Source organism: Oncorhynchus keta, chromosome 4, assembly GCF_023373465.1.
Source record: "Oncorhynchus keta strain PuntledgeMale-10-30-2019 chromosome 4, Oket_V2, whole genome shotgun sequence".
Lineage (NCBI taxonomy): Eukaryota > Metazoa > Chordata > Actinopteri > Salmoniformes > Salmonidae > Oncorhynchus > Oncorhynchus keta.
The window spans coordinates 25588337-25719519 of record NC_068424.1 but is presented as its reverse complement, the minus strand read 5'-3'; the positions used below and the strand labels follow the sequence as shown (position 1 = coordinate 25719519).

Genomic DNA, 131183 nt, shown 5'->3' with positions numbered 1-131183 from the left:
AAGGCGTGACAACGAGGACAAGGCTGGAGATCGCTCTGTCATGCTGATTGAGTTCGAATAACAGACTGCAAGCTTCAAAAGGATTGGTGTTGCTTGGAATCATTGTTCCTCCTCTGTCAATCATGGTTACCTGCATCTTTGCTTTGCACAAAAAGGGCTTCAGAGGCAAGGATATTGCTGCCAGTAAGATTGCACCTAAGTCAACCATTTATCGGATCATCAAGAACTTCAAGGAGAGCGGTTCAATTGTTGTGAAGAAGGCTTCAGGGCACCCAAGAATGTCCAACAAGCGCCAGGACCGTCTCCTAAAGTTGATTCAGCTGCGGGATCGGGTCACCACCAGTACAGAGCTTGCTCAGGAATGGCAGCATGCAGTTGTGAGGCGAAGACTTTTGGAGGATGGCCTGGTGTCAGGAAGGGCAGCAAAGAAGCCACTTCTCTCCAGGAAAAACATCAGGGACAGACTGATATTCTGCAAAAGGTACAGTGATTGGACTGCTGATTTGGGTAAAGTAATTTTCTGATGAATCCCCTTTCCGAATGTTTGGGGCATCCGGAAAAGAGCTTGTCCAAAGAAGACAAGGTGAGCGCTACCATCAGTCCTGTGTCATGCCAACAGTAAAGCATCCTGAGACCATTCATGTGTGGGGTTGCTTCTCAGCCAAGGGAGTGGGCTCACTCACAATTTTGCCTAAGAACACAGCCATGAATAAAGAACGGTACCAACACATCCTCCGAGAGCAACTTCTCCCAACCAACCAGGAACAGTTTGGTGACAAACAATGCCTTTTCCAGCATGATGGAGCACCTTGCCATAAGGCAAAATGATAACAAAGTGGAACTGGGAACAAAACATTGATATTTTGGGTCCATGGCAAGGAAACTCCCCAGACTTTAATCCCATTGAGAACTTGTGGTCAATACTCAAGAGGCGGGTGGACAAGAAAAAACACACAAATTCACAAACTCCAAGCATTGATTGTGCAAGAATGTGCTGCCATCAGTCAGGATGTGGCCCAGAAGTTAATTGATAGCATGCCAGGGCGGATTGCAGAGGTCTTGAAAAAGAAGGGTCAACACTGCAAATATTGACTCTTTGCATCAACTTCATGTAATTGTCAATGAAAGCCTTTGACACTTATGAAATGCTTGTAATTATACTTCAGTATTCCATAGTAACATCTGAAAAAAATATCTAAAGACACTGAAGCAGCAAACTTTGTGGAAATTAATATTTGTGTCATTCTCAAAATGTATGACTGATTAATCATATATCCTTGATAATCCCTGTATACATCAACAGAGCTACCGAGTGGCGCAGCGGTCTAAGGCACTTCATCTCAGTGCCAGAGGTGTCACATGGGACCAACACTTCACATGTTGCGTTTCAGCCTGGTTCGAATCCAGGCTGTATCACATCCGGCTGTGATTGGGAGTCCCATAGGGCGGCGCACAATTGATCCAGGTTTGGCCGTCATTGTAAACAAGAATTTGTTCTTAACTGACTTGCCGAGTTAAATACATTTAAAATAAGACATAATAAAAATAAAAAGAATGGAATGGTATTTTGACATGACATTTTGACCATCCACATAGCTTTTGTAGCTGGTGTTGTTCAAAACAGCTTGAAGCCTGGCATTATGTTGAGCAGTAATCGAAAGCAAGCAACAGGGGGCAACATTTGATCAGGGTTCATCATCCATCCCTTTTGGTAGTCCTAAAGGTTAAATTGCTGAAATGTGCGATGTATAAGCATTATGCAGCTATGGCATGTATCTAAGCTATTACTGTAATGAAGTCAAATGAATGAAGCTCTTCCACTTTATATGAACACTATAGAAAAACTAAAAGCTGGTATTTGAAATCCTTTGCATAAGATACAGCAACATTTACAGTATTTTCAAATGTACTAATATACTCTCACTGATAATGGATCCAGTGACATTTACTTTGGTTTGTTTATTGATAAAATGAGCTGGTTAAATATGTCCTTTCAACTGACATTTAAAGAGGTTAGACAACCAACAAAACCCAAATCCCCAAAGATATGTGCAGCATAACATTTAACTTAATCAAATGAGAAGAAAACGTTTGGGGGGAGAAATGCTTTTGAGATGTTGTTTTTAGAATCTCAAAAATGACTCCATTAGAAGACACAGCATTTATGCATATGGAACATTCTCCAGCCACTAGAAACATTTAAATACATATTTGAACTCTCAAATACACTACAATTACTACGACACCTCCCACCCACTGACAAATGCCAAACTCTTCCAGTGACCTCTGACATAGATCATTTTGTCTTCATCACCTTCCACATAGTCAAAGTCTGAGTCTGAAGGGTTAAACATTTCTTGTCGTTGTTTTGAACTAAAATAGTTAATTTAGGGGGCTGAATGTAGGGTGGAGTCTATGGTATTTCAACAGCATGGCTCTGGACCTATGGATTTGGTCTGCTTCAAACACTGCAATGGGTATCTATTTGGTAAAGCGTAACCTACATTAAAACTCTAAAAAGTTTTTTTCATGCACAGTGTAGTTGGTAGATTTTAAGGGTCAACTTGATGCCACTTTCTCTCATGAAGGTTTTCAGTCACTAATGAGCGTTTTTGAGATACATTTAGGTTGAAACTGTGCAGGGGACAAATATTTTACCTACTGTTACATTTTCTTACACATTGGGCTAGTAAAGGTAAATGTGTGCTTGTTCTGTATCCAACCATTTACATAACAACAAAAAACGATCTACAGTTAGACAAGTTAAAATAGACTACTACTGAATATAGTAGTAGCCTATACAGACATTTTAAATCAAACATGTCATAAAGTGAGGTTATAAGTGTATCTTTCAATCAACAAATCACCAATGAAGATCTCTGTGTGTGTGTGTCAGTCTCTCTGTCTCTGTGTCGGTCTAATGAATGAATTTAAAGGTTATCCCACTCATTTCACAAAGTCTGCAGTCGGGAGTGACAGCAGCAACATGTGGAGCGTTCCATGAGACGTCACAGTCTCCCCGGGTATAAAGACCTGCGAGTGCGACATTTTCACTTGTGGACCAATAGCGAAGTCTCCCTCTAGTGACGATACAGAGAATTTCTATTTGTACAATAAATCATTTTGTCTTAAGTTGGTCTCTGGAGAGGGACAGTTTTTACTGTACTAGTCTCCTGGAATTGAAAAGGTAAGCTTTTCTTTTCAGATCTTTTTCATACTGAAATTATTAATGGCTATTCCAAAAACGACTTTGATTACTTAACATTATAGTTAATTACTAATAAAGTAATGAACTATTGTCTTGATTGATTATTATTTGTAATTGAAGTATTGATACTTTGAAACTTAACACTACTTAGACATAGACAATGCAGATAACAGTGAATTGTCAATGGCTTGGAACCTCATTTCAGCCAATCAGATTGCAGATTCCTCCGAACCCATTTTACAGATCTCTATTTGCGTTTTCAGACATTCTAACTGATGCAAGGATAGGCTACATGCTTTTGAGGAATGTGGTGATGGGAATGTAGCCTGATATCCCACAGGCACGTTTTCATTTGGTTTAATGTCTTTTCTGATGCAAGGTTCATGCGGCCTACAATGTATCATCTGATTCAGGTGACGGGTTGAATTGCAATGGTAGTCTACTACAACAGTAGCCTATCTGAGTAGCTGATGACTGGAGCTACTTTTCTTCACATTGTTCCTATGCTGGAGCAAGTATTGTCAGTGCATGGGCTACATTTAATGGGGAAGCCATGAAGTATGTAATCCCCTGTTGGGTGCAGGAAATTATAGGCTATGTACTGTAACAACAGCCTATTCTTGACTTTTAGTTAGCCTGATACTGACTTGCTTGCTACTCAGTATTACATCATGGCTTGCCTCAAGGAGATTGGTGGCTCCGCACTGAAAGGGTAACATATGCTTGCCCAGTGTCAACGGCAATGATGAACGGACCTCATATCGGGGCAAAGGGGAGACACCTGAGACAGTTAAAGAAAATAAAAGTCACATTTTGTGGTGCATTGGTTTATTGCTTATCACGTACAGTACTTTGGCCTTCATGGTAATCTCTCGTGGACAGATTCTGTAGCCGACCAAATTCTGTGAGATTTTACTTCTGGGTTAACCATGATTATCCTCATGGTAATGATATTAAGTTGTCCTTAAAGTGGGCCTTTCAGAATAAGCATGTCTTGTACCCCCAGAATCTGTATTCGGCAACTGTTGGCGAGGCAGAAAATAAACGTTGCAAATTCAACTGTCGCTGAGCAGAAAAGGGCAGACGTGCTACAAATATAAATGCCATATATCTGATTATGCCTGTGTGGCCTTGCATCCAAACACTGGTTTTGATAAGACGCACATTACACATTGCTAAGGAGAATATACAGTAGTATGCCTTCCTCCAACCATGGCCAATGTGTCTTGCAACTGAAATGATTACATATCCGAAATCTGAAGAAGGCTGTTCTGTAAACTGAAGAAGCCACATTTTCTGGCAGTGTAGGGACTAAATATGAAGTTAGGAGTCGTGTGGATACAGATGGACAAATATAGCACCTAAAACGCAAGATATTCCTGCATGATATTTCAGGGACCAAATGAACATGGGTGACTGATGGATATGTTCTTCAAAAGCTGACAACAACCTACTTGATTTATTTAACCTTTACTTAATGAGGAAAGTGAGTGAAGAACAAATTCTTGTTTACAACCCCAGCCAAACCCTCCCCTAACCCGGACGATGCTGGGACAATTGTGCGCCGCCATATGGGATTCCCGATCATGGCCATTTGTGATACAGCCCGGGATCGAACCCCGGTCTATAGTGACACCTCGCACGGTGATGCAGTGCCTTAGACCACTGCGCCAGTCAAGGAACCCCTTCATGAAGTGTATTGCCATTCCTAGTGAATTCACTCAACAACAATGAACAGTGCATCACAAGAATATATATGAAGTCATGGGGAACATCGGTTTGAATTATAAACACGGCAATCTCGGTTTATCAGTATTTTTAATGTAGGTCCTCCATGTAGCCCATTGTACTGTGCCAAGCCCCTGAGGAATTGCAGCAATCTGCAATCATTTTAGTAGGACTAAAAGCCAGCTCTCCCCTAGAACGCCCTTGTTCAATTGACAATGGGTTTTGCTGCATCAATTCCCAGAGATCTCTTTATGCACTCATTCACTCTCTCTCACACACACACACACACACACACACACACACACACACACACACACACACACACACACACACACACACACACACACACACACACACACACACACACACACACACACACACACACACACACACACACATCATTAATGTAGTTCATTACATCCTTGATAGAATCAATTAGCAATTTTGTATTCACAATGGTGCCCCAGTGCGGTTTAGCTACCTTCATGTTTATTCATCCACATTGAGATGAGTGGAAGGAGAACGCTGAATAAAGACGTACTGTACGTGTTAATAAGATGATGTAATTGATTGTAATGGGAGTGGTTGCACTGACCGCACCAGTGATTCCCAAATGTTCCGTGAGGCTCCAAGCAATTCAGGTTCGAGGCTTGCCGCTATGCCATGCGTGTGTAAATCATCTGTGTAATGACTGATGTGTTTCACTAGGAGAGGCCCATGGGGAATTTATAGCTGCTGATGTTGTTGTGCCCGCCTGGATGGACGCAGCAAGGAAAGAAAAAGAGTCTGCTCTAATGCTTCGGCCTGTCTCAGAGGGACGTTTTTTATGCATAGCTCATAAGGCATTATAAACACACTTTTAATGTATTATGAAAAGGGCGTTCATAGGAAATGTTCCAGTTAGTTCTCATTGAATGGTGAGCATGTCAATGGAAGTATCTCAGCTCAGTATCTCATTTCCTCTCCATGTTATGGGTGCCTACAAGGAATGCAATTTGACCAGTTCAGTTCTTTCACATCAGTGTAAATGAAGAGAAGAAGACAAGAAGAGCTATTGAGTTTGACTGGTTACAACATCACTCAAACACAACATTATTTCTTAAACCATAATGGAGGCCAATCCGTAACTGTGAACATCTTGAGGCCATCTTGCCACATTCAACCAATGTTATGGAGCCTGAACAGAATGCATCTTTCTTCACAACAGACGAATGCTGAGATGTTAACGTGTTTACCATTGACCTGTCTAGCCTGCTTTTACTGATCGCTTTTGGCACAAAATGTGTAAGCTCAGAGGAAACAGGAAACCTCAGTCGATGGACAGATTATTTCATTTTCATGTGTGATGAGGAATTTCCACAAGCTATGGTAGGGAACTTGTGGATTTGGTACATAAGAAAACACACAGATGGCCTTCGGTTGAAAAGTACCATTATACCACAACCGTTACACATCTGGAGGAAAATCTCAGGGTTCCCCACTATTTAGCCAGCCAAATACCCAACACCCTCACACTCAATGGAGAAACATATCAGCTGCTCCCACCATTGAAACCTGATGGTTATTTGGAGCTTATTACATCATGCAATGCAAGCAAACAGACACATGTGGCTGTGGAGAGGGAGAGGTGGCATGGCAATATGTCATGTATACTGTGCCAGTGAAGTGGGGATTGATCAACAGCGAGTGTGCATAATCCCTAGCATTGTTCATTGCAAAACAGGACTAATGTGGAAAGTTTTATAATCAAGTGCAAAGATTAGGATGTCAGTCAGAAGATATTGGGTCAAGACAGGAGACACATCTACAAAGCAAATTTGCGATCAGAATTTTAACACCCACAGTGTTAAATGTAACACTTTCTTTGAAATTATAGGTGACCATCTCAAATAGTGTTAAACTAACACTTTTCAAAGTGCTGATAAACTGACATCCCCAGAGTGTTAGGTCCCTAACACCACACCGTGGGTGTAGCAAATTCTGATTTAAATGAACATTTTATTTGAGCTGATGCTGTTACACTTTCTCAGTTTTAGGGAATAACACATGTATTATTATGTTTATTTTGGGGGGGGGGGGGGTTGTTTTAACACTGTAGGGTGTAAAGCCTTATTTGCATATTTCCCAGGGTGCATTTCGAGTGAACATTACGAGTTACCCACCCATGACTGTGTTTGTTAGTTAGAGACATGGTTGTTGCATTCATTAATCTTCAGTACTGAAACCTTCAACAAGTGACAGCCTAAGTCAATGTTTTTGAGTATAAAGTAAACCCTTTATGACCTTACATCATACATTTCATAAGGCCTTCAGTTATGCCCCCTGCAGGTCACTATGCTGGTATTCCTATTGGAATCCAGCCATAGGGAGGATTTTCAACAATTAGGGAAGAGAAAGGGGGATACCTAGTCATGCATTCAACTGAAATGTGTCTTCTGTATTTAACCCAACCCCTCTGAATCAGAGAGGTGCCTTAATCCACAGCATCGGCACCTGGGGAACAGTGGGTTAATTGCCTTGCTCAGGGGCAGAATGTCAGATTTTTAGCTTGTTAGCTCGGGTTTTGATCCAGCAACCTTTCGGTTATGATTATTATAATGCGGCAGCAGGTAGCCTGGCGGGTAGGAGCATTGGGCCAGTAATTAACGCTCCTACATGCCAGGCTGACTGCCGCTGCATTATAATAATTTTAACTTTTATCACCCATGTCGTGGAAATTTCCTCTATTTACCAAATCATGGGAGCAAACCACACACACAAGTCAGAGTTAGTTATCAAAGTCCATCTTTAATTATATGAGCTCTATCACAATCCTGTGACTCTCAGGTAATTCAGTGTCTCTCAGTGAATTCTCTGAGAGCCCCATTACAATGCAACTGCGATCCTTTAATAGCAAAGAACCCACATAGTCAGACAGCATAGACATAATAAATTGTTCAGCTTTGTCTCCTTACTCAAACCCCAGAACCATAAACCAATCCTCCATATCAACAGGCATATATCAAATTGTAATTTAGATACAACCAATTCTAAATACAACCAATCCTGGACAAGATCACAGAGACACACTGACTGGCACACAGACATTGTGGAGCAAAAGATATGTTTACACATGATGACACTTTGTCCTCTCCCCTCTCTGCGGCCCATGCAACTTAGTCTTGACATAGAACAGATAACTGCAACCCTGCCACAGTATTATACAAAAATAACATTCTTGATGAGAAGTAACTTACAAACATATGATGAATATAAAACATCTTACATATGTTACCAACAAATTCTGATTATTCCACGACATTCACAATTTAAATTCAGAATGAGTGCTATGGTGATGAACTTGTCATAAAAGACTACCTAAACCATCTAAATTGGAACAACCATTTCAGTAACGGGAGCAATAATTCCAACCACTTATATTGTATTAGATTGCATTGCAAAGCTGTCATCAGGGCAAAGGGTGGCTACTTTGAAGAATCTAAAATATAAACTATGTTTTGATTTGTTGAAAACTTGTTTGGTTACTACATGATTCTATATGTGTTATTTCATAGTTTTGATGTCTTCACTATTATTCTACAATGTAGAAAATAGTTAAAATAAAGAAAAATCCTTGAATTAGTTGGTGTTGTCACGCCTTGGTCATTGTATTTTGTGTTTTCGTTATATATTTGGTCAGGCCAGGGTGTGACATGGGTTTATATGTTGTGGTTCGTATTGGGGTTTTTGTAGTTATTGGGATTACGGCTGAGTAGGGGTGTTGCATAGGCTTGGCTGCCTGAGGCGGTTCTCAATCAGAGTCAGGTGATTCTCGTTGTTTCTGATTGGGAACCGTATTTAGGTAGCCTGGGTTTCGCTTTGGATTTCGTGGGTGATTGTTCCTGTCTCTGTGTAGTTCACCAGATAGGCTGTAATTAGGTTTCACGTTCCGTTTGTTGTTTTTGTATTTGTATAGTTATTTCATGTGTCACTTTTTTCATTAAAGTCATGAGTAACCACCACGCTGCATTTCAGTCCGACTCTCTTTCTACAAACGAAGAACGACGTTACAGGTGTGTCCAAACTTTTGACTGGTACTGTATATTAAAACAAACTGTTCTCAAAATAAACCTACAACAAAGCATGCTGCGAAATATGATAGAGGCCCCTCCCAGGTCTTTTCACTCCCAAGAGGATTAACATAAATGAACTCCACACAGTTGAGTAACAACAACACCATGCGGTGTCGATTCCACTGTGAAACACATCATTTTTTTTCACTGCAGGTGGCGTCAATTTAAATCCCACTAGTGTTAACACCACTATAATCGACACTCGGGTAGACATAACACCCTTTACCTCAACACAACAGCCACACATTTGCTGTGTGGGACATAAATCCAGGGAAATGATGAAATGTTCTTGATGATGGATGTAACGTCGCTTCTCAGTGATTCATTCATAAACGAGCCACAATGTGTATATATATTTTTGGTTTTGTTTTAATGCCTGATTCACAGTTCTGGTGCTCTGTTTACCACTGATGGATAATTTGCAGGTTTAGTGGAACCATCACTGTAGTGAGATGGAGGGAAACGCTGCACACAGATGATTTACGAGGGAATTGACTTCCCGTGTCCCTGGGAATGTCCTGAGTGCCCTCTCCTAGGACCTGCAGTTACAGCCAGGCTGTAACATTTTACTACCTGTACTACCATTTTACAAGACCGCTTGGAGAAGTAGTGAATGGAGGCCAGCATTGGACACATTTGTCTCTTTTTTCTCTCTCTTTACCCCTGTGTCTGATACTTGAACTCAGGCCACTCCTTTACCTCAAAAGAACTTACCGTCTTGACAGCCTGAGAGTTACATATCCCTGTGACTCAGAACCCCCATGTTAACAAACATGTTATTCACTTGGTCTCAAGGCTGTTTGCTGAAATTCATGGCTCAGTACCATGACTTGAAGCCGAACAACTCAATGCTTGTTTGATCAGACTTAAAAAAAGAAAAGAATGTCCATTGACATTCAAATGACATCGTAGTGGAGAAGGATTTGAAGTGGAAGGAGGAAGCAGTCTGGCCACGACTGACATCCGTCGCATAGAGAGACGTGTGTGTCTGTGTGTGTGTGTGTGTGTGTGTGTGTGTGTGTGTGTGTGTGTGTGTGTGTGTGTGTGTGTGTGTGTGTGTGTGTGTGTGTGTGTGTGTGTGTGTGTGTGTGCCGTCCCACCCCTGTCTTCAGACTGCCTGCCAACACACTGCAGCATGCCATGTTTATTTTCGTGTTGTGTTCTCTAGCGTTCTGCCTACATTGTTATTTTCTTTGGCTGAAGCCTGTGGTCGGTGGGGCAATGTTTCTAGGCTAAATTAAAGTGGGCTGGCCCCCACAAAAAAACAGACCACACGTCTTATGGCATAATGCAAAATGTCTCCCTTACCAAGATATTTTTTAAGAGTGGGGGAAGAAAAAAACAGATTTTAGGGGGAGAGGGAGAGAGGTTCTTGTTTTCAGCCCATGGGCGTACAAGTACAGTTTCCTGACACATGTTGTTTTATTCATGTCCTTTTTATGTACATTATTTAGAGTTTGCCTGGTTGCTCATCTGACGCATCTGTCCCATTACATTGCATGAAACAAAACAGAGCTGAGAAGCATAACATTCTCTCTTGTAAAAAGAGACAGCAGACTCTCGGAAGAACAGGCATATGAATGAGTGGGTGTACCACAGGCCCGTTCTAAACAGGAATGGTGTTAGGCATTTCGGTGACAGTCCAATTAAATTCACAGTACGTGGTGACTGCTGTTTTGTATTTTGATAGCGTATAGAGGGTTTTTACATGTGATTACGTTTGTAAAATGTGACATTCAGGTCTGAAATGAGAGTTGACATGAAATCTCAGAACAGCTTACTTCAACATCTGCACATATCAAACTGCTGTTTGTTCTTGACGTTTCACATCTCCCTGACATTCTCTGATCCGAAATCCAATCTGTTGATTTACATACTGTAAATTATAAACATGCATTTCTCAACTGTGAAAGTATTAATTTCAGACTGTGAAGACTGGACCGGGACACCTCTTAAAGAACAATGGCATGGACATTAAGGTCACTGACTATGCTGCTGTTTCTGGCATATCTACAGGCAATAGAGGAGGAGGATATCAGAGCTGGTATGTACAGTATGTCTACATTTGGTATGGTATGTCTAATCTGTTCTGTAGAAAACATGCAGGTTAAACCGTGCATCTCAAAATACGAACATGGCCGGTCCTGGTTTTAGTCACACCACGCCCTTCCCAGACACAAAGGTATTTAATCAGTGCATGCGACAGTATTGGAGTACTTGGCTATACCGACATATATGGATAGGATAATTGTGTCTGTCAAACAGGTAGGTTTACCACTTATTTATTGGAAGATGAAGAAATAAGCTCCAATTATCTTTAACCCCTGCATCGGAGTGTTACAATGTTGCTATCACTATGCAACCTACTACCTATAGTAGGAAAACAAGTTTCTTGTAATAATAATAATATGCCATTTAGCTGACGCTTTTATCCAAAGCGACTTACAGTCATGTGTGCATACATTCTACGTATGGGTGGTCCCGGGAATCGAACCCACTACCCTGGCGTTACAAGCGCCATGCTCTACCAACTGAGCTACAGAAGGACACCCGTTATCACACATAGCACGGCTCCATAATTATTACAATTAAAATTAAAATATCGCTTTTATATAACACATTTAACATATATTTTAATATTTTTGTTAGGACTGTAAGACAGAGTAAGACCATTTGATCTTTGGAAACAACTGCTTTCATAAATGCAGGGCGGGCCTCATTTTGCTGGAACAGTGTAAAATACGCTTTATGTCAATGACCCAGCCTCAACAAATTTAGTTTATTTACATATTGAATTTGATTGTCCGACATCATTTCCAACAATTTATTTATTTTGTCTCCACCTAGTGGCTTCTTTCATCTGCTGTGGTGCTGCATTGCAGTCAGCGATGTTTTCTCTCGGTAGCTGTCCATGGTCCTGAAATCAAACCATCTAAGTTTGCTTGGACACCAGCCTGATCTCCAGCTCCTTCCATATCTGGAAGCTATCTAGGTGGTCATGTGACTTCTCATGCGAGCTGTGTAGGTGGCACAGATTCTTCCAGTCCCTTGTTCCATCCCTGACCAACGCATATTTGCACTCGTGTGCAGCAAAAAGTTTGCAGCAAAACTTGGAATAGGCAAATAGGCTTGGAATAGGCTAACCTTGGTCTCTCCACTATCTCCCCGTTCGCCTTCCTCCTATTGTAGTGGGCCAACGAAAACTTGTCATTCTCCACATGGCTGATAAATTTCACCAGCGAATTTCTTTGGTTAGAGATTGTGCTTCTTTTCTCATAGATTTTTTTAAATGTTCACTTCAAATTTCTATAGATTACTTTTAGCTAAAATGATATCCACTAGTAGTAGCTAGCTAATGTTAACAGGCTAGGTTAGGCTACTGCCTTAATCACTAATAATTTTCGTCACACACACACAAACATAAAAAAAATACAATAATCTAATTGGCAGAGTCATTTTTATTAATGTTTCACAATTGGATACTCCCATATAAACACACACATCACCAGAGCTACCAAGGATAGTGGGAGTGAACTTCGGGAGAAGCAGGAATGGGGTGGGGGCGGGAACTGCAGCAACACTATGAGCTGGTGGCTGGGGTGCCGCGGGCGGTGTAGTAGCCGATCAGGCCCTGATTACGGCCCTGATTACGAAGGACATGTTTGGAGCTAAATATGGAAAGCTTTGACATTGTACATTGACATTGTACATGATCATATCTTATTTTTGAGGTGTGTATGTGTGTGTGCATGTACATTAATGTATCTATGACTGTGTGTGTGTGTGTGTACACCTGTGACCACCCCTCCTAGGCTGCAGCACTGCGGTGAATGACCTAGTCTACATCATAGATGGCTCGTGGAGCGTGGGCCACAGTGACTTCAAAAAGGCCAAGAGCTGGCTCGTCAACATCACCAGCGGCTTCGACATCAGCTCCCACTACTCACAGGTCAGACTTAGAACGAATATGTGTAACACTGCACCTTAAGTTGCCCGGTACAGTGTTATTGTAATATGTCACCGAAAGTGACATATGACAGCATAGTTGACAAATAACTACAATGGTTAAATTGAACTTTTTTGACATATTCAAATAAGACTATTGAACTAGGTGGCCGTGGTGCAGTACAGCGACACCCCTCGTCTGGAGATCCCCCTGGGGAAGCACCACGGTGGCCCGGACCTCATCCAGGCCATCGAGGGCATCAGCTATCTAGGCGGGAACACTCAGACGGGCCGTGCCATCAAGTTCGCCGTAGATCACGTGTTCCCGTCCTCGCAGCGCACCAGCACCGTCAAGAACCGCATTGCGGTGGTGGTGACGGACGGAAAGTCCCAGGATGATGTGGTGGACGCTAGCGTGGAGGCGCGGGCGCAAGGCGTCATTGTGTTCGCCGTGGGAGTGGGCACCGAGATCACCACCTCAGAGCTGATGTCCATCGCCAACAAGCCGGGTGGGACCTACGTGTTGTATGCCGAGGACTACGCCAACATAGACCGAATCCGAGACTCCATGGAGCAGAGACTGTGTGAGGGTGAGTGAGTGTAAGATAGGAGGTGTACTGCTACCTGGAGGTGTGCTAGGATAGAGTTCCCCAAACAGTGGGTTTAGAACTCGAGGGTGGGTTGCCGCTATTCCTTTTCCTTGATTTTGTTCATTTTCTTTCACCTGGACGTCTTTCACTTTTTGGGTTGCAAGAGTACAGAAAGCATTAATTGGGTCACATCTCATGCGGGGCCCCGGCTACTATGCCTATTTAAGAGACTGGAGGTTTGCCCTGAAAGCAGGCTGTACACCACTCATGCTTTGTGAAGTGGGAAGCCGCAGGCACTGGAGCCAAACCAGGGACATGTGGCGGCGTAAAGAAAGGGCATTAGAAAAGATGGTGGCAGGAAACAGATGTGATACGCTCGCTGTTGCCAACCACACTGCAGCTGGAGGCATTGTTTGACCATAAACTGCAGGGAAATTTGTCAACAACGTTTACGAAACCATAGGAGCCCGTTCACTACTTACAAAGAGAAGCTAGTCAAAATGGGTTAATTATAATGTTTGGCATGCATGTTGAAATACAATCTAGATTGTATCTACGGTAGATATGCCACAACACACTGAGACGTATGTGATGTCATTTCCTGTCCAAAGAGTCTGTGTGTCCTACGCGTATCCCAGTGGCCTCCAGGGATGAGAAGGGCTTTGAGTTGATGCTGGGCATGAATATCCACCAGAGGACCAAGAAGATCCAAGGCTCTCTGGTGTCTGAGACAGCCTTCTCCTTGACCACCTCAACAGACATCACAGAGAACACAAGGTGGGTCTCCCCTTCAACCTCCACATCAAGCATAGTCCTTAATTCCTTTGCTTAGCTATTTTGAACTCATACTTATCTCATATTATTGTTACGATCAATAATGACAAACCTCCTGGCATTGACAACTTAGATGGAAAGCTACTGAGGATGGTTGATGACTCTATAGCAACTCCTATATGCCATATCTTTAATCTGAACCTAGAGCAAAGTGTTTGTCCTGAGGCCTGGTGGGAAGCCAAAGTCATTCCGCTGCCCAAGAATGGTAAATCTGCCTTTACTGATACTATCAGCTAGCTGCCAGCTCTTAGAAAACTGTTGGAAAAATGGTGTTTGACCAGATACAATGCTATCTCTGTAACAAATTAACAACAGACTTTCAGCATGCTTATAGAGAAGGGCATTCAACATGGACTCCACTGACACAAATGACGGATGAGTGTTTAGAAAATGGCATAATAAGAAGATTGTGGGAGCTGTATTGTTAGACTTCAGTACAGCTTTTAATATTATTGACCATAATTATCATGTTGAAAACGTATGTGTTATGGCTTTTCAACCATAACACATACGTAGATTCAAAGCTATCTATCTAATAGAACTCTTTAATGGAAGCTTTTTTAATATTAAACATGTGATGTATGGTGTATCCCAGGGCAGCTCTCTTGGCCCTCCACTCTTTTCTATTTTTACCAATGACCTACCACTGGCATTAAACAAAGCCTGTGAGTCCATGTATGCTGATGATTCAACCCTATACCTGTCAGCAACCACAGCTAGTGAAATCATTTCAAAACTAAACAATGAGTTGCAGTCAGTTTTAGAATGGGTGGCCAATAATAAACTGTTCCTGAACTCTAAAAATAAGAGCATTGTATTTGGTACAAATAATTCCCTACGTTCTAGACCTCAGCTGAATCTGGTAATGAATGGTGTGGCTGTTGAGCAAGTTGAGAAGAGTAAATTACTTGGTGTTACCTTAGATTGTAAACTGTCACGGTCAAAACATATTGATTCAATGGTTGTAAAGATGGGGAGGTCTGTACGTGGTAAAGAGATGCTCTACTTTTTGACACCATACTCCACAAAGTAAGTCCTGCAGGCTCTAGATTCATCTTACCTTGATTATTGTCCAGTTATTGTAACGACGTTCGTCTGTTGAATGAAAAGAGTCGGACTGAAACGCAGCGTGTAGGTTACTCATGACTTTAATGAACTGAATCGCGGTACATGAAATAACTGAATACTAAATACAAAAACAACAGAACGGAACGTGAAACTAATTACAGCCTATCTGGTGACTACTACACAAAGACAGGAACAAACACCCACAAAATACAAAGCGAACTCAGGCTACCTAAATACGGTTCCCAATCAGAGACAACGACAAGCACCTGACTCTGATTGAGAATCGCCTCAGGCAGCCAAACCTATACCACACCCCTAATCAGCCGCGATCCCAAATAATACAAACCCCAATACGAAACACAACATATAAACCCATGTCACACCCTGGCCTACCCAAACATATAACAAAACACAAAATACAATGACCAAGGCGTGACAGTTATATGGTCAAGTGCTGCAAAGAAAGACCTTATTAAGCTGCAGCTGGCCCAGAATAGAGAGGCACGTCTTGCTCTTCATTGTAATCAGAGGGCTAATATCAATAATATGCATGCGAGTGTCTCATGGCTATGAGTTAAGGAAAGACTGACTGCATTGATTCTTGTTTTTATAAGAAACATTAATGTCTTGGAAATTCCAAATGGTTTGCATAGTCAACTTACACACGGCACTGACACACACACTTACAGCACCAGACATGCCACCAAGGGTATTTTTACAGTCCCCAGGTCATGAACAAATTTAAGTAAACGTACAGTATTATACAGAGCCATGAATGCATAGAACTCCCTTACATCTCATATAGCACAAGTGAACCGCAAACCTGCTTTCAATAAACAAATAAAGCAACACCTTACGACACAACGCCTCTCCCACATGTGACCTACTTGTTGTGCGTATGTACTGACATGTATGTGTAACAAACACACACACTAAATGTAATTTTAAAAAAAATGTATGTCAATTGTAAAGTATTTTGTTTATAATGTATTTTTTGTAATTTAGGACCCCAGTAAGACTAGCTGTTGCCATTGGCTAATGAGGATCTGAATAAAATAAACAAAATATATTATTATTATTATTATTATCATCAACTCAGTTACGGGGCATTGTTATTTCTGCTAAAGACGTGACAAGACAAGCTTGAATTCGAAATCTGACTAACGTCTACACCTGGATAAGTCACATAGACTACCTTCAGACACTAGAAGCCTGGGAGAGTCACTTGGACTACCTTCAGCCACAGACAATAGAAGCCTGGGAGAGTCACTTGGACTACCTTCAGCCACAGACACTAGAAGCCTGGGAGAGTCACTTGGACTACCTTCAGCCACAGACACTAGAAGCCTGGGTGAGTCACTTGGACTACCTTCAGCCACAGACACTAGAAGCCTGGGAGAGTCACTTGGACTACCTTCAACCACAGACACTAGAAGCCTGGGTGAGTCACTTGGACTACCTTCAGCCACAGACACTAGAAGCCTGTGTGAGTCACTTGGACTACCTTCAGCCACAGACACTAGAAGCCTGGAAGAGTCACTTGGACTACCTTCAGCCACAGACAATAGAAGCCTGGGTGAGTCACTTGTACTACCTTCAGCCACAGACACTAGAAGCCTGGGTGAGTCACTTGGACTACCTTCAGCCACAGACACTAGAAGCCTGGGTGAGTCACTTGGACTACCTTCAGCCACAGACACTAGAAGCCTGGAAGAGTCACTTGGACTACCTTCAGCCACAGACAATAGAAGCCTGGGTGAGTCACTTGGACTACCTTCAGCCACAGACACTAGAAGCCTGGGTGAGTCACTTGGACTACCTTCAGCCACAGACACTAGAAGCCTGGGTGAGTCACTTGGACTACCTTCAGCCACAGACACTAGAAGCCTGGGTGAGTCACTTGGACTACCTTCAGCCACAGACACTAGAAGCCTGGGTGAGTTTTTGAAAACATCCAGATGATTTTCCGTCCAGTGGCACTTCAAACCTCTTTGACACATGTTTGTGGTGGTAAAAAGTGCACAACATCATCGGCAATAGTGGAATATTCTAAATCCTTTCTTGGCAGCCTGAAGGAAAACAGTGGAAAATGAACTGACCAGGAAAATCTCTGAATCCATAGTTTTTCCTAGACTGGTCACTTGATAATGACACATTTTGTACTCGTCATACTTTGCAGGCTTATGATTTCCCCTAATTTTTCAAAGGTTACTTACAAGTCACCATACAGATGTTGACAAGAACTGTATTCATGATTCAGTTTTCTATTTGTTATTTGACTATTTTCTCAGGGAGATCTTCCCCGAGGGTCTGCCTCCATCCTATGTGTTTGTGGCCACGGTCCGCCTCAAGGGTTCAGCCAAACAGGACAAGTTTGACCTGTTGAGGATCCTTTCTAAAGATGGCGTCACCCAGGCAGCAGTGACACTGAACGGAGGGGACAAGTCTGTCACTTTCACGACCACCAGCACCACCAATGAGGAGCAGCTGGTCACCTTTAATGTGCAGGGCATTGGGGTTGGTATCTTTGTGTACTTGTGTACATTTTTGTATACATATTTGCACATGAACAACGTAGACCTCTACTACTGTCATAGCCAGAATGGAACATGTTTTTTTTAAAGAGCGTACTGTATACCACACACAGGAGGTTGGTGACACCTTAATTGGGGGGAACGGGCTCGTGGTAATGACAGCGGAATGGTATCAAACACATGGTTTCCAGGTGTTTGATGCCATTCCATTTTCTCCGTTCCAGCCATTATTATGAACCTCGCTCTCCTCTCAGTAGTCTCCACTGATACCACAGTATACTGAAAACACTATATCAGACTTTTCAAAGCCAGGACTTTTTCCTGGTCAGGTGACATTATCAGGAAAACACACCGGATCCTAACTGTGATCTTGTACAGAGGTGATGGTAGGCATGCATTCTGCTGGCGTCGGAATGTAGTCTATCAATGATCATGAATATGACCCTCCTATTTCTGATACTTTTAATGGACTGAATTGCAGTTTAGACTCCAACGCGTTCTCCACTCAGAACAACATGCAAAGTTAATTCATGTGGATGCCATGTCTAAAGACCACGGAACAGTTGATTTTTCTGTTTTCCTTTTGGCAGCTTTGTGTTCAAAGAGAGCGTGCCACGGAAAAGCGGGATGGTGCCATAAGTACCTCCATGGCACTGCTCACCACTCTGACTGGCAGCATTGACAACCTGTCTAGAAGCTTGGGTGCCACAAGTACTCCCACTCCTAGATGTAGCTGTTATAACTAAGAGTACACTTTAACATTTACACTGGCAATGTGGACACATATGTTCAGTTTCATGGCCACTAGTGAGAAATGTGATTTAGGCCCACAATTTGTGGTATGGATGCAACCGCAAGTGAATTAGAGGCCTGTGGTATTATGGATGTCACATCCATGTCACTATCGTTCTGATTGACCCTTTTGTGCCACCATCCATTACAGAGTTTCTTTGATGAAGAGTGGCACCAGCTGAAGCTGCTCGTGAGGCCCCGGCAAGTAACCGGTTTCCTGGACGATGAGGAGATCCAGGAAGTGGCGCTACTGGAGCCGGTGGAGCCAATCTACATCAACGGCAAGACGCAGGTCGCCAAGAAGTTTGGGGCGGAGACCACAGTCCCTGTGAGTAGAAGGAACCGTGTTTGTTTTCTATGGCAAATTGGCAAGGGATGTGACTATAGGCTTACTACTGCTCCAGTATAATTACTTAGGGTGGCACTGTATATTTACTGGGGCCTTACGTGGGGCGTGCGCGGCTCTCACAAAGCATTTGACGAAAGCATTTAGCAGATGTGGTTTTCTATGTTGGACTAAAGTGAAATAGGACCATTGCATTTGGATGAACAATGGGTGAAATTGTTGTGTCTCTTTCATAATTTCAGTGTTGCCTGACTTGTTTTCCTTTCTTTTTTTAACCGCCTTTTTAAGGTGGAGATACAGAAACTGCGCCTTTATTGTGACCCTCATCAAAGCGAGAGAGAGACAGCCTGTGAAATCTACTCTGTGGTGAGGCACACATTACAATGTGGGGAAAATCTGTTCATTTCCCCAACTACTCTCAACTCCTTACTTATTTAATGTTATTATGACTCGACGGAGAAAATGTAATACCATCTCGACAAAGAAGTTGTAAAGTGCAGTTTGAAGTGCAATTTACATAAACTGGGTATAAGGTATAGTGATATATAATTTTCTCTCTTTTTTCTTTCACAGGATGATGAGAGGGTGAGTGAGGACTTGTTGTCTCTGCTCTTTTTAACCATTTAGTGTCTGCATTAGAGTGTCACACTTCAGTGTGTATCTGTCCCAGTGTCCCCTGGATCGTGAGGCCACAGTGGAGGAAGTGGAGTGTGACTGTGCTAATGGCAGCCCAGGACCACCTGGCCCTCCTGGACCAATGGTACAGTACAGCATCACCCGCTCCGGGGGTTACCCTCTCCCACACACATACAATATACCAAGACACACACTCTCTCTGCCCCTCTCTCCATCTCATTCTGTCTGTCTGCTTCCTGGGCTTTGTTGTAAAAGAAAATGACATCTGATAGATTGGTTAGTCTCCTCCCCTCAGGTAGCTTTTGACACCAGAGCTTAAAACGTTTCAGTTATCAGCGACAGGCACTGCAACTGCATCCTGTGTGATTTATTACATTGGGTCCATTCTAGAAGTGTGTCGGCAGGAATCACTGTCGATCATTAATCATTAGACGGGCCATCCGTTATTACTGCAGTATTTATTTGGACAATCTTTCATTCAAAACAATACAAGTTAGAAAAGAAAGGGAGAAATCACTCCAACAATGTTTTTTTCTGATCCTCCTGAGTATATCCCACTTGCGTAGCATGATCAATCACGCATTCACATTTGTTGTGGAGCCCGTAAAGTTTTTAATGCCATTGTGACTGGCTGTACAGGGTCTCCGAGGCGAGATAGGAAGAGCAGGACCACCAGGCCCTGACGGTAAGCCTGTGAGTACACATCAACGTCTCATATCTTCTTTATATTGCCTGAAAACAACAGTACCCATCTCCCATCACACCTACCTCCCACAGATGTTGGGAGAAGTTTTGGGGGACTTTTTGACCTGTCATTTGACATAACGGAACAGAGAATCACAGATAGCCTTCCCACTTAGGCAACACATAGACTACATTATACTGACCCTGTGATTGCTTGTTTTCCTCCATGCTTGCCTTTTGTTTTGTCTAGGGAACCCAGGGTGAGCCTGGTGGGTCTGGAGAACCTGGGTTTCCTGGCGAGACGGTGAGCATTTCTTGACAGTCTAAAACTGCTAACTGTAACACTTGTAACACTCAGGAATAATGTATTTTTAAATATGAATAGTACTGTTTTTTTAATCAAGCCGTTATAGTTGTTATGCTAACAGTTAGCATATCCATTCAGTTTAATGTGGTCTGTGCAGGAATCAAACCCACCACAATAGTAGCCAGTATTACCAACACCATTGCAGCAACCACTGTTCTGAAAGCTCTGAGGAAAGCCCAGAGACCAACACCTAAAATATAATGCTAGGAAGAGCAGCGTGCCACTTTCTCTTTTATTAGCAACCGCTGCAGTGCCATTAATATATGTTTAATAGCACGATACATCTATTAAATCCGAGAGACATACAATAGAAGTGTTTGTTTCTTATTTATTCCTGACCCACACAGGGTGAATTGGGCCAACTAGGACCCAGCGGGGCTCCAGGTCTGACAGGTGGCAAAGTAAGCTCCTCCTCCTCTGTGTAGATGTGCATGATTTGGATTTATATATTAGGGTTTGAGTTTTGCATAACACTCTAACATGCTCCAACTTTGTGTCCATGAAGGGCGAGAGAGGGGATCCAGGACTGCCGGGGAAACCGGGCCCGCCAGGACCAAAGGTGAGACTCCCAACCTGACTTTCACCCACTGTGCCAGGGGGCGAGAGGAGCCAACCGGCCCACACCACCACCACAGCCCTGTCTGAACCACCACAATGGTGCTCTGTATACCAGTCTTGTTCTGTCTGTTCTGGACTAGTGTTTTAAGAGGGTTTAAACAGATGGTCAGGTTCAATGGAAACAACACAGTCTAACTGCGTTGAAGTGCAGGCCCTTTGAGACCAGATGGGGAGGAAATGGAGGGATTTATTTTCACATGTAGCATATCAAAACCTTCAGAAAATGGGCAGAGCAAAAAAAGTCAACACTGTAATACACTACAGATGCCAAGAGTAGTTAGATTTTTCATCAATGCCTCACTGTGCGTTGTTAAATATTGTCTTTTGTATTCAAGGGTCCTGCCACCTCACAATTAAACCTGGGCTCTGTTGGAATTCCAGGGAAAAAGGTAAGGGAGGAAGAGTTTGGGCCTGGGTCTCCAGACCTTTTCATAACAATAGATCTATAATATTTCATGAACCAAAACTTTGCCTGTAACAACATGTCTTCTCCATTGTCCATATAGGGACTTCCGGGTGAGAGGGGACAAACCGGACCTCCGGGTGAGATTGGACCAATGGTACGTTCTGGTTTTGACTCTTTGTTTATCTATGATCATCATCTGACCAATATGGTCGTTTGTCATAATCTTTGGCAGTCTGTCAGTTTCGGGAACCTGGCTTCTTAGATCTTGTTTAAAGCTCCCATGTCTACATAGCTGCTGATAAAATAGTATGTGTTGCCTGCTTCTACACCCTAGACGATTACAATGATTCTTATTTAAGTCCTTCACAAAAAAATTCAAACCTTCAACTCAATCCCCATTGCGGTCTGCAATAGCATCGAATAGCCCCCGTGATATGCAACTGTTCAGGGAAGTCAGGAACCAATACACGCAGTCAGTCAGGAAAGCTAAGGCCAGCTTCTTCAGGCAGAAGTTTGCATCCTGTAGCTCCAACTCCAAAAAGTTCTGGGACACTGTGAAGTCCATGGAGAACAAGAGCACCTCCTCCCAGCTGCCCACTGCACTGAGGCTAGGAAACACGGTCTCCACCGATAAATCCATGATTATCGAAAACTTCAATAAGCACTTCTCAACGGCTGGCCATGCCTTCCGCCTGGCTACTCCAACCTCGGCCAACAGCTCCGCCCCCCCCGTAGTTCCTCACCCAAGCCTCTCCAGGTTCTCCTTTACCCAGATCCAGATAGCAGATGTTCTGAAAGAGCTGCAAAACCTGGACCCGTACAAATCAGCTGGGCTTGACAATCTGGACCCGCTATTTCTGAAACTATCTGCCACCATTGTCGCAACCCCTATTACCAGCCTGTTCAACCTCTCTTTCATATCGTCTGAGATCCCCAAGGATTGGAAAGCTGCCGCAGTCATCCCCCTCTTCAAAGGGGGAGACACCCTGGACCCAAACTGCTATAGACCTATATCCATCCTGCCCTGCCTATCTAAGGTCTTGAAAGCCAAGTCAACAAACAGGTCACTGACCATCTCGAATCCCACCGTACCTTCTCCGCTGTGCAATCTGGTTTCCGAGCCGGTCACGGGTGCACCTCAGCCACACTCAAGGTACTAAATGATATCATAACCGCCATCGATAAAAGACAGTACTGTGCAGCCGTCTTCATCGACCTCGCCAAGGCTTTCGACTCTGTCAATCACCAAATTCTTATCGGCAGACTCAACAGCCTCGGTTTTTCGGATGACTGCCTTGCCTGGTTCACCAATTACTTTGCAGACAGAGTTCAGTGTGTCAAATCAGAGGGCATGCTGTCCGGTCCTCTGGCAGTCTCTATGGGGGTGCCACAGGGTTCAATTCTCGGGCCGACTCTTTTCTCTGTATATATCAATGATGTTGCTCTTGCTGCGGGCGATTCCCTGATCCACCTCTACGCAGACGACACCATTCTATATACTTTCGGCCCGTCATTGGACACTGTGCTATCCAACCTCCAAACGAGCTTCAATGCCATACAGCACTCCTTCCGTGGCCTCCAACTGCTCTTAAACGCGAGTAAAACCAAATGCATGCTTTTCAACCGATCGCTGCCTGCACCCGCATGCCCGACTAGCATCACCACCCTGGATGGTTCCAACCTTGAATATGTGGACATCTATAAGTACCTAGGTGTCTGGCTAGACTGCAAACTCTCCTTCCAGACTCACATCAAACATCTCCAATCAAAAATCAAATCCAGAGTCGGCTTTCTATTCCGCAACAAAGCCTCCTTCACTCACGCTGCCAAGCTTACCCTAGTAAAACTGACTATCCTACCGATCCTCGACTTCGGCGATGTCATCTACAAAATGGCTTCCAACACTCTACTCAGCAAACTGGATGCAGTCTACCACAGTGCCATCCGTTTTGTCACTAAAGCACCTTATACCACCCACCACTGCGACTTGTATGCTCTAGTCGGCTGGCCCTCACTACATATTCGTCGCCAGACCCACTGGCTCCAGGTCATCTACAAGTCCATGCTAGGTAAAGCTCCGCCTTATCTCAGTTCACTGGTCACGATGGCAACACCCATCCGTAGCACGCGCTCCAGCAGGTGTATCTCACTGATCATCCCTAAAGCCAACACCTCATTTGGCCGCCTTTCGTTCCAGTACTCTGCTGCCTGTGACTGGAACGAATTGCAAAAATCGCTGAAGTTGGAGACTTTTATCTCCCTCTCCAACTTCAAACATCAGCTATCCGAGCAGCTAACCGATCGCTGCAGCTGTACATAGTCTATAGGTAAATAGCTCACCCTTTTTCACCTACCTCATTCCCATACTGTTTTTATACTGTTTTTATTTATTTACTTTTCTGCTCTTTTGCACACCAATATCTCTACCTGTACATGCCCATCTGATCATTTATCACTCCAGTGTTAATCTGCAAAATTGTATTATTCGCCTACCTCCTCATGCCTTTTGCACACATTGTATATAGACTGCCCATTTTTTTCTACTGTGTTATTGACTTGCTAATTGTTTACTCCATGTGTAACTCTGTGTTGTCTGTTCACACTGCTATGCTTTATCTTGGCCAGGTCGCAGTTGCAAATGAGAACTTGTTCTCAACTAGCCTACCTGGTTAAATAAAGGTGAAATAAAAAATAAAAAAAATAAAACTAACAGGGTAATGCTCAAACTGACATAACTATAATAACTACCATGCACTTCATGAATAAATAAAATAAAATAAAATTGTATTGGTCACATACACATGTTTAGCAGATGTTATTGCGGGTGTAGGAAAATGCTTGTGTTTTCAGCTCCAACAGTGCAGTAATATCTAACAAGTAATATCTAACAATTTCACAATACACACACATCTAAAGTAAAAGGAATGGAATGGAATTAAGAATATATAAATATTTGGATGAGCAATGTCGGAGCAGCATAGACTGAAATACAATAGAATACAATAGAATAGAAAGCAGTATATACATATGAGATAAGTAATACAAAATATGTAAACATTGTTAAAGTGATTAGTGTTCCATTATTAAAGTGGCCAGTGATTTCAAGTCTATGTATATAGGGCAGCAGCCTCTAAGGTGCTAGTGATGGCTATTTAACATTCTGATGGCCTTGAGATAGAAGCTGATTTTCAGTCTCTCGGTCTCACCTTTGATGCACCTGTACTGACCTCGCCTTCTGGATGATAGCGGGGTGAACAGGTAGTGGCTCGGGTAGTTGTTGTCCTTGATGATCTTTTTAGCCTTCCTGTGACATCCGGTGCTGTAGGTGTCCTGTAGGGCAGGGAGTTTGCCCCCGATGATGCGTTGGGCAGACCGCACAACCCTATGGAGAGCCCTGCAGTTGTGGGCGGTGCAGTTGCTGTACCAGGCGGTGATACAGGCTGACAGGATGCTCTCAATTGTGCATCTGTAAAAGTTTGAGGCTTTTAGGTGCCAAGCAAAATTTCTTCAGCCTCCTGTGGTTGACGAGGCCGTGTTGCACCTTCTTCACCACACAGTCTGTGTGGGTGGACCATTTCAGTTTGTCAGTGATGTGTACACCGAGGAACTTGAAGCTTTCCACCTTCTCCACTGCAGTCCCGTCGATGTGGATAGTGGGGTGCTCCCTCTGCTGTGTCCTGAAGTCTACGATCAGCTCCTTTGTTTTGTTGACGTTGGATGGATGAGATGTTATATTTCTGGCACCACACTCCCAGGGCCCTCATCTCCTCCCTGTAGGCTGTCTAGTCTTTGTTGGTAATCAAGCCTACTACTGTTGTGTTGTCTGCAAACGTGATGATTGAGTTGGAGGCGTGTGTGGCCACACAGTCATGGATGAACAGGGGGTTCAGGAGGGGGCTGAGCACGTATCCTTGTGGGGCCCCTGCATTGAGGATCAGCGAAGTGAATATGTCTGTAAACACTCCAGCCAGCTGGTCTGAGTATGCTCTGAGGACGTGGATAGGGATGCCGTCTCATCCGGCAGCCTTGCGAGGGTTAACGCGGTTAAATGTCTTTCGTCGGCTACGGAGAATGAGAGTCCACAGTGTTTGGTAGCTGGTCGGTTTGGTAGCTGGTCGGACAGTACATTTCTGTACTTCTAATTCTCTTTCACTGCAGTGGTTCTGAGATGTACCTGACTGCATAACCCACAGCAGGTCTTTGACTCTGAAACCGTTTTGATTCCCAGGCTAGCCGTTCTTACCTTCACAGTGGAGACACCACAGTTCTCTTGTAATTCTCTCAGATATTTGAGAAAGTGTAGGTTACAGCAGAGTGGGTTTGCTGCTTCCTCAGTCCTCTCTGTATGTCTATACACCAGACAGCCTGTTTGAAGTGGGAGTGGAGGGGCTAATTTCTGTAATTGTGTTTGATTTGGGACGTGAAGAGGGGGAATTTGGTATTGACCTGTTCTGCTCCGTTTCTTCTTTTATTTTCCTTACAGGGGGGACCAGGAGTGCAGGGCAAAGATGGAATGATTGGGCCGGTGGGACCAAAGGTGATCCCTATCCTATACTTCCTGCTCCATTAACAATGTCATTACATGAAACAACATACTATCCAAGCAAATACATTCACTACATGGTGGTTTTTCTATGATGTACCGTGTGAAAATACGAGGTACAGTAGGATCATATAGGATAATGTGCTCTTCACCAGATGCCAAGTGAATCATATTCTAATGCCTTCTTTGGCCTTAGATGGATGGATGGGAATGGTGCTACTTTGATTGAAATTCAATCCCATCAAGCCTCTCTTGGCATCATTTGATTCAATTAAGCGAAGGACACAGGATTGACCACATCTGAAGTACGTCAAGTTGTGAAATAAGTTAAATACAACACTGTGAACTTGCAAACAAGAAAGCATGAAGGCTCGCTGTGGAGATTCACTTTCGACCATTCTAGGAAAGGAAGTTATGTGCATGTTATACCAATTGAATTCCAGTCACAAAGCAATTTGGCAGTTTTCCTGTTATTATAATGCAATTGCGACCCAAGAAACACTGTAATTCCAACAGGCCCATCGGTCTGTGTGTGGGTTGAGAACTGCCTCAGTAATAACAAAAGGTTGTGTTCACACTTTGAGTTTCTAATGTGAACCACATGTCGGGTGCTACTGCACAGTTCCATTGACACAAAACAGAATTGCAGTCCGGTCATATTGTTAAACATGTCCTATTAGACCCAAATGAGGCCTTTCATTAGAACTAAAGGACCAGAACACAGTGGTTAAAGACCCATGTCAGGGATGTGTTTCATCCTGAAAAGCACCTTGAAAAGTGAGTGAGGGATTTGTAACCAACAAGCTAGAAGCCTGTGATTGCCCTGGTCCTGGGACCAAGCTAGAAGCCTGTGATGGTCCTGGGACCAAGCTAGAAGCATGTGATCTCCCTGGTCCTGGGACCAAGCTAGAAGCCTGTGATTTCCCTGGTCCTGGGACCAAGCTAGAAGCCTGTGATTTCCCTGGTCCTGGGACCAAGCTAGAAGCCTGTGATTTCCCTGGTCCTGGGACCATGCTAGAAGCCTGTTATTTCCCTGGTCCTGGGACCATGCTAGAAGCCTGTGATTTCCCTGGTCCTGGGACCAAGCTAGACGCCTGTGATTGCCCTGGTCCTGGGACCAAGCTAGAAGCCTGTGATTGCCCTGGTCCTGGGACCAAGCTAGAAGCCTGTGATTTCCCTGGTCCTGGGACCAAGCTAGAAGCCTGTGATTTCCCTGGTCCTGGGACCAAGCTAGAAGCCTGTGATTGCCCTGGTCCTGGGACCATGCTAGAAGCCTGTGATTTCCCTGGTCCTGGGACCAAGCTAGAAGCCTGTGATTTCCCTGGTCCTGGGACCAAGCTAGAAGCCTGTGATTTCCCTGGTCCTGGGACCAAGCTAGAAGCCTGTGATTTCCCTGGTCCTGGGACCAAGCTAGAAGCCTGTGATTGCCCTGGTCCTGGGACCAAGCTAGAAGCCTGTGATTTCCCTGGTCCTGGGACCAAGCTAGAAGCCTGTTATTGCCCTGGTCCTGGGACCAAGCGAACGTTCACTAGTGGCATTTTCTCAGATACTGCAAGAAAAATAAATAAAGTGCATTTCCCTTGATACTGTTGCAGGGACCATTGCACAGACTAATGATTTACAGGAATCAGTCCATCTGTATATACAGACGGACAGAAAGGGCTATTCTCATACAGTTGACTCCAACATGGAAATTCAAATCTGTTTATTGGATTAGTGACTCCTAACAAAGATTGTGTTTGGATGGAAAAGTCAGAAAGAGTGTTTTCCCCTCTACCTTTCAGCCCATTGTAATAGTTGGTAAAATGAATGAATCACAAGGCAGTGCAGACTCAGTGAGACACATCTACGTAATGTTATTTGTGCTACCGGATCTTATACAGTTTGCTTTTCTAATGAAAGAGAGAGACATTGTTGAACTGGGTTGTACAGATTGATTAATTCACTTGTTGTACAGATTCATTCACTTCAACCCATCTGGACACAATCAGTGCACAATCTTGACTTGCAGTAAGTCATCACATTGAAATGATGATTTAGTGATCCTGGAAGTCAGTGTAATTATGTATAACTGTGTGTGTGATTATTTGATTATTTAACTATTGTAACAAACCAATGGCGTGATTCAATCAGTTAGTGTTGCTTTACACTGAGATCCACTGGTGAATTTGAAACACTGATGGTGCATATAGAATAGTGTGTGTGTGTGTGTGTGTGTGTGTGTGTGTGTGTGTGTGTGTGTGTGTGTGTGTGTGTGTGTGTGTGTGTGTGTGTGTGTGTGTGTGTGTGTGTGTGTGTGTGTGTGTGTGTGTGTGTGTGTTTCCAGTCTCAGGCAGTTTGAATGAGACATGCACTCACCCCCATTGACAGTTCAGGTGGCTTGGGTCCTGGGTCCTGTCATGGGGGTGTTTCACATTACTGGCAGAGGGCCACCCCCCCACTCAGCACCCAGTCCATGCCAAGCTATAGGCCTGTACCTGTACTATACTCACAACCTCCTGTTAACAACATGTCTAGCTGCTGCACTGTAACACACTGCATGCCTGTGAGGTCATGGCTTTACCATTAGCCTGGCTGTTACCCAAACACCTGCTTGCTCACTGACAGAGAGCACACACGCCTTCTGAATGAATGGAGGAAGTCAATATCCATGTGTATATCAAGTATAGATGCAACCATTATTAGACTTTTATTTGTGAGTTTATGTTTTTAAGAATCTCCATGGGTTAGTTTTCATTTTACTATTAGCCCAAATCTATCTTTTCTGCTGACATCAGGAATAATAGCCAATACTGAAATTGTACTATAATTATACCCACAGGAGGGAAGTGAAATCAATCACCACAAACATCTCATGATTGGGATATGTCCACGAGTCTGCTTGGGTTGCATTGTGTGATATGTTTCATGGCGGCAGGCTCGTTCTCAAGGTTTTTGCAGGACAAGGTGAAATATTTTCACTCCAACCATTTTTCCAGTGGACTCACAAACCTAGCAAAATATTTGCTCTGGGAGCACACATTAAGAGTGTGTTTGCTGTGTGTTACACTGTGTTGTGTTCTTTGGGTAAAAACAAGGCCATTTTCTTCTCTGCAGTCGAAATATACCAAGGTGGGTGAGTTAGCAACACGGTATCCTGGGGCAGGGTGTGTATTGATTTTAGTTATGGTGTGATTATCACTGAGCTAAGAGACAGAAGAGACACTGACAGGGCCAGGTGAGATCCCGGGACACTGGTGCCACAGCATTGGAGCATCACACAAGCAAACTTGACTGGGCAACCTATTGTTATGCCTAATTCCATAGCATCTAGATGGCAGGCAATTGTTCTAGGGTACCTAGGCTTTGGTGAAGGATGTTAGTCTTCACCCGGTAGCAAAACTTAACCTATGCCAATGTGACGACATGGTATTGAACGCGGGTGGTCTTTGTGCTTTAACATCGCGTTAACCCTATGAGCTAAAGCCTCTGCGTCCCATCTGGGAGTTAAAACAAGCCCTCAGGCAAAAGGTTACTAATTGGACAATCATGGTACACTGAACTATCTCCGCTACTCCAACATACAGGAGGAAAAGGGTAGAAGACATTCAAGACATTGGCTTTGTTTTTACTGTCTTCTCCTTTTTATTGGAGATTTCCGCTAGAACAATGTTTACAGAGGGCACCTCTAGACCTAGCTTCAGCAGACGTATATCTTCCCCTTATCGACCAGGATGGCAGATTTACTCCCTCTTTTGTTCCATCCCTTCTCAGGTCAAGGTCTCTGAATTCCAACAAACAGTTTAGCCTGATCTATGGAAGTGCCATAGCCTAGGTACCAGTATGTTTAGCTAACATTCCACTCCTTGTACGCCATGTCACAGAGGCAAAATGGACCCCACAAATCCGATGGGGCACAGCTATAGGCCAACTTCATAACATTGCTAGGTGGCTAGTAGTATTACAGGGAAATAACAACAAAAAAATGACTGTACCCAGAATAAATGTGCCCTGCATCTCTCATCTGTAAATTATGACAGTTGGCAGACCCAAAATATCTTAGGGCCTGAAACAAAAGCGCAAAATAAATTCTATGTATTATCATTATCATTTAGTAGAAGTAGTTTCTCTGTCTCGTTTACTGGTTTAGAAGCCTCCAGGAAAGTTGGTCTGAGATGAAAAAACGATACAATAACAGAAGTGTTTAAATATAATGCAAATATAAAACAGAAATATGTCATTAAGCAGATACCTTTAGCTAGGGTTTAAAGGTGGGTTTTTACCCAGATCTTAAATCCATGAGCACTGGACCATCAGGAGGGGGATGACATCTTACCAGGACACCAGTTACCCGACCTAATACTCACAGTGCCTTATGTATCTCTCCATCTCGTCACGACATCTCTCTCCCCTCTTTATCTTCTTCTATCTCTTTCAAAATCCCTGAGAAAGATGACCCATGCATGACTATTGAGATTAGAGGACAGTAAAATATCACAATGCCACATGAGCTAGTAAAACAGATTCCGGGCCAAATCCTTCGCCCAATTTCGTTCATCCAACGCACACATCATTAGGTTGTGTGATTAGCTGTTGTGACGTGGCCTGTCAGTTTCATTGGTGAGGTTTTTGCCCTAGGAAAACACATGCACACATACACGAGCATGCACACATGCACGCACACACAATTAGACAAGCACATTTTAATCTCGACACTATCCACACTTTCACAGACATATAAAACTCAAATTTGTTGTAAATATCGTTGATTTACACAGAGTTGTCCTTTAAACAATACTGAAACCCGGGCTGCCTATTCCAATTAATGTCAATGAGGCCTATACTATAGACCAGGGCAATTCCTCCCACAAAAACATTTTCATAGTTGGGGATAAAATATACGATTACACTATCCCTGGTCTAATTTCAACAATGTCTTATTGAGGCCCTCATGGTGAAGCCATTGAGCATGTTTTTTTTGTACTTGTATGCATTCTCAATGCATACATTATTAAAAAGACTTGAGTATTTCATGAAGGATTGTCTGTCTGTGTGCACATATTGGATGAATCTGTTTGGGTCCTTCAGGGATACTTCAGGATTTTGGCAATGAATCCCTTTATCTACTTCCCCAGAGTCGGATGAACTTGTGGTTACCATTTTTATGTCTCTGCATGCAGTTTGAAGGAAGTTGCTAACTAGCTTTAGCGGAATTGCTAACTAGTGTTAGTACAATGACTGGAAGTTTATGGTAACTGCTAGCATGCTCGTTAGCATTGGCTCGCAGAACTACAGTACCTCAAACTTCCTTCATACTGGATGCAGAGACATAAAAATGGTATCCATGAGTTCATCTCACTTGGGGGAAGTAGATAAAGGGCTTCATTACCCTAAATCCTGAGGTATCCCTTTAACCAGGGAATTAATCTGTTACGGTCTTTAACCAGGGGATGAATCTGTTAGGATCTTTAACCAGGGGATGTGTAGTGTAGCAGATGGGAAATACATGTATATATGTCTACCCTCAGCACCACACACACACACACACACACACACACACACACACACACACACACACACACACACACACACACACACACACACACACACACACACACACACACACACACACACACACACACACACACACACACACACACACACACACACACACACACACACACACACACACACACACACATACACACACACACACACACACACACACTCACCATCACTGGCTAAAGCCCCAACATCAAGATTCCTTCCCCCGCTGCTTCAGTAGCCCACACGTACAATAACAGGACCCCAGATTTGATCCTTGAATTAAACAAGTTGGCAGAATGTAAGCCAAGCTGTAGCCCACTCTGTTTTAGGCTAAGCCTCCCTATAGGACTAGTGCAATTTAGATTAGCACTCGAGGAAGCTCAGTAACACTACAATGGGATTCTGACGTCATTCAGGAAAAGGTGCCTCAAATGAAACTCCCGTGTTCATTGTTGCTAGCTGAAGGAGGACATTCTATGAGCATTGCTTTGAATGCATATACAGATGCGTATGTATCTATGAGGTTGTTGTGTGGAACCACAAGCTCTTACTAATACTATTGGCAGACAATGGAGGGCATTATATCTATAAGTGGATGGCCTCTATATAATGGCTTAGGTGGTTGTCTAACCTAGCTACCTTCAGATGGCTGCACTAACTGTACGCCACTCTGGATAAGTGTCTGCTAATTGACTCAAACGTAAATGTTATAGAAAATGTTACCGCATGATACCTCAACAAAACTGAGGGTGTTAATTACTTTGACAATATGACACACAGAGTCCCTAAAAACAGTCTTGTAATTTGGTAACTCCCCATGTTACTCCTTTGTTGAGATTCCAGTTGCATATCGCAATAAATATCTGCTCAATGGAATTTGGCTTTTTAATTATAGGGTATTATCCCTAAGCATGATCTGTTTACATGGTTTTGATGATTTGTTAGTGTTATTGCCATACAATTACATATGGAAACACGTGCATTACATATTCTTTGTGGTTGTTGCCCTATTCACATAGAAGACTTGTGGAAGAGGTTCTGGAAGAAAGGAAATGTTTTTTTTTTTTTATCAGGAAATGTTTGTCTAATAAACTATTGGCATACATACACAGCACTTTTCTAAAACGGAATACTCATCTCCCATTCTTGTTTATCCACCTGCTTACTCAAAACTCTTTACCATTCCACAAATGGGCAACTAGCCTCAGTTTCCTGATCCTCAAGCAATTAGGAAAAGGTCCTGTAATGTGTGTAGCCGAGTGCTCCGGGGAGTGGTGCTGTCACTCCTAGTCCCAGCTTTAGTTGGTTTGTGTTGAGTGAAGTTGTCACACACCTACACTAGGATAGAAAGCGCTTTTTGTGTTGTTGCTCGGCGGTTGAGCGTCGAGACAACACATGCAGTTTCAGCTCTTACGATGTCTGTCCAGTCTCCGTACATACAGGCAACAGTAGGAGGCAGTGATTTTTGCCCATATAAACCACGTTCCAGGTCCAGTACGTCAAAAAACCCATGAAGAGGCTAGCGAGTCGCTACACAGAGATCCCTTTGTAATATCTTGTAATGCCACCCTAATATGATTGTGATGCAGCATTTAGCTGCCAAAATCAATGTTTGAGCCCTCATAATTAAAAGGCATTGACAAGCAGAAGCCTAATAATGGGAAGCTGGCTTCGTGCCGTAGCCACCACTGAACACACTGCACAGTCAAACAGTGTAGCTGCTTGGGATTACGAAAACAAACAGCAGGCTTCATGAGACAGACTTTCTGTAGGAACTTCTGGAATAATACCTTCCATCAATAACTGCGGTGCAAAGCAGTGTTTTACATCAGGGAGCTCAGTGAAAACACAAACACAACTAGCAAATACGAACCGAAATTTCATCCTGATTTAATTGTAAATCAAGGCCCTCTGTGTGGGTTTTATTTTCCGGCTTAGCCATTTAAGTGCCGTGCTGTTTGAAGGGAGAGGAGAATGGGGAGTGTATTCAAGGTTATGACTTCAAAGTTTCTCACCCTTGCTAATGTATGCAACTTTTTAATGAGTACAGTCAATCTGGTTCCCTTCATTACTTTGGAGAGGATACAGAACAAGTCTATGTAGTTTATGCTGAAGGAAAAAACAACTTCCATTGAAAAGTACATATCAGTTACATCTACAGTGCTATATTTAGGCTTACTTTCTATGGAACTCACATTCCCATTTCATATTTTCCCATTTCCTGTGACTACTTTATATTTTACAACCAATTTGGACCTTTCTTTTCTGTTCTCTTGCTTCCAATTAAAATAGACTATATACAGGGTACTACTGTATGTTTGACATATGTGTGTGTAATTTGTGTCACATTGCATTTTTCCCAAGTGGCTGGTGCTTGTTGACAAATTGCTGGTTTGGAATGTTCTCTAATATTTTCAAACTGGTTGCGATCAGATAATATTCAGAAAACAACAATAAGTAAAATTGGCTCCCCAAGAAGGATACAAAAATGGATACAACAAACCTATTCCAGATGCCCATTGTGCCAAAACAGAAGGTTGTGTTCATTTTCAGTTGTTTCATTTGTAAAACAGGGAGCACAATAAGCTTAGTTTTTCAGAGCAACTGTATCCTCATTTGAACTGAATGGCAGTAAAACATTAGTTCTTTACAACTCTCAATTCACGAAACCCAGCCAATTCTGGTCGCTAGAGTTTTACATGGGGTCCTCCTTGTCTTTTGAACCAGAAACTCTGCACTTGTCTTTTTTCTAACAGTTATAGCATACAAAGATGTATGTCTCTAATCCCGTTTATTGGTACATCAGGGCGTCTTCTTGTTGTAATTACAGGGTATGGTGGCATGTATGTTTTTATGTGCGCAGCGTGGCAGGACACTTCAAAAGAAAAAACATAACAGGCAAAGCTTATTCACCACTTTCCTCACCCTCACCACCCTACCAGTATTGTTTAAATACATGTTCCATCAGCCAGTATACTTAGTGCAAAGTCACATTCATGAGAGACATTGTATGTCTACAATACTGCTGTAACAGTAAACAACCACCTGGCTAGCTCTCTATTTGAGCAAATGATAAATATAGTACCACAAGGACTGCTCTCGCACTTAGATGAGAATAAGGGCTCTTCTCTTTCTTTCCAGGTAAAATAAAGATAACTAAGATAGAAGCATGAGCTGTGGTCAGCCCACCGGTTGTCTGGAACATGCACATGGGATGCTAACTGCCTTTGTACAGTGGAACCATATTGAGACTGGACAAGGGAACAAGAATAGAAGGTCCCCGCCACAACTGCTAACATGTGTAACTTACCAAGAGGTGATTCATGGTTCATGTATTTCAGTATCACCTTACCACCTACAGTCTAAACCAGATCCACCTCTTGGCTCAGAAATAATAAATAATAAGGAAGGATTACTTATATTATTCTTTATATATATTTGCATAAATAACCCTTGTTTTGTTTTAAAGGTTTTGAGCTTTTCCTGAGATAGGACAGTGAAGAGGAGACAGGAAAGGTAGAAGAGTTTAACAGTCAGAAGGGCGTGGGTCCACTCGAAGTAGCCTAGGCTGTACATGTGTGCCCAGGTCTGTGGCTTTAACTGCCGGACAACAGAGGTCACAGGAATACTGATATCATTCTAATGATTGACCTCATCTCCCACTGCTTCATGCAATGCGACTCACTAACTTACATTCCTTTTGAGCTGCATGTGGGATCGAAATGAATTGGCAACATGTCACAATTTTACGCTGAGGTTTACGTGCTGTAACTATATAAGCATTCTGATTACTAGCTGTGCACGTGAGCTGTATACAAAAGTGCCGAACAATGAAGGTGATCTAACGCTGTTTCAATCTTACTTTCAATCTCTCTCTTCCTTTCTTTCACAGGGAGACAAAGGAGATATTGGAATGTCTGGTGCTGATGGACAACAGGGGGTACCGGTGAGTCAGTCAGCACTTTAGTAGCTGAAGTGTGTGTGTGTGTGTGTGTGTGTGTGTGTGTGTGTGTGTGTGCTGCAACCTCCTCTCTGCATGAGACCAAAGAGATCGGATACTGCTTACAGATGCACTTCTCTGACTCTCACCAAGTAGAAGTCCCAACATTATTAATTACATTTGCTGGACACGACTTTCATCAATAAGTCAAGAATACATTGTTTTCGAAGTTTGTTTTAATCTGTTGTAAAGAAATGTGTAATCTGTTGGGCAGAAATGGTAATGCACACATTACCATTGGTGATTCGTAACATTGAATGCACATATGAAGTAGATACTACTGGCTATTCACAAAGTTTTAGGCACATACAGTATAGATACAGGTAACTGCCAAAATAAAGGAAACACCAACATAAAGTGTCTTAATAGGGTGTTGAGTCACCACGAGCCAGAACAGCTTCAATGCACCTTGGCAAGTGACTGGAATTCTATTGGAAGGATGAGACACCATTCTTCCATGAGAAATTCCATAATTTGGTGTTTTGTTGATGGTGGTGGAAAACGCTGTTTCAGGCGCCGCTCCAGAATCTCCAATAAGTGTTCAATTGGGTTGAGATCTGGTGACTGAGACAGCCATGGTATTGTTTTTTATACGTGACCATAATATGGAATATTAATTGCTTACTCAGGAACCACACTTGTGAGGATGCACCTGCTTTCAATACACTTTGTTTCCATTATTTTACCTGTATATCCATTGGCTATGTCTCACGTACTGTATAATATACACATGTATTGTAGTTATAACCACTGGCAATGGTGGTTGTCACCCAAACTGAATGTAGCAACAAACGTAGTGCCTCCAAACAAACACATTTCCCATCAACTCAGCAGAAAAACCTATAACCAGCAGCTGTTTTACAAGTGACTTCGTAAAGATCCATGAAAAAAGGACATTACGACTTTTTTGTGGCACGCAACCTCGTATTGGTGCCACACCAAGCGCTTGGCCACAATGTTTGCTGACCTCAGTGCATGCAATATAGCTCCACCCACCAAATCACAGAGTTCTCCAACTAGTGTACCTCTTGAGAGGAGTTGCTATAACAACAGTGGAATATAACAGCCTAACAGGCTTCCCTTTTTGCATGTAATGAGTCTTGTTGATGCTGGGGCTGGATTGCAGCATCAAAATCATCCTGGGGGATACACTGCAGTCTTACCACTGGAGTGTTTATGCTTTCTGAGCACATTTGAATCCTAAGTCAAGTACTTCGAATCCTCGCTTACATCATGCATTGGTATCAATGGAGTAGTTGTGTAGATTCAAGTGATGAGCATCATGGATCTCAAGCTCAAATGTGTCCCTTAGAGAGTGAAGCTAATCTCGAATGAGTGAGAATGGCTTTGAACGGTTCTATCAGATGTACTGGGCCACTAAGGGGTTTGGGCCATCTCCAGGCTTGTTTGCCACAATGGTAATGGCCATCGTGAGGCACTCTACACTCTAACCACTAGGCTCACTAGGCTCGTGAGTAAATCCACAGTGGTCTTGATGTGGGATCACGACCATCTGTCTCCATTGAGCTTCATCCTTGTTTGCTGCAAAGAACAGAACCTGGGATTGACTAAACTGAAGTGCAGCAGTTGATTGGGTGAGGTAGCTAATATGAGTGGCATGCATGCATGTTGGGAGATTTGTTAAGCGTGTTGATAATAGTTTTGAGAAATTGCAATTGGATAGCATGCGGTTGAAGATTTAGTTTGGCTACGCTAGGGCCGACCCGCCCCTTGGACAGGATTAGGCGGACCAGATTGACGAGGGCAGCATTTTCAGAGCTAAACTGAACAAGATGTACCCCCAACAACACATAAAACCTCACATCTTAACAAATCTGTCGTTCTGCCCCTGAACAGGCAGGTAACCCACTGTTCCTAGGCCGTCATTGAAAATAAGAATTTGTTCTTAAAACTGACTTGCCTAGTTAAATAAAGGTAAAATAAAGAAAATATTTAAAAAACATAATTCTGCACAAAAACAATGGAAACTTCTCTCACCCAGTGGCATATGGGCTATTTAGGTGAGTGCCAATGCCGCCCCATGTTAAGCAGTGGTCACAAGTCAGGGTCGCAAAATGTATCTTGTCCATGCCCAGCGCACTTCTGCAGGATGCTGTTGGAGAGATGCAGCGCTGCGGCACTCCACCAAGACTCAAGTAATGTAACATAAATCATGTAGCCAGTAGTAGAAAGAGGAGGAGCCTATGTGGTTTTCCAGTAGCCTACAGACTGGAGACCATATTTATGACAATGTTATGAGACATTGTTGTTTTTACATCCAAATGTGTCAAATAGACTAAATGACTTCCTATCAAATAAAAATGTGCTTCGATTTGAATATGACATGTTAACAAACAACATATTCTAAAAACAGGCCAGGTACAAATAAAATGGACAATATAGACTGAAATTAGGCTACTTGCGACTGCGTTCCGGGAGTTCCCCTCTGTGAGCTGAATTGTCAGGAGTCAGTGATTTCAACTGTAGGCCTATTCGTCGACTTTTGACAAGCTGATCATAGCGAAGAAGAAATACCTACTGTGTAAACACATTGATTCTCATTTCAAATAGGCTCAAAATAACTCATGTGGATAGCTGATATGCAGATACAAAATGATTAGTCTTAAGCCTTGGTCTGAAATCAGGACTAGGCTAATAAATCAAATGTAACTGCCTGTTTTACAAACGGTACAACATAGATTAGCCCAAAGGCCAGCAGATGGTGATATTGAGTCATTTCATCTTACTGTTCAAACACATTGTATGCAGCCAGCAATACACTCGTATTCTCCGTGGACCGGTTTGTACCTAAAACATTCTCCATTCAGGCTGCAAACACATCGATTTCCTCCTTAGCTAGATTTAATGGCGAGAAGGTGTAAAAACAAAAAATGGAGGAAATAAATTTTTATGAAACACCATTAGGAATGCTAGTCCTGGATGTTGCTATCGCGTTAAGCCTATCAGGTTGCAGCAGTCTTATGTTTACCCCTGGCTAAAAGCAGGGTGCAACATCAGGAATTAGCATTAGCCACTCTAGCATGGTGGTGGAAAATGGTGTTATGTAAAGAAAGTATACATATTTTTCCCTCCTTCTCACCACTAAATCTAGTTAAGGAGGAAATTGATGCCATTGTAGCCGGAATGGAGGATGTTTTAGGAACGAACCGGTCCATGGGGGATACAAGTGTATTGCCAGCTGCATACACTGCGTTTGGACGGTAAGATGAAATGTCTCAATATCACTATCTGCCAGCCTACACTATTCTAGTTTTTTGGGGGATAGGAGGAGGCCTGTACGCTACCCTAAAATGTTAAGTCACACTGCTGCTGAGGTCTCCATTTATGTGGTGCAAACGCTTCCAGCCTACATTCAATAAACCAGGATAAAAGTCTGGTTTGGTCGTCATTGTCACCCACTTTATAGACTGTACACTCTTAGAGAAAAAGGTGCTCTCTAGATCCTAAAATAGTTATTTGGCTCTCCCCATAGGAGAACCGTTTTGAGAACCATTTTTGGTTGTAGAACCCTTTCACAGACTGTTCTAGATGGAACCCAAAAGGGTTCTACCTGGAACAAAACAGGGTTTTACCTGTAACCAAAAATGGTTATCCTATGGGGACAGCAGAAGAACCCTTTTGGAACCCTTTTTTCTACGAGTGTAATATTAGACTGCTTTTAGCAAGTCCCTAGACTCGCTAAAACATACAGAAGTAGGTCTAGATTGCCATTTTGGAAGGGAGATTGGCAGGGGCCCCATTGCCTTTAAATTCATCAAAGCATACGCCCTTGCGTGCTGAGGCACTCTCCGCACCTCGAAAACAAAGTAGTCAGCTCGTCCCAATCTTTTCTCACCAAGCTTTCTCTTTGCATGCTCAGGCATTAAAACAAATGGAAGCACTTTTTCATCAATGTGGGCCTCTTCTGCTCAAATGTGTCATTAATGCCAAACAGCATGCAGCAGTGGGGGATGTCAAAGGGACTGTAGTGTTCCTGTTTCCTCTCTTCTCCTCTTCTCCCTCTCGTATCCCTTTCTCCTCCTCTCCACCTTTTCCTAAGAGTGTGGGCACTCCAGCAGCCAACCCCTTGATGATCTGGATGCATTCCACTGTGGCTGGAAGTGGTTGTGCTCTCGCAGGTTAATTACAATGGAGACAGAAGACACTAGGGGCAGGGAAAGGTGCAGCAGTGTCAGATGGTGCTTTCTTCCAACCCCATTCATTGGGATTTTATTTACTGTGCTGCGGAAGCAGGTTCTAGTGTTTGTGTGTGTGCGCGCACGCAGGTGTGGTGCTGAGAGATTGCAGAGTAATAGAGCCGCTCAATCCAGGACCCGCTTCAAAATAAAACACACCTTCAGTTGGGACGGGGCCATATCTTATCAATGTTTTCTTAGGGTTGTTTTGGGAAATGTTTGATATAACAGATGCTGGTTTCTTTTCAGAATGATATTGCCCATATTTACCCAGGTATGTTTTGATTAATGCAAACAACGGCTACACCCCTCTGTTTTTTGTGTTTGCTATTAAAAATTGTGACTCTGCAAACTATTGATTTTACCTGCTTGATGCTAGAGTATGCGGTCAGAGCTCAGCTTTTTATCTTTCCATGTGGTATAATTGTAAAGTCCTCCAGGGAAAATGGAGAACGTGGTCAGAGCTCAGCTTTTTATCTTTCCATGTGGTATTTGAAAGTCCTCCAGGGAAAATGGATATGTATTTTCAGCAGGTCTGTAAAAACAGTATCCCACCCAGACAGCTCCATTGTTTGCTGTAGAACTCTTTATCTAAAATGGGAACCGGTATATGTATCTGCCTTGTAAATACATTATTACATGAATCTATCAATAAGTCACACCTCAGACACAGGAAGCAGTCACGAAGGTATTCTATTGTCATTCACTTCTAACCTTAGCCCCTCTACATTGGTTATCACTTTTGCGCTGTGGCTTTGCAGTACTAAGAACAGAATTTATCTCCAGGGGTGAAAGTAGAATACATTTCTTCCCCGGTACGGGACCTACCAAAAAATGGTATGGGTCTAATCATAGAATTACATAGTGTCACACCTGGTCCCGCTTCCCACTCGCAACATACAATGAAAATACCAAACATTAGGAACACCTTCCTAATATTGAACACCCCCCCCTTTTTCCCATTCGTCGGGACATGGACTCTACAAGCTGTCGAAAGCGTTCCACAGGGATGATGGCCCATGGTTGGTGGACGATTCTTGATACACATGGGAAACTGAACGTGAAAAACCCAGCAGAATTGCAGTTCTCGACAGAAACCTGTGCGCCTGGCACCTACTACCATACCCCGTCCAAAGGAAATTAAATATTTTGTCTTGCCCATTCACTGTCTGAATCCATGTAACAATTGTCTCCAGGCTTTAAAATCCTTCTTTAACCTGACTCCTCCCCATCATCTACCCGATTGAAGTGGATTTAACAAGTGACATCAATAAGGGATCATAGCTTTCACCTGGTCAGTCTGTCATGGAAAGAGCAGGCTGGAAATACACAGAGTATGCTTTGTATACTTGTATTTCCACCCTCCAAATGTCACGTTCTGACCTTTATTTCCTTTGTTTTGTATTTATTTAGTATGGTCAGGGAGTGAGTTGGGTGGGCAGTCTGTATGTTTTTCTATGATTTGGGGATTTGTGTGTTTGGGCCTAGTATGGTTCTCAATCAGAGGCAGGTGTCATTAGTTGTCTCTGATTGAGAATCATACTTAGGTAGCCTGGGTTGCACTGTTTGTTGGTGGGTGATTGTCTATGTTTGATTGCTTGTGTCATCACAGTTCTCATTTAGCTTCACGGTCGTCATTTGTTTATTGTTTTTGTATTCAGTGTTCAGTACTTTCTTTAATTAAATATCAAGATGAACACAAACCACGTCGCGTTTTGGTCCGCCTTTCCTTCAACAGAAGAAAGCCGTGACACCAAACAGTGATGAAAGGAAAGAAACATCCGTTACACAACATCACAACGTGTCATGACAATAGTTTACGATTGTCATTAGGCCAGAATCCACTGCTGTCCGTGTGAGTCTCAGTGTCAGCCACTCATCTCTTCCTTGGCAAACTTCCAGTGTTCTCGTCAAACCACATCGAATTTTGGAGCGTAGATTATGAAAAGTGGTGTAATAACCTACCGTTTTTCTTCACATTTTGTTTGAATTGTTTTGATAAGCGCATGTTTTACTGGTCGTACCCCCTCTACCTCTGTGGTTAGGTTGATTCCATCTAAGCCAGTGGGTGGCGAGGGCATGTCTTTACAATGGCCCTCTCTGAAATTCTAAGCACGTGGTGTATTGGCACTCTGTTCTCCTCTCCTGTGTGTAATTACTTAGCAAAGTGCATGAAGGCCCCGCTGGCTGTAAATGAGGTGAATACAGCGTATCGGACCCCCAGCGGAAACCAGGGGGAAGAGACGCGGGATCCATTAAACCAATTTAGAATGCAAGGAAAACAATCATCACAGCGCATCTGGGCATGTGTTCCAAAGGTCTCCCAATGCCCTCCACTGTGGCTCATCATGGCCTCATTGGAATGGATGACTGGCATGTACTGTATGCAAGGCAAGCACTCCACACTGCAACAAGTGGTTTGCCATGCCAGATTGTTTTTATTCATCCTGTCCGTTGTGCCATTCTAGAAATGCCTTAATGGCGGTACTGTAACTAGAGGAGGGGGAAATTATGAATTGACTACTAAGCAATTAAACTGGGGCCGGCTTTTCTTGTCACTCATTATGCCACTGCTGTGTCAGCTGACCTGCTGTGTGTGTCATCTCCAGGGGATCCGGGGGCTTCCTGGAGGGGCGGGGCCAACAGGACCTCAGGTAAGACTTTCCTATTTGCATGTGAGTAAATAAGAAAGTATTTAAAGGCAGCCTGGCACTGTCAATCAAATGTATTTATAAAGCCCTTTTTACATCAGCCGATGTCACAAAGTGCTGTATAGAAACCCAGCCTAAAACCCCAAACAGCAAGCAATGCAGATGCAGAAGCACTGTCACTTTGTTTGGTAAAGCTGTATGGGGCTGGAGAAATGTAAACACTTAAATTCATAGACAGAGCTATGGATGCAAGGACAGTCTTTAAGCCACATGTAAGAACAGAATAAAAAATAACGCTGCTACTAATATCCAGTCAATAACTGTAATAATAGGGGATCAGAGATAGATTGAAACCTGAGACCATATTAGAGTAAGTAAAGTCCCCGGCCTCAAGTCAATACAAGGAGGATTTCTGGGGCACAGAAGTAATTAGATGGACTACCTTGCAGGGGAGGCAGTGCATTCATCTCTTCTCATCCAACAGGGAGAGAGAGGAGCACTTGGGCAGAAGGGATCAACAGGTCCAAAAGGTCCACAGGTGGGTGTCAACATCTGTACAAGGACAAGCAATCCCAGTTCAATGATTTAACCGATTGCACACATACTAGGGTGGCAGGTAGCCTAGTGGCTAAGAGCGTTGTGCCAGTAGCCGAAAGGTCTCTGCTTCGAATCCCTGAGCCGACTAGGTGCAAAATGTACCCTTGAGCAAAGCACTTCACCCTGTAAGTTGCTCTGGATAAGAGTGTCTGCGAAATGACTCAAATGTAAATGTAGTAATGAACGAGTATGTTTATGACTTTATTTCAATTGCAGTCATTTTCTCCACGGGAGGAATTACAATACACATCACGTACTGTGACATGTCTATTTAATTGTCGCTGAAATGTAATTCTCTCTTAATTAATGATCCATTATGCATTAAGAGAGCTCTGACAGTGTTCCATAAAGGGACTATGATTAGACGAGGTGATTGGGCACCCTCCACTGGTGAGTAAGTAACAGCTTGTCCCTATTCAAGCAGAGCCATCGAGCTGTGCATCATATGGTGTTCCATTGCTGCCCTCTTCTGGTTCAATGAAGCTGCATAACTACACTTGTTACTAAGTTAGAGCAATCATCTACATTTGAATTGAAGGTTTTCTTCCCTCAAATTTGAATGAATTGTACTGTTTAGTAAAGACATGGTATCTACACTGAGTTGCAGTTCATGTGAGGAAATCAGTCAATTGAAATAAACTCATTAGGTCCTAATCTTTGGATCTCACATGACTGGGAATACAGATTTGCATGTTGGTCCGAGATTTTTAAAAAGGTAGGGGTGTGGATCAGAAAACCAGTCAGTATCTGGTGTGACCATAATTTGCCTCATGCAGCGCAACACCTCTCATTCCCATAGAGTTGATCAGGCTGTTGATTGTGGCCTGTGGAATGTTGTCCCACTCCTCTTCAATGGCTGTGCGAAGTTGCTGGATATTGGCAGGAACTGGAACATGCTGTCATACACGCCAATCCAGAGCATCCCAAACATGCTCAATGGGTGACATGTCTGGTGACTACGCAGGCCATGGAAGAACTGACTGTGACATTTTCAGCTTCCAGAAATTGTGTACAGATCCTTGCGACATGGGGCCGTGCATTATCCTGCTGAACTATGAGTTGATGGCAGCTGATGAATTGCACACTATCTCTGTGTATTCAAATTGCCATCGATAAAATGCAATTGTGTTCGTTCTCCGTAGCTTATGCCTGCCCATACCGTAACCCTGCTGCCACCACGTGGCACTCTGTTCACAACATTGATATCAGCAAACCGCTCGCCCACACGATGCAGTACACGCTGTCTGCCATCTGCCTGGTACAGTTGAAACCGGGATTCATCTGTGAAGAGGACACTTCTCCAGCGTGCCAGTGGCCATCGAAGGCGAGCATTTGCCCACTGATGTTGGTTACGATTATTGTCCCCAGCACAATGTTCAACCGTGTAATGGTAATGCTGTTTAATCAGCTTCTTGATGTGCCACAACTGTGAGGTGATTGGATTATCTTGGCAAAGGATACATGCTCACCAACAGGGATGTAAACACATTTGTGCACAAAATTTGCGAGAAATAAGCTTTTAGTGTGTATGGAACATTTCTGGGATCTTTTATTTTAGCTCATGAAACATGGGACCAACACTTCACATGTCGTGTTTATATTTTTGTTCAGTGCAGTTTTTAACTTCACATTATTGACCCTCGTACAATTACACACACACACTTGTGGTCTGGGATATGGTTTTGAACACATTACATTACTGTATATCAGTGATTAACGTGCAAATAGACCGGTTGCAGTGAATAATAACAGTAGTCATCCTAACATGAACAAAGAGGAACAATAGCTAAGTGTATTTGCAGATGGGTAGGGTTAAAGCCTCTTTGCACATCCCCTTTTTTAAAAAATGAACCAGAATGGGGCATCTGCCATCTAATTCCCTCTCAGTGGTTGGTGACTAAGCTGTCACGCATCCTGTCACACTGCCTGCAGGCCAACTGTCTGTGTTTTTATATGCCCAGGGAATTCAAGGCCCCCAGGGAGACCCTGGAGCCAGTGGACGCGATGGCCCAAAGGTTTGTCCATCACCCATTTTAATTAGTGATTATGCAAATGCTGCAGCTTTTCATCCCCAGTGTGTGGGCTCTTCTCTACTCTCCGAATGGCTTACTGATAATACTAGAATTATCTCTCCCAATGTGATATTTCTTTACCAAAGTGCGTTTAGGGTGTAAAAGTAATTCTAGTCTTTCATTGTTGAGTAAATAGACTATTGTCTTGAATTTCAAATAGCCTTCTGTTTTACAAAGGAAGCTTCATCAGCTTTGTGTTTGTTGGCAATGCTGTGTGTGTGCATGTGTGTTTGTGCGTGTTTGAGTGCGTGCATGTGTTTGTGTGTGTGAATGTGTGCGTGCGAACGTGTGTGTGTGTCAGTGTTTAATTCCTATGTGTCTGTATTCAGGGAAGCGAGGGGGAGCGAGGTTCCGATGGCTCTCCAGGAATGCCAGGCCAAAAGGTGAGAAAGGCACCAGAGACGCACTCCGTGATCGATTAGACTATGGACAGACAACATACATCCACGGTTCAGTAAAAAGCTGAGGGATGGGGCTAGAGTGATGCAACCACTCTCAAATTCATAGACAGAGCTATGGATCCAAGGACTGACCAGCCAAGATATCAAAATGATAGTTTTAACCATGTCTTGAGGCTGTAGAGTGTCTTTACATTTACTTTGTTTACAAACATTGGAGTTAAACGAGCATCTATTTTGGGTTCTGATGGGGTATGACCGTTGAACTAAACTCATGAGGCATTTAGAAGTTATATTCTTCAAGAATCAATAGGTACATATCATTACGTTATAAGTACAAAAATGTATGTAGCAACTGCAGATTGACCCGGTAAACTGACCCTAGCGCTCTGCCTACAGACTACTTCCACCCAGAGCCTGCACTAAGAAGACTTACCCCAGCTATTTATCATGCTTTTTTCACTCTTTTAGGGCACACCAGGAGAGGCAGGCTTCCTTGGGTCCCCGGGCACTAATGGCCTACCTGGGTTCAAAGGTCCTAAGGTAAGGGCATCAGCATGCACCACCAAAGACTTCAGGTCTCAATTAATATTTCCTTGATTCCTTGCACCGTCTTTCCTTGCTTCTTTCTCAAAAAGCATTAGACAAGAAGGTCTGAGGGGAGGGGCCTTTGACTTTCTCCAATACGGTTGAGAAGAAGACAAGGAGATAGGATGCAAAGAATCACAGAAAGACGAATTGAGATTGAGCCCAAATCTCAGCTAACATAACAGTGTTATTGCCTGTAGGGGGGCCTTTTGGCTTAATGAGGCAGTGTGCGGCTCTAAAGACATGATTTATGAATGATTTATGGTTCTCGGTATCAGGGAGCTTGTTCATTTGCCTGTTTTGCAGTAAGCGTTGATGTCTTTTTGCATAATGCATATTTCATTCCTCTTACGTGTTGTCATTCACACGCACTGAGAGCTTGTCCTTCAGACTGTATGCAGGCATGCCCAGACTCCTACTCGTTGGTTATTACAGCCACATGTTATACACTGTTTTTCAGGGAGAAACTGGAGAGACGGGTCCCAGAGGAAGTCAGGTATTGTCATCTTCTCTCTTGTCTGTCTCTGAAACAGGGGGTGGTTCAGTTCATTGTCATTTATTCTTGTCATAGTGACATTTAGTTATTGGGTTGGTGGATGGTTGTTTGCAGTGACCTATAGAGCTCGCCATACACAGCACATAAAATAAGGACAAGTGATTGTCTTATTATCCAAACAATCAAGTTCATACTTAGAACCATGTACTCTACTGTACTTAGAACCCTATACTGCATTTACAACACTCCTTAGTGGCACTGTGGTTGGGAGTTCAATCCCCGGCCGAGTCATACCAAAGATAAAAAAAGGGTAGCCAATGCGTCTCTGCTTGGCACTCAGCATTAAGGAGATAAAGTAGATTGGGGCTAAGGCTCTGCGATAGACTAGAGTCCTGTCCAGGTTGTGTACTACATAAAGCTGCCGTACGCTACAGAAACAGGAGATTGGCTCCTGCTCCTATGTGCTTAGGTAAGGCTACTTTCTTTACCCTGTAGGCTCCTTAGAGCCCTATACTGCACATAGAGTCCTACACTATATTTAGAGCACTGTGCTGTACATACTCATATCTCTCCAGGACACTGACAAGAAAATAATGAGTGTTAGTCATGTCTTAATCACGAGGAACAAAGCTTTCCTGCACCGAAGTCAGTCCTCCCTTAAGGACCCTGTGCTGTGACTACAGAGTGTAGTGTCTTTGGCTCTGTGCTTTGATTTGTGCTTCCTATAGCCTTACAATCACAGCAGGGCGACCGTGATAGAGGCAGACTTCAGAGCAGAGTGGTTGGAAGGGAGGGAAGAGAGGGGAGGTAGGGGAAACTCAGGTGATGTGTTTTTTAAAGGTCAATGAGACCCTTGCGTCTCTCCTTGGCTGTGAATACTAATGATGACCTTTTAGTGGCGAGTGCTCTCCTATACCCTCCTATGATGCCTCCCATCTTCCTCCCCTCTCCCATCATCCATCCCCCAACCCTGTATCTTGTTCCAGGGCGAACGAGGCACCGATGGGGCCCTTGGGAACCCCGGCTTACCAGTGAGTGCAGTTACATGACCAGGGCACTGGGTGGCAGTGGATATCAAATCAACTTGAACTACAAAACGTTTTTATTCCTCGGTCTTCACAGAGCCCCCCCCCCACCCACCCCCCTCCACAGATGGCGCCTCGGCCAATATCAGGCACAGTGGATTTGCCTGTCACTTTTACATAACACTATTTATGGGTAAACAATTTGTAGTCATAACTTTCCCTGTGGCCATTGCACTGGCTGTGACTGGTGTTTGATATACAACAGCATTAGGCCAACAGTATGTCGGTTTATAAGAAATACAAAAATGTACCTCTGCATCAACTGTTAGTAAGTAAGACAGCAGCAAGAAAAAATATTTGTACTTTCATCAGAGCGGACTGAATGAAGAGCTTCTGAAAGAGAGCGTTTCTTTGATATTCAAGCAGAACTTTTTTAACAGGCTCTTTCTCTCATTTTCCTCTCCCTTCTCTGCCAGGGTGAAGCTGGACCCAGGGGAGGCAAAGGACAGGTTTGTAGAATTACACTGCTGCATTAGCTATAATCCATTCTGCCTCATTCTACACCAGAGACCAGATCCTCTCTGAGGAACACTACTGAACACATCATACCATGAAGCCTCCGACATCACACCCGCAGGGTCTAGATAGGTAGACATGACAGGACTGTGAAATCCATATCACATCAGGCCCTTGAACACCAGTTTCAACATTCACATTTTAAAAGATGCATGTCGGCATATTTACGCTATGATTTCTTTGAACACCTATTCTGGAACGCTTATTCATTTTCTAGTCTCAAGGCAGATATATTGTAGGCTATAACAGACATTTTAAACACAATCGAGCTCTGTATGCAAAGGTCCTATATACTGTCTTTAGTTATATACAGTTTGTGACCATATTTCTCCTCGCGATCATCAGAAAGGCATCACGGGGGATATCGGTGTCAGAGGCACCGATGGGAAGAAAGGGGGCATGGGACACGTGGGGGCCGCTGGCCCACGGGGATCTCCCGGCGAGGACGGGTTGCCTGGGCAACCGGGAACGCCGGGCTACCCTGGGAAGCCTGTGAGTTCTCTTGAATCCTGGCCTTTCTCTAAAAGCACCCTGTCCGTTTCTCCATACCTTCGCCATCCAGACATCAACCGTCTTACCCGTTTGGCCTTATCTGTGTCTAACAGGGGAAGCCTCCCTCTGACGACCACATGATGAAGCTCTGCGGCGATGTGTTGCGGAGTAAGTACCTGTCACCACCCGCCCAGTGGTAGCTATGCAGTGTCAATAACTAAAGTGCAAATTGAAGTAAGCTGGAAAGCGTGCAGCTCGTTGTTGACTCAGCAGCTTAAGACTGTAGGGATTAAACAATACACATATTGAAATGTAAATTGAGTGTAGGGATCTGACTACGCCTTAGAATGCATGTTCAATATGAATATGTATTGGTTAGAGAAGGAAGGTAAAATGGTAACATCCTTACAGCATCATATTACAGTTAATAGCAATATGTTTATCTGGTGCTATTAATATTTTAGCTGTGGTAATACGTGGGATATTTTTCCAGGTGTACTCAAATAAAGAAGTTTAAATCATGAGACATATGAATGACTGATTAACATTGATTTAATTGAACCAAATTGTGCTTGGGCCCTCCCAGATCAGCTCCCCCAGCTGCTGCAGACACTATCCCCTCTCAGCAGATGTGAGCCGTGTGAGACGGTGAAGGGACCCCCGGGACAGCCTGGAGCACCAGGACTCAAAGGTTCCTCAGGAACCCCGGGCTATCCCGGTAGAATCGGCTCACCAGGATATCCAGGAACCCCCGGCATGCAGGGGCCCCAGGGAGTCAAAGGTAACACATCTGTACAGAAACCCCAAAGACTGAGTGTTTGGTAACACATTAATCTACAGGTTCGGATAAAGGAATTATGACATGGTGACACATGTGGAAATACAACATTACTCCCCTATAATTCACCTATGAACCACGTACGTTTCCAGAATTATAGATGACTAATTAAGATGACTACATTTATATAATTGGTTATAAGGAGCAATAGCTGAACACCATAGCTAGTCTTGTAAAGCACTTTGCTGCTAATTCTTTTATTTCCCCTTTATTTAACCAGGTAGGCCAGTTGAGAACAAGTTCTCATTTACAACTGCGACCTGGCCATGATAAAGCAAAGCAGTGCGACACAAACAACAACACAAAGTTACACATGGAATAAACAAGCGTACAGTCAATAACACAATAGAAAAAAAGTATATATACAGTTTGTGCAAATGGCGTGAGGAGGTAAGACAATAAATAGGCGAATAGTAGCGAAGTAATTACAATTTAGCAAATGAACACTGGAGCGATAGATGTGCAGATGATGATGTGCAAATAGAAATACTGGTGTGCAAAAGAGCAAAAAAGTTAATTAAAACAATATGGGGATGAGGTAGGTAGATTGGATGGGCTGTGTACAGCTGCAGAGATTGGTTAGCTGCTCAGATAGCTGATGTTTAAAGTTAGTGAGGGAGATATAAGTCTCCAACTTCAGCGATTTTGGTGACAAAACGGATGGCACTGTGATAGACTGCATCCAGTTTGCTGAGTAGAGTGTTGGAGGCTATTTTGTAAATGACATCGCCGAAGTCGAGGATCGGTAGGATAGTCAGTTTTACGAGGGTATGCTTGGCACCGTGAGTGAAGGTGTCTAGCCAGACACCTAGGTATTTGTAGTTGTCCACATATTCTAAGTTAGAACCGTCCAGAGCAGTGATGCTATTCGGGCGGGAGGGTGCGGGCAGTAATCGGTTGAAAAGCATGCATTTAGTTTTACTAGCATTTAAGAGCAGCCACGGAAGGAGTGTTGTATGGCATTGAAGATTGTTTGGAGGTTTGTTAACACAGTGCCCAAATGAAGAGACAGATGTATACAGAATGGTGTTGTCTGCGTAGAGGTGAATCAGGGAATCACCCGCAGCAAAACCGACATCGTTGATATATACAGAGAGAAGAGTCGGCCCGACAATTGAATTAAATACAATACACTACTGTAAATAAATTGCAGTTCAATGTATTTACAGCTTCATAGAAAGTGTTACCCACTTGAAGTAACAGTGGAGTATGTTATGTTAGCAGGTGAGCTAGAGTTATGTTGGTTCTATACACAGTATAACGATTAGAAATCATCTGTAGGTGACACTGGACCAAGAGGACTCAAAGGCACCAAAGGAGAGGGCCGTCCAGGGTCACCAGGCTCTACTGGACAGTCAGGTAAGCTAACACAATGGCGAATTAACCATTGGGTGCTAACGACATGCTAGCTTTTGATTAGCCGTACACCCAGGGATTAGCACCTAGGGATTCAGAGATTGAAGAGGCTAAAGTGGCTAGTTAGCGGTTAATCATGACTAATTTGCCCCTTCTATCAGCGATTGGAGTCTTCTAAAAAGGTATCCTCCAGAGAGCATAAAATGCTAGCTCGCTTGCTATACTGACACAAATGTTCTTCTAGAGCCTCATATCCCATCACTCCATATGAAACCATCACCATTGATTATTCCGAAACATGAAAACACACTGCTCGTTCTGTGGAGTCATATCCCCTTACAGTATTTCTTCTTAATGATGGGCAGGAGTTCAGGGGCCTCGCGGATCGGATGGCATCGGACGCCCGGGCACTCAGGGGATGCCTGGGAAGTCAGGAAGTCCCGGAATGCCAGGGAAACAAGGGTCATCAGGACTACCAGGAGTGTGTGACATGTCTTCTTGCTACCAGGCCTACAACCTCAGGAATGACCCCTACAGCAAAGGGCCCAACTTCTGAGAGGAAGGGGCCCCTAAAGGGGAGGACGGGCTTCAATGTGGGGGTCAAGATGCAACGTCATACAGTCCTTTAAGACAGTGATATCAAATATTTTCGGCAAAGGGGAGTGTTTAGCTGCAGGCTTTTGCTCCAGCCATACACTAACACACCTGAAAATGGAATAAAGGTCTGCACCCACACTGGCTCTTTGCAGATAAGATTGGACACCAATGCTTAAAAGCCATCTCCTCGTGGACACCCAGACATTTCACATATTTGTTCTAGCCCTGAACTGGCACACCTGATTCCGTTAGTAAAGGGCTTGGTGATAATTGACTAATTGAATCAGGTGTGCCAGTTTAGGGATACAACAAATATGTAAAAATACCTCTGGTCCCTGAGGAGAGGGTTGGGAAACCCTGTTTTAAGGCTTATGGGTGTCCACTTTGCTGTTCAGTAGAAATATTTGTCCCGATTAACTGAAACTAGGTCTACGTATATTGAGACATATTCTTGATTTCATATACTGTATGTTTGTAGGTTTCAGGATAAAGGATATAAAACATATGTTTTGGACTTTTAATGGTGATTGTCCAAAGAGAATCATCATAGTCCTTGGTACTGTAACACTACCTCCTTGCTGGACACAAGGCATTACATATAAGTACACCAGTGAAAAATGTTTTGTAAAACCAGGGTATGAAACATATTTAAAAAATGTTATACCTTAAGATGTTGTTGTCAAGCCCTCCATATGTAAATATTTTACAGCATGTCAAAATGTAAATATGTTGTGGGCTGAGGTAAACACACAGTAACTGCTAATTAGTACAATAACAGGCTACCTGGATTCAACCACAGAATGTGCTAATATAGTAAGTGCCTGGTGCATTTTTACAAGACAACATTGTGAGAATTTCAGCTTAAAATGTATCCCAACTACGAAAACTGTACTGTAGATAATATATTAATTCACCTTGTGCCTTTATAAACCCATACCATAAATGAAATTAAACCTCAGGAACTGCTTCAAATGTGTTTTGCATATCTTTGTTAAAACATGTTCTTTGTTTGATATAGCCAAATGATTCATACTGCATTGTCCATACTTCATGTACATTTTTTACATTTTACTTTAAATATCATACTATACTTTATTAAAATACTACAGTATACCTCCTGATGTAACTACAGGGGCTACATGATGTGTTATACCTCCTGATTTAACTACAGGAGCTACAATATGTGCTATACCTCCTTATTTAACAACAGGAGCTACATGATGTGCTATACCTCCTTATTTAACTACAGGGGCTACATGGTGTGCTATACCTCCTTATTTAACTACAGGAGCTACATGATGTGCTATACCTCCTTATTTAACTACAGGGGCTACATGGTGTGCTATACCTCCTTATTTAACTACAGGAGCTACATGATGTGCTATACCTCCTTATTTAACCACAGGGGCTACATGGTGTGCTATACCTCCTTATTTAACTACAGGAGCTACATGGTGTGCTATACCTCCTTATTTAACTACAGGGGCTACATGGTGTGCTATACCTCCTTATTTAACTACAGGAGCTACATGGTGTTCTATACCTCCTTATTTAACTACAGGGGCTACATGGTGTGCTATACCTCCTTATTTAACTACGGGGGCTACATGATGTGCTATACCTCCTTATTTAACTACAGGGGCTACATGGTGTGCTATACCTCCTTATTTAACTACAGGGGCTACATGATGTGCTATACCTCCTTATTTAACTACAGGGGCTACATGATGTGCTATACCTCCTTATTTAACTACGGGGGCTACATGGTGTGCTATACCTCCTTATTTAACTACGGGGGCTACATGATGTGCTATACCTCCTTATTTAACTACAGGGGCTACATGGTGTGCTATACCTCCTTATTTAACTACAGGGGCTACATGATGTGCTATACCTCCTTATTTAACTACAGGGGCTACATGGTGTTCTATACCTCCTTATTTAACTACAGGAGCTACATGGTGTGCTATACCTCCTTATTTAACTACAGGGGCTACATGATGTGCTATACCTCCTTATTTAACTACAGGAGCTACATGGTGTGCTATACCTCCTTATTTAACTACAGGGGCTACATGGTGTGCTATACCTCCTTATTTAACTATAGGGGCTACATGGTGTGCTATACCTCCTTATTTAACTACAGGGGCTACATGATGTGCTATACCTCCTTATTTAACTACGGGGGCTACATGATGTGCTATACCTCCTTATTTAACTACAGGGGCTACATGGTGTGCTATACCTCCTTATTTAACTACGGGGGCTACATGATGTGCTATACCTCCTTATTTAACTACAGGGGCTACATGGTGTGCTATACCTCCTTATTTAACTACGGGGGCTACATGATGTGCTATACCTCCTTATTTAACAACAGGGGCTACATGATGTGCTATACCTCCTTATTTAACTACGGGGGCTACATGATGTGCTATACCTCCTTATTTAACTACAGGAGCTACATGGTGTTCTATACCTCCTTATTTAACTACAGGGGCTACATGATGTGCTATACCTCCTTATTTAACTACAGGGGCTACATGACATGACGTGCCATGGGAGATGACAGACGCTAACATGTGTATGAATGGTTAAGCTGTTTTTGTGTTGTTTTTTCACATTTATAATATTGTAATATATTTTCAGATGCTTTTATGTATTTTATGATATCCAAGTTTCCATCTTTTACATCAACTGTTATGTGGTTATATGGTTGGACTGTACTGTATATGGGTGATTCTGTATGATTGGTGCAAAAAAACATCTAAGTATCCAAACTTAGGACATGTATTTACTTCATGATATGTTCTCATACAATCCAAGGCAATAACAAACATACAGTTACATTTAATATAGTACAACGTCATTGTTTATACAGCTAATCATATTCAGAGGTGGCTGGCTCAAATCTTGACACCTAAACTTCATGTTTGAAAATAAAGCAAATCATGATTTTTGTCATTTTTTAAACACTTATTTCAATAGAACATCTTGAGTTGTTATATTACTACATTCAAAGATACTGATTTAATTAGTAGTTTTGTTTATTTTTAAACGTCTTTAAAAAAAGAAATGCTTTTGATGTCACTACTGAAACACTCACAATAAAAGACGAGAATGAATTTGTCTTAAGCCAGGGTTACCCAAACTTGGTCCTGGGGCCCCCCCTGGGTGCACTTTTTTTTAACCCTAGCACTACGCATCTTATTCAAATAATCAAAGCCTGATGGTGAGTTGGTTATTTGAATCAGCTGTGTAGTGCTGGAGCAAAACAACGAAAAACTAAACCCCAGGATTGAGTTTGGGAAACACCGCCTTAAGCCACAACCCTACAAATATAACCAATGTTGTCTGCAAACATTTTGAAGAAAATGAGTTAGCAAGTTGGTAAATCTTCATGTATTTTTTACAAGGTGTCACGACCGAAATATCAATAAATATGTGAAGCAAGGTTTTTTTTTTTTTTTACTATTTTCTACATGGTAGAATAATATGGAACACATAAGGAATCATGTAGTAACCAAAAAAGTGTCAAACAAATCAAATTATATTTTAGATTATTCAAAGTAGCAACCCTTTGCCTTGGTATGCAATCTGGTTTCTGCTCAGGTTATGGATGTGTCACTGCAACCTAAAAGGTCCTCAATGATTTCACCATTGCCCTTGATTCTAAGCAATGTTGTGCTGCTATTTTTATTGACTTGGCCAAAGTTTTTGATATTTTGATACGGTAGACCATTCCATTCTTGTGGGCTAAGGAGTGTTGGTGTCTCTGAGGTGTATAAAGTCAGTGTATAAAGTCAGAATATTTGCTGTCTCAGCAACTGCCTGTCACCAAGGGTGTACCCCAAGGCTCGATCCTAGGATCCACACTCTTCTCAATTGACATCAACAACATAGCTCAGGCAGTAGGAAGCTCTCATCAATTTATATGCAGATAATACAGTCTTATACTTAATTGGCTCCTCCCCGGATTTTGTTTCTTAGTGTCCAACAAGCTTTCTCTGCCCTTAACCTTGTTTTGAACACCTCCAAAACATAGGTCATCTAGACTTGGTTCCCTCTATCGTAATCGCTCCTCTTTCACCCCAGCTGCCGAAGTTTGCCGACATAAAGGCCACAGACAAATTCCTTTGTCCTGTTACTATGGAGAACCAGCCTCAGAACATTAAACATGAAATAAATGGACTTTGGAACAATGGTTTCCGTCAGCCACAATGGTGGTCATGACGATAGATGGAATATGAAAATGTATGTCATTTTTGTTTTGTTATTAAAGGTTAATAGATGACGTTATTACGAAAACATTGTAATGTGAAGAGTTTTCCTAGTATATGTTTGATGTTTATATATTGTACGTTGTATGAAAATATCCAAATCAAAGAGAATGTTTTGGGGAAGATGAAAAGTTAAGTTAGTTGACTAAAATTGGATTTGAATCTATAATTATCTAGACCTTGCCTCATTAACTTGGTACGTCCAGAGAATTGCCCTAAAGGCGGTTACGCCCACTTCTGACCCAAGGGTATAAAACGTGTGAGTATAGAATTTACAGGAGGACTACGTGACCCCAGCTGCAGCAAGGTCTAAAAAGTAAACGAACCCAGAACGCAACGCAAGTTTTAGGACAAAGAAATCCTTTTCTACCCAAGCTACGGATGAGTAGCTGTGTCTAAGCGAGTGAATTCAAGTCGAACCACCTAGCCTCCATCTCCCATCGAATCGTGGTACCTAAAGGGTTTCATTCCTATGCTGTGAGCTCTGAGCTACAGAGGTGTCTGTCCTCAGAAGACACCTTCCAGAGCAAAGGGTGAGGGAACAGACTCCTCAGCCAAACGGACACTGACATCGGGAGGACGAGCAGGGACTCATAAGATCGGCAGTTTGGGGCAAGGTTAGGGTTAGAATAGCATAGCTGACAAATTCAACCAAATTTATATTTCTCTTGTGTACTTTCTTTTTTTTCTCTCTCTTTTGAAATCCCCATTGCGGGTAACACAATGTGTTGGCCCATTATACTAAGTTCTAATCAATAGCCTATAATGTGTTTTGTCTATGTGTATCTTTTATCATCATTTTAGGTTTTTAGTAAATAAATATTAAACTAAGATTGGTGTGGTACGAATTCATTGCCGTGCAGATTCACGGACTATATGACGTTCAGAACGAGATTGGTAGAGGCAACTGGTTAATTAGCGGCTGTTGTAAAATCGATATTCTGATATTCTTTGAGTTAATTTGGGAAATAGAAACTCAATAAAAACTAGTTTTCCCAAGGTGCCCCAGGTTAATGTGTTAATAATTGCTTGATTCAGTTAATCACACAATTAGAAACTTGTAATCATTCGATGAGCAACAGGCATCACATTAACTAATACAACGTCACGACATAAGGAATTCAGGTAAATACAGTTGTGGACAAAATATATTGCCACACTTGCACTTTTCTTAAATAATTCCAAATTTCTTCTAAAATAAGTTGAAATAGAAAACCTTTGGTCTCCACACTATGTTATTGGATTTTCAACATTGCAGAACGAGTTTAATCTAGAAAATAAAGACAAATGACATGGACATAATTTTGGCACCCCAGAGCTCGTACTTGGTTGCACAGCCTTTGGCCAAGATAACTTCTGACAAATGCTTTATGTAGCATTAATGAGCTTGCTGCACCTTTTTTACTGGCAATTTGGCCCACTCTTCAGCAGCAAATCCTTTGAGGGATGGATGTGATTCAGATCTGGACTCTTCTTTGGCCACTCCAGAACAGTCCAGCGTTTCTTCTTGCACTATTTCTGGGTGCTTTTGGATTTGTGTTTGGGGTTATTTTCCTGCTGGAAGACCCACAACCTTCAATGGAGACCAGTGGAGGCTGCTGAGGGTCGAACGGCTCATAATAATGGCCGGAACGGAGCAAATGGAATGTCGTCAAACACCTGGAAACCATGTGTTTGATGTATTTGATACCATTCCACTGATACCGTTCCGGTCATTACCAATCAATAAATCAATCAAATGTATTTATAAAGCCCTTCTTACATCATCTGATGTCACAAAGTGCTGTACAGAAACCCAGCCTAAAACCCCAAACAGCAAGCAATGCAGGTGTAGAAGCACGGTGGCTAGGAAATACTCCCTAGAAAGGCCAGAACCTAGGAAGAAGCCTAGAGAGGAACCAGGCTATGAGGGGTGGCCAGTCCTCTTCTGGCTGTGCCGGGTGGAGATTATAACAGAACATGGCCAAGATGTTCAAATGTTCATAGATGACCAGCAGGGTCAAATAATAATAATCACAGTGGTTCAAGGGTGCAACAGGTCAGCACCTCAGGTGTAAATGTCAGTTGGCTTTTCATAGCCGATCATTCAGAGTATCTCTACCGCTCCTGCTGTCTCTAGAGAGTTGAAAACAGCAGGTCTGGGACAGGTAGCACGTCCGGTGAACAGGTCAGGATTCCATGCCGCTGGCAGAACAGTTGAAACTGGATCAGCAGCATGGCCAGGTGGACTGAGGACAGCAAGGAGTCATCAGGCCAGGTAGTCAGGAGGCATGGTCCTAGGGCTCAGGTCCTCCGAGAGAAAGAAAGAGAGAACAAAAGAGAGAATTAGAGAGAGTATACATAAATTCACACAGGACACCGGATAAGACAGGAGAAATACTCCAGATATAACAGACTGACCCTAGCCCCCCCGACACAAACTACTGCAGCATAAATACTGGAGGCTGAGACAGGAGGGGTCGGGAGACACTGTGGCCTCGTCCGGCGATACCACCGGACAGGGACAAACTGGCAGGATATAACCCCACCCACTTTGCCAAAGCACAGCCCCCACACCACTAGAGGGATATCTTCAACCACCAACTTACCATCCTGAGACAAGGCCGAGTATAGCCCACAAAGATCTCCGCCACGGCACAACCCAAGACGGGGCGCCAACCCCGACAAGAAGATCACGTCAGTGACTCAACCCACTCAAGTGACGCACCCCTCCTAGGGACGGCATGGAAGAGCACCAGTAAGACAGTGACTCAGCCCCTGTAATAGGGTTAGAGGCAGAGAATCCCAGTGGAGAGAGGGGAACCGGCCAGGCAGAGACAGCAAGGGTGGTTCGTTGCTCCAGTGCCTTTCCGTTCACCTTCACACTCCTGGGCCAGACTACACTCAATCATAGGACCTACTGAAGAGATGAGTCTTCAATAAAGACTTAAAGGTCGGGTCCGAGTCTGCGTCTCTCACATGGATAGGCAGACCATTCCATAAAAATTGAGCTCTAGAGGAGAAGGCCCTGCCTCCAGCTGTTTGCTTAGAAATTCTAGGGACAGTAAGGAGGCCTGCGTCTTGTGACCGTAGCGTACGCGTAGGTATGTATGGCAGGACAAAATCGGAAAGATAGGTAGGAGCAAGCCCATGTAATGCTTTGTAGGTTAGCAGTAAAACCTTGAAATCAGCCACAAATATCACCAGACTATGGAGACCGATACTGTGTGTGTGTGTGTGTGTGTGTGTGTGTGTGTGTGTGTGTGTGTGTGTGTGTGTGTGTGTGTGTGTGTGTGTGTGTGTGACCATCTGCTAACCTGCTTTATTACATGCCAGTTTCCTGTCAGTTCTCTGTACTCTCATAACCAAAAGTACACTACATGACCAAAAGTATGTTGACACCTGCTCATCGAACATCTCATTCCAAAATTCAGGGGCATTAATATGGAGTTGGTCCCCCCTTTGCTGCTATAACAGCCTCCACTCTTCTTGTTAGGTTAGATAACTCGTTGGTTATTACTGCATTGTCGGAACTAGAAGCACAAGCATTTCGCTACACTCGCATTAACATCTGCTAACCATGTATATGTGACAAATAAATTTGATTTGATTTGGGAAGGCTTTCCACTAGATGTTGGAACATTGCTGCAGGGATTTGCTTCCATTCAGCCACAAAAGCATTAGTGAGGTTGGGCACTGATGTTGGGCGATTAGGCCTGGTTCACAGTCGGCATTCCAATTCATCTCAAAGTTGTTCGATGGGGTTGAGGTCAGGGCTCTGCGCAGGCCAGTCAAGTTCTTCCACACCGATCTCGACAAACCATTTCTGTATGGACCTCACTTTGTGCACAGGGGAATTAGGGCCTTCCGCAAACTGTTGCCACAAAGTTGGAAGCACAGAATTGTTTAGAATGTCATTGTAAGCTGTAGTGTTAACATTTCCCTTCACCGGAACTAAGGGGCCTAGCCCGAACCATGAAAACAGCCCTGGCCCATTATTCCTCTTCCACTAAACTTTACAGTTGTCACTATGCGTTTTGACAGGTTCTCCTGGCATCCGCCAAACACAGATTCGTCCGTCGGACTGCCACATGGTGAAGCGTGATTCATCATTCCAGAGAACGTGTTTTCACTGCTCCAGAGTCCAATGGCGGCCAGCTTTACCCCACTCCAGCCAACGCTTGGCATTGCATATGGTGATCTTAGGCTTGTGTGCGGCTGCTCGGCCATGGAAACTAATTTCATGTAGCTCCCGACGAACAGTTATTGTGCTGACGTTGCTTCCTAAGGAAGTTTAGAACTCGGAAGTCAGTATTGCAACCGTAGACAGATGATTTTTACACACTAGGCGCTTCAGCACTCAGTGGTCCCGTTCTTGAGCTTGTGATGCCTACCACTTTGCGGCTGAGCCGTTGTTGCTCCTAGACGTTTCCACTTCACAATAACAGCACTTACAGTTTACCGGGGCAGCTCTAGCAGGGCCGAAAGTTGATGAACTGACTTGTTGGAAAGGTGGCATCCTATGACGGTGCCACGTTGAAAGTCACTGAGCTCTTCAGTAAAGCCGTTCTACAACCAATGTTTGTACACGTCAGTAACGGGTTTGTCTGCAAGAGCCGAATCCAATCATTTTAAGGGGTGTCCATATGGTTTTGTATATGTAGTGTATTTTGTGTTATTTTTTAGCTCCTAGATTTCACTCTAGCAGGTTCTCCCTAATTAAGGTGCCACCAACCTCCTTTGATGGAGACACCGTTTTTGGACACTAGGTTGAACATTGACTTCAAAACACCTTGATAATCTGCTGATTTAATTTAAATATGATTTTTTTTTCTTCCTCCCCATGATTGTTCATGATTTCATGATGTGTTCCACAAGTACCAGGCAGTACCAGGTGTTCTTTTCACTGAATGATTAGTTTGGTCGTCGGTAATGCTGTGGGGTTGCTTTGCTGTCTCTGGTACTGGGGGCCTTGAACGTGTGCAAGACAACATGAAATCAGCAGATTGTCAAGTTTTTTTGGGATGTAATGTTCAACCCAATGTCCAAAAATTGGGTCTCTGTTGAAGGTTGTTGGTCTTCCAGCAGGACAACAACCCCATACACATGTCAAAAGCACCCTGGAATGGTTCAAGAAGAAGCACTGGACTGTTCTAGAGTGGCCAGAGAAGAGTCCAGATCTGAATTACATCCATAAACTATGGCAAGAACTGAAAACAGCAGTTGGTAGAGGGCACCCCTCAAACGTTGAAGAATTAGAGCAGTTTGCTGCTGAAAAGTGGGCCAAATTACTATCTACAAATGTGCAGCAAGCTCATTGATGGCTAAAATAAGCATTTGTAGGGAGTTATCTTGGCCAAAGGTTGGCAATAATTTTGTCCATGCCATTTGCCTTTATTGTCTTAATATAAATTGTAAGCTTAAGTTTACAAAAATAAAGTTGGTTCTGCAATGTTAAGAATTCATTAACGAGGTGTGGATAGCAAATGTTTTCTTCAATTTCAACTGATTTAAGAAGAAATAGAGAATTGTTTTAGTAAAGTGGAAGGGTGTATATATATTTGTAGGGTATATATTTATATCCACCTGGCATATGTTGGAAGGCGTGTGCTGAAAGTAGGATACATGGGACACACACAATGATTTTTTCCCCAACCCCCAATATGCGCCACTTCTGTAGAATAGAAAGATAATATCTAAAGGCGAGATGACAAAGGTCTGATTCAGAGGGTGTTATGCATCACACCCGGCTGACACACATGCATACACACACACACACACTTAACTCCCCTGTGTATTTCCTAACCTAGGCTGAGTCTTACTTGAAGACAAAGAAACTTTTACATTTACTTGCTGCAAGCAAGCAAACAAGTCAGCCAAAAGTTTTGGGTAAGTCAGCTAAAATGGATATTTTCCTCTCTCAATTACTGCTGATTTAAATACGTTGTTTACTGTAAGAGCTGGCAATGTTTTGACAGGTTTTGAGTAAACACACCAAGCAATGGAAATGGACATGAACTCCTCGTTTGGGGAGACAACAGCGGGCTACGTGGACTACAGCTCAGAGACGGACGCTCCGCTCTGCAACAGAGAAACGAACCACAACTTTGGGGTCAAACTCTCCACCTTCTACCTGCTGATTTTCACACTGAGTGTGGTGGGAAACAGCTTGGTCCTCTATATCATCTGCAAGTTCGAGAAACTCAACACGGTGGGGAACATCTTCCTCCTCAACCTGGTGGTGTCGGACCTGGTCTTCATGTCCAGTCTGCCCTTCTGGGCCGTATACCACCACAAGTCCAGCTGGATCTTCGGCCGGGTCTGGTGTAAGATTGTGGGCAGCGCCTACTTCCTGGGTTTTTACAGCTCGATCCTGTTCCTCACCCTCATGACCTTTGACCGGTACCTGGCAGTGGTCTACGCCGTGCCGTCCACCAGGCTACGTCGGAGGAGCTACGCCCTCGCCTCATCCGCCGCTGTGTGGGGCATCAGCCTCCTGGCGTGCATCAAGCCGTTTCTACTCTACGACCAGGCCGAGCATTACTACCAGGGGTTGGTGTGTGAGGAGGTTGGTACCCCAGAATCGATTGTCTCTGAGGAATTGGAGCTGTCGGGGCCATACCTCCAGTTAGGTTTGTTTTTCCTATTTCCTCTCATTGTTGTTTTTTACTGCTACGTTAGGATTGCCGTGACGGTCATCTCCTCCAGGATGACCAACAAGTACAGGACGGTGAGACTCATATTTGTCATAGTACTTCTGTTCTTTGCATGCTGGACTCCTTATAATGTGGTGGTGATGCTTCAAGCAGCTGAAGTCGACTGTGTGAAACTCCGTAAGCTTGACTATGCGCTGCATGTTACTCGTATGGTCACATATCTGTACTTCTGTATCAATCCTGCCTTCTACACCTTTGTGGGGAGAAAATTCCAGAACCACTTCCGGATTCTGCTGCAGAAACATATGCCGTGTTTAAAGAACCATGTCTCAATCAATGGTAGCCGGACACTGTCACATATTAGAAACCCTCAAGTGGGCATAACTAGTCAGACAGATGTTCTGGTATGATATAGGAGCCCTGTGGCACAGGAATGCACATTAATTCATGTCTAGGAGTCTCATATTAGTTAATGAACCTTGAAAAATGTATGTTGCTATTCACCACTGTGCCTCTGCCTCTGCATTGCTTGCTCTTTGGGGTTTTAGGCTGGGTTTCTGTAAAGCACTTTGTGACAACTGCTGATGTAAAAAGGGCTTCATAAAATACATTTGGTTGATTGATTGAAAATAAATGTGTTTATATAATGTTAATTGTAGATGTGAGTTACCCCCTTACTGTGTAAAGTATTTGAATGCTTCGGTTGGTAGAAAGGCACTCTATAAATCCAATCCATCATTAATGCTCCATTATTGTACAATTTCAATAAAATGTTATCAAGAACTTGGAGACAAGTTGTGACAGGACAAGTTAAGACATGACTTAATGTGTCATAACAATGTGCAAGTCATTCTTTTCTATATTTACTCTCAGTCAAATTTGTACATTTTGCCTCTGGCTAACATTATCTGGCAATGCAAAACGTTGCTGTTTGGAAAATAAACATTACTCCTGACTCAATATGCAGGCTGAGTAGCTAACTTCCTTCTTCCATTCACACCTACATGTTTGAAAAATGGAGCGAGCATACCATGTTTCACTAATTATGTAGTAACATATACCAGTTAACAAACACTTTCCTCCAAAGCAACATAGTCATGCATGCATACATTTTTGACATATAGGTTGTCCCGGGAACCAAACTCACCATCTTAGCATTGCAAGCGTGTGCTCTACCAACTGAGCTAGAGAGGACCTCTACACTGTTGGTTTAATTTATCTGATGCTACAGTTAGTTTCAACCTTTTGGGGAGATTGTGCAACAAATTAGGACAGAATAGAAAGATAATATCGAAAGGCGAGATGACAAAAGGTCTGATTCAGAGGGTGTTATGCATCACACCCGGCTGACACACACGCACACACACCTACCTCCCCTGTGTATTTCCTAACCTTGGCCTGAGTCTTACTTGAAGACAAAGAAACTTTTACATTTACTTGCTGCAAGCAAGCAAACAAGTCAGCCAAAAGTTTTGGGTAAGTCAGCTAAAATTTATATTTTCCTCTCTCAATTTCTGCTGATTTAAATAAGTTGTTTACTGTAAGAGCTGGCAATGTTTTGACAGGTTTTGAGTAAACACACCAAGCAATGGAAATGGACATGAACTCGTCGTTTGGGGAGACAACAGCGGGCTACCCGGACTACAGCTCAGAGACGGACTCCATGAATGCCAAAGCAACATACATTATGTAGAGTACAGTATGATGTTGGTTATGTGTTGACTCCCTGTCACTTTTTAACCCCCAAAATAATTGTCCCTTGGATAAATAAAGTGTATTGACTTGAATTGAATAGTTTGTTTCAAATTGTATGTCCTCCATTGTGATTGCTTTAGAATTCTATGGTACTGTAGAATTATTTAAAGAGATATTATTATTTTCTAAGGGAATGTTGTGTAATTCTGATTATCTAGCTAGCAATTTCTACAGTAGTTAACTACTGTGCTCTCCTCTGATTGGTCAGATGTTGGTTAATCATTGGGAGAGAACAGGAAGTAGTTGAGTTGATGCATGGCTGTAGATGTGATCAGTTCGTCATTAAATCTGCAAAAGAGTAATTGGTCTCCATCCATTGTTTGTCTACACAAAGTAAGTAACCATGTTTATTGTAACCACAGGGGCAGACAAACGACAGGTCAAGGCAGGCAGGGGTCGATAGTCCTACACTGGGAGTAAAGGTACAGGATGGCAGGCAAGGTCAGGGATGGGCAGACTGGTCAGGCGGGCAGTACAGGGTCAGGGCAGGGAAAGGTCAAAGCCAGGAGGATGAGAAAAAGAGAGTCTGGGAAAAGACAGGAGCTGACAGAACGAACGCTGGTAAGCTTGACAAACAAGACGAACTGGCAACAGACAAACTGAGAACACAGGTATAAATACCCAAAGGATAAGTGGGGAAGATGGGCGACACCTGGTAGAGACAAGCACAAGGACAGGTGAAACAGATCAGGGCGTGACAGTTTCCATCTAAATGAGTAAAGTACATGTCGGATGAAAGATAGTCCTGATGCAAACAGCCAATTTGTCGGTAACCTTTCCAAATGTCGACAAAATAAAAATACGCTAAAAAAAAGTGGGATCTTTTTGTGTGTCTGCAAAAACACTTTTGCGGGAAAAAGCAGTGGAAACTTTTTTGGGGCGTCTTATTCTGGTGACATGATGGTCAACGCTTGGCTGCCGTTTGACAAATCAAAATAATCTTGCTTTTTGTCCATAATAACCTCATGTAGGCTATCCCCGGATTGTATCTGTGCAGGTGCCAAGACCAGAGTGGACACATTCGCAAAAACAATGTTCTGACGCAACCGTCAGTAGACTTGCAACGGAAACCCATTTAACTTATTTTTTACATTTAAAAGCCATTTTTTACATGCACTACATCATCATGCACAGCCATCTAACCGCAACAGGTCAAGTTGATGAAAACACATCTCTGGTGGGAAAATGCACATCTTGTCTTTATGCTCAACCGTCCCACAGGGGACCCACTAATCCTGAAGAAGTTTTAAGTGCTTGTAAGTAAGCATTTCACGGTAAGGTCTACCTGTTGTATTCGGCGCATGTGACAAATACAATTTGAGGAGAGTCTTCAATCCACCATATAAAGAACCCTTAAACTACAGTATCAAATCACTCTTCTTTTTCTTTTTTTGTGGAATTTTACCCCTTTTTCTCCCCAATTTCGTGGTATCCAATTGTTGTACTAGCTACTATTTTGTCTCATCGCTACAACTCCCGTACGGGCTCGGGAGAGACGAAGGTTGAAAGTCATGCGTCTATCAAATCACTCTTACAACCAGGGAGGAAGTTGAGCAAAGAGGAGAAGAAGAATTATTTGTAAACTCTGCATCGTTGGGAATGGTTTGTACGCAAGCATTTCATAGTAAAGTCTAGACCAGTTGTGTTCAGAGCATGTGACAAATACAAATGGTATTTGATTTGATTTGAGATAGCTGCCCACAGACGTCAATTCAACATATAGTCCACGTTGATTCAACATAGTGTCAGTGATATTACGTTGTGTATTCATCAGAAAAGTAAAAATAGCATTCCTGCACATTCTATATGTTTAGGTAGTCCTTTCCTGCAGTCAACTGACCAAATTGCCCTTTAGTGGCTTCATGGTTGGAATTGTATTAATACTGTATGTGTCATAATTGCATAATTAATAAATATTATTTCTATGTCAAATGGTTGTTATATTTCAGTCTTCTGTGATGTACATAAAGTGCAATATTGAGATGCAAACTCAAAATGGAATACATTTCAACTCTTTATCTGACATGGTGTCACGCCTTGGTCTTAGTATTTTGTGTTTTCTTTATTTATTTGGTCAGGCCAGGGTGTGACATGGGTTATTGTGGTGTGTTTTTGTCTTAGGAGTTTTGTGGGGTGTCTACGTAGTCTATGGCTGCCTGAGGCGGTTCTCAATCAGAGTCAGGTGATTATCGTTGTCTCTGATTGGGAGCCATATTTAGGCAGCCATATTCTGTGAGTGTTTTGTGGGTGATTGTTCCTGTCTTTGTGTTTGCACCAGATAGGGCTGTTTCGGTTTTCGTTATTTCATTTAGTTATTTTTGTAGTTTCTGTATGTATAGTTTTCCTTCATTAAAATATCCTGAATCATCATCACGCTGCATTTTGGTCTGATCCTTGTTATACCTCTTCGTCAGAGGAGGAGATAGAAGAGAGCCGTTACACATGGTACAGTTGTCGTCTTTTGTTAAGCCCATAACCATGTGTGTGAGATACTTTTGTTCCAAAGTAGATTTGTTTAAGACTACCAAGAAGTCCACTGCAATAAAAGGTTGGTCCCTTTCAATTTTTTGGGGGGTTAAATGAATGCTACAGTCTACGCAACACACCATTATGCTTTCGTTCCTTATTGTGCCGTGAATAAAAGCCATATAGTTCCTCATGAGATACTCCTATACACAAGTTTACTGTAGATACCATTTATTTGGTCAACGTTTTAGTCGAAATAACCTTTTTCTAAGACGTCACTTCAGGTAGGCATAGTTCAATATAATAACAGAGAGCATTTTCAGTGAGGAGATTATATGGTCTGTTGGGGTTCTTCAGTGAAAAGACAACTCATGCGTATGTGCATGAGACGTGTGCATGACATGACTTAGTAATGTCTCAGGTCTACATTGCTGCTGTCTGTATGCAGTCTTCAGTCTGGGAGGAAGAGGACATCTAGTGGTGAAGTTAACATGAAAGGGCCTTTTAAATGAGGACAATTAGAACATTTTTAACATGTATCTACAATAGAGGTAGAGGACATGATTTCTGAATTCTAAAGCAACCCCTTGCACCTAATACAGGCACTTCATGAAGGCCTAGATCTGAAAACATTGCATTAGAATTAGCCATGCCAAAGTAGCAATAGCCTTATCCTTCCCTCTGATAGGCTGGATAGATTTCTCTGACATATTGGATGAACCTGTCTAATCCTTTTTGATCGTCAGAGGTACATAAGAGAGGGCTAGAGATTGATTTGAAGTTCATCCTGTACACAATACACCAATTTCACTGAAATCAACTGTTCAGAATTCCCAAGTTTTGAGACATGAAGGTGATGAGAGAGAGTTTGTGGCAGATCTATCAATCTCCATGTATCCCTATAAAACAGGCATTTGTTTATGTTCTACAAATTAAGCCATGCTCATCAATTGCTGATGCCTGTCATCCTACTACCTGCTATGAGCTTTATGTCTTGTGTTTTGTTTGCCGCGAGTGCTGTGCTATATAGCCAATTGGGTCTGTTTTAGCTTTGGCCTGCTAATGCAACATGCTAGTAGCCTCCACTATTCACATTGCCATGTCGTTGCTAACTCTATGCATTTCTTTATTCATTGCTTACACGTACAGTGTCTGTAAGAGAAGGATTGCAAATAGGGATATTTACACTCTGACCTCAGCGCCCATCACTCTGCATTGTTGTTAATATACCTTTCGGAACGGAACTACCGTTCAACCACACTTCCCACAGAATATAAGTCAATAAGTGGAGGTGTAAGCAACAACAGATTCAAACAAAAGGCCCATCCATCGAGTTTGATTAAAACCTATTCCTCTTGGCCAGGAATATAACATTTTCCTACAAGGTCATAACTTTTCTCACCGGTGAACACGCAAAAGGAGATCTCGATTCACATTCATGTGGTATTTCATCCTTACTTTTTAATCGAACTGTCAAGCGTCTGGTTTCCTACACTTGTAAGGAATGTGACTTAATTATGGGGTTAGGGGTGCGTGTACAATGCCCTGACTTATGATACCCCGGGGGTCTGTAATACCCTTCTTTTTTAGACGGTGTATATCCAGGTTGGCTGCAGCTTTTGCTGTGTCTCTCCTCTAAGCTGTTTGGGGTCTGAGGCTTTAGATTGGGCTGGGCTTTTTAAGCAAGGCGACTGAGAAATAAGCATACACCTAAGGGTTGTTAAAGCAATTTCCTAACGGCTACTTCTCACTGACGGAGCAGTATAGTAGGTTGACTGTTATAAGACTTCCCTTTGCCACGACCAAATTCAAACGACACCATCACCGGATGATTCGTCAGACGGCACCAGCACAAGCCCAAAACTCCAAAGGAAAACCCATACAAAACCCATTACCCCTTGGGGACAATAAACTTTTCTACTACGACAACTACTTCGACTGCTGCCATGGTTTACTTTTCTCCTCTCTGGTATTTGAGTCACCAGTAATATGGCAGACAGCAAAATCAAAGCAAATAAGAAGTGTGCTGCATTGCTGCACATTGCCGAGTGTTGATATTTCCTTGTGTTTACAGATGGGGGTTTGCACAGTCTGGAATACTTTGTTCTTTCCTATTCGGACATCTCTTCCACTGTATGTAGTATGCCTGTGCACATCCACATTCAATTGAAATTACACAGTCAGCCCCTCTCTTTTCTTCTCTCTCTCTCCTCATGAAACCAAGATGTCTACATCTTTACCTTCATCCTCTTCGTATTGGGCATCAAATGTCTATTGCTGTCATTACAGCCTCTCCCTTTGATCTGGTCTCAGGACCCCATTTACCCAGCATACAAATACAGAGGTCCTCTATCCCTCCAGTGCATAGTATAATGGTATTACCATTCAAAGCACATCTCCATGCATGACATCATATTGATGTTGCCTGCTATAATACAAAGGCACAGAGAACAAGACATACACTCCCAGCTAGCCCCCTCTGGGTACTCTACACAATACACAGACACATGGGGCTGTGCATTTTATTTTTTGTAGGGGGTAGATCAGCTTTAATATTTCAGATAGATTGTAGCTTCCATCAATGTAATTGCCTGCACCACTTCCAATCCCCAACATATTTTTTTTTGCCAATATATACATACTATTTCTTGCCACTGTATATGTATGTGAACCCTTTTTTCAATACATAGATTTCTGCATAAATTGGTCATCAAATGTGATCTGATCTTCATCTAGGTCACAACAATAGACAAACAGTCTGCTTAAACTAATAAACAATATGTTTTCATGTCTTTGTTGAACACACCATGTAAACATTCACAGTGCAGGGTGGAAAAAGTAGGTGAACCCTTGGATTTAATAACTGGTTGACCCTCCTTTGTCAGCAAAAACCTCAACCAAACGTTTTCTGCAGTTGCGGATCAGACTTGCACAACGGTCAGGGGGAATTTTAGACCATTCCTCTTTACAAAAATGTTTCAGTTCAGCAATATTCTTGGGATGTCTGGTGTAAACTGCTCTCTTGAGGTCATGTCACAGCATCTCAATCGGGTTGAGGTCAGGACTCTGATTGGGCCACTCCAGAAGGCGTATTTTCTTCAGTTGTTGATTTACTTCTGTGCTTTGGGTCATTGTCTTGTTGCATCTACCAACTTCTGTTGAGCGTCAATTGGCGGATAGATAGCCTAACATTCTCCTGCAAAATGTCTTTGTTACGCACGCCTCTTGGAGGAGGGAACGCAACACCCTGCTACAACTCAACAGAGTGAAGAGGTATGGGATTACAGTTGCGGGTAATGATGACAAAGGCAGAGAATTTTACCATTAGTAGGGAATTTATTTCCTTCACACGGTAATTTGGGGAAAAGGGGCAGGATGAAACCAAAGCAAAAAAAAGTTTAAGTTAAAGCCCCCTCTCCTACCTACAGTTGAAGTCGGAAGTTTACATACACTTAAGTTGGAGTCATTAAACTAATTTTTCAACCAGTCCACAAACTATAGTTTTGGCAAGTAAGTTAGATCTACATTGTACATGACACAGGTAATTTTTCCTAATTTTTTCAACAATTATTTATAGACAGATTTCACTGTAACACAATTCCAGTGGGTCAGAAGTTTGCATACACCAAGTTGACTGTGCCTTTAAAGATACACTTCTTGTTAATCCCACCACAGTGTCCGATTTCAAATAGGCTTTACGGCGAAAGCACCACAAACGATTATGTTAGGTCAGAGCCAAGTTACAGAAAAACACAGCCATTTTTCCAGCCAAAGAGAGGAAGAATTAATCACTAACCTTGGATCTTTATCAGATGACACTCATAGGTCTTCATGTTACACAATGCATGTATGTTTTGTTTGATAAAGTTCATATTTATATAAAACAAATCTCAGTATACATTGGCGCGTTATGTTCAGTAGTTCCAAAAACATCCAGTGATTTTGCAGGGAGCCACATCAATTTACAGGAATACTCATAAATGTTGATGAAAATACAAGTGTTATACATGGAACTTTAGATACACTTCTCCTTAATGCAACCGCTGTGTCAGATTAAAAAAAAAAAAAAATTGACGAAAAAAGCAAACCATGCAATAACCTGAGTACGGCGCTCAGAGACCAAAACAACCCAAACAGATATCCGCCATGTGTAATCCACAGAAGTCAAAAATAGCATTATAAATTCACTTACCTTTGATTATCATCAGAATGCACTCCCAGGAATCCCAGTTCCACATGTTTGATTTGTTTGATAAAGTTAATCTTTATGTCCAATTACCTCCTGGTTGTTAGCGCGTTCAGCCCAGTAATCCAAATTCATGAGAAACATGTCAAACGAAGTATAGAATCAATCTTTAGGATGTTTAACATACATCTTCAATAATGTTCCAACCGGAGAATTCCTTTGTCTGTAGAAATGCAATGGAACAGAGCTCGCTCTCACGTGAACAAGCTCATGGCACTCTGCCAGACACCTGGCTCAACCAGCCCTTACTTCACAGTAGAAGCATCAAACAAGGTTACAAAGACTGCCATCTAGTGGAAGCCTTAGGAAGTGCAACATGACCAATATCCCACTGTATCTTCAATAGGGAATGAGTTGGAAAAATGACACCTCAGATTTCTCACTTCCTGGTTGGATTTTTTTCTCAGGTTTTTACCTGCCATATGAGTTATGTTATACTCACATCATTCAAACCGTTTTAGAAACTTCAGTGTTTTCTATCCAACTCTGCTAATAATATGCATATACTAGCAACTGGGACTGAGTAGCAGGCAGTTTACTCTAGGCACCTTATTCATCCAAGCTACTCAATACTGCCCCCAGCCATAAGAAGTTAACAGGGTGTGAAATACTTGTATGTTTAAGGAATTTTAATTATGGGATTTTTGTTGTTTTGAATTTGGTGCCCTGCACTTTCACTGGCTGTTGTCATATCGATCCCGTTAGCAGGATCTCAGGCCAAAGAGGTTTTTAACAGCTTGGAAAATTACAGAAAATTATGCCATGTCTTTAGAAGCTTCTGATAGGCTAATTGACATCATTTGAGACCAATTTGGGTGTACCTGTGGAAGTATTTCAAGGCCTACCTTCAAACCCAGGGCCTCTTTGCTTGACATCATGGGAAAATCAAAAGAAATCAGCCAAGACCTCCACAACAAATTATAGACCTCCACAAATGTGGTTCATCCTTGGGAGCCATGAACCTGAAAGGCCGCTCAGCAAGGAAGAAGCCACAGCTCCAAAACCGACATAAAAAAGCCAGACTACGGTTTGCAACTGCACATGGTGACAAAGATCGTACTTTTTGGAGAAATGTCCTCTGGTCTGATGAAACAAAAAAAATAACTGTTTGGCCATAATGACCATCATTATGTTTGGAGGAAAGGGGGAGGCTTGCAAGCCGAAGAACATCATCCCAACCGTGAAGCACAGGGGTGGCAGCATCATGTTGTGGGGGTGCTTTTCTGCAGGAGGGACTGGTGCACTTCACAAAATAGATGGCATCATGAGGAGGGAAATGATGAGGATATATTGAAGCAACATCTCAAGACATCAGTCAGGAAGTTAAAGCTTGGTCGCAAATGGGTCTTCCAAACGGACAATGACCCCAAGCATACTTCCAAATTTATGGCAAAATGGCTTAAGGACAACAAAATCAAGGTATAGTGAATATTTACAATGCTATTTCTGGAGTGGCCATCAGAAAGCCCTGACCTCAAACCTATAGAAAATGTGTGGTGGGGAAATGAAAAAGCATGTGCGAGCAAGGAGGCCTTACAAACCTGACTCAGTTACACAGCTCTGTCAGGAGAAATGGGCCAAACTTATTGTGGGAAATTTATGGAAGTCTACCCATAACATTTGGCCCAAGATGAACAATTTAAAGGCAATGCTGCCAAATATTATTGAGTGCATGTAAACTTCTGACCCACTGGGAATGTGATTAAAAACATAAAAGCTGAAATAAATAAATTCTCTCTACTATTATTCTAACATTTCACATTCTTAAAATATAGTGGTGATCCTAACTGAAGTAAAACAGGGAATTGTTACTAGGATTAAATGTCAGGAATTGTGAAAAACTGGGTTTAAATGTATTTGGCTAATGTGTATGTAAACTTCCGATTTCAACTGTATCTTAACACCACCTGGCGCGCTAACCAAAATACTGGGGATGGTCCACCCAGGTCTTCCCTAGTGTGCATAGACATAGGAAATACTACGGGGATATGTATGCCCGCAGGCCTCTTTCCTAAAAACTCCCAATGTGCCCTCCCCTTCCCCCCCGGGAACAAATGAAACAGAACAAACTTAAAATGAACAATTTCACTAATCAAAAAACAGTCCTATGGCATACACAAATGTCAACAGGACCGGCTGGCTACATTATACTTTTCAAAAATTCATACAGCCCAACAACGAAACACAGAGCTTCTTGGTATGGCCTCTCTGTGCAACCACCAATACATGACATACCCAGAAGCTCTACCCCTAACAAAGGAACACTGGCTTTTAAATCTGCAGAAGGAGTCGGTAATTGAAAACGGCTATATCTCCTGACGAGAGGGCGGGGTCAGAGCTCCAATCATCGATGGGGCCGACGAATCAGCTGCTTTGGATTTCAGGAAGCCATCCTGAAACACACACAAACAAACCCACAACACAGAAACATAACAGTCTTGGGAATTAATGGGAATTAATTTTTCCGTCAATGATAGCAAGCTGTCCAGGCCCTGAGGCAGCAAACAGCCCCAAACCATGATGCTCCCTCCTCCATACTTTACAGTTGAGATGAGGTTGATGTTGGTGTGTTGTGCCTTTTTTTCTCCACACATTGTGTGGTGTGTTCCTTCCAAACAACTCAACTGTAGTTATCTGTCCAGGTGCACTTTTGCAAACTTCAGACGTGCAGCAATGTTTTTTTTGAACACCATTCTTGTTTAGTGTTAATATCGTAGACTCGTCAACAAAGATGTTAGCATGTTCCAGAGATTTCTGTAAGTCTTTAGCTGACACTCTAGGATTCTTCTTAACCTCATTGAGCATTCTGCGCTGTGCTCTTGCAGTCATCTTTGCAGGATGTCCACTCCTAGGGAGAGGGGCAAAAGTGCTGAACTTTCTCAATTTATAAACAATTTGTCTTACCGTGGATTGATGAGCATCAATACTTTTAGAGATACTTTTGTGACCCTTTCCAGCTTTCTCAACAATTCTTAATCTTCTGATATCTCTTTTGTTCGAGGAATGGTTCACATCAGGCAATGCTTCTTGTGAATAGCAAACTCAAATTTCTCCATCTCCAATCTCGTCTCATTGATTGGACTCCAGGTTAGTTGACTGCTGACTTCAATTAGCTTTTGGAGAAGTATTTAGCCTAGGGGTTCACATACTTTTCCCAACCTAAACTGTGAATGTTTAAATGATGTATTCAATATAGACAAGAAAAATACAATAATTTGTGTATTATTAGTTTAAGCACACTATGTTTGTCTATTGTTGTGACTTAGATGAAGATCAGATCATATTTGATCACCCATTTAGGCAGAAATCCAGGCAATTCCAAAGGGTTCGCATATTTTTTCTTGCCATTGTATACATATATACTAATATATATATATATATATATATATATATATATATATATATATATATACACACACACACATCTTTGTTTTAATATATTTCCTTTATTACCTACCACCCCTCCCTCAGTTAGAGCAAACTATTGAACAACAACGCTTAGGTTTGTATTTCCTACTTATACATAAATTACTATATACATTTTATGGACAGTCTATTTTACAATAGTTTTATTTAGTTTGTTTTTAACTCTTCTCCTTCCTCGACCCTCAACCTCTCCCATATATTTGTGATGTCCATCCGGTTTGATTTCTATTTGCCATATCTTTCAAACTGTGCTCTTTCCCAAAAGTTCTTAAAACCTATATACGTTTTACGGGCACAGTATGTTTTACATTAGTTATCTTGTTGTTATTAGTCACAACGTTCAGCTCCATTCATCTCCTCCCATCAATCTTTTAACACCATCCATATTGGATTTCTATTTGCCATATATTTTTTTGTGCTGTGATGTTTCACAAAAGTTCTGAACCTTTCTATTCTCATTGTTCCCACAGATTGTAAATTGAAAATACATTTTTTTGCTAAAAGTATTTTTATATTATTGACCACCCAGTAGTGCTATCTGCAGGGTTAAGCTCCAGGTAAATATTGTAATTCTTCAGCCATTCCTGTACCTGTGACCAAAAACAAGCTACACATGGACAGTACCAAAACAAATTATCTAATGATTGTGCCTCTTCGCAGCGAAATCTGCAGAGCTGGGAAGGTTGTATCCCCCATATAAATAACATTCGGTTGGTTGCAAGAATTCTGTATAATAATTTTCTTTACATGAACATGCTCTAAGAGTTTCGAAGCTTTGGAAAGCACATTGCCTAAACCTGTTTCATCACTACCATGTTGACTGCTATCCCTTTAGTTTGTCAAGCAGCCTCCTCCTTCCCTAACCATATGAAGACTGCAGGCAGCCAATGCTAGGTACCACTGGGGGGTAGGGGACGTGCCGGCTCCTCAGGCATAGTAATTATCTGTCTGTTTCATTGTTGAATGTGCTGCTGACTGGGGCCTAAGGGAGTGGAACATCTTTTTTTTTCTAAAAGTTTCTTGGGAACTTACCTTCTGTTCTGACTTTGTCCAGAATCACCTCTGCTAAAGGGGATGAGAAGATATTCTGAGACTGACACTCAAGTGAATTGAAGTTAATGATCATTTTGTTCAGCCTTTCGTTGTGGATTTTGCTGATCATAGAACTGAATTGCTAGACAGATCATTTAGCTCATATTCATTGTAGATTATGTAAGGAATTCATTCGCTGCGTGAAACCTGCACTGTGGGAAAAAAATACATAGTAAAGCAAATTCAAGTTATGTGGCTAACCAGTGTTTGCTGTGTGAAACAAGACATTGATGAATAGATGCATTTTGCAGGACAGGGGCTATATAGGCCAATTTCGCTCCAGCGCAGAATACTTCCCTGACTGAATCTGGGCCTGAAGTGTGACATGTTGAGTGTCCCACAGTAAATATATTCCCTTGTTCATTTAGACTTTGCTGGAATACAGGTGGCACTTGCTCTCATTTTGGCTTTTGCTCTGGTGACAGTCTGGGCTGATAGTGCAAAGACTTTGTTTGCAGCCACTCAACCCCCAGGCGGCTGCTGAGTGGAAAATGGCTCATAATAATGTCTGAAATGGAATGGTATCAAACACGTGGAAACTTGTTCTCCCCAATTAAGGTGCCACCAGCCGTATATAGGGTGAATTGGTGTCTGGCCCCACTTACTATAAAACTCTGTCCTCAGCAATTTACTAGAGGGCCAGAGGGAGAACCCACATTTTCTCAGCTCCTCTCTTGCACAACAGTGTGTTGCCTAAACCAAATAGCTGATTCATGACTTTGCTACTTACAGGCAGACATTATCATATTATTTCAGTTATGGACTATCGGATATGAAATTGTTACATGTTTTCTCAAATGTTAGAGTGAAAACCTTTGGATGATAAAATGTAACTTTTTCACCTTGCAAGCTGATTGATAACTTGTACAATTCCCTTCCATTCCTGATTCCCTTTTATTATGTGCTGAAGGGTCATCGCTACTTGGGAAACACAAGGACAAAGAGGATGAGATTGAAATGGAGGAAGGTGGAGTCACCACGTGATGCTGCTGCCCCTCAGCTTTTTGACTGGAAGGTAACTGTCAATGATGTATTATTGATATGTACTATTAGGCCTAAATTTAAATTAGATCTATGTTTTCTCCCTATCTCCCTTTCTCTCTGTCTGCCTGTCTGTAGGACACTGGTGGACTGTCAGCTCTCAGACCTTTGTCAGGAGGACGACACTATAGACATGTCACCTGTGCACCAGGAAGACAATAGCTGCCCCCACAGTGACGAGGGTAGGCAGATGCTGGAGACACTGAACATGCTGCTGAGTCTGCAAACACGGCTGAGGGACAATCACACCCTCGCCCTCACAGGACACATACATATACACCGGCCAGTTTATTAGGCACACCACCCGTTCACGAAAATGGATCGCTCCTACAGACAGTATAAAGCAGGCTGACAGGCACTGAGGCATTCGGTTACTCTTTCGAGTGAACATTAGAATGGGCAAAACGAGTGACCTAAGTGACTTTGAGCGTGGTATGATTGTCGGTGCCAGGCGCGCCGGATCCAGGATCTCAGAAACCTCTGCCCTCTTGGGCTTTTCACGCACGACACTGTCTAGGGTTTTACCAGGAATGGTGCGACAAACAAAAAACATCCGTTCAGCAGCAGCCCTGTGGGCAAAAACAGCTTGTTGATGAGAGAGGTTAAATGAGAAGAGCAAGAATCATGCAATCTAACAGGTGGGCCACAAACAGACAAATAACGGCACAGTGTAACAGTGGTGTGCAGAACGACATCTCGGAATGTACATCTCGTTGATCCCTGTCACGGATAGGCTATTGCAGCAGACGATCACACCAGGTTCCTCATTAAAAACAAGAAGATGCGGCTTCATTGAGGACGTGATCACCAACACTGGACAATTGAGGAGTGGAAAAACATTGTTTGGTCCTACGAATCCCTGTTCCTGTTGCGTCATGGACACATTCTGCCTGGTGTCAACTGTACAGGCTGGTGGAGGTGGTGTATCGCCGTCAAATCTGCAGCAACTATGTGATGCCATCATGTCAGCATGGACCAACACTCCTGTGGAACATTTCTGACTTGTAGAATCAATGGCCCAGAGAAATTAGGCTGTCCTGGAGGCAAAAGGGTTCCAACGAGCTACACAAAGTACTCAAACATTTGTAAAATAAAACACTAATATATCTTGATTACATGAGTGTTCAACCCCCTGAGTTAATACATGTTAGAAACACATTTGGCAATGATTACAGCTGTGAGTCTTTCTGGTAAGTCTCGAAGAGCTTTGCACACTTGGGTTGTACAATTTGGCCCATTATTCTTTTAAAAATTCTTCAAGCTGGACAGCCATTTTCAAGTCTTGCCATAGATTTTCAAGCCGATTTAGGTCGAAACTGTAACTAGGACACTCAGGAACATTCAATGTCATCTTGGTAAGCAACTCCAGTGTTTAATTAGCCTTGTGTTTTAGGTTGTTGTCCTGCTGAAAGGTACATTTGTCTCCCAGTGTATAACGACACAGGGCGAGACCCAGATGCAGACACCGGAGGCAGATGGTTTGAGTCTCCAATATTTATTGAACAACAGGCCAGGCAAGAGGCAGGTCGAGGACAGGCAGAAGTTTATAAACCAGGTCAGAGTCCAGAAGGTGCACAGTGTCTGTTGGAAAGCAGACTGAAACAGATTTTCTTCTAGGATTTTGCCTGTGTCAAAACAACTCCCATGCCGATAACAAGCATACACATAACATGATGCAGCCACCATCATGCTTGAAAATATGAAGAGTGGTATTCAGGTATGTCTTGTGTTGGATTTTCCCCAAACATAACGCTTTGTATTCAGGACATAAAGTACAATTCTTTGCCACATTGTTTTGCTGTTTTACTTTAGTTCCTTGTTGCAGACAAGATGCATGTTTTGGAATATTTGTTATTCTGTAAAGGCTTCCTTCTTTTCACTGTCAATTAGGTTAGTATTGTGGAGTATCTACAATGTTGTTTTCTCCTTTCACAGTCATTAAACTCTAACTGTTTTAAAGTCACCATTGCCCTCATGGTAAAATCCCTGAGTGGTTTCCTTCCTCTCCGGCAACTGAGTTAGGAAGGAGGCCTGTATCTTTGTAGTGACTGGATGTATTGATACACCATCCTAAGTGTAATTAATAACTTCACCATGCTTAAAGGGATATTCAATGTCTGTTTTTTAATGTTTACCCATCTACCAATTGGTGCCCTACTTTGAGAGGCATTGGAAAACCTCCCTGGTCATTGTGGTTGAATCTGTGTTTGAAATTCACTGCTCGGCTTAGGGACCTTAATGATAACTGCATGTGGGGGGTACAGAGATGAGGTAGTCATTCCAAAATCATGTTAAACACTATTATTGCTCATGCAAGTTATTATGTGACTTGTTAAGCACATTTTTACTACTGAACTTATTTAGGCTTGCCGTAACAAAGGGGTTCAATACTTATGCACTCCAGACATTTCAGCTTTTCCTTTTTAATTAATGTGTAAAAAAAATACAATAACAAATACACTTTACATAGTGCATAGGGACTCCTAGTCTTCACCCAGTAGTGCAAATTGTCAATGGTCATTTCCCCTTTCTTAATTAGTTCTGAATCTCTGTGTATTAGGCTAGTGGCCTAGTGCAAAAGCCAATTATTGTAATTATATGCCTTATTCTTATAATATTTTGTCATTCAAGATCAATTTCAATGACAATATCCCTGAAATAAATGTAGTATATAATGTTATAATTTTGATAGAATAATGTAAGTTGCACTTTTTTCAAGTTTGAATGAGAAAACGTATTCTCTTATCCTTATTCTTTCAATAACGTTGAAATTGTATTAATATTATAGAAGTTGTTTGTCTTTCCTTATCAAATGCCATTTGTAATATGTTTCGGTGAATAGATATGTTTAATATATTATCAGATAAGAAAGTGTCTGATCACAGAACATTCCATAGAATTCTAGAAAAATACCACCGGTCACTAAAATGTCTGTAAATCATTCACACTAAAAGGTATTACTAGTCTGATTTCAGATTATCAATCCTTACAAATAAGGAAGACTCAATATACTCTAAGTGTTTCTCTGTCTTCACTAGGAAGTTGTGTTAATGGCAATTGTTTGGGACAAAAGTGTATAAGATACATATTTTCACAGGTGTTTTTTCATGACAGATTTGATTGATGTGGTGCTATTGCATGTCATATCATTTGAAAGGGCTGTTTCTCAGCTTTCAAAATACACACAATGTTTTCATACATGGTTTTGACACCAGCAAAATATGCTCATTAATGTACGCAGAGGTCATGGTCTCAGTAAATTCAGGAATACCAAAACTCTCCTACTGATTGATGCAACAATGCCAAGATGCTGGTTTACAGCTACAGTTAGCTGGTGTTCTAAAGCCTAGTGTTTCCATTCCCCTTTTAATCAATCAACCATCACCCATCTTTGTACAAAATGGCACGAGTTGATGGGATTTAAGATTCCACAACAGACGCCTCATGTGGTGCAGCACACGATGTGTCAGCCGCCGAGTGATATGCACCCGGAATTCATCAGTATATGTCATAAAACACGAGTCATTACCGCCCATGTCCATATAATCCCCTTATGAAATAATTGCGTCATTAAACATTGGTCTTAACAAGAAGTGGCAACTCGGGCCTGACTGCATGACCGATTCGACTGGAGCCAGTGGGAGACACTAAATGATGGATCAATATTGAGCCATAATAGTGTTATGTATGGATAGGACACAGAAGGGGGACTGTGAGCGTATAATTACATATGAAAATGTGTCGGCCCCAAAATAAAATCTCTACGCACAGACGATATTTTTTTAATAATAATAATATACGTTTCCTTTTGTTCGTTTAACCAAAGGCACGAATGGTACATCATATTAATTGACCTGTTGTTTAACTTCCTGTATTTTTTGTTGTTGTCATGGCTTCATGACTAAGATGCCCATATAACGCTCCCTAAGACTCGCATAGTATTACACCCAACATTAGAATTAGATACAACAATGGCGTGTTGACAACTAGCTCACTACATCACCTGTAACAGCCATGCATCAATTCCTTATTCACCCAAATCCACACACTATAACATAGTTGGGAGCTGGTCTGGGATCAGGACTTTTAGATAACATGATACTTTGTTTACTTCTGTACCTTGTAATTTTGGTGTCTGTGTTGTCAGTCTGTGGTATTGACTATTTGGTGTAGCACTTATGTGGAAATTTTATAACTTCTAGTGAAATAACAAAACAGGTCGTCTCTTAGAAAACATCAATCATCAAAGATTTCTTAAAATACCAATACAATTCGGCGTTCTTGTGCTCACCTCTGTCAAAACTGAAATTGAAAGCCATTGTGTCCAATTAACCTTTGAAACTTTCTGTAAATGTATTTCAAATTCTGCAATTAGTCTCCACAGCTCCAGGCAGCGCCTCTCTGTCATTCTCACTACGTCAATAACTGAATGGCTAAACATGTTGAGTAAAAAGTCTATGCAAACTGCCACAGTGAAAAATAAACTGTGAATGTACTTCCTTTTCTCCCCGGATGTTTAATAACATATTGATTTAGCAGTATGTCTCGGTAAAATGTACTCCGATGTCGTACTGCATTTCTTATTGTTAGCCATTAGCTTTTGTGGGTTTGGTTTGTATTTTGTCTCGTGGCACATTTGTTAATTAAATTCCGACAGTGTCATTGCTTTAATGACGTGACAACTGTTGCGCAGTAGGATTACTAGAGGTCAAAGGTCAATCACCTGCACTTTTTCAAATTAGCTCTGTGATTTAATATGTGGCTTTTTTGTAACCATTCATCACTCCAGCATACTGTAAGTTCATGCTAATAACCATTGGTAAACCGTATCTGCTGATGAAAAGTCTCTGCTGGTGAATGTTTCAGCATTTAACAACTTCGCTATTACGAAGGTCATTTCTGACCAAGAACATGGCACATTAAATACTGTATTAAAAGTTTGGTCTGTTTTAAGTGTGCAGAGACTTCTTTCTACAGTTTGTATACAGCATAAGCCTCATCATTCTCTTGCTCCTTAGGAACGTTGTTGTGTGTGCAGCAGATGCAGCTGGCCGTGTTCTAGTCTAGTTCTAGTCTTTCATTGTCTCATCCTCTCCCTGTCATGAATTACCTCGCCACTATGGCAACTCTTCAGGTCAGAAGGATGATGCCGGAGTTTCCAACTTGGAATTCCGAGTTGGATGACCGTTCAGAACAATTTTTCCCAGTTGGAGCTTGAGATTTCCAAGTTCCCAGTTGTCTTGAATGCGGCAATAGTCCTTTCAACTGCATTGGGAGATACCTTAGACAAGCATTACGTCTGTGTAAAAAAATAGAAGCCAATCCAACAGAAATACATATAAATCAGGTGGAGTGTTTAAAGTGCTAACTTCTCAAGGTCAGTTAAGAGCAGTGCAGCAGTGCACCGTGGGGCTGTGGGGAGCACATTTCTCCACTACCCTTTTCTCTGCCAGACAGCACCTTTCTGATGGATAGATCAGTCACGCTGCAATGCGCTATACTGCACCCTCCTGCTGGCACCATACCTCCCTCCCAGACCCCCCCCCCACACACACACACACACACACACACACACACTGTAGCCAGTCAAACTCCCAGAGAAAAGGGAAGGATGGTGTGGGACTCAGAGGAGAGGTGCAGAGTCTGTCACGGGAAGCCTTGTAGAGCCCAAAGCTTTATGATGCACTACCAATTACACTGCCCCCTTTTGACTTTTATGACCGAAGACATCGGTTACCTCTGTTTTCACGCCCTGATTAGTATTATGATTCGAGGAAATGGATGGATCACAGTGTCCAAAAGGGTGCTAGATGTAGCAGTGTTGTAGCAGTGTTGTAATTCCTCATTACGTCTCACGCATTATGATGCTAACCCATCACTCTCTAACAGGAGGGAGTGCATTCATCTTAGCTGTGACATATTCGTTCTCAACAAGTACAGAGACATCACTCACGCTTCTCCTATACAGCCCTCTCTCTCTGCCTGTGAGGCTATGACAGACATGTCTGATGGGCCATGTATATATACGCATTCGAAGAAATGGTAGGTGCTTTGTGTTTGTTTTGCATGGCCACTGATGTGATTGATTTGCATTATAATTACATCGGAGTGGATGGTGACGAGATATGTCCTTTTAACACATTGACAGCTGGTTTCACACGTAGTTATTGTCATTTATTGTACATTTGTACATATTGCACAATTGTTTTGAGCTACTGTAACCATCTATTCAGACTTGCTTCAAACTTTGCCTGCTTTGAAAGAGTCATAACAGCAAAAATGTACCACCAATTGTACTTCGAAACAGGAAGTACTCTAGAGGTTGACAAAAGCCCACACGTAAAGGATGCATTGACTCTGACTGTGAACCCCATTTCTTACTCAGTAAAGGAGGTACAGTAAAACTTTTATGCTTATCTGAACTGAATTACATTTAGCTTTTTGCAATTCGGTTTTTATGAGCACTTGCATTGCACCGCTGTGATCATTCCAATGAAAATGAAGGGTAATTGAATGAATAAATCAAGTGTGAGCACATTGAAGCAGTTTGCACTCAGCATTCATGACACAGGCAAACACACACGTACACACACAATTTATATATATATACATTGTGTGTGTGTGTGTGTTTATGTCTCTGTGTGTGTGAGCTGGTCTAGGAGCTGGGCAAGCATCCTGACATTGATTTATTAATTTGCTTCTTGCAATAACTGAGGATATTGTTAATGGCCCCACCCATAAATCTAAGTTATTACAAAAAATTCATAGAGGGAGTGCAGCACCGGGGGAAATTGACATCGTGATGCACGATCTTGACTTTTCCATCGGCGACCTGAGCTGAAGAGCGTGTTGTGAAATTCTCTTTGCTTTGTGAAACCGGCGTAACCAAGTAAGCCGAGTTCAGTCCATCTCCTCACGCTCGCGAGTGTACCGAGCAGCATATCGAATAGAACCTGGTAAGCCCTGTCTCTTCGGCAACATACATCCCGACGATGAAAAACGTAAATGTCACTTCACGGCAAGTTCCACTTTCCAAAAGGTTACTGCTGAATCTCAATGAATTGAAATGCAAACTGAAATAAAAAATAAAAAAATAATAGTATTTGTCATGAGCCAAATACAACTGGTGTAGACTTTACAGTGAAATGCTTGCTTACGAGCCCTTCCCAACGATGCAGAGATAAAATATAAAAAAAATATTATAAAACTAGTAACACAAGAGGAATAAAATAGTAAAAAACACAAGAATGGAGCTCTATACAGGAAGTACCAGTACCAGATCAATGTGCAGAGGTACGAGGTATTTGAGGTAGATATGTACATGAATACAGGGTAAAGTGACAAGGCAGAGACTGGGGCAGAGACTTGAGCACAGAAGGGAAAACAAAACCAAATCATTGAATCCAGTTCCCTTGTATTTCACATATGAGACATCTTATCCCCACACTACCCAATACTACAAATCAAGGTCATCATTAGTGTGCTAACAAAGGCTAAGAACCATTGCTAGAATCACCCAATCAATCATCTTTTTACTTTTGCTTGGCTTAGCGATCGCCTATCGCCGTCCCCTTTAGCTGAAATTCTGCCTGGCCGCTATCTCTGTCACCATGATGAAGTACACAGCTTTGAATTAAAGTTGAGATTGATCTCCTTCAGGTACTGTTTTTTCCCTAGGTAATGTATCACACGTTTGACACTCCTCTTTGTCTTGTCTTTGGGGGTAACTGGGCCGTGCTTTGCTCCCCTGTTGCGTTTCAGGGTGTCTGTAGTGGCAGCTCTGCAGTCATTGTTGTTTGCTCATTCCTTCCAGTGTGAGTGGCATATGGGGAAATGGGTCCAGAGAGCATCAAATGCTCAAGTCCTCCTGAAATGACAGCATTTGTTTTCCCAGCATCTTAAAGTGCTCGAGAACAGGCCCTTTGTGAACATTGTTTGTGAACATTGTTGTTTAAATTGTGCGTTATTGCTTTTTGAAGCCCCCCTCGTTCACATGCGCAGCATCTAAGAACTGTTCATGACACGTTCACACCCCTCTTGTTGGTGGATATAATTTAGCAGGTTTAAAGATTATTTCTTGCAATTCTACACATTTTGCCATGTGTAATGTGTATTCATGTGATATTTGAGTGACTCAAACATTACAACTAAATCCATGGGCTAAAAAAACCTAGCTAAAGAATGTTAGCTGACATGAGCTAGTTTATCTGGACATTTCTGACAAAAGTAGGTAATGACTTACATGACAGTTTAAAAATTGCACATTGTGCATTCTACTATTACATCTTCCAAGAGTAAGTTAAAATATTTTTAAAATAACAGTTTGGGAACCACTGGTCTAGGCCCTTAAAGGCCTAATATGTCATTTCAGCTGCCCAAACATGCCACTTGGTTTGTTAAGCTAAGGACTGGGGTTGGTGAGTATGTATCATTAAAGACCACCGAACAGCAGGAAATCCTACCGATGTTGCCTGGGCATTGCCACTACGTGGATAATTGTATCTACAACCCTTAACTGTTAACCTTGATTAACATTGGTTAATCAAGGTCGTGGACAGCCGAGCAGCAACCTCGACATGCATTGGTGACTCAACACACAGTACAGTCGCCACTCCACAATGTTTAAAACATAATTTGTCCGAAAAATCCGAAAAGACAGATGGTAAGCTTTGAACAAAACCCTCCACCAAGCAGAGTTCAAAATCTCTTCCTGAGGGCCATAGGTACCGACCAGTCTGCCAAATATCATTACCGGATTTCAGCGGAAGCATTTCCAAATCGCAAGCCATGATGTATTCAGTACTGCAGGGCACAGCAGAGGGATAGAAAGACTAAACTGAATCAAGAAAGCCTGGGGTTGTTTGTTCAGTTTCAGTTCAGTTTCAGTGTTGTACACAACCCTTGTCATTCCAGGAATGATTGAGCCTGTGATTAGAGAAATGAAATATTTTCAAAGTTAGGGAAAGAGAGCAAGGCATGGGGTTGTGTTGCTTGTATTTCCAATTATCTATGATCATTTTGAACATTGTCGAGAACTCAACGATAAATCCTTACATTGCTAATGATGCCGACACAAATCCCTCACTGCTCAAAACGTTCTCTCTCATAACACAATGAGAAGGGCTCCCAATGCGTCATCAGAGGGTGGAATCAGCAAGCAACTCTGGATCACAATGTTTTCAATTGGCCTCATTAAGTCCGACACTCAAATTCACAAAGTTGTTTTCTACTACATTGTACTTCCTGCACACCATTTGAAGAGAACATTTTTAAAGGAGCCAGAGTCAAGCAATGAACATCTAGCCTGAAATCAATTTAACAATGTTATCCTAGAGGTAAGAAGTCAATGAGCAGTGTAAGCAATGATTCAGGAGCATTAAAATGAGTTAAGTGCATGGCAAACCTCAAATTCATGTTCCGTAATTCATAATGCAATTACAGTATTAGTTCCACTTTAAAAACTTTGTCACGCTACCCAAATTGTGCCGCGACATTATCTTACGCTAAAGGCGACCTGCAACTGCTGAAATATTATCTGTCGAGAGGGTTTATAGAGTTATCAACCTCAATGTTATTATTCTCTCAATGTCTGTAGGACAGAGTACTTCTTCAGGGTGATCTTTTGATATCAATTCCTTCCTCACATAACCAGATTTTATGGTAAAGTGGAATATTCTCAGTCACTGACAGTGTACAGTACCTGGCTTATTAATGAAAATTACATTCGGTACATGTCACCCAATGACAAGTCAGGCCCCCCTCAAAGAGATCTCTGTGGGTTATAACAATTACTCAGTTTAATATGATTTATTACTGAGTCTTCTGAAAATACGCTATATCATTGAGTTTAGAGGCCTAAATTAAACCACTGGTGATTACTCATTACTTGCATCATTAGTAGAAGTGTTGGTGATGAAGGCAGTCCAAATACTATTATTTAGGGAAACAAAACAAATACATGTTGAATAACAGCTATTTTCTGAAAAGCTTTCAGATCTTGGCTCTCACTTGGAGTTATTGACATCAGCCTGGGAGGGAAAGGAGCAGGGCACATTGAGTTACTGATCTATTGGTATAGCCAAGTGCTTATCTGTTCAGCTTAATGGAAGATACAAGCTGCACATTCCCCAAAAGATGAAAAGGTGAATACAATAACCAAAAAGTGGATTAAAGGGTGTAACCTTTCGAAACCCTTGAGCTAGAAGCCCCCAGGACCACAGCTATAAACATTTGAGATTAAAGCTGCTCTGAGATAAATAGATACAAGAAGAGACAAAAGGCATACTTGTTAGTGGTTTGGTGAAAACTTCAGAAAATTGCACTGGAAAAATACAAAGGCAACTCAGGTATGTAGGCAATTATTCTTTCTATAGCTCTCTGAGTAAAGCCACTTGAGGGTCACTTAGGCCTTGGCTAACCTAGAGAGGTTGAGTTGAAGGTGAATGTGGATTGAGACCAATGATTTATATTTACACTAGATGACTAACAAGGAGCACTTTTTTTTAAAGCCATGGCAACTCCATCTTGGCACTATTAATGTCCACATTTGTTTTTGACACATTTATTATATTACAGGCACCTTAATGCATACTTTTAGAGTATATGTGAGGTAAACATTTAAAAAATGAACAAATATATAAACTGTTTTAATTTTGAAAGGACTATTGTTATTGTTCCCACTACAAAAACAAAAACTTAAATGCATGTAATTTATCCTTGAAACAGTTCAATTAATATTTAATTTAACTGTTTCAAGGACAAAATTACATGTATTTTAGGCCTCATGTTTACCTGGAATTTTTCCTTATTGTAGGCTACTACCACTTTTAGTCTTAATCTTTACTACACTACTCACTGTTCATGTCACGATCGTCTAAGGTGGAAACAGCAGACCAATGCGCAGCGTGGTTCGCGTACATACTTCTTTAATATAAGATGTCGCCAATAAACCATCAACCCCACCACCAACGTATTGCTCACAGGCAACTATACATGGACAACTACCCACAAATACAGGTGGGAAACAGGCTGCCTAAGTATGGTTCTTAATCAGAGACAACGATAGACAGCTGCCTCTGATTGAGAACCACACCCGGCCAAACAGAAATACAATTCAGAAAAAGTGACATAGAATGCCCACCCAAATCACACCCTGACCAAACCAAAATAGAGACATATTAAGCTCTCTACGGTCAGGGTGTGACAGTTCAGCACATGACCTCACATGTGTGAATCCTTAAAGAGATGGGTGGGGCAGACTTAAGAGGGTGTGAACAATGCTGAATGGGTGTGGACAAAGGAGAGCACTCCAGTCAGTAACAAAACATTCAGGCCCTTTTCTCAAAAGTGAGTTTACAAGTTGATCAACTTTCAAAGCAGAATGACTTCCCCATTGTTCCTCAATTGCAGTGTATGATCTACCATTTTGTAGCTCTGAGTCTCTACTTTTATCCAATGTAAAACATTTTTTTTTAAAATGCTAATTTTGCTACATAAGACCGATTTGAGCTGGTCAGTCACAAATGCTGTAGAGTTCCATGCAGTCCTCCATTCCCCAGATGGAGGACTGCTCCATCTGGGGATGGCCGATATGACTGACCGGTGGCTTCAAAGCCTCTCATAGGCCAATACATAGCATCAGCAATCCAACCTTTATATACACCATTGGCCAAAACCCGTCCTGTCTTTTCAGGTTCTGGGCTATTGCTCAGAAAGAGCAAAAATCATGTTGAAAAAAAAAAACCTGATAACACTGTGTTGAAAGGATTCAAATGACAAAACCTGGCTTTCATCATTTCCCCCTCAAAAGCTTTTTGCTGTCAGACCTGGCCTTGTTTGTCACATAAAAAAGTGCCTTTAACTTTTGCGGCACTTTAGAAAAGATGGATTCACAGAGGACCATGGATAGTGGAAGGTAAAAGCTGCTGCAGTGGGCCACTGCTGCGATGGTAATGTATTTACTCTGCCGTGCCGCCATTTCCCTAATGTGCAAGGTAGAGCCCAAAATGTCTAAGTAAACCTTTGGGCTTAAGTGAATGTTGGCAAAGGGGGCTCCTTCTCTGTGGGAAACACCATTATAGCCAGTGATGCATAAAGAGGAGCTGGAGAGTGTCTTAGGGAAACTCAAAAAATAATAAGAGTGCATGGTGCTACTTCCTGTATGTGGCAGCTGCATCTATGCCCCATCTACACACCAGTACAGGAGTATTGGGTCCAGAAAAGGTGAAAGAGGTGTACTGGAAACAGTATGAATGTCTTGTGAGTAAAACATTTTTTTATTTTTTTATTTAAGCTTTATTTAACTAGACAATTAAGAACAAATTCTTATTTACAATGACGGCCTACCCCGGCCAAACCCTCCCCTAACCCGGACGATGCTTGGCCAATTAATGAAGCAGACCAGATACATTGGCTTGAGCCTGATTATCATCTTGGGGTACAATACTAACATGGGGATGATGTGGTTATGGGAAATATGATGAAAATGTCCTGAAAAACCTACCCTTGTGCATATGGAGCAGCATTGAAAGAACAGACAGAGAAAGCTTGTTATGGCCTCTGTTCTCTTAGCTCTGATCCAACTTTAATTACATTGAAACTGACCCTTTGCCTCTGTGTAATGAACTGGAGCATAGCTCGTAGCGCACAATTAACCATGACCAATACATAATTCATGTTGGAACATGGTCAAATATGGCATATTTGCCAAGTTAGATGCTGGGTTTGTGTTGCATCCACAGTCATTTGAAGGCTGTAGTATGCTTCAGATGAACCTGATGGGAGAAATAATCTCTGACACCTCTGCGTCTGAGGCAGTTCTAGATGCTAGAACACACTGTGTATATGAGTCATTAAAATTGTCGATGCTATCCCTGATGCCAGGCAAAAGGTTTCATTAATCCCAGCAGTGAGAGACCTGGAGTTGTCAAGCATATCTGAAGATCGGGAGTTCAATTTTACGCGTCCCATCTATGCTACAAGAGACCCTTGTACAATTTGATAGTAAATAAAAGGCCCCATTTGTGTGTCATATATTGCAATCCTTTTTCATATGCCCTCTTCAATTCTAAGTAATGCGAGTGCTCACTCAGATAAGGTAGTACAACTCATTTAAAAATGCACATAAGGCCTTGATGGTGCTATTTTCCCCTTAGCGTCTGGGGGAAAATAGCAGTAGGCCTTGTATTTCAGTAGGCCTTGTGTGTCGTCTCCACTTGGCTTTTATCCCACAGCGATAGACACGGTGAAACATCGGGATCAGGTCGGAACTGTGGCATGAAGCTGTAATTATTAGAGATCCATCATCGGTGGATATATACTTTGCATTTGGGAAGGAGTTAGGCAAAGCAAACATTTAAAAAAAAAATACTTCCGATAGCAATGATAGAGAGAATAGAGAGAATATTAGATTCTGTTTTAGTTGCTCACCAGAAGGGGAAGTCATTAGCATTAAGACAAATGATTCTTTAGCCTGATGTTTCATTGCGGGAACACTTGGAGCGGCTTTATACGCTTCCCCTAATGAAGCAGTGCATCAATTAGTTTCCAAGTCCAGGCTGCTACATAGATGTGAAGGGAGAACCATACTTCATAAGCTCTGCTATGACTTGCGCCAGCATGCACTGTCAGTCAATGGTAGAACCCATTTATTTGTTTTAAATCATTTAATATATAATAGTCCTGTTGGTGCACATGATACTTGAGGACACATTTTCCTCTGATAAAGCATCAGTTTCAGTATATTTTCCGGTGCCCATTGTAGTGATTGAGGGGAATCACAGAGAAAAGGGCTAACCAGGTGGGAAGATTAAATCATACAATGTATGTTGGTGGTCACATTTTGATGCTGGCTGCAACCCCTGCAGAAAAAGCGAACACAGGTTACAAATAACATGAATAGACACTGCCATAGATAACGTTGACTAATACCACGTGCTGCCGGAGGGGGATGAACTACCGCGCTCTATGATCAAACATTTATCGACTTTTCTCTCTCACCAGGGAATAAGCCGCTTCTCTTGCTCGCCCATTACTCTAAAACCCAGACCTTGGGCTTACCGCCGCGGCATATTTCAACAGACCTGATCATATTTTACTACTTAACGTTGTAGCACGATTTCCATAGCATAATTGCCTCAGTGGGTAACCTCATCAGTCGCCCGTTCTGCCCCTGTGAGCCCCAGCAGCATGGCATGGATCATTCCTGCCAGAGTGAGCACCGGGCCTGGCATCAGTATGTGCTACACGTCGTCTTTTAAGGTGACAGTCTCAGCGTATCTCTGGCTCCTTCTCTTCTTCACTTCCTAAATTTATGCCCTGCTCTGGCGTTTGCTCAGCAGGAGTCTCAATATATCCTTTTACCGCTCAGAGTAAACACAGGAAAATGGATGCATTTTTCCTTGTGCACACATTATCTAACCCTCCTCATGAATTAATTTTAAATGCCCTGGCTAAACTACATGGAGAAATGTAATAACAAACAAAGTGTGAATCACAAAAAAAAGGCATGGCCCAGAGATATGAATCAAATGCAGCATGATGTGTACTGGCACATATCATCATATTTGGAATGTTGCAAGAGCATAAATCTCACTATAACATGGAAGAAATGTATGCTGCTCATCCCCTGATAACCGCACCATCATTCCATGCCTCGCTGCAGATAAGATCTTCAAACAACTACATATACAGCTTACCTGTCAGCGCTCCCTCAACTCGACTTCATCTTGAATTATTATAGCTCCGGAGCCATTCGAGGCTCAGAGGAATTACATTTGAACGAATGGTCCGAACTCAGACCCTGGTTAATAGATGTAATCTGGAATGAAAGAGCACAGGGTTGGTTGAGTTGAACATATCTCACAATGGATGTTACATAAAATTGTTTAAAAAACACAAAAATACATACTGTGACACTGACCCTTTTGGAGCTATTGATGTAAGGATAAGTGTGGTGGAACTGTACCTTGAATTCTGGTAAAAGGACTTCACAATGAAGACTTTACCCAAGCCTATAGTGGTGCTGCAATTGTAGTCATGTATGAAATGTCACAATTGGACAGAAGCAGCCTTCAAGTAGTTCATACAAATGCCATAAAATACTTCCTATTTTTGTATTTTGTTCTTACATGGAAGCCGTGGAGAGCCACTGTCATGAATGTACTAATGCTCAAAGCTTTGACGAGATAGAATACAGTGAGGACATTTCAAAAGTGTGGGTCAATCATTTCAGCAATTCGCAATTGCCAATATTGCGTTTGCCTGTATCTGTACGTTTTATTGAGGCAAAGTTACCGTAGACTCAGCTAAATCAAGGAGATGAATGAATGATTTCAACAGTTTTTTTGTTGTTGCATTCATGCATGTTTTTTTTGTATTTATTTTTAAACCTTTGCTATTGACATTTGATATCTTATTAGAATGTAATCTTAGGGCCTGGAGCTTTCTGGTCAGGTCTAAGATAGCCCTAAGATCTACTACATTAAGTCTACATTTATGGTCAAGAGTTCATGTTTCTTCTACAGTCAGTATGTTGTACATCTATTTGGATGTAGCATTCGATGCACGGTCAATCATTAGCAGAAGTCTTCTGGACATTAAGAGGGAGGATTTCATGACTTCATTAGATTTATGAATTCCCTTGTAAGCGATAAGTATGATGACCCTGTTCTTTCTTCTGTCTTTCATGTATAGGATCAAATAGTTTCCATTTTAGAGGGTAAAAAGTCATGCAACTATAAAACTTTCGCTTTGATGAGCTTAATTTATCTCAGAGAGGAGGACATTAAAAGAGTTTGAATGTCATAATACTTTGCCCTTCCACTTGACAATCTAGGCCTATCTGGACATTTCTCCTGCATTCTGGGCATTAACTGATAGCAATTTTTTTTTTTGGGGGGTGTGATTTAAGGCTCCTCACCAAGTGCCTTGAATCACAAATTAGTCTCCGACGACTGAAATTCCATTAAAGTTGGATCGTTATTGCTGTATTATTTAATTAATGCGGCGAGCGCATTCACCTTCAATGGAGCACCCCTTTGATGTCCCACGTTCAATACCCCCCCCCAGATCTAACATGTATATTTTCAAGGATCTTCCTATGAATTGTGCAATCATTATCATCATATTTCTAGGACTTTGACATAAAAGTGTCCGGTGAACATCCCTCAATAAAAGTGGTGGGCTGGCTACACATTTTAGCTGAATAATTGATACCTCTTTGTGAGGTTACAGCTCTAAGCGGGCCACATTTACTGTAAGTAAGTAGTCCAGAGTAACACTATGTAATAGCAATATAAGTATGGCAATCCTCGTACTTGTGTGTGGCCTACCTAAGACAGTGGTTTTCAAACCTCTCCTTGGGGACACCCAGCTGTTCCATGTAGCACATCTGACTCAACTTGTCAACTAATTATCAAGACCTTGATAAATTTGCTCAGGACTACAACAGCAATTGTGAAACATCTGGGGGTCCCCCGAGGAGAGGTTTGAAACCAACTGGCTTAAGATATCTACTGTACTGTAGCGGGTGTCTACAAATTTGTATTGTACAGTCTAACAGGCTCTTATTATCAAGGGATACTGGTGAAGAACAAAGCATTGCTCCTTAGAGGACCTCGTCATAGCTTCGTCATGGTGGAATCCTATTATTGGGTGCTTGAATGGAGGAGGATGAAGTTGCCCCTGTACGTCCCCTTTGGATTTGGAGTGTGTAAGCTGATCCTAGATCTGTTCTGTGCATAAGGGGGCAATTTCTACCCGAACCTGCTTGGATGAACTTAGGCAGAAGGTATAAGGGGAGTACTGGTGTCTATTCAAAAGACAGGCAGGTTAGTGTATCTGGCATAGTGTCTGACCTTTATTGCTCTCTCTTTGGCATTTATGACAGAGCTGTAAAGGTTATCCACCCTGCCAGCGTTTCACAGACAAGCAAGAGGCTTCCTGGGACCCGAGCAAGAAGGAGGTTTCCAAGAAAGACCATAACTAGTATACCATTCATCTAGGATTCCACGAATGAGAATGAGAGATAGGGAAGGAGAAGTGTTTCTAGCTAATAGATCAATTATAGACGGTCATTATCTGTAATTATTAGCACTTGGTGCGCTGTAAAGTAGCATTACGCTCCTGTAAGTCATGCTTGTAATAATCTCTTGTGGATGAATTCACATGTGAACAGCGACTTTGCACAAATTTTACTTCTGGGTAACCAAGATTATGCTTGTAATAGTTCATTCTCAAAAAACACTTTAATTCTCACAATCAATGTTTACATCCTCAAAATGCAGAGGATAAATAAAAATGTGTAAGAGTTCTGTATGTTCCAATGTGATGAAGACAGATGCATAGGCATGTCTTAACTGTGAGGTCAATGACAGGCATTAATCAATAAAGCATTGGCGACCGTGTGTCGCGCGGCACCTGTTGTGCCCTATAATCACTGTCACATGACTCCTTTATTCACCACACAATATCAATATTCAGAAGAAGTAAGAATTCCCCACCTTCAAAGTGAGTATGCACAGAACAACTCAAAGGAAGGAAAAACAAGCAGATAGATCTATGGTTTTGACGTTCATCAGATTGGTGCTGGCTGGAGAAAAAATAAAAACACCCTTCTCACTCTCGAGAGGCACCAATCCTGGCTTCATCTCGTCTTTGGCACTCCGAGATGAAACGTCCCAACATGCTTTCATCAATGTGGGTGTGTTTTTTTTAGGAAGGGAACTCTTACTATAAACACTTCGGAGGGTATTTTGGGTTCTGGCTGCAGAGAAAGTGCAGTGAATCCCTGAAGCATCAGAGAGAGGATGTCTTTGTAGTAAGCCATCAGGCAAGCTGAATAATGACGGGTCAGGCTTTTCTGTGGTGCGATGTCAGGCCTTTCTGTCATGGGATAGAGGAAGCTCCCTGAAGAGCAGACTTCTCATCCTGAACTGGGGGGGGAGAACTAGAGTGGTGAATCATACTGTGGGAACACAGGGAAAATATGGTATTCATTGACAGTACATGGATGAGTAGATAGGTGCAACTGTTTTTGACCGTATGGCTAGGACATGAATGAAGATGCTTGCTACTGGATACACACTGCAGTTTACCTAGCCAGTTACGCTGAAACAGGGAAAATATGTGTTGTTAAAATGCTTGACTCAGTACAATGCCCTTGTGTTGAAGATGTCCAAGACAGCTTTGCTAACATGATATGGAAATATTAATTTTACTTGAATGAACTGAAAACCATGTTTCATCGAAATGTTCTGTATTTATTTTACCATAATAGGAACTGTCTACAGAAGGGCTGTTTTCACTGGGTAAAATGGCCTAGCCTGAAGTTTAGCAGCGACAGAGTTGACAGAGTGAATATTGATAGCTGGTAGACAGAGAGCTGAGGGCAGCATGCATAATAATTTCTCCTCCAGTGCCATCGCACAGACTTTTAAGCCTAACCAATACAAAACACAGTGCTATTTAGCGTTTTAGTGATTTCTTTTGGGGATTCTCGGGCGATGTTTCTTTTCATGCACTCGAAACAGCTGATAAAATAGTTTACTTGTTTCATTTAGCTTTTCCCCATGTCAATTGTTTACTTAAATGCGTACGGTGCTCATTGCTAGTAACACTATGAAGACAGTTGTTTTGATATGGAGACACCCACATCAAACTTACATGAAAGAGGGCAACTTTGCATTGGGGAAGAACTATGGCGCTGGTACAAAACAATGAATTATGCATGAAATGTTTAAAGAAACGCTTTTAGTTTAAGTGTTTCGAGAGTATTGGTAATAGTCTCAGTGACTGTGCCCTTGTTGCAGATTTTTCTTTGAACCATGAGATGCCACAAACACTTTGGCATTAACATGCCTGAAGGATTTCCCCATTTTGTGTTGATTCCATCAAGTGGAGCATCACAACACTGACCACAACCAGTGGCTCCACTGTGTGCACTGTACATAATCATCCAGTTTATCAGACTTCATTCTCACGTCTTGTTGGGAGCAACATGACATTCTAGCATCATTAATGTTAATGTTAAAGTCTAATTCTTAGTGCTTCGCCACTGAATGTTATTGTTGTCTTTGAATCTCAGCTCCTTGTCCCCTTTGCACAAGTCACAGCTTAGACAAATGGATGAAAAACAGGATTCAAAACCAGAATCAGCAGATATAAAATAAAAAGTTCTTCAAGAAAGAAAGTCAATTGTAACCTATTGCAAACTTCATTAAAAAAAAGAAAGTATCTTGCGAAAAGCTACATACCATAAAAAAAAAACTTGACTTTCACAGCCTTTCTTTAATGCCTACAACACATGCTTTCATACGCCGGCTTGAGATAGATCACACAGAGTCAGAATCTCATTTTGTCTCCTCTTTCATCTGAAGCACAATATCAACTACAAGGAGAACATGAAAGAAGAACAAGCACAGAAGTTCCAGAACAACAGATGTGGACACAAAACAACACATTCACAGAGCTGAAGTTTCATGTTTCAAATGTGCGGCCACCTGTGATCTCCACTTACTGTGCTATACATCACAGTCAGCATTCAAAATGATCTCTTAATTGATTTATTTCCGGGCCTTAGCGGAACAGCCACTTTGATGAATCTAATGGAAAGAAACATCAAAATGCACCCACAAACAAAAACAAACCCGCTACCTTATTTTACTTTTATTTAACCTTTATTTAGAAAGGGCTTTCAAGAAACTATTATGTGACTATGTCTTAGTCCTCATTTTAAGTGATTACAAAACCGTCAATGGATATGACCTTGATAATATTTCAGTTTACGTAGAATATTTGGCAGAAGTAGTTGAAGGCATAAAATGATGGTTCAAATAGATACCATGAGACAGTTGTAGAACAAAAATTGATTGAGCTGAACTCCCTAGCTTTAGAACTCAGCCAGCCTGCTATAAGATTCAACATGTCAACCCTTACCGAAAGACTGACAGACGAGACAGTTTCATCCAACCAATTCCATTAGCTTGCTAGCTAGCTGGATAACCTTAACTGACAATGTTCGCAAGCAGTAAATGAGGTGGATCTGGTTCGCTAGAAAGCTGGTTATAGCTAGTTCACTTAAGCTAGAGCGTGCGTTCACAATGTTTACTCTGAGCTGCACTTTAGAACACAATTCTGTTCTTTCAAAATGTTATGGCTCATTTCGTGGTGATCGTTTGATCAGGTCGGCTTTAAGATGTCTTGCAACTTGCAGACATAATTCTCACATTGCCCAGTACACTTTAGACCAACAGACTACAATCCACTTGATTTGAACTAGACCATTGATCTCACATCTTCAGTTTGAGAAGTTTGCTCTGTCTCTTGACAACAGCACAACAAGTCGGACCATGTGGGACTGCCATTGATTATGCCTCAAATCAGAAGACCTATATCTCTATCTGGGAAAAATAACCAATGTAACCAATAACCATAATATATTTATTTAGGATAAATAGTGCAGAATTCATCAATAGAGCAGATTTTTCTGTTGAAAGCTTAAATATTTCATTAGGGCCTTTCCTGGGTTATGCTAGCAGACTGTTGCTCAAATACGCCATAATATGTCTCTGGAAGTTGGTAATAATTACATAGGTCTATTTTAACAAGAAAATCATTGAAAATAGATGATTTCTCAGTGCAGAGATATAAACAAAAACCAAAACTGAATGCGGCAGATTTTCATAGTAAAACCGATATTCATCTCAAAAAGACATCAAATGTGTCAGTTGTCCTCACTCAATATTTGCACATTGGCACATCTGGATAATTCAATCCCTTGTGGCCTTGTGGCAATATCCGTATTTCAGCACTTAATTAAAACCCTCATTGGTTTAATTTACTCTGAGTTGTTTGTGTTCATTTGTGCATAATGACCGGAGAGGGCTCTAGGAAGCATCCACAAACATAAATGTTGAGTGGAACTTGTTGTTGGAAGCTGCTGTTGATTTGTTCCACCTGTGAATTTCCCGGGGGTCAGAAACTAATGAGACAGCTAGCTCATCAGTATCCTTTCCCTGGGTCTGGCTACACGTACCGTCTGTTGCGGGGGAACCTCGATGAGGGCAATGAAGCTGTCTCAGATTCCTTCATAGTTGAATGTGTGTCCTGCTGCACTGACAGATGAAAGCCGGTACTGACTCAAGGCGTGTCTTGTGATGTTGTGGCCAGGGATGGACTTCAAGAGGGGTGCAGACCCCCAAATCTGGGAAATATGGCTGGCGTGGTCTACAGCAGGGTGTTAACTCTGAAGGGGGGAATATATCTAGCGAGTGATGCTCTTATACAGGACAATGTACTGCAGCAAGAAATAGGTTAAGAGGAATATCGAACTGAAGACTTGCTCATTGCCTAATGATGCCAAGACATCCAATGAATGGCCAACTTGTGTCATAGACAACTACAATATACAGTAAACCAACATACAGTGGTTAACAACCACAAATGACTTGTTGTTCAGCTGGGTGATTCTCATAACCAATTCGGTTACAATGCCTTCAGAATGTATTCACAACGCTTGACTTTTTCCACATTTTGTTATGTTAAACGTGAATTTAAATCGATATTGTGTCACTGGCCTACACATAATACCCCATAATGTCAAAGTGGAATTATGTTTTTTTTTTAAATGAAAAGCTGAAATGCCTTCAGTCAGTAAGTATTCAACCCCTTTGTTATGGCAAGCCTAAATAAGTCACATAATAAGTTGCATGGACTCACTCAGTATGAAAAAAAACTGGTTCAGTATGCTTTCCAATGTACCTTTTAGCGGAACAATAACCTAGAGTTTCTTACCAAGATGATGTTGAATGTTCCTGAGTGGCCTAGTTACAGTTTTGACTTAAATCGTCATGGAAATCTATTGCAAGACTTGGAAATGGCTGTCTAACAACCAACTTGACAGAGCTTGAAGAATTTTAAAAATAATAATGTGCCGCTATTGTACCATCGAGGTGTGCAAAGGTTCTTGCATTGGAATTATATTGAATTGGGCTTAAAAACGGAATACACCGGGCATGTGTCTGCGTTCGCCATTGCGCAAATGATCATTTTGTCAACCCACACCAGACTCGATCAGGACACGCAGGTTGAAATATCAAAACAAACTCTGAATCAACTATATTCATTTGGGGACAGGTCGAAAAGCATTAAACATTTATGGCAATTTAGCTAGCTAATTTGTCCTGGGCTATAAACATTTAGTTGTTATTTTATCTGAAATGCATAAGGTCCTCTACTCCGACAATTAATCCACAGATTAAAGGTAAACCAAGTTTGTTTCTAGTAATCTCTCCTCCTTCAGACTTCTTCTTCATTGAACTTTATATGGCGATTGGAAACCACTTGAAGGTGCATTACCACCACCAACTGGACTGGAGTGTGGACCTCAGTTCATCTTTCAATAACCCACGTGGGTATATGCTCCTAAACACCAATGAGGAGATGGGAGAGGCGGGACTTGCAGTGCATCAAGCATTACAAATAGAACCAAGTTCTATTTTAGCGCCTGGCTACGTAGACGCTTGTTGAAATTAAATCAAATGTAATTTGTCACATGCGCCGAATACAACAGGTGTAGTAGACCTTACCATGAAATGCTTACTTACCGTGAAATGCCCTTAACCAACAATAACCCTTAACCAACAATGCAGTTTCTTAACATTGAGTTAAGAAAATATTGACTAAATATACTAAAGTGAAAAAAAATAAAATAATAAGTAACATAATATAATTACACAACTATAACAAGGCTATATACAGGGGGTACTGGTACCGAGTCAATGTGCGGGGGTGCAGGTTAGTCGAGGTAATTGGAAAAGTGACTAAACAAAGTGTGAAATCACAGGAAAAACAGAACTCTGAAAGACGTGTGTCACAAAACAAACAATACCTCACAGTGATGGGGTGCAAAGAACTGAACTAAAGTGTCTGATAATGGCATATGTGTGTGAACAGAATTCAGGTGATTGGAATCTGGAGAGTGAGCTGTGTTCAGGGGATCAACGTGTTTGAGGGTGTGAGTTGGAAACAGACGTTACAGTACCCCCCCTCCACGGGCGGCTCTTGACGGCCCAGGAAGCTGAGCGGGGACCGCCCCCGGGTGCATGGAGCTGGGTGGTCAGGACGGTTGCGGTGGAAAGCCAGGATCATGGCTTCGTCAAGGATGTCCTGGGCGGGGACCCTGGACCGTTATTCGGGTCCGTACCCCTCCAAATCCACCACTGACACGGCCCGCTACCAAAACCTGCGGACTATCCTTCACAAAGTGAGTATAACATTTAAACGTGTTAACCCTCGCAAGGCTGCAGGCCCAGACGGCATCCCCAGCCGCACCCTCAGAGCATGCGCAGACCAGCTGGCTGGTGTGTTTATGGACATATTCAATCAATCCTTATCCCAGACTCCTGTTCCCGCATGCTTCAAGAGGGCATCCATTGTTCCTGTTCCCAAGAAATCTAAGGTAACTGAGCTAAACGACTACCACCCCTGTAGCACTCACTTCCGTCATCATGAAGTGCTTTGAGAGACTAGTCAAGGACCATATCACCTCCACCCTACCTGACACCCTAGACCCACTCCAAGTTGCTTACCGCCCCAATAGGTCCACAGACGACGCAATCGCAACCACACTGCACACTGCCCTAACCCATCTGGACAAGAGGAATACCTATGTGAGAATGCTGTTCATCGACTACAGCTCTGCATTTAACACCCTAGTACCCTCCAAACTCGTCATCAAGCTCGAGACCCCGGGTCTCGACCCCGTCCTGTGCAACTGGGTACTGGACTTGCTGATGGGCCGCCACCCAGGTGGTGAGGGTAGGTAACAACATCTCCACCCCGCTGATCCTCAACACTGGGGCCCCACAAGGGTGCATTCTGAGCCCTCTCCTGTATTCCCTGGTCACCCACGACTGCGTGGCCATGCACTCAACCACCTGAGCCACTGCCTGTTCACCCCGCTATCATCCAGAAGGCAAGGTCAGGTGCATCTAAGCAGGGACCGAGAGACTGAAAAACAGCTTCTATCTCAAGGCCATCAGACTGTTAAACAGCCACGACTAACATTGAGTGGCTGCTGCCAACATATGGACTCAACTCCAGCTACTTTATAAATGGAAAAAATTGATGTAAAAAATGTATCACTAGCCACTTTATACAATGCCACTTCATATAATATGTTTAGATACCCTACATTACTCATCTCATATGTATATACTGTACTCTATACCATCTACTGCATCTTGCCATCTTGATGTAATACATGTATCGCTAGCCACTTCAAACAATGCCACTTCACATACTGTTTACATACCCTACATTACTCATCTCATATGTATGTACAGTGGGGAGAACAAGTATTTGGTACACTGACGATTTTCCAGGTTTTCCTACCTAAAGCATGTAGAGGTCTGTATTTTCTTTTTTCATCATAGGTACACTTCAACTGTGAGAGACAGAATCTAAAACAAAAATCCAGAAAATCACATTGTATGATTTTTAAGTAATTCATTTGCATTTTATTGCATAACATAAGTATTTGATACATCAGAAAAGCAGAACTTAATATTTGGTACAGAAACCTTTCTTTGCAATTACAGAGATCATACGTTTCCTGTAGTTCTTGCACACACTGCTGCAGGGATTTTGGCCCACTCCTCCATACAGACCTTCTCCAGATCCTTCAGGTTTCGGGGCTGTTGCTGGGCAATACGGACTTTCAGCTCCCTCCAAAATATGTTCTATTGGGTTCAGGTCTGGAGACTGGCTAGGCCACTCCAGGACCTTGAGATGCTTCTTACGGAGCCACTCCTTAGTTGCCCTGGCTGTGTGTTTCGGGTCATTGTCGTGCTGGAAGACCCAGCCACGACTCATCTTCAATGCTCTTACTGAGGGAAGGAGGTTGTTGGCCAAGATCTCGTGATACATGGCCCCATCCATCCTCCCCTTAATACGGTGCAGTCGTCCTGTCCCCTTTGCAGAAAAGCATCCCCAAAGAATGATGTTTCCACCTCCATGCTTCCCGGTTGGGATGGTGTTCTTGGGGTTGTACTCATCCTTCTTCTTCCTCCAAACACGGCAAGAGGAGTTTAGACAAAAAAGCTTTATTTTTGTCTCATCAGACCACATGATCTTCTCCCATTCCTCCTCTGGATCATCCAGATGGTCATTGGCAGACTTCAGACGGGCTTGGACATGCGCTGGTTTGAGCAGGGGGACCTTGCGTGGGCTGCAGGATTTTAATCCATGACGGCGTATTGTGCTACTAATGGTTTTCTTTGAGACTGTGGTCCCAGCTCTCTTCAGGTCATTGACCAGGTCCTGCTGTGTAGTTCTGGACTGATCCCTCACCTTCCTCATGATCATTGATGCCCCACGAGGTGAGATCTTGCATGGAGCACCATACCGAGGGTGATTGACCGTCATCTTGAACTTCTTCCATTTTCTAATAATTGTGCCAACAGTTGTTGCCTTCTCACCAAGCTGCTTGCCTATTGTCCTGTAGCCCATCCCAGCCTTGTGCAGGTCTACAATTTTATCCCTGATGTCCTTACACAGCTCTCTGGTCTTGGCCATTGTGGAGAGGTTGGAGTCTGTTTGATTGAGTGTGTGGACAGGTGTGTTTTATACAGGTAACGAGTTCAAACAGGTGCAGTTAATACAGGTAATGAGTGGAGAACAGGAGGGCTTCTTAAAGAAAAACGGTCTGTGAGAGCCAGAATACTTACTGGTTGGTAGGTGATCAAACACTTATGTCATGCAAGAAAATGCAAATGAATTACTTAAAAATCATACAATGTGATTTTCTGGATTTTTGTTTTAGATTCCATCTCTCACAGTTGAAGTGTACCTATGATAAAAATGACCTCTACATGCTTTGTAAGTTGGAAAACCTGCAAAATCGGCAGTGTCTCAAATACTTGTTCCCCCCCTGTAGGTGTTTTTGTCCAGGTGGGAAGGGGCAGTGTGGAATGCAATTGAGATTGCGTCATCGATGGATCTGTTGGGGCGGTATGTGAATTGGAGTGGGTCTAGGGTTTTGGCATGATGGTGTTGATGTGAGTCATGACCAACCTTTCATAGCACTTCATGGCTACCGACGTGAGTACTACAGGGCGGTAATCGTTTAGGCAGGTTACCTTCACTTTCTTGGGCACTGGGACTATGGTGGCCTGTTTGAAAAAAATGTAGGTATTACAGACTCAGTTAGGGAGAGGTTGAAAATGTCAGTGAAGACACTAGCCAGGATGGGTCGAGCATGCTTTGAGTACACGTCCTGGTAATCCGTCTGGCCCTGTGGCTTTGTGAATGTTGAACTGTTGAACCTCTTATGGATAGGGGAGATGCTAGCTTCTCAATGCAGAGCGCAAGATTCAAATAAAATGCTATAAAATTCAAACTTTCATTAAATCACACATGTAAGATACTCAATTAAAGCTACACTCGTTGTGAATCCAGCCAACATGTCAGATTTAAAAAATGCTTTTGGCGAAAGCATAAGAAGCTATTATCTGATAGCCTGCACCCATCTGCTCCAGCAGTAAACAAAGGAGCTAGCATAGCAGGCGCTACACAAAACGCTAAAATAAAATATAAAATATGCATTACCTTTGACGAGGATCTTTTGTTGGCACTCCAATATGTCCCATAAACATCACAATTGGTCCTTTTGTTTGATTAATTTCGTCCATATATATCGAAAATGTCCATTTATAAAACGCGTTTGATCCAGAAAAAGACAGCTTGCAAAAACGCAACGTCACTACAAAATATTTCAAAAGTTGCCTATACTGTAAACTTTGCCAAAATATTTCAAACTACTTTTGTAATACAACGTTAGGTATTTTTATAAGTTAATAATCAATCAAATTGTAGACGGGGCAATCTGTATTCAATACAGGAACGAAAACAAACCAGCGCTGCTGTTCACGTCTTGCGCAACTCACAAAACTGTCCCCAGTTCCGAGTTGGCCTACTTCTTCATAGAACAAAGGAATAACCTCAACCATATTCCAAAGACTGGCGACATCGCGTGGAAGCAGAGGAACTGAAAATGGGTTTCTATTACATATCCAATGGCAAAGACAATATAGTGAACAGAGGGATTTTTTTTTTAACACTTAGTCCTTGGGGTTTTGCCTGCTACATAAGTTCTGTTATACTCTCGGACATGATTCAAACAGTTTCAGAAACTTCAGAGTGTTTTCTATCCAAATATATGAATAATATGCATATCTTATATTCTTGGCATGAGTAGCAGGAAGTTGAAATTGGGCACGCTTTTTTTCTCCAAAAGTTTAAATTCTGCCCCCTAGCTTTAAGAGGTCTTGCTCACATCGGCTACAGAGAGCGTGATCGTCCCGAACAGCTGGTGCTCCCATGCATGCTTCCGTGTTGCTTTCCTTAAAGCGAGCATCCAAGCCATTTAGCTTGTCTGGAAGGCTCGCGTCACTGGTCAGCTCGTGGTTGGGTTTGCCTTTGTAGTCCGCCTTTGTAATATTTTTCAAATCCTGCCAATTCAATCTTAGTCCTGTATTGACACTTTGCCTATTTGATGGTTCGTCTGAGGGCATAGCAGGATTTCTTATAAGAGTCTGGATTAGTGTCCCGTTCCTTGAAAGCGGCAGCTCTAACCTTTAGCTCGGTGTGGATGTTGCCTGTAATCCATGGGTTCTGGTTGGGAAATGTACATCGATGCACTTATTGATGACGCCGGTGACTCAGAGACCAATGATTGAGAGCTTTTGAAGTGACAGGTTTGCCGAAATCTGTAGCCTGTCTCTGTCTTGGCTGCATTGTATCAGCACAATGGACATCGCCCTGCACACTAAAGCAAGGCCATTTTCGTAATGAATATAGACAAGATAGATAGGGTAATTCACCTATTTCAAACAGCCTATGTGAATGCAGCCAGACACACAGCTGTCTTACCAAAATAATGCAAACAAAATGCTCAAATTAGTAGCCTGCATGCACACAAAAATACTTTATATCAGTTTGGCTTAGAATACCAACACAACTATGAATGCGAATTAATGAATGCGAACAACAAAACAGCACTACCAAGTAGGCCTAGTAAACTAAATATGAAATCAATAAAGGCATGACATAATCTATATTTAGGCTAGTTACATTAACAGAAAACAAACACAGTAAACAAAAGGTGAATGGTGTTGCAAATAACCAAAACATACAGCCTGCTACAGTGAGATGCAGCCATGCACAGATGTCTTGACAAAAGTGGCGATTTTAGCATATACATGTTGTGGGTGAAAACAACAAAACAATGTTGGGTATGCATGCCAGCAAAGCTCTACGCAACACAACACAACACAACACTGAACAATACATTCATTGCACTATAACGGTGACAAATGGTGCCCACAAACATTTAGGCCCGTCATAAAGCTGTCCCAACAGCAGAGTCCCAACAGCAGTCCCAACACCTTACCACTGCTACACCTGGCTATCAGCGGAGCCTTGTCAGGCAGCAAAACAGTTCATTCAGCCACATTTACTGCATTAAAAAAACGTAGCTGATATGGCTGACTTGCTTCAACAAATGTAGTTTCTAATGACAATTGAGATGTACAAACTATGGCATAAGGGGACGACAAGCGGATAAGAGGTGTCGTGTGTAAGTGATATGACATGCTATTATATAAAATAATTTCTCCGTAATTAATATTACCTGATTGAGCTAATCATGTAAATGTAATTAAGCTGTTATCTCCCTAATAAACTCTTAACGACCTATTAATATTTTACATCAATAGCAGGCAATATTAATCGTCACCTTAATTCAGTCTCATCTGAAAGTCGAAAATTCTTGGTTATCTTCACGAACCCTGGCTAACAAGTTGAATCAGCAATACACAATTGGTTTTAATTATTTATTTACGAAATACCTAACTAATCACACAGAATTACACATACACATAATTAATCATAACTTGATAACAAATTACGTCATAAAGGAAAACGTCCCTAGCGGGCGGAACAGATATGACAGCTTGTAGCACAAAAGAAAAGGGGCTGGGTTTGAGTGAAAGAGCGGGAAGACTGAGTAACAAAGAAAGAAGCTGTGTTATTGTAAATACAGTATCTTATGTATTCTAAATTACCGCCCATTTGGAAAAGGAAAATGCAATAAATATTTACTCTGAGCTGCGCTTCAGTAGGTTGGTGGTAGATGGAAGGCCGTGTTGCCAAAACGAGTCCTTTGAAGAATGTCTCTGGTGGTCAATTGGATACGTTGTAGTAATGTTGTTGTGTGATAGACGGGATACTCTGTCTGTTCCTTCCTAACTCTCGTTTGCAGCTGCTGTCGCTAACTCAACGGCTCGGAGGTATCACTTCTGTAGTGAATAAGAGTTCAAAGTTCATATCATTCGCAACCAAAGATCGCGCTGATGTTTTCTTCGTTCTGTAGTTATTATCTGAACCATTCTGACATCGGACCGTCGTCCTCACATCCTCGGAATAGGAGGTTATATTTTCGTCAAGGCTTTAAATAGGAAGGGAGAGGAGGGCGTGTTTGAAAAGTTTTATTGCCCATGTCACTTCACAGGGGCGGGCCACTGATTGAGCAGAGCCCTAACCTTATGATAACCCAAATCTCACATTTTAGAAGCTACAATCACATTTCATCCCATCACAAATAATTTAAGTTGAACAACAATTCCATGTGTATCCGATAACTCTGATGTGTAGACTTTCCACTGTAGAGTTTATGTCGTCTTATCATTGATGAGAATGTCTCAGATGACAACCGAACTGACATCATATTCATGAAGTACCACCGCATCTGTTCAATTGGTTGGATTACCAGAATATAGTTAATTTCCACCAACCTTCTGATGTTCCCAGAATCTCTATGTTAACCAAGGGATTTGCAAATGTAACATCAGCAGGGTAGAGAGAGGAAAAAGGGGGAAAGAGGTATTTATGACTGTCATAAACCTACCCCCAGGCCAACGTCATGACAGAGGCAATCGGTAATTTCGATTAAGACATTAATGAGCGAGCAAGGATGGATTTAGTCAATATAACTATTTGTTCAGCACTTTTGTATGTACAGACATAATTCAGAACATGGGTCGTTACTTACAGTGTTCTCCCTGTACACCAAGTCAGAACTGTAAAAATAAATAAAGGGGGAAAATAAGCAGACAATGAGGCTCTTACGACATTCAATGATTACATTTTTCTAAACCAGGTTATAGGCAGCATATGCACCTCCAAGTCAGAACAGTAGGTCGAAATTAAGAGGGGAAAGTAGACCAAATTATTAGGGTTAGGCACATGGGCTACTTACAGTTTACTACACAACCTACATTTAGTATCACTTTCTTAGCTACAGTATACATATCTCCCTGGCATATTACATAATTTATGCAGCAGCGTACAATATATTTTTGGACACACCATGTGCTGTGATCACTTGAACAGGAACGTGGCGCGGCAGTCCTTCATGGGCAAATTTTGTCATCAAACTTTGTCATCAAAGTCTGGCATTCTCTGGATTTATGGTGCTTTCAAGACAACGGGGAATGCGGAAAAAAAACAAGGTAAATTCATGAAGACAGTGAAAATCTTCAGGTCGTAGCTCTAGAAAGAGGCCAGCGTTTCCGACTTGGTTGACCGTTCAAAATGTATTATCCCAGTCGGGGGCTCTTTTCTTCTGAGTTCCCAGTGGTCTTGAACTCATTGAAGTTAGATTTCCCAGTTCCAGTTTGAGCGCGGCAGAAATCATAATAGATTGACAACATGGCCAATGTTGAATGTTTATCATTTTAAGCTTAAGAGACCCTTAAACCCAGATTTGGGACCACACACCCACTCCACTGAATAGTAGGCTAGTGACTTTTTTGCAATGCTTGCAGTTAGCCACTGATTCCTTCCAAACCACTCACTGTTGAATTTGCGATTTCCAACATGTTGCATAATGGCCGATGAGCACCGATACGTTTTATCTATAATTTCTCTTCATTATTTCTCTTCATATGACAAGGATTAAAAAGGATTTGCCAGTAAACTATCGACTTGATTTTGGAAGTATGAGTCCAATCAAAGCTACTGTAGATATAATGTGATTTTGATGTCGTTTTATCTGTGTCCAATGACCTTGATCCTTCTTGGATTGACACTTCTAATGTAACTATGACAGCACCCAAGGGGCTTGCATTTTCGAGCGCTACCCTTAGATTTGGCAGTGACTTAGTGTCCCCATGAGTGACAGAACACTGAGCACGATACAAAAAGAGTGGCGCAGCACACTAAGGCACTGCATCACAGTGCTAGAGGCATCACTACAGACCCAAGTTCGATCCCGGGCTGTATCACAACCGGCTGTGATCGGGAGTCCCTTAGGGTGGCGCACAATTGGCCCAGCGTCGTCTGGATTAGGGGAGGGTTTGGGGGAGGGTTTGGCCGGGGTAGGCAGTCATTGTAAATAAGAATTAGTGCTTAGCTGACTTTCCTAGTAAAAAAAAAATACAACCACGAAAACCAATAGACTACCAAGAAAGCCATAATAGAATGTATCTATTTCTATGTAGCTTTACCCAGGGGACTCATTTTGGTTCTTGCATTGGAATTATATAGAATTCTGCTTCTATCATGCCACAATAAACATTAAACTTCAAATGCAGACACCGTTGAGTGCTTTTGACCAAGAAGTCACAGATTGGTGCGAAATCTCCGCTTCGCTCGATCAGCACCATGGACAGCGCCCTACACACTAAAGCAAGTCTGTTGAAAACCTACAGTGCGTTCAAAGGTTATTACTTATTAAACTTATTAAGTTCAGACATATTCTTATTTTTTTCTAATCAATATACACACAATACCCTATAATGTCAAAGCGAAAACAGGTTTTTAGAAATTGTTGCAAATGTATATATAAAAACAGAAATACCTTATTTACATAAGTATTCAGACCCTTTGCTATGAGATTCGAAACTGAGCTCAGGTGCATCCTGTTTCCATTGATCATCCTTGAGATGTTTCTACAACTTGATTGGAGTCCACCTGCGATAAATTCAATTGATTGGACATGATTTGGAAAGGCACACAACTGTCTATTTAAGGTCCCACAGTCGACAGTGCATGTCAGAGCAAAAACCAAGCCATGAGGTAGAAGGAATTGTCTATAGAGCTCCGAGACAGGATTGTTTCAAGGCACAGATTTGGGGAAGTGTACCAAATAATGTCTGCAGAATTGAAGGTCCCCAAGAACACACTGTCCTCCATCATTGTTAAATGAAAGATGTTTGGAATCACAAAGACTCTGCCTAGAGTTGGCTGCCTGGCAAAGCTGAGCAATCGGGGGAGAAGGGCCTTGGTCAGGGAGGTGACCAAGAACCCGATGGTCACTCTGACAGAGCTCTAGAGTTCCTCTTTGGAGATGGGAGAACCTTCCAGAAGGATAACCATCTCTACAGCACTCCACCAATTGGGCTTTTATGGTAGAGTGGCCAGCCACTCCTCAGTAAAAGGCACATGACAGCCCGCTTAGAGGCACCTAAAGGACTCTCAGACCATGAGAAACAAGCCTGAACGCCAAGGGTCACACCTGGAGGAAACCTGGCACCATCCCATGATGCTGCCATCACCATGCTGTAGGGATGTTTTTCAGCGGCAGGGACTGGAAGACTGGTCAGGATCGAGGGAAAGGTGAACAGAGCAAAGTACAGAGAGATCCTTGATGAAAACCTGCTCCAGAGCGCTCAGGACCTCAGACTGGGGTGAATTTTCACGGGGTATTTTGTGTAGATTTATGAAAGGTAAAAAATGATTTAATCCATTTTAGAATAAGGCTGTAACATAACAAAATGTGGAAAAAAATCAAGGGGCCTGAAAACTTTCGGAATCCACTGTATGCTGGATTCCATTCCATACCCTTGATTTTTGCTGAAATTATGTCACAAGATTTTGATAATAATAATAATAATAATATATGCCATTTAGCAGACGCTTTTATCCAAAGCGACTTACAGTCATGTGTGCATACATTCTACGTATGGGTGGTCCCGGGGATCGAACCCACTACCCTGGCGTTACAAGCGCCATGCTCTACCAACTGAGCTACAGATGATGATTACCAACCTGCTAGATTGATACTTACCTCCTCAGATGCTCTGTGGAACTTCTTCCTTGATGGCCTGTGGGTCTTCCTGAGGAATTGATCATTCCATTCTTCTTGTAAGACTCTTCTTGTAAGATCCCCCTCAACTGCGATTAGTCGAGCTTTCCTCAGGTGTAGCATGCTTCTTCTGTGGTGACTGAAATCGTTTGTCAAAGTGTAAAATGAGTTGTAACTTGTAGCTGTGGATGCCCCACTCTTATCTTTTCGGAGAGTATATTCCATCATAGACAGAAAAAAGTCTACTGCCCCCATCCCCTCTTGACTATTTCATGTCCAATGTCCCCCAGAGTGGTTACCGGTTTGAAACAAGGAACTCAATGATGTCCACAATCGCCGACAAATACATGTGTTTTCTTGCCAACTGCCCATCATCAAGTGTTGACACCGATGTTCCCATAGCACTTCAAACTTGTTTTTCTTTCCACAGTGCAATGCATTTCAAATGCTTTTCGCTTTGACCTAGCGTATCATTTGGTACTATCAATAGCATTCTTCCAGTTTGAATACGCAGGTTGGGCAAAGGCCTTGTCTGCATTAGCACTGGACAAACTGCCGCATCTGCAGTAACCGAGTATTCCAGCCACTCTCTTTCTATGAACCAGTTGCTATTAAATGAACATTTTTGGACAGAAAACCTGCATCTAGGGTAGGATATTAGGATAACTTCGGCTGGAACAGCCGGAAGTGGTGGGGGCTGTGGAGCCATTATCCTGTCGGCGCTTGTGGAAGGTAGGGTGGGTAGGCTCTGCATGCAGAGCTAGCTAGAGCTCGGCAGCATCATCGCCGGTGGGCTTGGTGGCGGCCTCGTTGGTTTGATACTGCTGATGCTGCTCATCACTCTCCTTCTCCTTTTGGATTTGTTTGGGTACTTTGGCGAAGCCAATTTCTGATATTGACCATGGCAGTGGCAGATTATCTGGTTTGAGCTAGCTAAATAGGCCAAAGCTAGTAACACTAACACTTTTTACAGCTAGCTACGAAGCTAACTAAATCTGTAGTGTTGGGGCGTGAAGCAGAGTTGAGTGAAGCATCTTCAATGGTAAACTTGACCACACCCTAAAACTGAGGGAGCAGAAGTTTCAACTGAGGTGGCTAAGCCCCCTTTGCTCCCTCATGGAGCTGGGCCCGGTTAAAATGTTTCATTTATTTGACATGAGATTATGTTTTCACATTAACTTCACATAAAATCACGTGATCACATGTGAAATCCATGTTGTTTTCCTGATGGGAAAACTCACTGTGCTTGGCTTCTGCTTCTTTAACTTATTTTGGGCTTGAATCTTATTTTTGTGTTTTTTATATAAAATGTTTTCTCAAAATCTCATTACCGTAATGCGTTGTGGTCAATTTTGTAGGACTTTACATGCATTTAATTTATAAAAAATAACTAACATGCTGTACTTAATTAAAACCAATGAAATGTTTGTTTAAAATGGTACATATTATGTTTGTATTTGATAATTGTCCTCGTACACCCCATTTAACCATTTTAGTTTATAATTACCTTAACTGTGTAATACTATGATAATGAGAGCTGATTAAAATTAAAATATACTCATTCTAATAAATGTTATTTTTAATGAAATATCTTGTAATAAGTCGTGTATTTTAGGCAATTAAACATTTTAACCAATGTTTTTTCTAACTTTACAAGTGTTATAGTAATGAGAATTTTTTTGTACATGATCTTGGAAAATGTTTGTTTTTTAAATTTACATTTACATTTAAGTCATTTAGCAGACGCTCTTATCCAGAGCGACTTACAAATTGGTGCATTCACCTTATGACATCCAGTGGAACAGCCACTTTACAATAGTGCATCTAAATCTTTTAAGGGGGGTGAGAAGGATTACTTTATCCTATCCTAGGTATTCCTTAAAGAGGTGGGGTTTCAGGTGTCTCCGGAAGGTGGTGATTGACTCCGCTGTCCTGGCGTCGTGAGGGGTGTGTTCCACCATTGGGGAGCCAGAGCAGCGAACAGTTTTGACTGGGCTGAGCGGGAACTGTACTTCCTCAGTGGTAGGGAGGCGAGCAGGCCAGAGGTGGATGAACGCAGTGTCCTTGTTTGGGTGTAGGGCCTGATCAGAGCCTGGAGGTACTGAGGTGCCGTTCCCCTCACAGCTCCGTAGGCAAGCACCATGGTCTTGTAGCGGATGCGAGCTTCAACTGGAAGCCAGTGGAGAGAGCGGAGGAGCGGGGTGACGTGAGAGAACTTGGGAAGGTTGAACACCAGACGGGCTGCGGCGTTCTGGATGAGTTGTAGGGGTTTAATGGCACAGGCAGGGAGCCCAGCCAACAGCGAGTTGCAGTAATCCAGACGGGAGATGACAAGTGCCTGGATTAGGACCTGCGCCGCTTCCTGTGTGAGGCAGGGTCGTACTCTGCGGATGTTGTAGAGCATGAACCTACAGGAACGGGCCACCGCCTTGATGTTAGTTGAGAACGACAGGGTGTTGTCCAGGATCACGCCAAGGTTCTTAGCGCTCTGGGAGGAGGACACAATGGAGTTGTCAACCGTGATGGCGAGATCATGGAACGGGCAGTCCTTCCCCGGGAGGAAGAGCAGCTCCGTCTTGCCGAGGTTCAGCTTGAGGTGGTGATCCGTCATCCACACTGATATGTCTGCCAGACATGCAGAGATGCGATTCGCCACCTGGTCATCAGAAGGGGGAAAGGAGAAGATTAATTGTGTGTCGTCTGCATAGCAATGATAGGAGAGACCATGTGAGGTTATGACAGAGCCAAGTGACTTGGTGTATAGCGAGAATAGGAGAGGGCCTAGAACAGAGCCCTGGGGGACACCAGTGGTGAGAGCGCGTGGTGAGGAGACAGATTCTCGCCACGCCACCTGGTAGGAGCGACCTGTCAGGTAGGACGCAACCAAGCGTGGGCCGCGCCGGAGATGCCCAACTCGGAGAGGGTGGAGAGGAGGATCTGATGGTTCACAGTATCGAAGGCAGCCGATAGGTCTAGAAGGATGAGAGCAGAGGAGAGAGAGTTAGCTTTAGCGGTGCGGAGCGCCTCCGTGATACAGAGAAGAGCAGTCTCAGTTGAATGACTAGTCTTGAAACCTGACTGATTTGGATCAAGAAGGTCATTCTGAGAGAGATGGCGGGAGAGCTGGCCAAGGACGGCACGTTCAAGAGTTTTGGAGAGAAAAGAAAGAAGGGATACTGGTCTGTAGTTGTTGACATCGGAGGGATCGAGTGTAGGTTTTTTCAGAAGGGGTGCAACTCTCGCTCTCTTGAAGACGGAAGGGACGTAGCCAGCGGTCAGGGATGAGTTGATGAGCGAGGTGAGGTAAGGGAGAAGGTCTCCGGAAATGGTCTGGAGAAGAGAGGAGGGGATAGGGTCGAGCGGGCAGGTTGTTGGGCGGCCGGCCGTCACAAGACGCGAGATTTCATCTGGAGAGAGAGGGAGAAAGAGGTCAGAGCACAGGGTAGGGCAGTGTGAGCAGAACCAGCGGTGTCGTTTGACTTAGCAAACGAGGATCGGATGTCGTCGACCTTCTTTTCAAAATGGTTGACGAAGTCATCTGCAGAGAGGGAGGAGGGGGAGGGGGAGGAGGATTCAGGAGGGAGGAGAAGGTGGCAAAGAGCTTCCTAGGGTTAGAGGCAGATGCTTGGAATTTAGAGTGGTAGAAAGTGGCTTTAGCAGCAGAGACAGAGGAGGAAAATGTAGAGAGGAGGGAGCGAAAGGATGCCAGGTCCGCAGGGAGGCGAGTTTTCCTCCATTTCCGCTCGGCTGCCCGGAGCCCTGTTCTGTGAGCTCGCAATGAGTCGTCGAGCCACGGAGCGGGAGGGGAGGACCGAGCCGGCCTGGAAGATAGGGGACATAGAGAGTCAAAGGATGCAGAAAGGGAGGAGAGGAGGGTTGAGGAGGCAGAATCAGGAGATAGGTTGGAGAAGGTTTGAGCAGAGGGAAGAGATGATAGGATGGAAGAGGAGAGAGTAGCGGGGGAGAGAGAGCGAAGGTTGGGATGGCGCGATACCATCCGAGTAGGGGCAGTGTGGGAAGTGTAAATCATTAAATATAAATATTTGAGATGTTTAAATTCACGTAGACAACGATTTGAGATGGTATATTATACATTAAAAAAAAGATATATGTATATTTTCAAAATGTTACCATTTACCAAGAGTAATACCATGTTCGTGAGAATCACCCATCTTATGAAATGCTCTGTGAAGACATCAACAAAACAATGAGAAAATCCAATCAATAAAAAAATTGCGAATGGTCATTTCAAGTAATTTCCTCAGCATTAGCATACAGAATGTGAAATAATAGTGACAATAAACATACATTACATATGTACATACATTGTATATAAAATATGTAGGTGCCGGATGAAAGATAAACCCTGTTTTGTGTTGGTTTCTCAGTCGCCCTACTCTACCTCACTTTCATGAGAAGCCCAGAGAGGAGAGGAAAACAAAAGACTGTAGGCAGTATATTTGATCAAGTCAGACAGCTTTTACTCAGCTTAGTAATATTCAAAGAATTCTACCGCTGCTGGAATAAGCATTTGCAATGTATTCATAAGTAACAAAACAAATACACCAAGGGATATCACAAGCATCAGGAAAGGAGATGGAGCAACAGCAACCATGGAAAATATAACAGCCATGAGTCAGCTTCATGGTTCAGCTGCCATACATATCTGAATATGGAATGCTTCCGGATAATTGCATGCCATCTTACATACACAGCTTTATAATGGAGGACATAGAACCCAAGGTCACATCTCCTCAACAAACTTGGAGTCATTTCCAAGTCTTTGTAGGCAAGGTATGGAGACCTCCCCTACCAGTGTGTTGCATTCCGCCGCCGCAAATCCCCATGTTTCTTTGTCCATCTTTAGAAAACATCAGTCTTCTGAAGAAGTACTCTTATGCTGAGCTGCAAATGAGGAATATTTCTATGATAAGTGTTGTAAAATTAGAATGAAATGTGTTTGTGTCTCTGTTAGGACATGCACATTTGCTGTAATGCACTAAACAAGTTAGAAATGTATTTACATTTTCATTCAAATGACAGCCAGGTACTTAGTAAACATGATGAGGATATTGTAAGGACCGACGCTGGAGACGAGAAGCAGGTACGGGGAGTCAACATTTAGTTTGGAACAGATGTAGAACAGGACAGGAACAGCGTCTGCACCGGGTAACATAAGTACATGTGACAATTCATGCAGCAGTGTGGGAACAGAGCTGGGGAACTGACAAATATAAGGGAGGTAATAAAACAGGTGATTGAGTCCAGGTGAGTCAAATCATTTGCTGATGCGCGTGACGAGGGAAGCAGGTGTGCGTAATGATGGTGGCAGGAGTGCGCAGTGTTGGGCAGCCAGGCTCCCCCGAGCGCCAGGGTGAGAGAGTGGGAGCAGGGGTGACAGGTATCATTTTTTAGTTCTTGTAAATTAAAGTTCTGTGTTAATGGAAAGTGTTCCTGTAATCTGATTCAGAGTTAGGTGGAAAGTCATAACTTGCTAAAGATAATTATTAGGCTCCACATAAAATAGATATAAAACATAACCCACTTAGTGTTAATTGCTTCCCAAGGCTAGTCTTTTGTGACATTTTCTAGTTCCTTCTTCTCAGAGCAATACCTTACCAGTAGTGAAGGATTGATTTCCTTGTTTCACTGCCACAGCACAGTGGCCTTGGAGCTCCACTTTACAATACAGATTCATGTTGATAGCATCTGGACGGCAGGGGTGGCAAAGAAAAAAACATCTTGCAGTGTTTGTAAAGCTGAAAGTATTTATTTATTTCCGCCGAACCTTTATGCCCAGCTTCAAAACTGTCACATGGATAAAGGGCCATGAATGCAAAGGATGAAAAACAACACCTTTACAATAGCCGGTGGGTGAATTGTTTATGAGTTTAAAAGGTCCTTTGTCTCTTCTTTTTCATTCAGCAATGCTAATGCTAGCCGTAGGTGGCTGTTTCTAAGTAAACAAACCCAAATCATAGGTTGTTCACTCTCTGGGCCAATCAACCGCTCTCAAGGTAACTGAAGACTGAGGGAATTTGATCATTATTCCTTGGTGGCATGGTTTGACGTAGGAAAAAGACTTCTGTAGTATTAAGGTTGATAGAGGTTTGTCAATATACACGGAATTCTTATATTTGATTGATTCACTCTCTATTTGTACTTATAGCCAATTAAAGCAATGATATTACTGCCACACACACACACACACACACACACACACACACACACACACACACACACACACACACACACACACACACACACACACACACACACACACACACACACACACACACACACACACACACACACACATCAGAACGCTCTTATGTAAACGCATAGCAATATATTGATATATCTATCCTTCTGTGCCTTACTTGCTATCCTGTGTGCTGAATCGCATTCTGAGAAGGCTCCTGAAGAGGTTCATGCTTCCGGGGCCGTGGCTCCTGTGTTGGGATGTCCCCCATCGGTGGCTAGGTTAGCCCAGGGATGTGTTGGATCAGCAGCTTCCTCACAGACCCCATTGGCAGCCTATCATATAGCTATCCTAGCTGTCAGTGTGATTTATTGTTGTGCCAGATCAACCTGAGCAGCACTGCTGCCCTAGGATGCTCCCCCTGGGCCAGCCCCACTGAACTCTCTGCACTCACACAAGAAAAGGTTGTCATGTCAACCCTGCCTGCCTTGAATGATTATGGCCATTCCATCAGTGCATACAACAATATAATATATGGGAAAGTCTGATAATGGGAAAGTCTGATAATAATAGAATCTAATAAATATTTTTTGAAATCTTACAAATCTTAAGATACAATGGTACAACTTTATAATACCTCCACGTAATAAAGCATTTATAATGGATTAGTAAATAGTTTATTCATAATTTATTAATCATTACTAGCACATTTGTAAAGGTTAGCTACCTAGATATTCACACACTTATTATCAACTTTCAAAGTATTTAATAATGAAATAAACACATCATTTTTCAAATAAGGTAATATTATTTGAGATACTTTCAGAATCATATCTCTACTGGGCCTGTGTTTCCATGATCCGGTCTCGACCTGTTTCTTCATTTAGTTATTGAGTGAGCGAAGAACGGCTGTTTGGAGAAATGTCTTGAAAGCTGCCTCCATAAAAATATATAGAAGGCACACCTCTGATCTTTGCCATTGATCACTTCTGTGATAGCAAAGCCTATAGAGGGCTTTCCAGTCTAGTGGAAAGTGGGCCCTCTACACATCTCTATTGGTCAGTGTAGGTACGGTCTATAACCAAACCAATGTTTGGCTTACAGTATATATGGCTAATTGAGCAGCCCATATGATAGTGCAGCACTTGCAGACTAGCACAGGAAAGCAGTGCCACAGATGAAAGGAGAAACTACTGATCAAGTAGCCATATATCTTTGGTATCTTTGGTAGAGTGTGCGAGGCTCCCCTTGCTTCCTCTGATAGTCAAACAAACTGTGTTTTTTTTAAATCATAAAAGTAACGAAAGTAATATTGTAAAGTGTAACGAGTAATATGTAACTAATCCCAGCACAGGTTGAGTGACCAGTGTAATTTCTCACAAAAACATGGACATGCATGCATTGTCACGGTTTTCTTGCGGTGAAGGAGAGTGTCGGACCAAAATGCGGCGTGGTTATTTTGATACATGTTTAATAACCGAATAAACATGAACAATACAAAAACAATAAATGTAACATGAAAACCGAAACAGCCTATGCTGGTGCAAACTAACACAGAGACAGGAACAATCACCCACGAAACACTCAAAGAATATGGCTGCCTAAATATGGTTCCCAATCAGAGACAACGATAAACACCTGCCTCTGATTGAGAACCACTCCAGACAGCCATAGACTATGCTAGATACGCCCACTAAGCCACAAACCCAATACCTAACAAAACCCCAAGACAAAACACACCACAATAAACCCATGTCACACCCTGGCCTGACCAAAATAATAAAGAAAACACAAAATACTAAGACCAGGGCGTGACAGCCATTGGTTGAACTTTCAACAGTATCTGATGCTCCTTAGAGTTGCAATATGTAACTTTTTGGGCAACCTGACCAAATGCACATAGAAATACAGTGGCTTGCGAGTATTCACCCCCTTAGCATTTTTCCAATTTTGTTGCCTTACAACCTGGAATTAAAATAGATTTTTTTGGAGAGTTTGTATTATTTGATTTACACAACATGCCTACCACTTTGAATATGCAAATACTTTTTTTATTGTGAAACAAACAAGAAATAAGACAAAAAAATAAAACTTGAGCTTGCATAACTATTCACCACCCCCAAAGTAAATACTTTGTAGAGCCACCTTTTGCAGCAATTACAGCTTCAAGTCTCTTGGGGTATGTCTCTATAAGCTTGGCATATCTAGCCACTGGGATTTTTGCCCATTCTTCAAGGCAAAACTGCTCCAGCTCCTTCAAGTTGAATGGGTTCCGCTGGTGTACAGCAATCCTTAAGTCATACCACAGATTCTCAATTGTATTGAGGTCTGGGCGTTGACTAGGCCATTCCAAGACATGTAAATGTTTCCCCTTAAACCACTCGAGTGTTGCTTTAGCAGTATTCTTAGGGTCATTGTCCTGCTGGAAGGTGAACCTCTGTCCCAGTCTCAAATCTCTGGGGAACAGAAACAGGTTTCCCTCAAGAATTTCCCTGTATTTAGCGCCATCCATCATTCCTTCAATTCTGACCAGTTTCCCAGTCCCTGCCGATGAAAACATCCCCACAGCATGATGCTGCCGCCACCATGCTTCACTGTGGGGATGGTGTTCTCGGGGTAATGAGAGGTGTTCTCGGGGTAATGAGAGGTGTTCTCAGGGTAATGAGAGGTGTTGGGTTTGAGCCAGACATAGCATTTTCCTTGATGGCCAAAAAGTTCAAGTTTAGTCTCATCTGACCAGAGTACCTTCTTCCATATGTGTGGGGAGTCTCCCACATGCCTTTTGGCAAACACCAAACACATTTGCTTATTTTTTTCATTAAGCAATGGCTTTTTTCTGGTCACTCTTCCGTAAAGCCCACCTCTGTTGAGTGTACGGCTTAAAGTGGTCCTATGGACAGATACTCCAATCTCCACTGTGGAGCTTTGCAGCTCCTTCAGGGTTATCTTTGGTCTCTTCATTGCCTCTTTGATTAATGCCCTCCTTGCCTGGTCTTGTGAGTCTTGGTAGATTTGTTGTGGTGCCATATTCTTTCCATTTATTCATAATGGATTTAATGGTGCTCCATGGGATGTTCAAAGTTTCTGATATTTTTTATAAACCAACCCTGATCTGTACTTCTCCACAACTTTGTCCCTGACCCGTTTGGAGAGCTTCTTGGTCTTGGTGCCCCTTGCTTAGTGGTGTTGCAGACTCTGGGGCCTTTCAGAACAGGTGTATATATATACTGAGATCATGTGACACTTAGATTGCACACAGGTGGACTTCATTTAACTTATTATGTAACTTCTGAAGGTAATTGGTTTTATCTAGTTTTTAGTCTGAAAATTCTAACATAATGTTACGTTTTTCTTCTGTCGAAAGAGAGGAGGACCAAAATGCAGCGTGGTTATCTTTATACATCTTTAATAAAGATGAACAATATACAAAACACAAGAACTGTGAAAAACTGAAACAGCCCTATCTGGTGCAAACAAACACAGAGAGAGGAACAATCACCCACGAAATACTCAAAGAATATGGCTGCCTAAATATGGTTCCAAATCAGAGACAATAATAAACACCTGCCTCTGATTGAGAACCACTCTAGGCAACCATAGACTTACCTAGACTACTTCACTAAACCACAATCCCATAACCTACAAAAAAACCCTAGACAAAACACAGTCTAAAAATTCTAACATACGCATTTCTTGGCAGTGACTTAGCTACCAAAACTAACTTGTGAATAGAAGTCTCTCCTTAGAGCAGTCTAATCTTGGTTAAACTATTTGGTCAGCTGCGTGATTAAGTTCTGGATCTCTGCGTGTTAGAAATGGGCAGTTCCGGTTTGGAAAGTCTCCACCCTCGTAAAACGACTAAACATTATTTTCAGAATTTTCACTCCCCCAATAAGAGATTTAAATGATTATGCAGTAATTTCAAATTAAACTGTCTTTGACCTGTGGAATTGAAGTGAACTGTCTGGACGATTGTATCCAGTCCTGCCCCTTACCAGGATGTAGGATTTGAGTGAGTGCAGTGTGTGAACCCCAAAACACTTGATTTTCATTTCTAATCAAACGCTATTGATTCACTTAAGGGTTGCATTGATTTATGTGACACCCGCAGCTGAAATATTCAGAGTGTGAGGGCAAGCGTAGGCTTTATTGAGCAGGAGGAACCATTCTTTTTTTCCCGCTGACAGCAAGGTAAACCTCCATAGCCTTTACAGTGGATCAGGGCAATTGATTTGCAGCACAAATTATTCCCATCTACTAAATGAAGCCTTGGCATAGAATGCTGGTGGCAAGGTTATTCACCAGTTTCTGCTTCCTGCAGACATGACTTGGATATGTACTCAGTGTCGCTCTCACAGAAGAATATCAAGCCATGCCTTGCTTCCCTTGATTCACAGGCTATTAGATTGCTGATGTATTAAGTTATCTATTTGTGTTCTATTTTGAAACTGTATCGAAATGTGTTGCAGTACAGTGTGTAGTTGTTCAACATGCAGAGAAAATGCAACCTTCATGACTAACAGTGAAAATGTGGATTCATCGTGGATTTTTATCTTATCTTGATTACTGTCCAGTCATATGGTTAAAGTGCTGCAAAAAAGGACCTAGTTAAGCTGCAGCTGGCCCAGAACAGAGTGACACGATTTGCTCTTCATTGTAATCAGAGGAATAATATTGATAATATGCTCCCAGTTTCTCTTGGCTAAGAGATGAGGAAAAACTGACTGCATTGCTTCTAGTTTTTACAATAAACATTAATGGAAATTCCAAATTGTTTGCATAGTCAACTTACACACGGCACTGACACACACACTTACCCCACCAGACATGGGTCTTTTCACAGTCCCCAGGTCAAGAACAAATTAAAGGAAATGTACAGTATTATACAGAGCCATGATTGCATGGAACTCCCTTCCATCTCATATAGCGCAAGTGAACAGCGAACCCAGTTTCAAAAATCAAATTAAGCAACACCTCACGGCACAACGCCTCTCCCACGTGTGACCTACTTGTGTGTATGTACTGACATGTACAGTATGTGTAACTGATAGATGCACACATACTCGCACACACACACACACACACACACACACACACACACACACACACACACACACACACACACACACACACACACACACACACACACACACACACACACACACACACACACACACACACACACACACACACACACACACACACACACACTACATGCTAATGTTTTTAAATGTTTGTCATTTGTAAAGTATCTTGTCTGTAATATCTTTTTCATTATGTGTCGGAGCCCGGTAAGAGTAGCTGTTGCTGTCGGCTAATGGGGATCTTAATCAGATCAATCCCCCCACACAAGTATTATTGTTAAAAATATATATATATATACTATGAGAAGTACAATTGTACAATTCACAATGATTATTGTAAAGACCAGTGCAGTGCTGTGCAGCCCTATTCTAATGGAAGGTTCAAAACACTCAATGTCAGAGTAGTTTTTTCAAGTCGAAGATATGAATAATAAGCACCATCGAAAATACTCTGAAAATCAGATTTCTCTCTCTGCCTTCCGGAACCTCAGATGACAAGGCAAGATGAGTTTAGTAGTCAGTTGGCCTCTCATAGCAAATCCCTTAGATTATTTTTTAATGAAGGCCTAATCTTCAATGGATGGAGTGAGTCTGTAGGACACCAGGCCCACAAGAATGTGATTGGCACATTCAAAGGGAAAGAGTAATATCTTATCCAGACTTCAGTGGGAGGAGAGAACAAACGTGTGGCTGAGAGAATCCAAGGAGTGTGTAGATGGACACAGAGCTCAAACAGACAAACAACCGATAGAACCTGTATCTTTACCAAAAATGTTCTCGAGTTGAGGTTCAGTGCTGTGGAGGTCCTCCTGTTCATTGCTCGCTTTGCCACATCCTTTTGATAAACAAGACAAAAGGTTAAAGGGGACCACCTCGTCGCATACACTTTTTTCATCAACCAAGCCTTTCAAACAATTGTATCTAACAGTTTACAGTTGAAAACCCAACCTTTTTGTGTAAATTTACAATTTACAAGAAATCAAGACAAATGAAAAATGCTGGCGTTGAAGGTTAGTGCATCCACGGTGTAATTGCTGTAACACCTCATGGGAGACTATGGGAGTAAACTTTCCTAAATCGATGGGAGACGGCCTGGCCTCATGAAGCCAGTAATCAGTGGGTCTGCCATGTGTTCTCCCATGCTTAGCCTTCCCCGTCTCTTTTAATCAACACTTCACCGCCGAGATTTACAAGGTCTTTCATCAGTAAATGGTGGATATTTTTTCTCTACATTACCTACTGGAAATAACACAAAAACAACTAGCGTATAGTGGCAGCCGAGGATTTTCTATGTGTTGGAGGATGTCAATAATGAAAATACCTTTACTGCTTCAACACAGCTCTTCCTCATATTCCTCAGACATTTGGCTTGCATTTATTGCATTACACCGCATACTGATATGGAAGAATAACTTATTGACCTTATTGTGCAAACAGCCAGATGACATTGGTGACAAATTAAACTTTGAATAAATCTCCACAGTGTAAAAGTTCTAGACCTTAAATAAAAGGTATCATCCTTCCTCTTGGAATTTGAATGAATTGAATTCATACTCTTCCATGCTGGGCGGCACATAATAACTGTTGTCATAAATCATCGATACCGAGACAAAATGTCACCATGTACATAGAACATTCTCTTGGCCTTACAAAATGAGACTTCCCATTGGGACAAAAACTGGTTGAATCAACATTGTTTCCACGTTATTTCAACCCAGACAATCAATGTGATGATGTTGAATGAACATTGACAACTCATTGGATTTGCAAAACGTCATCAACTTAAGGGCATTTCGTAATTTTTTCACCCAACCTTTAACCTAAATCCAATGACATTATGATTTTTGGGGGGGGGGATTTCACGTTGAATTCACATTAGTTGACAATTTAACCAAATCTAGATTTTGAACTGACGTCTGTACCCAGTGGGTTGCTACCGTCATCCAGAATACATTTGACATGCACTGATATATGTATAGAGATTTCTTGCTGTTACTACAGCTAAAGTTTAACGGGGACCGGGAACGTCTGAACTTGGGATGCTCATCCGTCAAATGGTCTACTAAGGATTAGGATTAGTTTACTTGTTGAGCACATCAGCCATAGATGGGTGATCATACATCGACAGCTATCAGGGAAAATGTCTCCCTCGCTCTCAGTGGTTACGTGACGATGCTATAATCCAAACAAGGGCAGATGTTTGTCGAACATCAAAGCTGATGTGAACCAATTTATTTTTCCTTACCTTTAGGTCAGAGTTGAAATAAAGCCAATGACTCAGGAGGATATGAATGCCATTTCAATTCCCTTTCCACAGGTTCGTGCCCCACTACATCCAAAACGGAGTGATACAGTTTTCCTGGAATTCCTTCTCGACCAAAATGTACATGAAATTGTATGCAAAGACACCAGAATAATAGTTTGAACCATGTTTTGGGGCTATATAGGGTTTGTTTACATTTACTTTGTTTACAAACATTTAACTTACAAGGCCTGAATGAGTAGGTGTGTCCAAACATTTGACAGGTACTGTATATACAGTTGAAGTCGGAAGTTTACATACACCTTAGCCAAATACATTTAAACTCAGTTTTTCACAATTCTTGACATTTAATCCTAGTAAATATTCCCTGTTTTAGGTCAGTTAGGATCACCATTTTATTTGAAGAATGTGAAATGTCAGAATAATAGTAAAGAGAATGATTTATTTCAGCTTTTGTTTCTTTCATCACATTCTCAGTGGGTCAGAAGTTTACATCACTCAATTAGTATTTGGTAGCATTGCCTTTAAATTGTTTAACTTGGGTCAAACGTTTCAGGTAGCCTTCCACAAGCTTCCCACAACAAGTTTGGTGAATTTTGGCCCATTCCTCCAGACAGAGCTGGTGTAACTGAGTCAGGTTTGTAGGCCTCTTTGCTCGCACATGCTTTTTTAGTTCTGCCCACACATTTTCTATGGGATTGAGGTCAGGGCTTTGTGATGGCCACTCCAATACCTTGACTTTGGTGTCCTTAAGCCATTTTGCCACAACTTTGGAAGTATGCTTGGGGTCATTGTCCATTTGGAAGACCCATTTGCGACCAAGCTTTAACTTCCTGACAGATGTCTTGAGATGTTTCTTCAATATATCCACATAATTTTCTTGCCTCATGATACCATCTATTTTTGAAGTGCACCAGTCCCTCCTGCAGAAAAGCACCCCCACAACATGATGCTGCCACCCCTGTGCTTCATGGTTGGAATGGTGTTCTTTGGCTTGCAAGCCTCCCCCTTTTTCCTCCAAACATAACGATAGTCATTATGGCCAAACAGTTCTATTTTTGTTTCGTCAGACCAGAGGACATTTCTCCAAAAAGTACGATCTTTGTCCCCATGTGCAGTTGCAAACTGTAGTCTGTCTTTTTCCTGGCGGTTTTGGAGCAGTGGCTTCTTCCTGGCTGAGTGGCCTTTCAGGTTATGTCGATATAGGACTCGTTTTACTGTGGATATAGATACTTTTGTTCCTCCAGCATCTTCACAAGGTCCTTTGCTGTTGTTCTGGGATTGATTTGCACTTTTCACACCGAAGTACATTCATCTCTAGGAGACAGAACGCCTCTCTTTCCTGAGCGGTATGACGGCTGCGCGGTCCCATGGTGTTTATGCTTGCGTACTATTGTTTGTACAGATGAATGTGGTACCTTCAGGCGTTTGGAAATTTCTCCCAATGACGAACCAGACTTGTGGAGGTCTACTATTTTTTTTGGCTGATATCTTTTGATTTTCCCATGATGTCAAGCAAAGAGGCACTGAGTTTGAAGGTAGGCCTTGAAATGCATCCGCAGGTACACACCTACAATTGACTCAAATGATCTCAATCAGCCTATCAGAAGCTTCTAAAGCCATTGTATCATTTTCTGGAATTTTCCAAGCTGTTTAAAGGAACAGTCAACTTAAGTGTATGTAAACTTCTGACCCACTGGAATTGTGATACAGGGAAATATACGTGAAATAATCTGTCTGTAAACAATTGTTGGAAAAATTACTTGTGTCATGCACAAAGTAGATGTCCTAACTGACTTGCAAAAACTATAGTTTGTTAACAAGCATTTTGTGGAGTGGACTCCAACCTAAGTGTATGTAAACTTCCGACTTCAACTGTATATGAACTCAGTAAAAAAGAAACGTCCTCTCACTGTCAACTGCGTTTATTTTCAGGACCCTGTCTTTCAAAGATAGTTCGTAAAAATCCAAATAGCTTCACAGATCTTCATTGTAAAGGATTTAAACACTGTTTTCCATGCTTGTTCATTGAACCATAAACAATTAATGAACATGCACCTGTGGAACGGTCGTTAAGACACTAACAGCTTTCAGACGGTAGGCAATTAAGGTCACAGTTATGAAAACTTAGGACACTAAAGAGGATTTTCTTCTGACACCAAAATAAAGATGCCCTGGGTCCCTGCTCATCTGCATGACCATGCCTTAGGCATGCTGCAAGGAGGCATGAGGACTGCAGATGTGGCCAGGGCAATAAATTGCAATGTCTGTACTGTGAGACACCTAAGATAGCGCTACAGGGAGACAAGACAGACAGCTGATCATCCTCGCAGTGGCAGATCACGTGTAAAAACACCTGCACAGGATCGGTACATCCGAACATCACACCTGCTGAACAGGTACAGGCAACAGCAACTGCCCGAATTACACCAGGAAATCACAATCCCTCCATCAGTGCTCAGACTGTTCGCAATAGGCTGAGAGAGGCTGGACTGAGGGCTTGTAGGCCTGTTGTAAGGCAGGTCCTCACCAGACATCACCGGCAACAGCGTCGCCTATGGGCACAAACCCACTGTCGCTGGACCAGACAGGACTGGCAAAAGGTGCGCTTCACTGACAAGTAGCGGTTTTGTCACACCAGGGGTGATGGTCGGATTCACTCTTATAGTCAAAAGAATGAGCGTTACACCAAGGCCTGTACTCTGGAGCGGGATCGATTTGGAGGTGGAGGGTCAGTCATGGTCTGGGGCAGTGTGTCACATCATCATCGTACTGAGCTTGTTGTCATTGCAGGCAAACTCAACACTGTGTGTTACAGGGAAGACATCCTCCTCCCTCATATGGTACCCTTCCTGCAGGCTCATCCTGACATAACCCTCCAGCATGACAATGCCACCAGTCATTCTGTTCATTCTGTGTGTGATTTCCTACAAGACAGGAATGTCAGTGTTCTGCCATGGCCAGCGAAGAGCCCGGATTTCAATCCCATTGAGCACCTCTGGGACCTGTTGGATTGGAGGGTGAGGGCTAGGGCCATTCCCCCCAGAAATGTCCGGGAACTTGCAGGTGCCTTTGTGGAAGAGTGGGGTAACATCTCACAGCAAGAACGGGCAAATCTGGTGCAGTCCATGAGGAGGAGATGCACTGCAGTACTTAATGCAGCTGGTGGCCACACCAGATACTGACTGTTACTTTTGATTTTGACCCCCCTTTGTTCAGGGACACATTATTCAATTTCTGTTAGTCACATGTCTGTGGAACTTGTTCAGTTCATGCCTCATCTGTCTCATCTTGTTACGTTCATACAAATATTTGCTCCTAATTAATTTACTCATAGTTAATTAAGTTTGCTGAAAATAAACGCAGTTGACAGTGAGAGGATGTTTATTTTTTTGCTGAGTTTATATATATATTTTAAAAAATAATTAGTTATAGTATTTTGATATTGATTACTGCACTTTTGGGTAGAACTAGAAGTCTTGTTCCCCGAAGAACACTATCAACCTAATGGGGAAACATAGCTCGGGCCAAGGACTCTCCAATCTAGAGATATGCAGTGCCACATCCCACAGCAGTGATTACATTTTTAGCTCTGATATGGCATCAGGTTCTGTTTAATATATCTGATAATGGGAGCACAATGTGCTATTATCTCTCATTGGAAATGGCCTGTGGTTCCGTGTGTGGAGAGGTATTGTATCTTTGCAGCAATAACACAGGGGCCAGGAGTTATGGCTTGGCGCCACAACTGAATTGATTGTTATTGCTTGAGACTTCTTTATTCTAGACTCCGTTCAAGGTATTGGATACAATGCTTGTCTGGCGAATGGAAATGATCTGGCGGCTTACAGAATTTGTATTCGCAGAGGGAGAGAAGGGAAAAAGCAAATAGATAGAATCCACCCAGCAGTAAGTTTCAAGGTTAGAAGGCAGCATTATAAACACAGTATCGTTTGGTAACTTAATGTCTGCATGTGAAGCTGACTTACACTCTAAAAGATTAAGAAATAGATGTGTTACTGGTTATATAACCAGCGCACATTTGCATTCAAAGCACACCTCTATGTGTCAGAGGTACTCTATAACAAAAATGGAAAACATTAAATCGCTCTGTACAGCTTGCAAGATTTATTTTTTTCCCCCTGCACCCAATTTAAAATGAGGAAATGTCATCCTATCAGTGTAGTTAGTCTCGGTGTATCTGTCTGTGCATATTAACAATTTGTTTGACATTTACTTTTATTTGTAGCCGAGAGACAGGCCGGGGGTGTGCTCTCCCCAGGTGCAGCCGAGGCATCCACTCAACCAACAAACCTGTGCAGTCAAGCCTTTCTGAGAGAAGTCATTCCTGCAGGTGAGAAGGCTCTGAGCAGTTTGTGAATGCCTCCTGACAGACTGCAACAAATACTCAACACAATTCGTTTCACTATTGTTCCACAGCAGTGTTTCCCAACTCCAGTCCTCCGGTACCTCAAACAGCATTCATTTCTGTTGTAGCCCGGGACAAACTTACCTCATTCAACTCATTTAGGGCTTGATGATTAGTTGACTAATTGAATCAGGTGTGCTTGTCCAGGGATATAATACAAACTTGTACTGTTGGGGTAGTTGAGGACTGAAGTTGGGAAACTCTATAGCATGAGGATAGCAGTGTACCATCCATCTGAGAGCTAATCAGAAATGCTAGGCCCTACTCTAACCAGATTGGTATTGGTTCAGAATGTAGTATTCAGAGCCATCTGTGGCAGTCCTAAGAGTACTGTGTTCCTTCATAGCAATAATTTCAGTTTGTTTATGCTGAAGTCTCAATAATTTCAGTTTGTTTATGCTGAAGTCTTTCTCCTTCTATTTTTAACTTTGTTCTCAGAATGAATCAAATGCAACCAGGTCATTTAAATTCTAGCCTCATTATAGGCTGGAACATATAGATAGAGAGGTCCAATTTGCATTTAGATTGTTTCAGGAGAAATAAATTAATCAACACTTTTGCACACAGACACACTAACACTATCTCTCATTTCCTTGCTCTCTCACTCAGACACACAGCCTGGCACACAAGAGTTGTTATTTGTCAGTCATTTAAAAAAAAAAAGATTTGTAATTCACACCTACAGAAACTCTCTGAAATACTGTATACCCAGATTTGAAGGAAACATGTTTGGAATTTCAGTTGTTTACATGTCATTTTTTAAATGACGGAACTCAATGGCAAGACGCACCATTCACCAATACATGGTTAGGGAAGAGGAGGGGAGTGGCTCATTCCAGCTAGCCGCACGTACAGAAGGATCCATTTGGAGAAGGGCTCCATGTTTGTGTCAGGGACTGATTGAGAAGCTGCTCGGCGGAGGCACTAAGGTTCCACTGGTGTTATTGCTGCCCTGCCGAAACCAGAGGATGCTGATTACAGAGGCTCTAAACAAAGCCTGGCACAGTACGACAACATATCGTTGCTTCTGGATGTAAACTGTCATCTAAATGTTAACTCCACAGAAGCCTGTAGCGTGTAGCTAGACTGTTTTGTGTTTGAATGACTCACGATTTATCCTGGTAAATCCTTAATATTATATCCAGTAAGATTTTGGTTTATTGACCTGGGCTGCAGTAAATCTGCCCCTCAAACAAGCTCCGGGGAGTGCCATATCTCTCTTTTTATGTGTGTAAACATAACTTGATTTGCAGCAGCTGGCACAATTTCCTATGACTAGTACAGGTAGGCTGTCTTTTTGTCCATCATCATTTTAGTGTCTTAATAAGTAGTTGTGACTTACCAAGGGCCTAATCCCAATTTTAAATCCATGCCTGTAACTCTAAAAAATGTTGGGGTAAATGATGCATCATTGTCAATAAAACGTTTAGTTATGCGCTTATATCCCAAGCTAAGCTTCTGTCTTGATTGAATACCTGTTTGAGATTCAGGGTTTCATGCTTGGCTTTTCCAGAGTCTCGTGGATCAATTAGATTGCTGTTCTAGTGCACTTTTGCAAATTCATAAGGGGATGCAGGGTGCCTTTGCTTTTCTGTCACAGGTACTTGCCATAAATCAAGAGAGATGAGAGGACAGCTGGTCTGGCATGTCACAGCCCATCAGGAGAATCCCTTGGCACCAGAAGAATTGGTAGAAAATATAGCAAAGTAAAGGCAAAAGCTCATGTACAGTAGCTTACTGAGTAGGGTGACGACTTATCTAACTCAGTATCTCCCTCCTACCCAAGCTCCAAATGTACAGTACCTGATAATGTACTGATACTGTACCCTTAGCGATAGGGACTTTAGAGAATTCTTTCCTTATCTGACCGGGTGAAACTCACAGCACATGGCGAGCTAGCAGTATTCTATAATACATCAAGCAAATGTTCTTTCCCCAGGTGGGTAATGTAGAGACAAACAACCCCCACATGGAGTTCTGAGTGCTTGCTCTTAGGGATGTTTTAATGCATCTCTTTATTTATTGAGGGAAATTGATCTATTTATATATAATGCTCTGACACATCTCTCAACGTCTACTTTACTAATCAGATATAGCAGCTGTATAGGAACCGGAAGCCTCACATACATTTACATTGACATTTTAGTCATTTAGCAGACACTCTTATCCAGAGCCACTTACAGGAGCAATCAGAGTTAAGTGCCTTGCTCAATGGCACAACGGCAGATTCTTCACCTAGTCGGCTCGGGGGATTCGAACCAGTGACCTCTTAACCACTAGGCTACCTGCCGCCCCATTAATGTAAAAGTAATGTAATGTGCCGAACCTGAGTACAATGAATCGCCTCGGTTGCTTTGGTTCTGTTTTTCACAAGAGAACAGAAACTTCATGCATTATATATTCTCTTGTAGGCCTATGGATGTATGCATCAAGGGTGGAGCACTCTGAGTACCACTGTGAATAGATGGTTGTTTGTCGTACGGTGAATCAATGGAAAACCTACAGTAGATTAGGAAAAAGAATGACACAGCAGGAACAGTATACTTACATTCCCACTCTGTACATATTCCAGTAGCTAATCATTTTAGTGCGTGTGTCTTGTCTTAGTGGAGTTCTATAGTTAAAAAAAAATCACATACACCAGACAGATGCAGTGAAATGTGTTGTTTTACAGGGTCAACCATAGTAGTATTGTGCTACAAATTAGGGTTAAGTGCTTTGCTAAAGGACACATTGACTGATTTTTCACCTTGTTGGCTCAGGTATTCGAACCAGCGACCTTTCGGTTACTGGCCCAATGCTTCAGACGCTAGTGCTTCACCTAACTTGATCCAAGAGGTTAGCCTTGTCAGAACAGTCAATATTTTGTGTTTTAAATAAAAATTGTCAAAAAATCCCCATCAAGTAATTCAAGAGAACAATTTTAGAAGTAAAGGTAGAAGTTACAAATATTCACATGTAGCTCCTTAAACACAGCAAAACATAAGACGTGCGCTCTTGCCACTAAGATGACACTAAGTCTTTCAAGAGGGAGGGAAAAGCTATATTTCAGCAAGGCTAACTGTTGAGACCCTATCATGTGAAACAACAACTAATGAGTACATTTGTGTTAAGGGTGTGGAGAGACAAGAGTCCAGGTGTTGACGTACATCCATTAATAATGCAAGCTCCCTCTTAGTATATCTACCTGTTTGCTCATCTTTACTGCAACACCAAGGGACGTCGGTTCGATTTCTGCTGCTGTCACCCATACGTAAAATGTATGCACAGCTGACGTAAGTCACTTTGTGTCACTCCCTG

At 42.2% G+C, this 131183-nt stretch overlaps 2 protein-coding genes and 1 long non-coding RNA gene across 4 annotated transcripts; all 3 read left to right on the top strand.

Annotated features, from left to right (window-relative positions):
- The first annotated feature begins 10134 nt into the window (after positions 1-10134).
- si:dkey-225n22.4 (collagen alpha-1(XXI) chain) lies at positions 10135-52791 on the top strand. Its single transcript, XM_052518238.1, has 31 exons — positions 10135-10705; positions 10974-11092; positions 12861-12997; positions 13160-13583; positions 14195-14360; positions 17777-18002; positions 18963-19139; positions 19446-19528; positions 19731-19742; positions 19785-19917; positions 20433-20486; positions 20728-20781; positions 21192-21245; positions 21350-21403; positions 21798-21851; positions 21969-22022; positions 26352-26405; positions 35830-35883; positions 42743-42787; positions 43269-43322; positions 45343-45396; positions 45783-45836; positions 46323-46394; positions 46900-46935; positions 47922-47966; positions 48437-48469; positions 48882-49028; positions 49142-49196; positions 49615-49809; positions 51148-51225; positions 51588-52791. The coding sequence occupies exons 2-31, from the start codon at positions 11011-11013 to the stop codon at positions 51776-51778; spliced, it is 2931 nt and encodes a 976-aa protein (XP_052374198.1). The 5' UTR covers positions 10135-10705; positions 10974-11010; the 3' UTR covers positions 51779-52791.
- Positions 52792-61802: 9011 nt separating this feature from the next.
- LOC118383280 (C-C chemokine receptor type 3-like) lies at positions 61803-64472 on the top strand. Its single transcript, XM_035769866.2, has 2 exons — positions 61803-61967; positions 62057-64472. Exon 2 carries the CDS (start codon positions 62080-62082, stop codon positions 63142-63144), a length of 1065 nt encoding a protein of 354 aa, XP_035625759.1. The 5' UTR covers positions 61803-61967; positions 62057-62079; the 3' UTR covers positions 63145-64472.
- Positions 64473-66525: 2053 nt separating this feature from the next.
- On the top strand, positions 66526-78934 carry LOC127916173 (uncharacterized). Of its 2 annotated transcripts, none has more exons than XR_008093676.1 (3): positions 66526-66934; positions 76630-76734; positions 76839-78934. It is a non-coding gene; the product is annotated as an uncharacterized LOC127916173 (long non-coding RNA). The 2 variants fall into 2 exon arrangements; XR_008093675.1 differs by lacking the exon at positions 66526-66934 and adding an exon at positions 74180-74288.
- Positions 78935-131183: the final 52249 nt, after the last annotated feature.

Coding starts and splice junctions, on each gene's coding strand:
- si:dkey-225n22.4 (XM_052518238.1), top strand. CDS start 11,011: ATGGCATGGACATTAAGGTCACTGACTATGCTGCTGTTTCTGGCATAT. Junction 20,487..20,727: donor CAGGCCCTGACGGTAAGCCT/GTGAGTACACAT, acceptor TGTTTTGTCTAG/GGAACCCAGGGTGAGCCTGG. Junction 20,782..21,191: donor CTGGGTTTCCTGGCGAGACG/GTGAGCATTTCT, acceptor TGACCCACACAG/GGTGAATTGGGCCAACTAGG.
- LOC118383280 (XM_035769866.2), top strand. CDS start 62,080: ATGGAAATGGACATGAACTCCTCGTTTGGGGAGACAACAGCGGGCTAC.